We start from the raw sequence: 144,179 nt of genomic DNA on the forward strand, positions 1-144,179 counted from the left end.
AATATTTATACTGGCTGGGGATGGCACATCAGCGGCTGTACATGTATGTACCCTTTTTGCCAGTGAGAGTAAGGTTTTAAAACATGCACTCAGAGCGCGCGCCCCCGTGCTCTGCACCCTTGTGCTGAGAGACATGGCGCGCTGCTTCCCGCCACTGCGCTGGTACCTGTATGCCGCCGCGATGACCGTAGGACCCCTCTCTGCAGACCTCCGGTAAATACTCACAAGCCTTCTGACTTCTGGCTCTGTTAGGGGGTGGCGGCAGTGCTGTGGGAGTGAGCAGCAGCCAGGCTTGGGCTGTGTTCAGTACCCTTCAGGAGCTAATGGTGTCCTGTCAGCGGAAGCAGAGCCATTGAACTAATGGAGAAGTTGGTTCCTACTTCCCCCCCTAAGTCCCACGAAGCAAGGAAGCTGTTGCCAGCAGCTTCCCTGTAAAATAAAAAACCTAACAAAGTCTTTTCCAGCAGAACTCTGTAGAGCTCCACTGATGTCCCGGGCACATTTTCTAAACTGAGGTCTGGAGGAGGAGCATAGAGGGAGGAGCCAGTTCACACTGTAAAAAAGTCTTAAAGTGCCGAAGGCTCCTGCGGAACCGTCTATACCCCATGGTACTAAAATGGACCCCAGCATCCTCTAGGACGTAAGAGAAAATAGGATTTTAATTACCTACCCGTAAATCTTTTTCTCGTAGTCCGTAGAGGTTGCTGGGGTCCACATTAGTACCATGGGGTATAGACGGGTCCACTAGGAGCCATGGGCACTTTAAGAGTTTAACAGTGTGGGCTGGCTCCTCCCTCTATGCCCCACCTACCAGACTCAGTCTAGAAACTGTGCTCGAGGAGACGGACATAGTTCGAGGGAGGCAAAGCCAAGCTAACCAACTTGGAACGAATCAGTAACGGCTGAACCAAGTAACAATGCAGGAATACGAAGCACTGGGTGGGAGCGCCCAGCATCCTCTACAGACTACGAGAAAAGGATTTACTGGTAGGTAATTAAAATCCTATTTTCTCTTACGTCCTAGAGGATGCTGGGGTCCACATTAGTACTATGGAGATGTACCAAAGCTACCAGTATGGGAGGGAGAGTGCTGAGGTTCCTGCAGAACAGATTGAACAAACTTCAGGTCCTCAGAGGCCAAAGTATTGAACTTGTAGAACTTAGCAAATGTGTTCAACCCTGACCAAGTAGCTGCTTGGCAAAGCTGAGACACCCCGGGCAGCCACCCAGGAAGAAACCACTTTACAAGTGGGCCTTAACAGATTTTGGACACGGCAAGCCTACCGTAGAATAAGCATGCTGGATAGTGAACCTGATCCAGCGAGAAATTGTCTGCTTAGAAGCAGGACACCCAACCTTGTTGGGATCATAAAGGACATACAGAGCGTCCGACTTCCTGTGACGAGAAGTTCTCTTCACATATATTTTCAAAGCCCACACAACATCCAAGGACTTTGAGGTAATTGAGGAATCAGTAGCCACTGGCACCACAATAGGCTGATTGATATGAAAGGCTGACACAACCTTTGGAAGAAATTGCTGACGCGTTCTGAGCTCAGCTCTATCTTCATGAAAAATCAAGTAGGAGCTCTTCCATGACAATGCCCCCAATTCTGACACACGTCTAGCAGATGCTAACAGTGTGACCGCTTTCCAAGTAAGAATCTTTACATCCACCTCCTGCAAAGGTTCGAACCAATCCGATTGCAGGAACTGCAGTACCACATTAAGATCCCAAGGTGGCATAGGAGGCACAAAGGGTGGTTGGATGTGCAGAACCCCTTTCAAGAATGTCTGAACCTCAGGGAGGGAAGCCAATTGTTTCTGGAAGGAAATGGACAAGGCCGAAATCTGGACCTTGATGGAGCCCAAGCGTAGGCCTATATCCACACCTGCATGCAGAAAGAGGAGAAACCGTCCAAGTTGAAACTCTTTCCAAGTCCGATGGTAATGTTTTGACGTTACTCCCTTCCTAGCCTGTATCAGGGTAGGAATGACCTTTTTTGGAATGCCTTTCCAAGCTAAGATCTGGCGTTCAACCTCCACATCGTCAAACGTAGCCGCGGTAAGTCTTGATAGGTGAACGGCCCCTATTGGAGAAGGTCCTTGTAAAGAGGAAGAGGCCTCGGATCCTCCAGCAGTAATCCCAGAAGATCCGCGTACCAAGCCCGTCTTAGCCAGTCCGGAGCAATGAGGATCGCCTGAACTCTTGTTCTTTTTATGAGCTTGAGAATCCTTTGGATGAGCGGAAGTGGAGGGAACACATACATCGACTGGAACATCCATAGAGTGACTAGTGCATTCACTGCCACTGCATCTGGGTCTCTCGACCTGGAACAGTACCTCCAAAGCTTCTTCTTGAGGCGAGAGGCCATCATGTCTATCAGAGGTACCCCCCATCGGCTTGTCACTTCTGTGAACACCTTCGGATGGAGATCATGTCTGCTGAGGAAGTCCGCTTCCCAGTTGTCCACTCCCGGAATGAAGATTGACAGTGCCACTGCGTGCTTTTCTGCCCAGAGGATTCTTGTTACCTCTGACATCGCAGCTCTGCTCTTCGTTCCGCCCTGTCTGTTTATGTAGGACACCACTGTGACATTGTCCGACTGAACCTGAATGGCTTGATTTTGCAGAAGATGTGCTACTTGTAGAAGGCTGTTGTAAATGGCCCTCCGTTCCAGGACGTTTATTGTAAGGAGAGATTCCTGACTGGACCACCTTCCTTGGAAGTTTTCCCCTTGGGTGACTGCTCCCCAACCTCTGAGGCTTGCATCCATGGTTAGGAGGATACAAACCTGCGGCCTTCGAGTAGGTGAGAAGTTTGTAGCCACCAGAGGAGTGAAATTCTGGCTTTCGGCGACAGGCGTATCCGCTGATGCATGTTAAGATGCGAACCCGACCATTTGTCTAGGAGATCCAGTTGGAAGGACCTCACATGAAATCTTCCATACTGTAGAGCCTCGTAGGAGGCTACCATCTTCCCCAGAAGGTGAATGCACCGATGAACCGATATCTGGGCTGGCTTCAGGACGTCCCATACCATCGACTGGATCACAAACGCTTTCTCCACCGGTAGAAACACCCTCTGCACCTCGTGTCGAGTATCATCCCCAGGAGGGGCAATCTCCTTGTCGGCTCAAATGTGACTTTGGAAGGTTGAGGATCCACCCATGATCCTGGAGTAGTCGAGTTGAGAGAGCAATACTCTGCAACAACCTCTCCCTGGAAGATGCTTTTATCAGCAGATCGTCCAGGTATGGAATAATGTTCACTTCCTGCTTGCAGAGGAGTAGCATCATCTCTGCCATGACCTTGGTAAACACCCTCGGTGCCGTGGAGAGTCTAAATGGCAGTGCCTGGAACTGATAGTGACAGTCCAGCAGCGCAAATCTGAGGTAAGCCTGGTGAGGCGGCCAGATTAGAACGTGAAGGTATGCATCCTTGATATCCAGGGATACCAGGAATTCCCCCTCCTCCAGACCTGAGATCACCACTCTCAGAGACTCCATCTTGAATTTGAACTCTCTCAAGTAGGGGTTCAATGACTTTAGGTTTAATATTGGCCTTACCGAACCATCTGGTTTCGGTACCACAAACAAGTTTGGATAATAACCCTTGTGAGGTGGACCTGGAACAATAACATTTGTTTGAACCAATTTTTGAATGGCATCCTGTAGGATAGCACTTTTGGTGTGTACACACAGTGAGATTTTTTCTTACAATTTTGACTTTATAGTCAAAATCGTAAGAAAAGTTAGTGCAGATCGCAAGGTGAAAGTCACCTTGCGATCCCGATTCGATGCCGATGCGCGGTCGGCATCGCAAGAATAGATAGACTGTGCAGGCAAGTAAATTTTGACTATCTCTATAGAAGAGATAGTCAAAATTGACACTTAGTCAAAATCGCACAGTCCGTATCGCAAGCACACTCATTATGTGCTTGCGATACTATGTTCCGATCTAGCCCCTGTCGCATAGTGAGATTCGGGCATAGCCCGAATCTCACCGTGTGTTGGGCCATATCTGTTAGCGAAGCTGGTAAGCCTGATTTTAAGAATCTGTGAGGTGGGAGTACTTGAAACTCCAGTCTGTACCCCTGGGCAACAATATCTGTTACCCAGGGGTCTAGGCATGATGATGCCCAGATGTGACTGAAATCTTTTAGTCACTCCCACCTACCTGATCTTCAGGCTGGGAGGTCCACTGTCATGCAGAAGATTTTGAGGAAGCAGAACCTGGTTTTTGTTCCTGAGATCCTGTTGATGCAGGTTTTCTGTATTTTCCCCGACCTCCTCTAAAGAATGTGGAGGGGGCTTTGGATTTTTTTAACTTTTGTGGTCCGAAAGGACTGCAGTGTAGATGTAGGATAAGATTTCCTAGCCCGTAGTGCTGCTGAGGGAAGAAAGGTTGACTTACCTACAGTTGCCGTGGAAATCCACGCATCCAATGCGTCCCCAAACAGAGCCTGACCTGTGAAGGGTAGGTTCTCCACACTTTTCTTGGATTCTGCGTCCGCAGTCCATTGGCATAGCCAGAGTCCTCTGCAAGCCGAGACCGCCATGGAAGTAGCCCTCGCATTCAGCATGCCAATGTCCTTCATGGCCTCCACCATGAAAACAGCAGAATCCTGTATGTGACGCAAAAACAATTCAATGTCACACCTATCCATAGTATCTAAGTCCTCAAGTAATGTGCCTGACCACTTTACTGTGGCTTTCGAAATCCATGCACAAGCAATAGTGGGCCTTAAAGCTACACCAGTAGCCGTGTATAGTGATTTGAGCGTAGTCTCAATTTTGCGGTCAGCCGGTTCTTTTAAAGCGGTTGAACCAGGAACAGGTAAAACCACCTTTTTTGACAACCTAGACACAGAAGCGTCTACTATAGGGAGGTTTCCCCACTTTTTCCTGTCCTGTTCAGGGAAAGGGAAAGCAATGAGAACCCTTTTTGGGATCTGGAATTTTTTTTCTGGGTTTTCCCAGGATTTCTTACCTTCTGTAAAAATAGGATTTTAATTACCTACCGGTAAATCCTTTTCTCGTAGTCCGTAGAGGATGCTGGGGTCCCTTTTAGTACCATGGGGTATAGACGGTTCCGCAGAACTGACTGACCAAACTTAAGGTCGTCAGCAGCCAAGGTGTCAAACCTGTAAAACTTAGCAAACATGTTTGCCCCTGACCAAGTAGCTGCTCGGCAAATTTGCAACGCCGAGACACCCCGGGCAGCTGCCCAGGAAGAACCCACTTTCTTTGTAGAGTGGGCCTTTACCGAACTCGGTAACAGCAATCCTGCCATGGAATAAGCGTGCTGAATGGTACCTCTGATCCAGCGCGCAATAATCTGCTTAGAAGCAGGAGCCCTAATCTTGTTGGGGTCATAGAGGACAAACAAAGATTCTTGCAACATAAGTCCTCAACGCTCTGACGACATCCACGGACTTTGAAACGGCTGAGGTGTCAGTAGCCACTGGCACCACCACAGGTTGGTTGATATGGAAAGAAGATACAACCTTTGGAAGAAAATGCTGACGCGTCCGCAGTTCAGCTCTATCTTCATGAAAAATCAAATAAGGACTCTTGTGTGACAGAGCCCCTAATTCTGACACTAGTCTGCCTGAGGCCAAGGCCAACAGCATGACCACTTTCCAAGTGAGAAACTTCAACTCAACCTCTTGTAGAGGCTCAAACCAGTCCGATTTAAGGAACTGCAACACCACATTAAGATCCCATGGCGCCGCAGGAGGCACAAAGGGAGGTTGGATGCGCAGAACCCCCTTCACGAACGTCTGGACCTCAGGAAGGGAAGCCAACTGTTTCTGAAAGAAAATGGACAAGGCCGAAATTTAGACCTTGATAGACCCTAATCTCAAGCCAGCATCCACACCCGCCTGTAGAAATAGAAGAAGACGTACTTATTTAACCTCCACCGCAGGAGACTTCTTGGATTCACACCAAGATACATATTTTCTCCAAATACGATGGTAATGTTTGGACGTTATCCCTTTCCTGGCCAGAATAAGTGTGGGAATGACTTCATTGGGAATACCCTTACGGGCTAGGATCTGGCGCTCAACAGCCATGCCGTCAAACGCAGCCGCGGTAAGTCTTGATAAACAAATGGCCCCTGCTGAAGCAGGTCCTCGCGAAGAGGATGAGGCTGAGGATCTTCCGGTAATGACGCCTGAAGATCTGGATACCAAGCCCTCCTTGGCCAGTCTGGAGCAATGAGAATTGCTCAAACCCTTGTTCTTCTGATGATCTTGAGAACTTTTGGTATTAGTGGATACACCGACTGGAACACCCACTTGGTCACCAGTGCATCCACTGCTATTGCTTGTGGGTCTCTCGACCTGGAACAATATTTCTGAAGTTTCTTGTTGAGGCGCGATGCCATCATATCTACTTGAGGAACGCCCCAACGATCTGCTACCTCTGCAAAGACTTTTGGGTGGAGGCCCCATTCTCCTGGATGGAGATTGTGTCTGCTGAGGAAGTCTGCTTCCCAGTTGTCCACTCCCGGAATGGAAATTGCCGACAGAGCTTTTGCATGTCTTTCTGCCCAGAGGAGTATCTTTGTCACCTCTGCCATTGCCGCTATGCTTTTTGTTCCGCCCTGGCGGTTTATGTAAGCTACTGCCGTTACATTGTCTGACTGGATCTGTATGGGACGACCTTGAAGAAGGTGTGCTGCTTGATGAAGGCTGTTGTACGCAGCTCTCAATTCCAGAATGTTTATGTGAAGGAGTACTTCTTGACTTGACCATTGACCTTGGAAGCTTTCCCCTTGCGTTATTGCTCCCCAACCTCGGAGGCTTGCATCTGTGGTCACCAGGATCCAAGTCTGAATCCCGAACCTGCGTCCCTCCAGGAGGTGAGACTTTGAAGCCGCCACAAGAGTGAAATACTGGCTTTTGTTGACAGGATTATCCTCCGGTGCATGTGATCCGGACCACTTGTCCAGTAGGTCCCATTGGAACACCCTGGCGTGGAATTGGCCAAATTGTAGAGCCTCGTAGGCCGCTACCATCTTCCCCAGCAGACGGATGCAATGATGAATCGATACGCGTGCTGGTTTTAAAACTTGTTTGACCATCCTCTGGATCTCCAGAGCCTTTTCCACCGGTAGGAATACTTTCTGTGTGTCACGATCCGGGTATCTGGACGCCATTTCTTACCTATCAGATGCCTCCTAAGGCTGGCTCAGCGCTCCAGGACCGGATCCCATCTGTTGTCCTGGTGTGCGCATTCCCGCGTCCTCTCCTGTTTCTCTGGACGCGGTCACAGTGGCGCCTTGGGCATCTGGCGTGGCGTCTCCCGCGGCCTCCGCCCCTGAGCTTCTGCATTCGGAGTGGCGATTGCGTCGGCCGCGGCCTCCGCTGTGTCCGCGTGGTCGGATGTGCATCTGTCGGCCTGGCGTCTCCTGTCTCCGGTGGCCGGCGCCGCCATTGCTGTTTTCCGGACCGCATGGATTGCAGTCCGGACTTCCCTCCGGGTGTCTGCATGGGCGCAGCCATCTTGGATTCTGTCAGCTGATCTTTCCTACCAATCCGTTGTCAGTATTATTAATTTGCATAATTGCCTAGCCAATGCCTTCCTTGCTGCAGGTATAAATAGGTTGTGCCTGAGCAAGGAAGGCGTCAGTGCTTTGGTTGTCAAACCTAGTTCCAGTTTGTCTCTCTCCTGTGATTATCTTCCAGGTTCCAGCTCCTGTCTCCAGACTTCTGCTATAGAGACCCGCACCAGCATTCCATCTGCGGTGTAGCCTGACTCTCCGATCCATTCTGGACTCACCTGTTTCCAGCTACAACAATCACCTGCTTCCAGCCCAGCTTCCAGCAGTGTACAGCTTCTCTTAAAGGGCCGGTGTACCAGCATTCCATCTGCGGTGTAGCCTGACTCTCCGATCCATTCTGGACTCACCTGTTTCCAGCTACAACAATCACCTGCTTCCAGCCCAGCTTCCAGCAGTGTACAGCTTCTCTTAAAGGGCCGGTGTCCTTTCTGCAGTTTACCTCTCTCCACCGGTCTTATTATTTCTCCGTTCTCAAATTCTACATTTCATCTATATTGCATCGCTCTCAAGCTTTATTTACTATTTAACTGGTTCCAGCCAGTATCCACTCCGTGCCAACACCTGTCTGGTTCTAACCAGTACCCACAGCAGCATTTTATCTACAGCAGTCCAGCTTTCCCTGGAACACCAGCTGGTACGACCCTGGGCTTTCCTCATTGCTACAGTTGAGCCTGGTAAGGACTTTCCAACTTGCAGATAATAAGAACTGTCTCATACCACCAGAGCTCTGTGGCCCCTGCCACCCTGTAGTACCCAGGAACTGTATTATTATTTCTCTGCTGATTTTTATGTTCTTTTACTGCTACTGTGATGCATGGAGTTTGTCATAAATAAACATCATTGACTTTTATTCCTGGTTGTCGTGGTCACGCCTTCGGGCAATTCTTCTATATGTCTAGGGGTCTGATACAACCTGCCAGGTTCCATTACACCTCAGCCCCTACAACTGAGGCTGCCTCCCGTCAGCTCAGGCCCTCAGTTGTGACAGTAAGCACTGACCTAATGAATCCAGCCGGGGACCAGGATCAAGCGGCCAGGCCAATGCAAGAACTGGCAGCCCGACTTGAACATCAGGAGGCTGCACAGGGCCACATCATCCGCTGTCTCCAGGATCTCTCTACTCGGCTGGATGGGATTCAGACAACCCTCCGTGGATCAGACGCGTCCGGTGCGTCAACCACAGTGACTCCAACTATAACCCCACCCACCTTACCCGTTTCTGCTCCACGTCTTCATCTTCCAGCGCCAGCAAAATTTGACGGATCTCCAAGATTCTGCAGGGGATTTCTCAACCAGTGTGAGATTCAGTTTGAGCTACAACCTGGCAATTTTCCCAGTGACCGTACAAAAATTGCCTACATCATCTCTCTTCTCAGTGGCTCAGCCCTTGACTGGGCATCACCGTTATGGGAGAGGTCCGACACCCTGCTATCTTCTTACACTGCATTCGTGTCAACATTCAGGCGCATCTTCGACGAGCCAGGCCGGGTAACTTCAGCTTCGTCTGAGATTCTCCGTTTACGCCAGGGATCACGTACTGTAGGACAATATCTTATACAGTTCCAGATCCTGGCATCTGAACTGGCATGGAACGACGAGGCCCTGTATGCTGCATTCTGGCATGGTTTATCCGAGCGTATTAAAGATGAGTTAGCTACCAGAGACTTACCCTCCAAGTTAGATGAGCTAATCTCACTTTGTACGAAAGTTGACTTACGTTTCAGAGAGAGAGCAACTGAGCGTGGAAGATCATCTGCTCCAAAATCTTCTGCTCCTCCTCCTCGCCAACTGTCACCAACTAAAGATGAACCCATGCAAATTGGCCGTTCCCGTTTAACTCCTGCTGAGCGCCGAAGACGTCTCTCTGAGTCTCTCTGTCTGTATTGTGCAGCTCCGTCTCACACTATTAATGCCTGTCCCAAACGTCCGGGAAAACTCCAAATCCTAGCTCGCCAAGGAGAGGGCCGGCTAGGAGTAATGATCTCCTCTCCATCTCCTCAAGATTGTAATTTCCCAGTCTCGCTTCAAGTTGCTCAACGTTATCAAAACGTCATTGCCCTCCTGGATTCCGGAGCAGCTGGGAACTTTATTACCGAAGCCTATGTTAAACGGTGGTCCCTACCCACCGAGAGACTTCCTTCCTCCTTTTCCTTAACTGCCGTGGATGGCAGTAAAATTTTTGATACAGTTATTGCTCTAAGGACTCTACCAGTTCATCTGAGAGTGGGAGTTCTTCATTCCGAACTTATTTCACTTTTAGTGATTCCAAGAGCCACACATCCTGTGGTCCTGGGCCTTCCATGGCTCCGTCTTCACAATCCTACAATTGATTGGACGACTACGCAAATTCTGGCATGGGGTCCCTCCTGTGCTGAGACATGTTTGTTTAAAGTGTTGCCTGTCTGTTCTTCCTCCCCCAGGTCGTCTGATGTTCCACCTCCTCCATATCAAGATTTCACGGATGTGTTCAGTAAAGCTTCTGCTGATATCCTTCCTCCTCATAGAGAATGGGACTGCCCGATTGATCTCGTTCCAGGGAAGGTTCCACCTCGAGGCCGAACTTATCCGTTGTCTCTGCCTGAGACGCATTCTATGGAGGAATACATTAAAGAGAACCTAGCAAAGGGGTTCATTCGACCTTCTTCTTCTCCAGCCGGCGCAGGCTTCTTTTTTGTAAAGAAGAAAGATGGTGGTCTGCGGCCGTGCATCGACTACAGAGGTTTGAACGACATTACCATCAAGAACCGCTATCCTTTACCCCTGATTACTGAGCTCTTTGACAGAGTTAGCGGAGCTACCATCTTTACAAAGCTGGACTTGAGAGGTGCATACAATCTCATCCGGATCCGTGAGGGTGACGAGTGGAAGACAGCATTTAACACCCGTGACGGACATTATGAGTACCTCGTCATGCCCTTCGGATTGAGCAATGCTCCAGCTGTCTTCCAGCATTTCGTCAATGAGATCTTCAGAGACATTCTATACCGTCATGTCGTGGTCTATCTAGATGATATCCTCATTTTTGCCAACAATTTAGAGGAACATCGTTTTTGGGTAAAGGAGGTTCTGTCCCGTCTCCGTGTCAATCATCTCTATTGCAAATTAGAGAAATGCGTCTTTGAAGTCAAGTCCATTCCGTTTCTAGGGTACATTGTGTCCGGTTCCGGACTAGAGATGGATCCTGAGAAACTACAAGCAATCCAGAATTGGCCGGTACCCTTAACCCTCAAAGGGGTCCAGAGGTTCTTAGGGTTCGCCAATTATTACCGAAAGTTTATACGAGACTTTTCCACCATTGTGGCGCCTATTACTGCTTTCACCAAGAAGGGTGCTAACCCGTCCAAGTGGTCTGAAGAAGCCATGCAAGCTTTTCATCTTTTAAAACAGAGGTTCATCTCTGCGCCTGTCCTGAAACAGCCTGACATCGACTCTCCTTTCATCTTAGAGGTGGATGCCTCCTCCGTTGGAGTAGGAGCGGTGTTATCTCAGAGGGCTAAAGATGGCCATTTACATCCTTGCAGTTTCTTCTCACGGAAGTTCTCCCCAGCGGAACGCAACTATGCCATTGGCGACCAGGAGTTGCTAGCCATCAAGCTCGCTCTAGAGGAGTGGAGATATCTGTTGGAGGGAGCTTCTCATTCAATCACCATACTTACAGACCACAAGAACCTTCTATATCTGAAAGGCGCACAATGTCTCAACCCTCGTCAGGCCAGATGGGCACTTTTCTTTTCCAGGTTCGACTTTAAACTCCAGTTCTGTCCGGGCTCTCAGAATCGCAAGGCCGATGCCCTTTCCCGCTCATGGGAGCAAGAAAATGAGTCAGAGTCTTCAGACAAGCATCCTATTATAAATCCGTTGGCATTCTCCACGGTAGGGATGGACTCTACGCCCCCATCAGGGAAAAGTTTTGTGAAGCCGACACTAAGGAAGAAGCTCATGCATTGGGCCCATGCTTCCCGCTTTGCCGGACATACAGGTATCCAAAAAACCCTGGAGTTTATCTCTAGGTCCTATTGGTGGCCAACTCTGAAAAAGGACGTTTTGGAGTTTATTGCATCTTGCCCAAAGTGTGCTCAACATAAAGTATCCCGCCAGTCGCCTGCGGGGCAACTGGTTCCACTATCTGTTCCCCGTCGACCATGGACCCATTTGTCGATGGATTTTATTACAGATTTGCCCATGTGCAACAAGTTTAATACCATCTGGGTGGTAGTTGACCGGTTCACCAAGATGGCACACTTCATTCCTCTCACCGGTCTTCTGTCAGCTTCCAAGTTGGCTCAAGTATTCATACAAGAGATCTTTCGACTCCACGGTCTTCCAGAAGAAATTATTTCAGATCGAGGAGTTCAATTCACAGCCAAATTCTGGCGAAGTTTATGTCAAGTCCTCCAAGTCAAGCTAAAGTTTTCCACGGCTTACCATCCTCAGACCAATGGTCAAACCGAGAGGGTGAATCAGGACTTGGAGTCCTTCCTCCGCATCTATGTGTCCTCCTCTCAAGATGACTGGGTTCAATTACTTCCCTGGGCCGAGTTCTGTCATAACAACCAGTATCATTCTTCATCTTCTTCAACACCATTCTTCACCAACTTTGGATTCCACCCTAAAGTCCCTGAGTTCCAACCGCTTCCAGCAACTTCTGTTCCCGCAGTGGATATCACCTTGCATAAGTTTGCCAATATCTGGAAGAGCGTACGATCAGCTCTGCTCAAGGCATCGTTCAGGTACAAGAAGTTTGCGGATAAGAAGCGTCGAGCAGTTCCTGCTCTCAAGGTGGGTGATCGAGTATGGTTATCCACGAAGAATTTGAGGTTAAGAGTTCCCAGTATGAAGTTTGCACCTCGCTACATCGGTCCTTTTAAAATTGATCAAGTCATCAATCCTGTTGCTTACAGACTCCAGTTGCCTCCCTTCTTAAAAATACCCAGGACATTCCATGTTTCCCTGTTGAAACCGCTAATCTTGAATCGGTTTCATTCCTCACTTCCTCCAACTCCGAAAGTCCAAACTCAACGAGGCGTTGAGTATGAAGTAGCCAAGATCCTGGACTCACGTCACCGTTACGGTCAACTTCAGTATCTTATTGACTGGAAGGGTTATGGCCCTGAGGAACGTTCATGGACCAATGCTTCTGATGTCCATGCTCCTGCCTTGGTCCGGAGATTCCATTCCAAGTTTCCTCAAAAGCCAAAGAAGTGTCCTGGGGCCACTCCTAAAGGGGGGGGTGCTGTCACGATCCGGGTATCTGGACGCCATTTCTTACCTATCAGATGCCTCCTAAGGCTGGCTCAGCGCTCCAGGACCGGATCCCATCTGTTGTCCTGGTGTGCGCATTCCCGCGTCCTCTCCTGTTTCTCTGGACGCGGTCACAGTGGCGCCTTGGGCATCTGGCGTGGCGTCTCCCGCGGCCTCCGCCGCCGTCCCTGAGCTTCTGCATTCGGAGTGGCGATTGCGTCGGCCGCGGCCTCCGCTGTGTCCGCGTGGTCGGATGTGCATCTGTCGGCCTGGCGTCTCCTGTCTCCGGTGGCCGGCGCCGCCATTGCTGTTTTCCGGACCGCATGGATTGCAGTCCGGACTTCCCTCCGGGTGTCTGCATGGGCGCAGCCATCTTGGATTCTGTCAGCTGATCTTTCCTACCAATCCGTTGTCAGTATTATTAATTTGCATAATTGCCTAGCCAATGCCTTCCTTGCTGCAGGTATAAATAGGTTGTGCCTGAGCAAGGAAGGCGTCAGTGCTTTGGTTGTCAAACCTAGTTCCAGTTTGTCTCTCTCCTGTGATTATCTTCCAGGTTCCAGCTCCTGTCTCCAGACTTCTGCTATAGAGACCCGCACCAGCATTCCATCTGCGGTGTAGCCTGACTCTCCGATCCATTCTGGACTCACCTGTTTCCAGCTACAACAATCACCTGCTTCCAGCCCAGCTTACAGCAGTGTACAGCTTCTCTTAAAGGGCCGGTGTACCAGCATTCCATCTGCGGTGTAGCCTGACTCTCCGATCCATTCTGGACTCACCTGTTTCCAGCTACAACAATCACCTGCTTCCAGCCCAGCTTCCAGCAGTGTACAGCTTCTCTTAAAGGGCCGGTGTCCTTTCTGCAGTTTACCTCTCTCCACCGGTCTTATTATTTCTCCGTTCTCAAATTCTACATTTCATCTATATTGCATCGCTCTCAAGCTTTATTTACTATTTAACTGGTTCCAGCCAGTATCCACTCCGTGCCAACACCTGTCTGGTTCTAACCAGTACCCACAGCAGCATTTTATCTACAGCAGTCCAGCTTTCCCTGGAACACCAGCTGGTACGACCCTGGGCTTTCCTCATTGCTACAGTTGAGCCTGGTAAGGACTTTCCAACTTGCAGATAATAAGAACTGTCTCATACCACCAGAGCTCTGTGGCCCCTGCCACCCTGTAGTACCCAGGAACTGTATTATTATTTCTCTGCTGATTTTTATGTTCTTTTACTGCTACTGTGATGCATGGAGTTTGTCATAAATAAACATCATTGACTTTTATTCCTGGTTGTCGTGGTCACGCCTTCGGGCAATTCTTCTATATGTCTAGGGGTCTGATACAACCTGCCAGGTTCCATTACACCTCAGCCCCTACAACTGAGGCTGCCTCCCGTCAGCTCAGGCCCTCAGTTGTGACACTGTGCTTCCGTGTCCAATATTCCCAGAAATGATAACCTCATTGTGGGTTCCAATTGTGATTTTGGAAGGTTTATGATCCAACCATGCTGTTGAAGCACCGTCAGGGAAAGTGCAATGTTCTGCACTAGTTTCTCCCTGGATCTCGCTTTTATGAGATTGTTCAATATGGGATGAGTTTGACTCCTTTCATGTGACGAAGAACCATCATCTCCGCCATCACCTTGGTGAATATTCTCGGAGCCGTGGAGAGCCCGAAAGGCAATGTTTGTAACTGGTAGTGGCAGTCCTGCAGCGTAAACCTCAGGTATGCCTGATGCGGCGGGTAGATGGGAACATGTAAATAAGCATCTTTGATGTCCATCGATACCAGAAATTCCTTTTCCTCCAAGCAGGAGATCACCGCTCTCAGGGATTCCATCTTGAATTTTAACCTTTTCAAATAAAGGTTCAGAGTCTTTAGGTTTAAAATCGTTCTGACCGAGCCATCCGGTTTCGGCACTACAAACAGGCTTGAATAAAAACCCTTTTTCCTGTTGTGACACAGGAACTAAGGAAATTACGTTGTCTTGACAATTTCTGTATTGCGTTCAGCACTTTTGCTCTGTCCTGAACAGAAGCTCGTAAGGCTGATTTAAAAAATCGGCATGGGGGAAGGCCCTGAAATTCCAATTTGTACCCTTGGGATACTATCTGCAATACCCAAGGATCCAGATCTGAGTTAACGCAGACCTGGCTGAAAGACAGTAGACGTGCCCCCACCCGATCGTACTCCCGGAGGGGAGCCCCAGCGTCATGCTGAGGTTTTAGCAGAAGTAGCTGTTGACTTCTGCTCCTGCGAGCCTGATGGTGTTGTAGATTTTTTTACCTCTTCCTCGTCCTCTTCCTGCGAAGAAGGAGGTACCCTTTGCCTTTTTGGACTTGTTGGGCCGAAAGGATTGCATTGTATGAGAATGAAATCCTTTCCTAGGTGGAGCAGCTGCGGAAGGCAGAAATGCTGACTTGCCTGATGTAGTTGTTGAAATCATGGCATCCAGCTTGTCTCCATTGTAAGGAAGCGCCTCAATATTCTTTTTTGATTCCGCATCAGCATTCCATTGGCGGATCCACAGCGCCCTGCGGCCTGAAATCACCATAGCGGAGGATCTTGAACTCAGCAACCCAATATCCTTCATAGCTTCCACTAAGTAATCTGCAGCCTCTTTGATATGGCCGAGAGTTAGGACTATTTCATCCCTGTCAACTGTGTCTATACTAACAAGCAAGTTGTCAGACTATTTTTCCACAGCGTTACCTGCACAAGCAATGGTGGGCCTGAGCACCGTTCTGTTAGCCGTATATATGGATTTTAGGGCTGTGTCTAATTTACGGTCAGCTGGATCTTTTAAAGAGGCTGAACCAGGGGCAGGCAAAACTATTTTCTTAGACAGCCGAGAAACTGAGGTGTCTGTCATTGGGGGTGTCTCCCATTTGTGCCTGTCTTCCTCAGGGAAAGGGTACACTACACGTATCCTTCTGGGAAGGGTAAATTTCTTCTCAGAGCTAGCCCAGGATTCTTCAAAGAACGCATTCAAATTCTTTGAAGGAGGAAAAGTCACAAGCTGTTTTTTATTTAATTTAAAATAATCCTTTTCCCCTGGGACCAGTGTTGTTTCAGGAAACTCCAACACTTCCTTTATAGCAACTATCATACATTGTATGCTTTTGGCTAATTTGGGGTCTACCCCTCTCAAATCCCCAGTGTCGACGTCAGAGTCGGAATCTGTGTCTGTGTCCCCTTGCATTATCTGGGCCAGAGACCTTTTCTGGGAACTGGATGGGACCCGAGTGGATGATATGGAGGGGTCAGTAAACAGTGCATCCTCCACAGACTGCCTCCAATATTTAGTCTGTTGTTCAGACTCAGAGAATTTCTTTGCAAACATTGACGTATTCTTTTGCAACATTCTCACCCACTCCGGCTCCTTCTGAGAGGGAAGGGCCACCACATTACCCTCTTGTGCGTCTAAAATGGATTCTTCCTGGGAAGAACCCTCCGCAATGTCTGACATGTTACACACACACACACACACACACACACACACACACACACACACACACCCCCCCCTATCACACAGGGGAGCTGTTGGGGACAGACCCACACTAAAGTCTGTCAGAGAGACACAGAGGGATCTGCCAGTCCACACACTGCGCCTTATTGTGAATTGTGGAAATATTACGCACTTACAGCGCATATACCAATAATAGGCCCACAGACCTAATTATAATGAACACTCTCTGCCCCTTCTATAACACCCTGTACTTGTATCAGTATTGTCATGAGGAGAAACTGCGTTCAGGAGCTTCACACTGGAGTTTCTGCAGGAGAAAATGGCACCCAGTGAGTGTTCTGGCAAGTCTGAGGAGAAGCCCCGCCCTTCAGCCTCAGCAATGTAATATTTATACTGGCTGGGGATGGCACATCAGCGGCTGTACGTGTATGTACCCTTTTTGCCAGTGAGAGTAAGGTTTTAAAACATGTCCTCAGAGCGCACCCTCCCCCCTCGCTCTGCACCCTTGTGTTGAGAGACATGGCGCGCGCTGAGCGTGTACCTGTATGCCGCCAACGATGACCGGAGGATCCCCTCTCTGCAGGACTCTGGTAATATACTCACCAGCCTTCTGACTTCTGGCTCTGTTAGGGGGTGGCGGCAGTGCTGTGGGAGTGAACGCTGGCCAGGCTTGGGCTGTGTTCAGTACTCTTCAGGAGCTAATGGTGTCCTGTCAGCGGAAGCAGAACCATTAACTAATTGAGAAGTTGGTTCCTACTTCCCCCCCTAAGTCCCACAAAGCAGGGAAGCTGTTGCCAGTTCACACTGTTGAAAAGTCTTAAAGTACCAAAGGCTCCTGCGGAACCGTCTATACCCCATGGTACTAAAAGGGACCCCAGCATCCTCTAGGACGTAAGAGAAAATAAATTTTAAACCTACCGGTAAATCTTTTTCTCGTAGTCTGTAGAGGATGCTGGGGACTCCGTAAGGACCATGGGGAATAGACGGGCTCCACAGGAGACATGGGCACTAAAAAAGAACTTTAGGTATGGGTATGCTCCTCCTCCAGACCTCAGTTAGAGAAACTGTGCCCAGAGGAGACGTACAATACGAGGAAAGGATTTTGGAAATCCAAGGGCAAGATTCATACAAGCCACACCATTCACACCGTATAACATGGGATATACAAACCAGTCAACAGTATGAAACAAAACAGTATCAGTCCAAGACTGATCCAAACTGAAACATAACCCTTATGTAAGCAACAACTATATACAAGTCTTGCAGGATGTTGTCCGCACTGGGACGGGCGCCTCTACGGACTAGGAGAAAAAGATTTACCGGTAGGTTTAAAATCTTATTTTCTCTTACGTCCTAGAGGATGCTGGGGACTCCGTAAGGACCATGGGGATTATACCAAAGCTCCAAAATGGGCGGGAGAGTGCGGATGACTCTGCAGCACCGAATGAGCAAACATGAGGTCCTCCTCAGCCAAGGTATCAAACTTGTAGAATTTTGCAAAAGTGTTTGAACCTGACCAAGTCGCTGCTCGGCAAAGTTGTAATGCCGAGACGCCTCGGGCAGCCGCCCAAGAAGAGCCCACCTTCCTAGTGGAATGGGCCTTTACCGAATTCGGTAATGGCAATCCAGCCGTAGAATGAGCCTGCTGAATCGTGTTACAGATCCAGCGAGCAATAGTCTGCTAAGAAGCAGGAGCGCCAACTTTGTTGGCTGCATACAGTATAAACAGGGCCTCTGTTTTCCTAACCCGAGCCGTTCTGGCCACATAAATTTTCAATGCCCTGACCACATCCAGGGACTCGGAATCCTCCACGTCCCTTGTAGCCACAGGCACCACAATAGGTTGGTTCATATGAAAAGAAGAAACCACCTTAGGCAAAAATTGAGGACGAGTCCGCAACTCAGCTCTATCCACATGGAAAATCAGATAAGGGCTTTTGTGAGACAAAGCCGCCAACTCCGACACTCGCCGCGTCGAAGCCAAGGCCAATAACATGACCACCTTCCAAGTGAGATACTTCAATTCAACTGTTTGAAGAGGTTCAAACCAGTGAGACATAAGAAACCGTAACACCACGTTAAGGTCCCATGGTGCCACTGGAGGCACAAAAGGAGGCTGGATATGCAGCACCCCTTTCACAAAAGTCTGGACTTCTGGAAGAGAAGCCAATTCCTTTTGAAAGAAAATGGATAGGGCCGAAATCTGAACCTTAATGGAGCCTAACTTTAGGCCCAAATTCACTCCAGTTTGCAGGAAGTGGAGAAAACGGCCCAGATGGAATTCTTCCGGAGGAGCAGTCTTGGCTTCGCACCAAGACACATACTTCTTCCAGATACGGTGATAATGTTTCGATGTCACCTCCTTCCTAGCCTTTATCAGAGTAGGAATGAACTCATCAGGAATGCCCTTCTCCGCTAGGATCCTGCGTTCAACCGCCATGCCGTCAAACGCAGTCGCGGTAAGTCCTGGAACAGACAGGGCCCTTGTTGTAAAAGGTCTTCCCTGAGAGGAAGAGGCCACGGATCTTCTGTGAGCATTTCCTGCAGATCCGGATACCAGGCCCTTCGAGGCCAATCTGGAACAATGAGAATTGTCTGAATCCCTCTTCGTCTTATGATTCTCAGTATCTTTGAGATGAGAGGAAGAGGAGGGAACACATAGACAGACTGAAACACCCACGGTGTCACCAGTGCATCCACTGCAACCGCCTGAAGGTCCCTGACCTGGCGCAATATCTCGGAAGTTTCTTGTTGAGGCGTGAAGCCATCATGTCTATTTGAGGCAGTCCCCATGGACTTGCAATCTCTGCGAAGACTTCCTGATGAAGTCCCCACTCTCCTGGATGCAGATCGTATCTGCTTAGGAAGTCTGCTTTCCAGTTGTCCACTCCCGGAATGAAGACTGCTGTCAGAGCGCTTACATGACTCTCCGCCCATTGAAGAGTCTTTGAGGCTTCTACCATTGCCACTCTGCTCCTTGTGCCGGCTTGGCGGTTTACATGTGCCACTGCTGTGATGTTGTCTGACTGAATCAGAACCGGTAGACCTCGAAGTAAAGTCTCCGCTTGACGAAGGCCGTTGTATATGGCCCTTAATTCCAGTACATTGATGTGTAGACAAGCCTCCTGACTTGACCACAGACCTTGGAAGTTTCTTTCCTATGTGACTGCTCCCCATCCTTGGAGGCTCGCGTCCGTGGTTACCAGAACCCAGTCCTGAATGCCGAACCTGCGACCCTCTAGAAGGTGAGCACTCTGCAGCCACCACAGGAGAGATACCCTGGCCCTGGGGGACAGGCGGATCATCTGATGAATTTGTAGATGTGACCTGGACCACTTGTCCAGAAGGTCCCACTGAAAAGTCCTTGCATGGAACCTGCCGAATGGAATGGCCTTGTAAGACGCCACCATTTTTCCCAGAACTCGAGTGCAGTGATGTACCGACACCCTGTCTGGCTTTAACAGGTCTCTGACCAAGCTCTGAAGTTCCTGGGCCTTTTCCATCGGGAGAAAGACCTTCTTCTGTTCCGTGTCCAGAATCATGCCTAAGAAAGGCAACCGGGTCGTTGGAACTAACTGTGACTTCGGTAGATTGAGAATCCAACCGTGTTGTTGAAATACCCTCAGGGAGAGTGATACGCTGTCCAGCAACTGTTCTCTCGATCTCGCTTTTATCAGGAGATCATCCAAGTATGGGATAATTGTGACCTCCTGCTTGCGCAGGAGCACCATCATTTCCGCCATTAATTTGGTAAAAATCCTCGGGCCGTGGAAAGCCCAAACGGCAACGTCTGAAATTAGTAATGACAATCCTGCACAACAAATCTCAGGAACGCCTGATGAGGTTGATATATGGGGACATGAAGGTATGCATCCTTTATGTCCAGGGACACCATATAATCTCCCCCTTCCAGGCATGTGATGACCGCTCTGAGCGATTCCATCTTGAACTTGAACCTCTTTAAGTATAGGTTTAAGGATTTTAAATTCAGAATGGGTCTGACCGAACCGTCCAGTTTCGGGACCACAAACAGGGTTGAGTAATAGCCCATCCCCCGCTGCAGCAGGGGAACTTCGACCACCACTTGTTGAAGGCACAACTTTTGAATTGCTGCCAAAACTACTTCCCTCTCTGGGGAAGAAGTCGGTAGTGCCGATTTGAAAAAACGGCGAGGAGGCACCTCTTCGAATTCCAGCTTGTACCCCTGGGAAACAATGTCTATTGCCCAGGGATCCACCTGAGAGTGAACCCAAACTTGGCTGAAAAGACGAAGACGTGCCCCCACTGGAGCGGACTCCCCCAGCGTCATGCGGTGGATTTAGTAAAAGCCGGGGAGGACTTCTGTTCCTGGTTCCTGGCTGTAGCTGGCAGCTTTTTCTCCTTGCCTTTACCTCTGGCAAGAAAGGAAGATCCCGAGCTCTCTTGGATTTATGCGACCGAAAGGACTGCATCTGATAATGTGGTGCTTTCTTAGGCTGTGAGGAAACATAAGGTAAAAAAGCTGATTTACCTGCCGTAGCCGTGGAAACTAGGTCCGTGAGGCCTTCCCCAAACAGTTCCTCACCCTTGTAAGGCAAAACATCCATATGCCGTTTTGAGTCGGCATCACCTGTCCACTGTCGGGTCCACAGTGCTCGCCTGGCAGAAATCGCCATAGCGTTCGCTCTGGATCCCAGTATGCCCATATCCCTCTGAGCCTCTCTCATATAAAGGACCGCATCCTTAATATGGCCCAGGGTCAACAAAATAGTTTTCTTATCCATCGTATCAAAATCAGCAGATAAGGTATCGGTCCACGCTATTACAGCGCTACAAACCCAAGCCGACGCTATTGCCGGTCTGAGTAAGGTACCAGTATGTGTGTAAATTGACTTCAAGGTAGTCTCCTTGCTTGCGATCAGCAGGATCCCTGAGGGTTGCGGTATCCTGAGGCGGCAGCGCCACCTTTTTGGGAAGGCGCGTCAACGCTTTGTCCACCCTTGGGGAGGATTCCCACCGTATCCTGTCCTTGATCAGGAAAGGATACGCCGTAAGAATCCTTTTGGGAATCTGCAGTTTCTTGTCTGGAGTTTCCCAAGCCCTTTCAAATAACTCATTTAATTCAAAAGAAGGTGGAAAGGTAACCTCAGGATTCTTTTCTTTAAACATGTGGATTTTAGGATTAGGCACCGAGGGGTCATCTATAATATGCAGCACATCCTTTATAGCAATAATCATATAATGAATACTCTTTGCCAATTTTGGCTGCAACCTTGCATCATCATAATCGACACTGGATTCAGAATCCGTGTCGGTATCTGTGTCTACTACTGGAGAAAGTGGGCGTTTTTGAGACCCAGAAGGCCCCTGTGACATAGGGAAAGGCAGGGCATGACCCCCTGTGCAATCCCTGGACTCTGCTTTGTCCAAACGTTTGTGCAATAAATTGACATTTGCATTTAAGACATTCCACATATCCAACCAGTCCTGTGTCGGCGTTGCCGACGGAGACACCACACTCATGCGCTCCACCTCATCCCTAGGAGAGCCTTCTGCTTCAGACATGCCGACACGCACGTACCGACACTGCACACACTCAGGGAAATCTCTAATCTGGAGATAGATCCCCCACAAGGCCCTTTGGAGAGACAGAGAGAGAGCATGCCAGCACACACCCAGCGCCAATAACCCTGGAAAAAATTACCCAGATATAGCGCGCTTTTAATATATATATATATATATATATATATATATACTGCGCCAATTATGTGCCCCCCCCCTTCTTTAAAACCCTCTGTCACCGGTGATCAGCAGGGGAGAGTCCGGGGAGCCAGCTTCTCAGCGTGTGCTGTGGAGAAAATGGCGCTGGTGAGTGCTGAGGAACAAGCTCCGCCCCCTCAGTGGCGGGCTTCGGTCCCGCTCTTTTAAACAAACTGGCGGGGAATTCTCATAAATAACACCAAATAAAGTGTATATATCTATATAGCAAGTCCTAGAGGTATAACATTTCTGCCCAGGGCGCCCTGCACCCAACAGTGTGCGTTGTGTGGGAGCAATGGCGCACAGCGTTCCCGCTGCGCGTTACCTCGGTGAAGCTCTGAAGTCTTCTGCCTTCCTATACTCACCCGGCTTCTATCTTCCGGCTCTGCGAGGAGTACGGCGGCGCGGCTCTGGGACGAACCGCAAGGGGAGACCTGCGTTCTGACTCCCTCTGGAGCTAATGGTGTCCAGTAGCCTAAGAAGCAGAGCCTAACATTTAAGTAGGTCTGCTTCTCTCTCCTCTGTCCCACGATGCAGGGAGCCTGTTGACAGCAGGTCTCCCGGAAAATAAAAAACCTAACAAAATACTTTTCTCCAGGAAACTCAGGAGAGCTCTCTGTAATGCACCCAGTCTCCTCTGTGCACAGTATCAAACTGAGGTCTGGAGGAGGGTCATAGAGGGAGGAGCCAGTGCACACCCATACCTAAAGTTCTTTTTTAGTGCCCATGTCTCCTGTGGAGCCCGTCTATTCCCCATGGTCCTTACGGAGTCCCCAGCATCCTCTAGGACGTAAGAGAAATAAGATTCCTCTTCCTGCTCAGGTACCTTCTCAGTTATATGTAAAACGTCCCTAATAGCTTCAATCATTAGTTGCACCCCTTTAGCAAGTGATGCATCCTCCCCCCCACTGCATATCCCCATCACCGTCCCCTGTATCTGAGTCGGTATCAGTGTCGACTTGCATTATCTGGGCAAGTGTACATTTTTGTGGATATGTACGGGGGTCTTAGATGAAGCAGTGGGAACTGACTATGTCAAATCCTCCATAGATTTTTTCAAAAACTGGGTCCCTTTCTCATTATGTGACATCCTTGTTGAAATTTGGGATATCATTCCCCTTAAAGAATCCACCCATGCTGTCTCGGATTCAGAAGGCTAAGAAAGCATATTGCAGTCCTGAGTACATGGAAGAGACTCTTCAGGAGAAAGATACACACTGTAGCACAGGATACAGAGTCCTTGGACATGGTAATGTGAGATACACACTTACACACAGGAAAATGTCACAGTTTCCCCCAAAGTACCTTCAGAGAGCCACAGAGTATAAGGAGCCAGCCACAGAGTATAAGGAGCCAGCCACACAGCGCCACTGCAGGCAATTATTATGAGAAACGCCCAGCGCCAGTTATCTAACCTTAAGAGGTTAACTTAACACTACCAACTCACTGTCTATAACACCCTGGTACTATGTAGAGGGCAGCATCCCCTGTCAGCATTCTGATCCTCTGATGTGCAGGGAGAAAATGGCGTTGGCGAGTGCTGGATACTCTCTGAGAAGCCCCGCCCCCTGTAATGGCGCTCGGTTTCCCGCACTTGTTTTATTATACTGACCTGAGGTGTTGCTGCTAACAGCGGGATTAACCCGTTAGTTTATCTGACCAGTGTAGGGTAATAGCGCTGGCTCAGGACGCCCCTCAAGCGCACACACCAAGTGTTACTGAGCCTGCATTGGAGCGCAGCCTGTCAGAGCTGCGCTCCCACCCTTGTGCCGCCATTCCCGCCGGCAACCCTCTTATCGGGCCGTCGGCGCTGTACTCACCACTCTTCTTTATTCTGGCTCTGTTAGGGGGTGGCGGCCGTGCTGCGGGAGTGAGCGGTCGCCTCATGGGCTTGCGATCAGCACCCTCAGGAACTCAGTGTCCTATCAGCGGAGATAGAGAACCATTAACTTCTAGAGCTGGTTCCTACTCCCCCACCTAAGTCCCATGAAGCAGGGAGGCTGTTGCCAGCAGCCTCCCTGTAACCTAAAAACTCTTTTAAAATAAAAAAAACTAAGAAAACTCCTAGGAGCTCCCCTAGCTGTGACCAGCTCCACATTTTTTAAACTGAGTCTCATAGGAGGGGCATAGAGGGAGGAGCCAGCTCACACTGTTAAAAGTGTGGGCCTGTCTATACCCCATGGTACTAATGTGGACCCCATCATCCTCTAGGACGTAAGAGAAAATAAATAACTAAAACCAGGCACAAATACTTAATACAAGTTACTTGAAATTAGTTGAGACGCTGGCGGCAGTTACACCTCTGCCCACTAAAGTATTAGACTTCTTTTAATTTGTCTGCATTATAGAAATAAAACATCTTCAATAAATACTATAACACAAAAACATGATCACACAGCTGATCCAGTCCACTGTGCAGCCACACTCGCTTTGCAGTAACAAAATGAAACGTAAACTTTGGTCTTCGATAAAATGGCAGACACCTAACTTCACCATATAATAACCGCAAACCTTCTCCGATATGCGAGCAGGGCATGCCAGGATCTGTGACTGCACACCACAGCAGTCAGTTTACCTAAACATAACCCCCCACGCCCCCAGCAGTAAAGAGTCCGTATTTCCCATGATGCCGTGCTGCGTGACTTCTCGCGATATTTCTACTACAACAGCAACAACAACCACCACAACTGATTTCAGACGTATAAACATGATGACTATGGTGGTGCCATAGACAACGGCACCGGGTACATAATAACTGCTACAGCGGAGAAAGCATCGTATACGCCGGTTATGGATGGACCGCCTGTCAATTTGAGCCCACGGCAGCGCTTTGCGATATGTCGTAAAGCTCAACCAATAGGAACCTTGGATTCCTACCAGCCAGGCCCAATAGAAGACCTGGGACTGCATTTAAAAGCGTGTATCTGCATGAGCGCTTTAGGTTGGGAACCGTCGTAGTAACAGCAGCAGACGCGTGTGTGCTCCGGGCAGGACGCGGAGGCCTCAGCGCTGGTTATTTATTGCTTTTAATTCGTATTTTATTTTTCTCTCCGTCACTGTCAGAGATGGCGACTCGCCGGGCTGCTGTAAGTACCGCTGTGCTGTGTGCTCTCCGGGGTCCCTGTGTGACTGTGTGCAGCTATAATACATTTCCCCCCATATGATTGCTGCGGCTATCCGTTTATGGGGGTAAATGTATGAAGTAGTGATGAGGGTGGAGAAGTGTGCCATGGCAACCAATCGGCTGTTCTGTAACATTTTACAGAATGCACGTTATAACTTCAGAGTTGATTGGTTGACATGGCACTCCACTCTTATCACTGCTTCATACACTTACCCCATAATCCCTTCTGCCTATATGTGTGTCCCCATTCCCTGTGTATGGGTCTCTGCACAGCCTATCACTGTTTCCTTGTTAGTGTAGACCCTATGGGGTCTATTTATGAAGCAGTGGAAAAGTTGCCCATAGCAACTAATCAGCTGCTGTATAAATGTTATCTCAACACTGGTTACCATGGGCAACTACTCAACTAAGGGGTCTATATACTAAACCCTAGATGGAGGTGAAGTGGCTGGAGTTAAAGTCCCAGCCAACCAGCTCCTAACTCATTTCTCATATGTCCTAGAGGATGCTGGGGTAACCATAAGAACCATGGGGTATAGAGGGGACATGGAGGAGACATGGGCACTTCAAGACCTTGAATGGGTGTGAACTGGCTCCTCCCTCTATGCCCCGCCTCCAGACTCCAGTTTTAGAATTGTGCCCAGGCAGACTGGATGCACACTGAGGGGCTCTACAGAGTTTCTTAGGAAAATACTTTTGTTAGGCTTTTTTATTTTCAGGGAGCCTGCTGGCAACAGTCTCCCTGCTTCGTGGGACTAAGGGGAGAGAAGTTAGACCTACTTCCAGTGAGTTCAAAGGCTCTGCTTCTGGCTACAGGACACCATTAGCTCCCGAGGGTTTGATCGCTAGGTACGCCTAGATGCTCTCTCCCAGAGCCGGTCGTCGCCCACCTTACAGAGCCAGAAGTCAGAACACAGGTGAGTAGAAGATCAGAAGACTTCAGTGAATGCTTTCTAAGGTACTGGTGGGGGGGGGGGGGGGGGGGGTCTCCTGGGCAGCAGATAAACCTCTAAAATGGGCTGGCAAGAGGGGACATAAGTGCCTAGGCACTGTCCTAACCCCCGCCAGTATAAATGTATATTTGAAAAAAGCGGGACTGAAACGTGCCATTAAGGGGGCGGAGCTTCGTCCTCACAGCTCACGGAGCTCAGTGCCATTTTCCTCTCCACAAGGCTGCAGAGACGCTGGTCCTTCCTCACACTTCTAAATATCAGGGTGTAAAATGAGGGAGGGGGGGGGGGGGGGCACAGGAATATTGGTGCAATATATATTATAAAAGCGCTGCAGGTCTGGGGCTTTCTTTAGTGTTCCAGAACTGGTGATTAGGCGCTGGGTTGTGAGCTGGCAAAACTCCCTCTGTGTCTCTCTGACAGGCTTTGCTGTGGGTCTGTCCCCTATATGGCTAGAGTGTCGGTGTTTGGGACACGTGTGTCGGCATGTCTGAGGCTGAGTACTCTTCCCAGGAGGAGGCTGTATTAGGGACACAAACGGCTGTGGGAGTGACCCTGTCGGCACCGCCGACTCCTGATCGGGTGAATGTGTTGAATGCTAATGTGGCTCTTATTAATAATAGTTTAGGTAAGTCTGATTCTCGGAACCAGGCATGGAAGAAATCTGTGGAGGATGTATTACAGGTACAGACCCCTTTGGGATCACAAAAAACGTCAGTTTGCCCAGTTGGCAGACACGGATACCGACAGACACTGACTCCAGTGTCGACTTTAGTGATTCCAGATTGGATCCTAAATTAGCAAAGAGTATTCAGTACATGACTGTGGAGGTAAAAGACATATTGCATATTTCTGAGGATCCCTGCTTTTCCGGATACAAGGGTTTGTGTGTATAAAGAAAAGAAACCTGTGGTAACATTTCCTCCCTCATGAGCTGAACACTCTTTTTTTAAAAGGTTTGGGAAAGCCCTGACAAAAAGTTTCTGATTCCCAAGAGGATTCAGGTGGCGTATCCATTTCCCTCTGGGGATAGGGAAAAGTGGGACTCACCCCCCCCCCCCCCCCCATTGTGGACAAGGCCCTATCCCGCTTGTCTAAAAAAGGTGGCTCTCCCGTCTCCTGATACGGCAGCCCTTAAGGACCCTGCGGATTGCAAGCAGGAAAATACATTAAAATCCATTTATGCCACCACGAGTATGCTACTCAGACCAGCCATAGCGTCTGCGTGGGTGAGTAGTGCTATCGAAAAGTGGGCAGATAACTTGTCATCTGAGATAGAAACCCTAGATAGGGATAGCGTCCTTTTGACACTTGGTCATATCAGGGACTCGGCGGCCTACCTAAAGGAAACGGCGAGAGATATTGGCCTTTTGGGATCAAAAGCCAATGCCATGGCAGTCTCAGCTAGGCGAGCATTGTGGATCCATCAATGGAATGCTGATTCTGACTCCAGGAAAAATATGTAATCTCTGCCATATAAAGGTGGTGTCTTGTTTGGTGAAGGTCTCGCTGATTTGGCATCTACAGCCACCGCTGGTAATTCATCATTTTTGCCTTGCGTTCCTTCACAACAAAAGAAAACAAACCACTATCAGATGCAGTCCTTTCGGCCCAATAAATACAGAAAGGGGCGAGGTCCTTCCTTCCGGAAGGGGTAACAGATCACTGGCCTCGGCAGGTTCCCAGGAGCAGAAGTCCTCCCCGGCTTCTGCCAAATCCACCGCATGACGCTGGGGCTCCTATGCGGGAGTACGCATCGGTGGGGGCATGTCTCAAACTCTTCAGTTCGTTCGGACCTGGACCCATGGGTTTTAGAAATAGTGTCCCAAGGGTACAAACTGAACTTTCAAGACGTTCCCCCTCGCCAATTTTTCAAATCGGCCTTACAATCTTCTCTTCCAGACAGGGAGGTAGTATGCGATGCAATACAAAAGTTGTGTCAAAATTAGGTTATCAAGGTTCCCCCGTCACAACAGGGAGAAGGCTTTTATTCGATCCTGTTCGTGGTCCCGAAGCCGTACGGCTCGGTCAGACCAATCCTGAACCTAAAATCCCTCAATTTCTACCTAAGAAGATTAAAATTCAAGATGGAGTCTCTCCGAGCAGTGCTCTCCAGCCTGGGGGAAGGGGATTTTATGGTGTCGGTGGACATAAAAAGATGCCTACTTGCATGTTCCCATTTATCCTCCGCGTCAGGCTTACCTGAGGTTTGCAATTCAGGATTGTCATTACCAATTTCAGACATTGCCGTTTGGTCTGTCCACGGCTCCAAGGATTTTCACCAAAGCGATGGCGGAGATGATGGCTCTCCTTCGCAAACAAGGAGTCACGATTATCCCGTACTTGGACGATCTCCTGATAAAGGCGAGATCCAGGGACCAACTGGTGCAGAACATTACACTTGCCATGGCCGTTCTTTAACAACACGGTTAGCTCCTAATCTTCCCAAATCAGTTGATTCCGGTGACATGACTGTTTTTGGGAATGATTCTGGACACAGAATTAGTGTTTCATCCAGTGGAAAAGGCTCTAGAAATTCAGAACCTGGTCAGACAAATTCTGAAACCAGCAAGAGTGTCAGTCCATCAATGCTCATGTTTACTGGGGAAGATGGTGGCGGCCTACGAACCCATTCGGTTTGGCAGGTTCCATGCCATGGTATTTCAGTGGGACCTGTTGGACAAGTGGTCCGGATTGCACATGCACCAGAAAATGTATTCTGTCTTCCAAGATCAGAATTTCACTCCTGTGGTGGCTGCACAGCTCTCACCTCCTAGAGGGGTGCAGGTTCAGGATCCAGGACTGGATCCTAGTAACCACGGATGCGAGTCTCTGGGGCTGGGGGGCAGTCACACAAGTGGAAAACTTCCAGGGAAGATGGTCAAGCTTGGAAACTTGTCTATAAATAAACGTTCTGGAGTTAAGAGCCATTTACAATGGCCTTTAAGCGGAACATCTGCTTCACAATCTGCCCGTACTGATCCAGTCGGACAATATAACAGCAGTAGCGTGCATAAACCAACAAGGTGGAACAAAACAGAGTGGCAATGGCAGAGGCCACGAGGGATTCTCTGCTGGGCGGAAAGACGTACAAGCGCTCTGTCCGCGGTCTTCATTCCGGGAGTGGATAACTGGGAAGCAGACTTCCTCAGCAGACACTCTCCATCCAGGAGAGTGGGGTCTTCATCAAGAGGTCTTCACAGAAGTGACAGGTCTTTGGGGAATTCCTCAAGTAGACATGATGGCGTCTCAACAAGAAGCATCAGAGATATTGTTCCAGGTCGAGGGATCCTCAAGCAATAGCAGTGGATGCCCTAGTGACACCATGGGTGTTTCAGTCGGTGTTTGTATTCCCTCCGCTTCTGCTCATTCCAAAAGTGCTAAGGATCTGAAGAACAAAGGTTCGGGCAATCCTCATTGTATCGGATACCAAGCCCTCCTTGGCCAGTCTGGATTTTCAGGAATTGCTCATAGAAGATCCCTGGCCTCTCCCTCTGAGAGGATCTGTTACGACAAGGGCTGTGCGTGTATCACGACTTACCGCGTCTACGTTTGATGGCTTGGCAGTTGAACGCCAGATCCTAACCCGAAAGGGTATTCCCAGTGAAGTCATTCCCACACTTCTGCAGGCTAGAAAGGGAGTAACGTCCAAACATTACCACCATATTTGGAGAAAATATGTGTCTTGGTGTGAATCCAAGGAGGCTCCTACGGAAGAATTTCAGTTGGGACGTTTTCTCAATTTTCTACATGCAGGTGTGGATGCGGGCTTGAAGTTGGGCTCAAAGTACAAATTTTGGCCTTATCGGTTTTCTTACAAAAACAATTTGGCCTCCCTTCCAGAGGTTCAAACTTTCGTGAAAGGCGTGCTGCACATCCAACCTCCATTTGTGCCCCCAGTGGCACCATGGGATCTAAATGTGGTGTTGCAGTTCCTTCAATCACATTGGTTTGAGCCTTTACAAAAGGTGGAATTGAAATTCGTCACTTGGAAAGTGGTCATGCTGTTGGCCTTGGCATCCGCAAGGTGGGTATCTGAGTTAGCGGCTCTTGTTTCACAAGAGCCCTTATTTGATCTTCCATGAAGAAAGAGCAGAGTTGAGGACTCATCAGCAATTTCTGTAGAAGGTGGTTTTGTCGTCCCACATGAACCAACCTATTGTGGTGCCAGTGGCTACTGATGCCTTAGTGGAGTCGAAGTCTCTCTATGTGGTCAGAGCTTTAAAAATTTGTCGCCAGGACTGCACGGATTAGGAAAACGGAGGCTCTGTTTGTCTTGTATAATCCCAACAAGATTGGGACTCCTGCTTCCAAGCTGACTATTGCACGCTGGATATGTTCTACGATTCAGCAGGCTCATTCTACGGCTGGATTGCCGTTACTGAAATCGGTGAAGGCCCATTCTACCAGGAAGGTGGGTGCGTCCTGGGCGGCTGCCCGGGGAGTCTCTGCCTTACAACTATACCGAGCAGCTACTTGCTCAGGTTCGAACACTTTAGCAAAGTTTTACAAGTTTGATACCCTGGCTGCGGAGGACCTCATGTTTGGTCAATTAGTGCTGCAGAGTCATCCGCACTCCCGCCTGTTCTAGAGCTTTGGTATAACCCCATGGTTCTTATGGTTACCCCAGCATCCTCTAGGACGTATGAGAAAATAGGATTTTAATACCTACCGGTAAATCATTTTTCTCCTAGTCTGTAGAGGATGCTGGGTGCCCGTCCCAGTGCGTACTGTATCTGCAGTTATTAGTTCTGGTTATAAACCGTTTGTTACATTAGTCAGCCTGTTGCTGACATTGTTCAGGCCGTTGGCTGGAGTTCTCTTGAATGCCATGTTCGGCGTGTTTGAGGTGTGAGCTGGTATGTATCTCACCTTAGTTTAACAAGTCCTTTCCTCGAAATGTCCGTCTCCCTGGGCACAGTTCCTATAACTGGAGTCTGGAGGAGGGGCATAGAGGGAGGAGACAGTTCACGCCCATTCAAGGTGTTGAAGTGCCCATGTCTCCTGCGGATCCCGTCTATACCCCATGGTTATGTTTACCCCCAGCATCCTCTACGGACTAGGAGAAAAGGATTTACCGGTAGGTATTAAAATCCTATTTTCTCTGACGTCCTAAGTGGATGCTGAGGACTCCGTCAGGACCATGGGGATTAGCGGCTCCGCAGGAGACAGGGCACAAAAGTAAAAGCTTTAGGATCAGGTGGTGTGCACTGGCTCCTCCCCCTATGACCCTCCTCCAAGCCTCAGTTAGATTTTTGTGCCCGGCCGAGAAGGGTGCAATCTAGGTGGCTCTCCTAAAGAGCTGCTTAGAGTAAAAGTTTTGTTTATTTTTATTTTCAGTGAGTCCTGCTGGCAACAGGATCACTGCTACGAGGGACTTAGGGGAGAAGAAGTGAACTCACCTGCGTGCAGGATGGATTGGCTTCTTAGGCTACTGGACACCATTAGCTCCAGAGGGATCGAACACAGGCCCAGCCATGGAGTCCGGTCCCGGAGCCGCGCCGCCGACCCCCTTGCAGATGCCGAAGAGTGAAGAGGTCCAGAAACCGGCGGCAGAAGACTTTTCAGTCTTCATGAGGTAGCGCACAGCACTGCAGCTGTGCGCCATTGTTGTCAGCACACTTCACACCAGCGGTCACTGAGGGTGCAGGGCGCTGGGGGGGGCGCCCTGGGCAGCAATGAAATACCTATACTGGCTAAAAGATACATCACATATAGCCCCTGGGGCTATATGGATGTATTTAACCCCTGCCAGGTCTCAGAAAAACGGGAGAAGAAGCCCGCCGAAAAGGGGGCGGAGCCTAGTCTCCTCAGCACACAGCGCCATTTTCCCTCACAGAAATGCTGGTGGGAAGGCTCCCAGGCTCTCCCCTGCACTGCACTACAGAAACAGGGTTAAAACAGAGAGGGGGGGCACTTATTTGGCGATATGATTATATATATTAAGATGCTATAAGGGAAAAACACTTATATAAAGGTTGTCCCTGTATAATTATAGCGTTTTGGTGTGTGCTGGCAAACTCTCCCTCTGTCTCCCCAAAGGGCTAGTGGGGTCCTGTCCTCTATCAGAGCATTCCCTGTGTGTGTGCTGTGTGTCGGTACGTGTGTGTCGACATGTATGAGGACGATGTTGGTGAGGAGGCGGAGCAATTGCCTGTAATGGTGATGTCACTCTCTAGGGAGTCGACACCGGAATGGATGGCTTATTTAGGGAATTACGTGATAATGTCAACACGCTGCAAGGTCGGTTGACGACATGAGACGGCCGGCAAACCAATTAGTACCTGTCCAGGCGTCTCAAACACCGTCAGGGGCTTTAAAACGCCCATTTACCTCAGTCGGTCGACACAGACACGGACACTGACTCCAGTGTCGACAGTGAAGAAACAAACGTATTTTCCATTTGGGCCACACGTTACATGTTAAGGGCAATGAAGGAGGTGTTACATATTTCTGATACTACAAGTACCACAAAAGAGGGTATTATGTGGAGTGTGAAAACTACCTGTAGTTTTTCCTGAATCAGATAAATTAAATGAAGTGTGTGATGATGCGTGGGTTTTCCCCGATAGAAAATTATTGGCGTTATACCCTTTCCCGCCAGAAGTTAGGGCGCGTTGGGAAACACCCCTTAGGGTGGATAAGGCGCTCACACGCTTATCAAAACAAGTGGCGTTACCGTCTCCAGATACGGCCGCCCTCAAGGAGCCAGCTGATAGGAGGCTGGAAAATATCCTAAAAAGTATATACACACATACTGGTGTTATACTGCGACCAGCGATCGCCTCAGCCTGGGTGTGCAGCGCTGGGGTGGCTTGGTCGGATTCCCTGACTGAAAATATTGATACCCTTGACAGGGACAGTATTTTATTGACTATAGAGCATTTAAAGGATGCATTTCTATATATGCGAGATGCACAGAGGGATATTTGCACTCTGGCATCAAGAGTAAGTGCGATGTCCATATCTGCCAGAAGATGTTTATGGACACGACAGTGGTCAGGTGATGCAGATTCCAAACGGCACATGGAAGTATTGCCGTATAAAGGGGAGGAGTTATTTGGGGTCGGTCCATCGGACCTGGTGGCCACGGCAACAGCTGGAAAATCCACCTTTTTCTCTGACGTCCTAGTGGATGCTGGGACTCCGTAAGGACCATGGGGATATAGCGGCTCCGCAGGAGACAGGGCACAAAATAAAAGCTTAAGGATCAGGTGGTGTGCACTGGCTCCTCCCCCTATGACCCTCCTCCAAGCCTCAGTTAGATTTTTGTGCCCGGCCGAGAAGGGTGCAATCTAGGTGGCTCTCCTGAGCTGCTTAGAATAAAAGTTTAGTTAGGTTTTTTTATTTTCAGTGAGTCCTGCTGGCAACAGGCTCACTGCATCGTGGGACTAAGGGGAGAAGAAACGGACTCACCTGAGTGCAGAGTGGATCGGGTTTCTTAGGCTACTGGACACTAGCTCCAGAGGGATGATCACAGGTTCAGCCTGGATGGGTCACCGGAGCCGCGCCGCCGTCCCCCTTACAGAGCCAGAAGAGACGAAGAGGTCCGGTGAAATCGGCGGCAGAAGACATCCTGTCTTCAGACTAAGGTAGCGCACAGCACCGCAGCTGTGCGCCATTGCTCTCAGCACACTTCACACTCCGGTCACTGAGGGTGCAGGGCGCTGGGGGGGGAGCGCCCTGAGACGCAATATAACAGAATACCTTAGGTGGCAAAACAGAATACATCACATATAGCTCCTGGGCTATATGGATGTATTTTAATCCCCTGCCATTTTACACAAAAAAGCGGGAGATAAGGACGTCGTGAAGGGGCGGAGCCTATCTCCTCAGCACACAAGCGCCATTTTCCCTCACAGCTCCGCTGGAAGGACGGCTCCCTGACTCTCCCCTGCAGTCCTGCTTCAGAATCAGGGTAAAAAAGAGAAGGGGGGGCATTGTTGGCAGCAAATAACAATAATTAACAGCAGCTATAAGGGAATAACACTTATATAAGGTTATCCCTGTGTGTGTATGTATCTATCTCTATCTCTATCTCTCGACATGTATGAGGAGGAAAATTATGTGGAGGCGGAGCAGTTGCCTGCGTTGGTGATGTCACCCCCTAGGGAGTCGACACCTGACTGGATGATTGTATTTAAACAATTAAGTGATAATGTCAGCAATTTGCAAAAAACTGTTGACGACATGAGACAGCCGGCAAATCGGTTAGTGCCTGTCCAGGCGTCTCAGACACCGTCAGGGGCGCTAAAACGCCCGTTACCTCAGTGGGTCGACACAGACCCTGACACAGATACTGAGTCTAGTGTCGACGGTGACGAGACAAACGTAATGTCCAGTAGGGCCACACGTTACATGATCACAGCAATGAAAGAGGCATTGAACCTTTCTGACACTACAAGTACCACAAAGAAGGGTATTATGTGGGGTGAGAAAAAACTACCAATATTTTTTCCAGAGTCAGAGGAAATAAATGAGGTGTGTGAAAGCGTGGGTTTCTCCCGATAAAAAACAGCTAATTTCTAAAAAATTATTAGCATTATATCCTTTCCCGCCAGAGGTTAGGGCGCGTTGGGAAACACCCCCTAGGGTAGATAAGGCGCTCACACGTTTATCTAAACGAGTAGCGTTACCGTCTCCTGATACGGCTACCCTCAAAGAACCAGCTGATAGAAGGCTGGAAAATATCCTAAAAAGTATATACACACATACTGGTGTTATACTGCGACCAGCAATCGCCTCAGCCTGGATGTGCAGTGCTGGAGTCGCATGGTCGGATTCCCTGACTGAGAATATTGATACCCTGGATAGGGACAATATTTTGTTAACTATAGAACATTTAAAGGATGCATTATTATATATGCGTGATGCACAGAGGGATATTTGCACCCTGGCATCAAGAGTAAGTGCTATGTCCATCTCTGCCAGAAGAGCGTTGTGGACGCGACAGTGGTCAGGGGATGCGGATTCCAAACGGCACATGGAAGTATTGCCGTATAAAGGGGAGGAGTTATTTGGGGCTGGTCTATCGGACCTGGTGGCCACGGCAACGGCTGGAAAATCCAGCTTTTTACCCCAGGTCACTCCACATCAGCAGAAAAAGACACCGTCTTTTCAATCTCAGTCCTTTCGTTCCCATAAGTACAAGCGAGCAAAAGGCCACTCCTTTCTGCCCCGGGGCAGAGGAAGAGGAAAAAGACTGCACCATGCAGCCGCTTCCCAAGAGCAGAAGCCCTCCCCTGCTTCTGCCAAGTCTTCAGCATGACGCTGGGGCTTTACAAGCAGACTCAGATATGGTGGGGGCCCGTCTCAAAAATTTCAACGCGCAGTGGGCTCACTCGCAAGTGGATCCCTGGATTCTACAGGTAGTATCGCAGGGGTACAAACTGGAATTCGAGGCGTTTCCCCCTCATCGTTTCCTGAAGTCTGCTTTACCAAAGTCTCCCTCCGACAGGGAGGCAGTTCTAGAAGCCATTCACAAGCTGTATTCCCAGCAGGTGATAACCAAGGTACCCCTCCTGCAACAAGGAAAGGGGTATTATTCCACGCTATTTGTGGTACCGAAGCCGGACGGCTCGGTGAGACCAATTTTAAATCTGAAATCCTTGAACACTTACATAAAAAGGTTCAAATTCAAGATGGAGTCACTCAGAGCAGTGATAGCGAACCTGGAAGAAGGGGACTATATGGTGTCTCTGGACATCAAAGATGCTTATCTCCACGTCCCGATATACCCTTCTCACCAAGGGTACCTCAGGTTTGTAGTACAAAACTGTCATTATCAGTTTCAGACGCTGCCGTTTGGGTTGTCCACGGCACCTCGGGTCTTTACCAAGGTAATGGCTGAAATGATGATTCTTCTACGAAGAAAAGGCATTTCAATTATCCCTTACTTGGACGATCTCCTGATAAGGGCAAGATCCAGGGAACAGTTAGAAGTCGGAGTAGCACTATCTCAGGTAGTGTTACGTCGGCACGGGTGGATTCTAAATATTCCAAAATCGCAGCTGATTCCAACGACACGTCTACTGTTCCTAGGAATGATTCTGGACACAGTCCAGAAGAAGGTTTCTCCCGGAGGAGAAGGCCAGGGAGTTATCCGAGCTAGTCAGGAACCTCCTAAAACCAGGTCAGGTCTCAGTGCATCAGTGCACGAGGGTCCTGGGGAAAATGGTGGCTTCTTACGAAGCGATTCCATTCGGAAGATTCCATGCAAGAACATTTCAGTGGGATCTACTGGACAAATGGTCCGGATCGCATCTGCAGATGCATCAGCGGATAACCCTGTCGCCAAGGACAAGGGTGTCTCTCCTGTGGTGGCTGCAGAGTGCTCATCTACTAGAGGGCCGCAGATTTGGCATTCAGGATTGGATCCTGGTAACCACGGATGCCAGCCTGAGAGGCTGGGGAGCAGTCACACAGGGAAGGAATTTCCAGGGCCTGTGGTCAAGCTTGGAAACGTCTCTTCATATAAACATTCTGGAACTAAGGGCCATTTACAATGCCCTAAGTCAAGCAAAACCTCTGCTTCAGGGTCAGGCGGTGTTGATCCAATCGGACAACATCACGTCAGTCGCCCACGTAAACAGACAGGGCGGCACGAGTAGCAGGAGGGCAATGGCAGAAGCTGCAAGGATTCTTCGCTGGGCGGAAAATCATGTGATAGCACTGTCAGCAGTATTCATTCCGGGAGTGGACAACTGGGAAGCAGACTTCCTCAGCAGACACGACCTTCACCCGGGAGAGTGGGGACTTCACCCAGAAGTCTTCCACCTGATTGTAAACCGTTGGGAAAAACCAAAGGTGGACATGATGGCGTCACGTCTAAACAAAAAACTGGACAGATATTGCGCCAGGTCAAGGGACCCTCAGGCAATAGCAGTGGACGCTCTGGTAACACCGTGGGTGTACCAGTCAGTGTATGTGTTCCCTCTGCCTCTCATACCAAAGGTACTGAGAATCATAAGAAGGAGAGGAGTAAGAACTATACTCGTGGTTCCGGATTGGCCAAGACGGACTTGGTACCCGGAACTTCAAGAGATGCTCACGGACGAACCGTGGCCTCTACCTCTAAGAAAGGACCTGCTACTGCAGGGGCCTTGTCTGTTCCAAGACTTACCGCGGCTGCGTTTGACGGCATGGCGGTTGAACGCCGGATCCTGAGGAAAAAAGGCATTCCAGAAGAAGTCATCCCTACTCTGGTCAAAGCCAGGAAGGACGTAACCGCAAAACATTATCACCGCATTTGGCGTAAATATGTTGCGTGGTGTGAGGCCAAGAAGGCCCCTACAGAGGAATTTCAACTGGGTCGTTTCCTTCATTTCCTGCAAACAGGACTATCTATGGGCCTAAAATTAGGGTCCATTAAGGTTCAAATTTCGGCCCTGTCGATTTTCTTCCAGAAAGAACTGGCTTCAGTACCTGAAGTTCAGACATTTGTAAAAGGGGTGCTGCACATACAGCCTCCTTTTGTGCCTCCAGTGGCACCTTGGGATCTCAATGTGGTGTTGAGTTTTCTAAAGTCACATTGGTTTGAACCACTTTCCACTGTGGACTTAAAATATCTCACATGGAAGGTGTCGATGCTGTTAGCCTTGGCTTCAGCCAGGCGTGTGTCAGAATTGGCGGCTTTATCGTATAAAAGCCCTTACTTGATATTTCATTCTGACAGGGCGGAATTGAGGACTCGTCCTCAATTTCTACCTAAGGTGGTTTCTGCATTTCACATGAACCAACCTATTGTGGTACCTGCGGCTACCAGGGACTTAGAGGACTCTAAGTTGCTTGACGTTGTCAGGGCCTTGAAAATATATGTTTCCAGGATGGCTGGAGTCAGAAAATCTGACTCGCTGTTTATCCTGTATGCACCCAACAAGCTGGGTGCTCCTGCTTCTAAGCAGACGATTGCTCGTTGGATTTGTAGTACAATTCAGCTTGCACATTCTGTGGCAGGATTGCCACAGCCAAAATCAGTAAAAGCCCATTCCACAAGGAAGGTGGGCTCATCTTGGGCGGCTGCCCGAGGGGTCTCGGCTTTACAACTTTGCCGAGCAGCTACTTGGTCAGGGGCAAACACGTTTGCTAAATTCTACAAATTTGATACCCTGGCTGAGGAGGACCTGGAGTTCTCTCATTCGGTGCTGCAGTCATCCGCACTCTCCCGCCCGTTTGGGAGCTTTGGTATAATCCCCATGGTCCTTACGGAGTCCCAGCATCCACTAGGACGTCAGAGAAAATAAGATTTTACTTACCGATAAATCTATTTCTCGTAGTCCGTAGTGGATGCTGGGCGCCCATCCCTAGTGCGGATTGTCTGCAATACTTGTATATAGTTATTGTTACAAAAATTCGGGTTATTATTGTTGTGAGCCATCTTTTCAGAGGCTCCTTTGCGTTTATCATACTGTTAACTGGGTTCAGATCACAAGTTGTACGGTGTGATTGGTGTGGCTGGTATGAGTCTTACCCGGGATTCAATATCCTTCCTTATTATGTACGCTCGTCCGGGCACAGTATCCTAACTGAGGCTTGGAGGAGGGTCATAGGGGGAGGAGCCAGTGCACACCACCTGATCCTTAAGCTTTTATTTTGTGCCCTGTCTCCTGCGGAGCCGCTATATCCCCATGGTCCTTACAGAGTCCCAGCATCCACTACGGACTACGAGAAATAGATTTATCGGTAAGTAAAATCTTATTTTTTTACCCCAAGTCACATCTCAGCAGAAAAAGACACCGTCTTTTCAGCCTCAGTCCTTTCGTTCCCATAAGGGCAAGCAGGCAAAAGGCCAGTCATATCTGCCCAGGGATAGAGGAAAGGGAAGAAGACTGCAGCAGGCAGCCCATTCCCAGGAACAGAAAACCTCCACCGCTTTTGCCAAGTCCTCAGCATGACGCTGGGGCCGTACAAGCGGACTCGGCTGCGGTGGGGGGTCGTCTCAAGAGTTTCAGCGCGCAGTGGGCTCACTCGCAAGTGGACCCCTGGATTCTACAAGTAGTATCCCAGGGGTACAGATTGGTAATTCGAGACGTCTCCCCCTCGCAGGTTCCTGAAGTCTGCTTTACCAACGTCTCCCTCCGACAGGGAGGCAGTATTGGAAACAATTCACAAGCTGTATTCCCAGCAGGTGATAATCAAGGTACCCCTCCTACAACAAGGAAAGGGGTATTATTCCACACTATATTGTGGTACTGAAGCCAGACGGCTAGGTGAGACCTATTCTAAATCTGAAATATTTGAACACTTACATACAAAGGTTCAAATCAAGATGGAGTCACTCAGAGCAGTGATAGCGAACCAGGAAGAAGGGGACTATATGGTGTCCCTGGACATCAAGGATGCTTACCTCCATGTCCTAATTTGCCCTTCTCACCGAGGGTACCTCAGGTTCGTGGTACAAAACTGTCACTATCAGTTTCAGACGCTGCCGTTTGGATTGTCCACGGCACCCCGGGTCTTTACCAAGGTAATGGCCGAAATGATTCTTCTTCAAAGAAAAGGCGTCTTAATTATCCCTTACTTGGACGATCTCCTAATAAGGGCAAGGTCCAGAGAACAGTTGGACGGAGTAGCACTATCTCAAGTAGTTCTACGACAGCACGGGTGGATTCTAAATATTCCAAAATCACAGCTGTCTCCGACGACACGTCTGCTGTTCCTAGGGATGATTCTGGACACAGTCCAGAAAAAGGTGTTTCTCCCGGAGGAGAAAGCCAGGGAGTTATCCGAGCTAGTCAGGAACCTCCTAAAACCAGGAAAAGTGTCAGTGCATCATTGCACAAGGGTCCTGGGGAAAAATGGTGGCTTCTTACGAAGCGATTCCATTCGGCAGATTTCACGCAAGAACTTTTCAGTGGGATCTGCTGGAAAAATGGTCCGGATCGCATCTTCAGATGCATCAGCGGATAACCCTGTCTCCAAGGACAAGGGTGTCTCTTCTGTGGTGGCTGCAGAGTGCTCATCTACTAAAGGGCCACAGATTTGGCATTCAGGACTGGGTCCTGGTGACCACGGATGCCAGCCTGAAAGGCTGGGGAGCAGTCACACAAGGAAAAAATTTCCAGGGAGTGTGATCAAGTCTGGAGACTTCTCTCCACATAAATATACTGGAGCTAAGAGCAATTTACAATGCTCTAAGCTTAGCAAGACCTCTGCTTCAAGGTCAGCCGGTATTGATCCAGTGGGACAACATCACGGCAGTCGCCCACGTAAACAGACTGGGCGGCACAAGAAGCAGGAGGGCAATGGCAGAAACTGCAAGGATTCTTCGCTGGGCGGAAAATCATGTGTTAGCACTGTCAGCAGTGTTCATTCCGGGAGTGGACAACTGGGAAGCAAACTTCCTCAGCACGACCTCCACCCGGGAGAGTGGGGACTTCATCGGGAAGTCTTCCACATGATTGTGAACCGTTGGGAAAGACCAAAGGTGGACATGATGGCGTCCCGCCTGAACAAAAAACTGGACAGGTATTGCGCCAGGTCAAGAGACCCTCAGGCAATAGCTGTGGACGTTCTGGTAACACGTGGGTGTACCAGTCGGTGTATGTGTTCCCTCCTCTGCTTCTCATACCTAAGGTACTGAGAATTATAAGACGTAGAGGAGTAAGAACTATACTCGTGGCTCCGGATTGGCCAAGAAGGACTTGGTACCCGGAACTTCAAGAGATGCTCAGAGGACTCATGGCCTCTGCCGCTAAGAAGGGACTTGCTTCAGCAAGTACCATGTCTGTTCCAAGACTTACCGCGGCTGCGTTTGACGGCATGGCGGTTGAACGCCGGATCCTAAGGGAAAAAGGCATTCCGGAAGAGGTCATTCCTACCCTGGTCAAAGCCAGGAAGGAGGTGACCGCACAACATTATCACCACATATGGCGAAAATATGTTGCGTGGTGTGAGGCCAGGAAGGCCCCACGAAGAAATTTCAACTCTGTCGATTCCTGCATTTCCTGCAAACAGGAGTGTCTATGGGCCTCAAATTGGGGTCCATTAAGGTTCAAATTTCGGCCCTGTCGATTTTCTTCCAGAAAGAATTGGCTTCAGTTCCTGAAGTCCAGAAGTTTGTCAAGGGAGTACTGCATATACAACCCCCTTTTGTGCCTCCAGTGGCACTGTGGGATCTCAACGTAGTTCTGGGATTCCTCAAATCACATTGGTTTAAACCGCTCAAATCTGTGGATTTGAAATATTTCACATGGAAAGTGACCATGATGTTGGCCCTGGCCTCGGCCAGGCGAGTGTCAGAATTGGCGGCTTTGTCTCACAAAAGCCCATATCTGATTGTCCATTCGGACAGGGCAGAGCTGCGGACTCGTCCCCAGTTTCTCCCTAAGGTGGTGTCAGCGTTTCACCTGAACCAGCTTATTGTGGTACCTGCGGCTACTAGGGACTTGGAGGACTCCAAGTTGCTAGATGTTGTCAGGGCCCTGAAAATATAGGTTTCCAGGACGGCTGGAGTCAGGAAAACTGACTTGCTGTTATCCTGTATGCACCCAACAAACTGGGTGCTCTTGCTTCTAAGCAAACGATTGCTAGTTGGATGTGTAGTACAATTCAGCTTGCACATTCTGTGGCAGGCCTGCCACAGCCAAAATATATAAATGCCCATTCCACAAGGAAGGTGGGCTCATCTTGGGCGGCTGCCCGAGGGGTCTCGGCTTTACAACTTTGCCGAGCTGCTACTTGGTCAGGGGCACACCCTGGCTGAGGAGGACCTGGAGTTCTTTCACTCGGTGCTGCAGAGTCATCCGCACTCTCCCGCCCGTTTGGGAGCTTTGGTATAATCCCCATGGTCCTGACGGAGTCCCCAGCATCCACTTAGGACGTCAGAGAAAATAAGAATTTACTTACCGATAATTCTATTTCTCGTAGTCCGTAGTGAATGCTGGGCGCCCATCCCAAGTGCGGATTGTCTGCACTACTTGTACATAGTTATTGTTACAAAAATCGGGTTATTATTGTTGTGAGCCATCTTTCCAGAGGCTCCGCTGTTATCATGCTGTTAACTGGGTTCAGATCACAGGTTGTACAATGTGATTGGTGTGGCTGGTATGAGTCTTACCCGGGATTCAAAATCCTTCCTTATTGTGTACGCTCGTCTGGGCACAGTATCCTAACTGAGGCTTAGAGGAGGGTCATAGGGGGAGGAGCCAGTGCACACCACCTGATCCTAAAGCTTTTACTTTTGTGCCCTGTCTCCTGCGGAGCCGCTAATCCCCATGGTCCTGACAGAGTCCCCAGCATCCACTACGGACTACGAGAAATAGAATTATCGGTAAGTAAATTCTTATTTTCTCTGACGTCCTAGTGGATGCTGGGAACTCCGTAAGGACCATGGGAAATAGCGGCTCCGCAGGAGACTGGGCACAAAAGTAAAGCTTTAGGACTACCTGGTGTGCACTGGCTCCTCCCCCTATGACCCTCCTCCAAGCCTCAGTTAGATTTTTGTGCCCGGCCGAGAAGGGTGCACACTAGGGGCTCTCCTGAGCTTCTTAGTGAAAAGTTTAGTTTTAGGTTTTTTATTTTCAGTGAGACCTGCTGGCAACAGGCTCACTGCATCGAGGGACTAAGGGGAGAAGAAGCGAACCTGCCTGCTTGCAGCCAGCTTGGGCTTCTTAGGCTACTGGACACCATTAGCTCCAGAGGGACCGAACACAGGCCCAGCCTCGGAGTCCGGTCCCAGAGCCGCACCGCCGGCCCCCTTACAGAGCCAGAAGCAAGAAGAGGTCCGGAAAAATCGGCGGCAGAAGACATCAGTCTTCAACAAGGTAGCGCACAGCACTGCAGCTGTGCGCCATTGTTACTCAGGCACACTTCGGTCACTGAGGGTGCAGGGCGCTAGGGGGGGGCGCCCTGAGCAGCAATGTAAACACTTTGGCTGGCGAAAATACACCACATATAACCCCCAGGGGCTATATGGATGTATTTTAACCCCTGCCAGAACTCGCCAAAAAGCGGGAGAAAAGGCCGCCGAGAAGGGGGCGGAGCCTATCTCCTCAGCACACGGGCGCCATTTTCTATCACAGCTCCGCTGGAAGGACGTTCTCCTGACTCTCCCCTGCAGTCCTGCACTACAGAAAAGGGTAAAAAAGAGGGGGGCACTAATTTGGCGCAGTTCTAATAATAACAGCAGCTATAAAGGGAAAAGCACGTTTTATAGTGGTATTCCTGTCTATATATAGCGCTCTGGTGTGTGCTGGCATACTCTCCCTCTGTCTCCCCAAAGGGCTAGTGGGGTCCTGTCCTCTATCAGAGCATTCCCTGTGTGTGTGCGGTGTGTCGGTACGATTGTGTCGACATGTTTGAGGAGGAAAATGAGATGGAGGCGGAGCAATTGCCTATTATAGAGTTGTCACCCCCTAGGGAGTCGACACCTGAGTGGCTGAGCTTATGGAAGGAATTGCGTGACAGTGTCAGTTCTTTATGAAAGACAGTTGACGACATGAGACAGCCGGCTACTCAGCTTGTGCCTGTCCAGATGTCTCAAATGCCATCAGGGGCTTTAAAACGCCCGTTACCTCAAATGGCAGACACAGACACGGATACTGACTCCAGTGTCGATGATGAGGAGACAAACGTGACTTCCAGTAGAGCCACACGTTACATGATTGAAGCAATGAAAAATGTATTGCATATCTCTGATAATACAAGTACCACTAAAAAGGGTATTATGTTTGGTGAGAAAAAACTGCCTGTAGTTTTTCCTGTATCCGAGGAATTAAATGAAGTGTGTGATGAGGCGTGGGTTTCCCCCGATAAAAAAACTGATAATTCCTAAAAGGTTATTGGCATCATACCCTTTCCCGCCAGAGGATAGGGCACGTTGGGAAATACCCCCTAGGGTGGATAAAGCGCTCACACGCTTGTCTAAACAGGTAGCACTACCCTCTCCTGATACGGCTGCCCTAAAGGAACCTGCCGATAGAAAGCAGGAGAATGTGCTAAAATGTATATACACTCTCACGGGTGTTATACTGCGACCAGCAATCGCCTCAGCCTGGATGTGCAGTGCGGGCGTGGCGTGGTCTGATTCCCTGACTGAAAATATTGATACCCTAGATAGGGACAGTATATTACTGACTATAGAGCATTTGAAAGATGCAGTTTTATATATGCGTGATGCACAGAGGGATATTTGCCGACTGGCATCAAGAGTTAGCGCGCTGTCCATTTCTGCAAGAAGAGGTTTATGGACGCTGCAGTGGTCAGGTGATGCGGATTCTAAAAGGCACATGGAAGTATTGCCTTATAAGGGGGAGGAGTTATTTGGGGTAGGTCTATCAGACCTGGTAGCCACGGCAACTGCTGGAAAATCCACATTTTTACCCCAGGTAGCTTCTCAACCTAAGAAGACGCCGTATTATCAGGCGCAGTCCTTTTGGCCCCATAAGGGCAAGCAGGCAAAAGGCGCCTCATTTCTGCCCCGAGGGAGAGGAAAAAGGCTGCAGCAAACACCCAGTTCCCAGGAACAAAAGTCCTCAGCATGACGCTGGGGCTTTACAAGCGGACTCAGGCACGGTGGGGGCCCGTCTCAAGAAGTTCAGTGGGCCCACTAGCAAGTGGACCCCTGGATCCTTCAGGTGGTATCTCAGGGGTACAAATTGGAATTCGAGACGTCTCCCCCTCGCCGTTTTCTAAAGTCTGCTTTACCGACGTCTCCCTCAGACAGGGAGGCAGTATTGCAAGCCATTCACAAGCTGTATTCCCAGAAGGTGGTGATCAAGGTACCCCTCCTGCAACAGGGAAAGGGGTACTATTCCACACTATTTGTGGTACCGAAGCCGGACGGCTCGGTGAGACCAATTTTAAATCTAAAATCCTTGAACACTTACATACAAAGGTTCAAATTCAAGATGGAGTCACTCAAGAACTGTCACTATCAGTTTCAGACGCTGCCGTTTGGATTGTCCACGGCACCTCGGGTCTTTACCAAGGTAATGGCCGAAATGATGATACTCCTTCGAAAGAAGGGAGTTTTAGTTATCCCTTACTTGGACGATCTCCTGATAAGGGCAAGATCCAGGGAACAGTTGGAAGTCGGGGTAGCACTATCTCAGATAGTGCTGCGGCAGCACGGTTGGATTCTCAATATTCCAAAATCGCAGCTGATCCCGACGACACGCCTTCTATTCCTAGGGATGATCCTGGACACAGTCCAGAAAAGTGTTTCTCCCGGAGGAGAAAGCCAGGGAGTTATCCGAGCTAGTCAGAAATATCCTAAAACCAGGCCAAGTCTCAGTGCATCAATGCACAAGGGTCCTGGGAAAGATGGTGGCTTCTTACGAAGCAATCCCATTCGGCAGATTCCACGCAAGAACCTTCCAGTGGGATCTGCTAGACAAATGGTCCGGGTCGCATCTTCAGATGCATCAGCGGATAATCTTGTCACCAAGGACAAGGGTGTCTCTCCTGTGGTGGTTGCAGAGTGCTCATCTTCTAGAGGGCCGCAGATTCGGCATTCAGGACTGGGTCCTGGTGACCACGGATGCCAGCCTGAGAGGCTGGGGAGCAGTCACACAGGGAAGAAATTTTCAGGGCTTGTGGTCAAGCCTGGAGACATCACTTCACATAAATATCCTGGAGCTAAGGGCCATCTACAATGCTCTAAGCCTAGCAAGACCTCTGCTTCAAGGTCAGCCGGTGCTGATCCAGTCAGACAACATCACGGCAGTCACCCACGTAAACAGACAGGGCGGCACAAGAAGCAGGAGGGCAATGGCAGAAGCTGCAAGGATTCTTCGCTGGGCGGAAAATCATGTGATAGCACTGTCAGCAGTGTTCATTCCGGGAGTGGACAACTGGGAAGCAGACTTCCTCAGCAGACACGACCTCCACCCGGGAGAGTGGGGACTTCACCCAGAAGTCTTCCACATGATTGTGAACCATTGGGAAAAACCAAAGTTGGACATGATGGCGTCCCGCCTCAACAAAAAACTAGACAGGTATTGCGCCAGGTCAAGGGACCCTCAGGCAATAGCTGTGGACGCTCTGGTAACACCGTGGGTGTACCAGTCAGTGTGTGTTCCCTCCTCTGCCTCTCATACCCAAGGTACTGAGAATCATAAGAAGGAGAGGAGTAAGGACTATACTCGTGGCTCCGGATTGGCCAAGAAGGACTTGGTACCCGGAACTTCAAGAGATGCTCACAGAGGAACCGTGGCCTCTACCTCTAAGAAGGGATCTGCTCCAGCAGGGACCCTGTCTTTTCCAAGACTTGCTGCGTTTGACGGCATGGCGGTTAAACGCCGGATCCTGAAGGAAAAAGGCATTCCGGATGAAGTCATCCCTACCCTGATCAAAGCCAGGAAGGATGTAACCGCACAACATTATCACCGTATTTGGCGTAAATATGTTGCGTGGTGCGAGGCCAGGAAGGCCCCTACAGAGGAATTTCAACTGGGTCGTTTCCTGCATTTCCTGCAAACAGGACTGTCTATGGGCCTAAAATTAGGGTCCATTAAGGTTAAAATTTCGGCCCTGTCGATTTTCTTCCAGAAAGAACTGGCTTCAGTTCCTGAAGTTCAGACGTTTGTCAAGGGGGTACTGCATATACAACCTCCTTTTGTGCCTCCAGTGGCACCTTGGGATCTCAATGTAGTTTTGGGGTTCCTAAAATCACATTGGTTTGAACCACTCACCACTGTGGACTTAAAATATCTCACATGGAAAGTGGTAATGCTGTTGGCCCTGGCTTCAGCCAGGCGTGTCTCAGAATTGGCGGCTTTATCCTATAAAAGCCCTTACCTAATTTTTCATACGGACAGGGCAGAATTGAGGACTCGTCCTCAATTTCTCCCTAAGGTGGTTTCAGCGTTTCACCTGAACCAGCCTATTGTGGTACCTGCGGCTACTAGGGACTTGGAGGACTCCAAGTTGCTGGACGTAGTCGGGGCCCTGAAAATATGTTTCCAGGATGGCTGGAGTCAGGAAATCTGACTCGCTGTTTATCCTGTATTCACCCAACAAGCTGGGTGCTCCTGCTTCTAAGCAGACTATTGCTCGTTGGATTTGTAGTACAATTCAGCTTGCACATTCTGTGGCAGGCCTGCCACAGCCAAAATCTGTGAAAGCCCATTCCACAAGGAAGGTGGGCTCATCTTGGGCGGCTGCCCGAGGGGTCTCGGCGTTACAACTTTGCCGAGCAGCTACTTGGTCAGGGGCAAACACGTTTGCTAAATTCTACAAATTTGATACCCTGGCTGAGGAGGACCTGGAGTTCTCTCATTCGGTGCTGCAGAGTCATCCGCACTCTCCCGCCCGTTTGGGAGCTTTGGTATAATCCCCATGGTCCTTACGGAGTTCCCAGCATCCACTAGGACGTCAGAGAAAATAAGAATTTACTTACCGATAATTCTATTTCTCGTAGTCCGTAGTGGATGCTGGGCGCCCGCCCCAAGTGCGGATTGTCTGCAATACTTGTACATAGTTATTGTTACAAAAATCGGGTTATTGTTGTGAGCCATCTTTCCAGAGGCTCCTGTTATCATGCTGTTAACTGGGTTCAGATCACAGGTTGTATGGTGTGGCTGGTATGAGTCTTACCCGGGATTCAAAATCCTTCCTTATTGTGTACGCTCGTCCGGGCACAGTATCCTAACTGAGGCTTGGAGGAGGGTCATAGGGGGAGGAGCCAGTGCACACCAGGTAGTCCTAAAGCTTTACTTTTGTGCCCAGTCTCCTGCGGAGCCGCTATTCCCCATGGTCCTTACGGAGTTCCCAGCATCCACTACGGACTACGAGAAATAGAATTATCGGTAAGTAAATTCTTATTTTCTCATGTCCTAGAGGATACTGGGGTCCACATTAGTACCATGGGGTATAGATGGGTCCACTAGGAGCCTTGAGCACTTTAAGAAATCAGGTGTGCCCTTCCTACCAGATTCAGTTTAGAAAATGTGCCTGGAGGAGCTGGTCATGCATGGGGAAGCTCCTGAAGAGTTTTCTACATTTATTTTTTCTGTTATTTTCAGACAGTGCTGTTTGGCAACAGCCTGTTTGCTTTGTGGGACTTAGGGGAAGGGGGAACGGCACAACCTCCTCCAGGGTTAATGGTCCCGTTCCATGCTGACAGGATACTGAGCTCCTGAGAGTCCTATTCGCAAGCCCCACCATGGCGAGTGTATGGTCCTGCAGCACGCAGATACCCCTAACGGAGCCAGAAGTAAGAAGAGTGGTGAGTAGGTGGCTGGTGTCCTGGTTAGCGGATTCTGGCTGAAATGGTGGCATAAGGGTGTGGAGCACAGCGCTGACGGGCATGCTGCCCTTCAGGGCTCAGGATGACATGCTGTGTGTGTGTGTGTGTGTGTGTGTGTGTGTGTGTGTGTTCTGCTGTGAGGGGCGTGCTGAGCTGCTACTTACATTACCCACACTGGCAAATTAGCTTACAGGGGTTCTAACCCACTGTTAAGCACCATGCATACCTCAGCCAGTATTAAAAACAAAACAAAACTGGGAAGACTGTGTGCCATTAAGAAAGTGGGGCTTCACTATGCGCAGACCCAGCAGCTCACAGCACCATTTTCTCTCTGCTGCTCTACAGACAGACTGGCAGGGAAGCACAGCCCCTCCACAAGGACTCCAGCTTGCCTAAGCGGTACTAGGGAGTCATAGCAAAGGGGGGAGCAGTATTAGAATACTGAGCCTTTATTAAAAGGGCTTAGTTTGTGACCCAGCTAACCTTATAATTAGCTATAGGGGCACTGTGGCTGGCTCCATCATACTGTCTCCCTGGGGGGCTCTGTGTGGGTTAACTGTGCTTTTAACCTATTCATCCTGTGTGCTTACATTTTACTATATCAAAGGAGTTTGTTTCATGCACAGCAGAGGGGTTTTTTTCTCACTCAGGGGGAACCCTACAGTGTACTCGGGATAGTACACATTCTCAGGCTAGTGGGTTCGAACCAGTATGGTTGGATTCATTAAAAGGGATCTCAAATATTTCACATAAAATATCTCAAAATGAGAAGGAGACACAATACTTAAAACAATCTGTGGATGACCTGATGAATAGAGATCCAGTGGCCATTCCAGCATCTCAGACCCTGCCATTTGTCCACAAAAGCATACACTGGCCAAAATCATGCAGACTGATAATAATGTATCAGACGTTGAGGAGGGTGAGGTGGACTCGGGAGGGGGGGATGCAGCTTTGTCATGGGGGATACAGGCCCTGATAGAGGTTGTTAGAGATGTCCTACACATTCCTGACAGAGGACGAGGAGGAATCTTATTTTAATGTAAAAAATAAATCTTCTGCTACTTTCCCTGCGTCTAAGGAATTATTATATTATCCTTATTTGAAGAAACTTGGTCTAATCCTGACAAGAAGTTTCAGATCCCTAAAAGGTTACTCGCCTCTTTCCCTTTTCCTCAGGACGATAAAAAAAAACAGGAAAACTCACCGATTGACGCATAGGTATCTAGATTATCACATAAGATAGTTTTACCAGTCCCAGGGGTAGCCTCCTCAAAAGATGCGGCAGACCGCAAGATTGAGACAACTCTCAAGTCTCTGTACACAGCTGCGGGGGTAGCCCAGAGACCCACTATTGTGTGTGTGCTTGGATCACTAGGGCCATTGCTAAATGGTCAGGTAACCTAATTGAGGGATTAGATTCCTTACCAAGAGGTGAGATGATTTTACTCTTGCAATATATACAGGATTCTGCAAATTTTATGGTGGAAGCCTCAAAAAAATTGGATTGCTCAATGCACGCTTCATGGCAGTGTCGGCACGCAGGGGCCTATGGCTACGTCTGTGAATGCGGACTCCAGAAAGGGTGTGAAAAGCCTACCTTCCACAGGCGAGGCCCTGTTTGACAAACTGCATATGTGGATATCCAAGGCTACAGTGGGTAAGTCTACATATCTTCCTTCCGCAGCTCCACCAGCTAGGAAGACCTACTCTGCTCTGACTCTGCTGTCCTTTCAGACTGCAAAATTTAAACCTAAAGCCAAGGGTTCTTCTACAACATTCAAAGGCGATAGAGGTAAACACAGAAAACAAGCAACTGCAAGTTCACAGGAACAGAACTCTGCTTCCTCAAAGCCTCCAGCATGATGGGGGACCTCTCTGCCTGGGAGACAGGCAGGTGGGAGCCCGATTTAAGTCGCATGTGGGCGACATCATGCCAGGATCCCTGGGTCAGAGGTCATTGCCCAGGGGTACAGACTGGAATTTCAGGAACTCACAGATTCTTCAAGTCAGGCTTCTCAGGAGGAAAGTATAAATTTGCAAGATGCAATTCAAAAACTGGTACAGACTCTGGTCATTGTTCCTGTTCCAACTCTGCTACGGACCAGGGGTTATTATTATAACCAGTTTGAGGTACCAAAACTGGACGGTTCGGTGAGACGCGTTTTAAACCTTAAGTCGATGAACCCATACTTACAGGTGTTCAAATTCAAGATGGAGTCTCAGAGTGGTGATCTCGAGTCTGGAGGAAGGGGAATTCTTGGTGTCTCTGGATATCAAGGATGCATACCTTCATATCCTGATCTGGCTGCCTCATCAGGCTTAGCTCAGGTTTGCCTTACAGGATTGTCACTACCAGTTCCAGGCTCTGCCCTTTGGCCTCTCCACGGCTCTGAGGGTGTTCACCAAGGTAATGGAGGAGATGTTTCTCCTCCGCAAACGGGGAGTGAACATTATGCCGTACCTGGACGGTCTGCTGATAAAAAGCACATTCCAGGGAGCGGTTATTTGACAACATTGCCCTCTCAACTCAACTACTCTGGGATCATGGGTGGATTCTGAACCTACGAAAATCTCACCTGGAACCAACGGAGTCTTCCATTCCTGGGGATGATACGGAGGTACAGAAGGTGTTCCTTCCATTGGAAAAGGGAGTGGTGTTCCAGTCAATGGTGCGGGATGTTCTAATACAAACCCGGATATCGGTACATCTCTGCATTTGCCTTCTGGGAAAGATGGTAGCCGCTTACGAGGCACTGCAGTACGGTAGGTTTCACGCAAGACCCTTCCAGCTGGACCTGTTGGACAAATGGTCCAGATCGCATTTACACCACCAGAGGATTCGTCTGTCGCTAAAAGCCAGGAGTTCTCTTCTGTGATGGCTCTAGACTTCTCACCTGACCGAGAGCTGAAGGTTCGGGATTCAAAATTGGATTCTGCTAACAAGATGCAAGCCTTGGAGGTTGGGGAGCAGTCACCCAGGGGGCACACTTCCAAAGAAAATGGACAAATCGGGAACCATTCTTCCAATCAACATTCTGGAACTAAGGGCCATATACAATGCCCTTCTGCAGACAGCTCATCTTCAAGATCAGTCAATCCAGGTTCAGTTAGACAATGTGACGGCAGTAACTTACATAAACCAACAGGGCGGAACGAATAGCAGCAGTGTCAGAGGTAACTCTGATTCTCCTCTGGGCAGAAAGACGCGCTGTGGCGTTGTTGACGGTCTTCATTCTGGGAGTAGACAACTGGAAGAAGACTTCCTCAGCAGATACGACCTCCACCCATGAGAGGGGGGGGCCTTCACCTGGAGGTGTTCATGTGCATGACACGTTGGTTGGGAATTCCACAAACCGACATGATCTCTCGTCTCAACAAGAAACTTGGGTGGTATTGTTCCAGGTCGAGAGACCCACAGGCAGTGGCGGTGGACGCTCTGGTGACTTCATGGGTTTGCCAGATGGTGTATGTGTTTCCACCACTTCCACTGATCCCAAGAATTCTCAAAAGAATTAAGAGGAAAGGTCCAAGCAACGCTCATTGCTCTGGATTGGCCAAGAAGGGCTTGGTACGCAGATATCTTGGACATGGTGCTGGAGGATCCGTGGCCTCTACCTCTTCGAGAGGATCTTCTGCAATATGGGCCGTTCATCTATCAAGACTTACCGCAGCTACGTTTGGCGGTTGAGCGTCAAATTTTAGCCCAGAAAGGCAATCCGGACAGGGTGATTCCTACCCTGATCCAAGCCAGAGAAGGGGGAACGTCTGAACATTACCACCGGATTTGGAGGACATGTGTGTCTTGGTGTGAAAACGAGAAATTTCCTACGGTGGAATTTCAGCTGGGTCGTTTTCAGCTTTTTCTGCAGTCAGAGTATGTGGGCCTATGCCTGGGTTCCTTAAAGGTCCAGATCTCTGCCTTGTCCATTTTCTTCCAAAGACAGTTAGCGCCCTCCCTGAGGTTCAGACGTTCTTGAAAGGGGTTCTGCACATCCAGCTGCCCTTTGTTCCTCCCATGGCACCTTAGGATCTCAACGTGGTGTGGCAGTTTCTACAGTCTGGTTTGAGCCTTTACAGGAGGTTCATGTAAAGTTTCTTACGTGGAAGACTTACATTGTCGGCAAGATGTGTCGGAATTGGTGGCGTTGTCTCACAAGAGCCCCTATTTAATTTTTCATGAAGATAATGCTGAAAAGGTGTCTGCATTTTTAGATCAACCAGCCTATTTTGGTTCCAGTGCTTACTGACACCTCTTCCACTTCAAAGTCCCTGGATGTTGTGTAGACTTTGAAGATCTATGTCAAACAGACAGCTCGTCACAGAAAATCGGACTCTCTGTTTGTACTCTATGATCCCAATAAAATTGGGTGTCCTGCTTCCAAGCAGTCTATTGCTCGCTGGATCAAGCTTACTATCAGCATGCTTACGCTATGGCAGGTTTGCCGGTTCCTAGATCTGTACATGCCCACTCTACTAGGTCAGTGGGTTCTTCCTGGGCAGCTGCCCGTGGTGTCTCTGCCTTACAGCTGTGCTGAGCAGCTACTTGGTCTGGGTTGAACACGTCTGCAAAGTTCTAAAAGTTCAATACTTTGGCCTCTGAGGACCTTCAGTTTGGTAAATCGGTTCTGCAGGAACCTCTGCACTCTCTCCTACCCGGTTTGGGAGCACTGGTACATCCCCATGGTACTACTGTGGACCCCAGTATCCTCTAGGATGTAAGAGAAAATAGGACTTTAATTACCTACCAGTAAATCCTTTTCTTGTAGTCTGTAGAGGATACTGGGCACCACCTGGTGCTTGGTTTCTGCACTGTTACTTGGTTAAGTAATGTTGGTTCAGCTGTTGCTGTTCTTGTTTCATGTTTGGCTAGCATGGCTTTCCTTGTGTTTGTTTGGAATCTTGCCACTATCCTTCTCTCATGGTATGTCAGTCTCCTCTGGCATAGTTTCTAGACTGTCTGGTAGGAGGGGCATAGGAGGAGCCAGTGCACACTATTGATTTCTTAAAGTGCCGAAGGCTCCTAGTGGACTAGTCTATACCTCATGGTACTAATGTGTACCCCAGTATCCTCTACGGACTACAAGGAAAGGATTTACCAGTAGGTTATTTAAAAAAAAATAAAAAAAATGTGTGTTTGGTTTATTTTTTTTCAAACGGCCTGTGACATGGTAGTTAAGAGCTGATTGGCTGGTACTTTATATTTGACCACTTTATCTCCATCCAAGGCTTAGTAAATAGACCCCCCATGTCCCATGGTAGATGGTAGAACCAAGTGGCCAAAAGGACCTATGATGTCAGGGGGTGGAGCTAGGCTGGTGGGATAGTACTTTAACTATCCACGCCACCAACTTCTCTCTTTAGTAACCTGTTGGTGAGTGAGCCACCGAGCATGGTGAGTGAAGCAAGCCTGTGAGGGTACATTTTGGTTACCCTGTTTGGGCCTGGGTCCTTTCTCCAACTTGGTTTTAGCCATACCAGTCTGTTATGAAAGCTTTCCTACAGTACATTTGTGACTAGTAGTTGCAGCAGTGATGTACAGTGGGGTGTAACTTTTTTTTTTTTTTTTTTTTTTACCTCTGGAGTTTGTGGCTTATGCAGATGTAGGGATTCCCTGGCTTCATTTATTGGCTGATGTCCAGGGGGTGCTAAAAAATGCGTTTTATTTTTTTTTATTTTTTTTTCTTCACCTACCATAGCTCATACTTTAAGGATGCTCCACTGTTCTGTTTACAGACAGCTACCATAAATAAAGTGAATGGTCTGTCTCGTGCAATGGTAGATCTCATATCTCCTGTTAGGGCCTCAGTAGGAACTGAACCCCAATAGAAGGTCATATGCTCTCACCATATTGCATGGTGTTCCTTCCACAAACCAAAAACTGACTAGCAAGCTAATTGGATTCTGATAGAATATTAACCTTATTGGTTAACATGTGGTAGGAATGTAGATTGAGATTCACTGTGGCAGGACTGATGGGAAGACTAATCTCTGAAGTTCAGTGTGATATATGCACTATATAAATAACTGGGAATTTCTTAAGCCAGTATTTAACTGCAGAGTGAAGTTGTATAAAACAGATCTCCGGAGAGCATTGATAAATGTCTACTATTCTCCTAACAAAATAATTCCTAAGTGTAAAGCGCCCTACACACTGGGTGACTGGCAATATGAATGATATATCGTTCATATTAGTGTGTAGGCACCAACAATGTGCATCCCTGCAGTCGTTTATCACCGGTTTCCTGTCATTTTTCAGTGCAAAACAATTTGGACAATAAATATCATTCCTCGTCCAAATTGCTGCCGTCAGTGTGTAGGGTGCTTAAGATTAGTTGTGGCAATCTACTTGCCTGTTCTATAGCTCTTCTGCTGCTCATAAGATCTCTCCATCCAGGGTCCCCGTGAAGCTGACAATGCTATTGCAGGTGCAATGAGATCCAAAGCCCAGCTGAATGGCAGGAGAGCTGCACTTGGCGAAATAGGCAACAAGGTGACTGTACGTGGAAAGCAGCCTTTAGTAAAGGTATGAATTGGCTATAATCAGTGGTAGATCTAACCGGCAAGCAGATATTATTATGTTTTTGTTATCTGTTTGCAGAACACTAATGCAGTGGCAAAGACTATCAACCCTCCAGCTACCAAAGTGCCAAACGTGATTATAAAACCAAAGGCTATGCTAGTGAAGGTGACACTGACTGAATCACCTGCAAAGGTAAGTTGTAGTCATTGATGTTAATAGGCCTGTAATTTCAGTAAAATCAGATTCTTGGGAATACTCTTGCTTATGGTAATTAAATGAAATTATATTGTGTCCTTGTGAAATGAGAATATAAAATAGTGTAAGAAAAAAAAAAAATTGTGTTCCCTAATGCACACTGAGTGAGTAATAATACTACATAATAATCAGATAATACGGAGATCTTAGTTGCGTATATCTGCAGATATAGGGTTAAGTCCCCAGGCCGATCGACAAGGCTTCTCCGTCACTGTTTTTCCACCCCCCCCCCCTAATACTAGGTATGGGTCCAGGGGGGTGCAGGACCCCATCATGCCGGCACAGGTCGGCTACCCCAGGTCAGCACACAGGTGAAAATTAATAAGGGTTAATATAAAATACCAACAGAACTTTGTCCCTTGTAATTGTTGACCTTATGGTGCAGTATTCTAATCCTGGATGCGGCTTTCTAACCTTACTTGCAAGGTTCCATCTCCAATTCCTATGGATGTGTCCAAAGAGGAAGAGGAACTGTGTCAGGCATTCTCTGATGCTCTAACAAATGTGGAAGATATTGATGTTGAAGATGCTGGCAACCCTCAACTATGCAGCGAGTATGTTATGGACATCTATAACTACCTGAAACAGGTGGAGGTAAGTCACTAAGTTACTGAACTTTGTATTGTTTGTGTAAGAAAGGCCTGCAACACTAGATACAGAACTTTAAAGAGTACTTACAGCAGACTGACAATGAAACAGAAAATTCAGTATTGTTACTTGTCACAGCCTTGGTGTACTCTCACCTTTTGTTTGCCATCTCTTCTTTGGTATTTTTAAATGTGACATTCCATATACTAGCAATAACTTACTAACTTTGTGCGCAAACTAATTCTTCATACCAAAAGATATTTCCCGGTTTTCAAGACATCCTGCCTATTTTTATATATGCTAAAAATCATGAAATCTAGTACATGCAAATTGTTAACTTAATGGATAAGGTATTTATGCTTGAAGGGCCAGATCTTATAGGTGTGTGGACTCTAGTACAGCTGATGTTTCTGCTGTTAAGGCTATTCTGAGGCTGTGTTTACCACTCCATTAGGGGGTATGCTATAAACGGGGACTGCTAAAACTGTTTTAAAATATCCTAAATTCCGTGGCAGCCATAAAGAATGGTTTTACTCCTTAGTTAAGTAGGCAGGGTGGTCCTTCATTCCTTGTGGCAGTTTGTAGCTCTTGTTTAATTGGTGACTAAACTGGTAATTGCAAAACACCTGTGAGTGCCTGCATTGATGGACTACTATTGTAAAGTAGCAAATGTGGGGTGAATTTCTGCCTTCCTGAAATAACCTATTTAATGAAGACTACCTTGAACATCTTAATGTGTTTAAAGACAAACTACTCAATAGTAAGGTCCAGCTCTCCTCATTGACTGTAAAGTGCCTTTCATAATCAGGCTAGACAATTAAATCACAAGTCGCATTGCTTATTTGCACTTATGCACCATAGATATGTGCAGCAAAAACTAGTACCATTATTCTGGCTCATCAGATTCCAGTAACTGGGGACAGAGGCCATCACCCCAGTATGAGATGTCTTGAGTGGCACTCTTGCCAATTTAGTGGTGGTTTTTTTTTTTTTTATTGGGGGGGGGGGCGAGAATAACAGGCTAAACATGCAATGTTTTCTAGGCAATCTCCTATAGAATCCTGTAGGTAGCAGAAGTATTCAGAAACATGGCTTCTGACCATTTAAAAACAGTTGCTTTAAACACTTACAAAATAGTTCTAATAAATTACTCCATACTATTTTGGTGAAATCAAATTCTTTCCTTTCAATAGAACAGGGTGGATTGCAGAGCCATTTGCAGGCTGAAAGTAGGGGCACCTAGTAGAAAAAACATTAGGTGGCTTCCAAACTGTCCTGAAGGTGGCTGTCTGATGCACTTCTGCTTGGAATCTGTGCTGTGCACTGTCTTGGCAAGAGATCTAAAAGATTAAGTTGTGTGCATTCTTATTGTAAGTGCATCCGTTTCTCCATTTTTGGGAGGGATTCTATTCCTTCTGCAGGTAGTTAGCGCCTGGGCTAACTACCTGGAGTTATCCAATTGACTGCATCGCCGCACCCACTGACTAACCCAGGAGATGCCACCATGTCCCTGTGGGTCCAACACTGCACATAATCATTGATGGTAATTGGTCGTAGGGGGAGAATCTAACACTGTCTGCCTCACTGACACAGTTTAGTACATTACTTCTGCAATCTAATTGTGTGTGTGTGTGTGTGTATGTATATATATATATATATATATATATATATATATATATATATATATATATATATATATATATATATATATGTGTGTGTGTATATATATATATATATATATATATATATATATATATATATATATAATATATAATTTTTTTTTTTTTTTTTTTTTTTATCCTACAATCCATGACTTAGCTCCAACAGTCTATAAGACCAAGGTATCTTGATGGAAAGGAGGTGAATGAACGCATGAGGGCCATCTTGGTTGACTGGCTGGTCCAAGTTCATTCCAGATTTCAACTGCTTCAGGAGACATTGTACTTGGGTATTGCCATAATGGATCGGTTTCTTCAAGTAAGTCATTTTTACGTAATCTACCCTTGAACAATGTAAAGTTGAGACTAGCTTTCCAACTTCACTTATGAATACAATCCAGAACAGTCCATAGCATACACATCTTTGTAATATGTCCAGGGGTTCCATGAAACGCTCACTTCTGTACACACTGCAATCATGTAGAACAGTGCTAACGTCAAAGCCCAACATATCGTGTGCACCCTACACAATGCACATCACAGCATCCCATCAGATGGGATGATGTAATAGACAAGTGTAAACTATAGACTGGGTACCGATCAGTCACTGGTCGTATGATTGCATATCTATGTACCCAGCTTTATACTCTAATTTGAACTGGAACTAAACTAAAGCTCTCCACGAACTAGGTCCAGCCAGTGTCCCGGAACAAGCTGCAGCTGGTTGGTGTGACTGCACTCTTGGTGGCTTCCAAATATGAAGAGATGTACACACCAGAGATCGCAGACTTTGTCTACATCACAGACAACGCCTACAGTGCGTCACAGATCAGGGAAATGGAAATGATCATTCTGCGCGAGCTGAACTTTGACTTGGGGCGACCACTACCACTTCACTTTCTGAGACGCGCATCCAAGTCCTGCAGTGTAAGTCTGCACAAATACTGATCTGTGTCTAGCCTCCCCCTCGAAGAGTAGTTTAACTTAATGGAAGTTTATAAAGCCATTTAGACAACATGTAAGGAAGGTTAATGATTAGACTTAAGCAGTGTATGTATGTACCAGTGCACTTTAAGTTTTTTCAACTGGGTGTGCTGGCTCCTCCCCTCCCACAGGCAGTTTAGAAAAAAGTGCCCTCAGGAGAGGATGCATATCTCTGCAGCTCTAGAGTTTTCTTCAATTTAAATCAGGCTTGCATTGTAACTGTTTATGCTTGCTGTGAAATATGGGTAAGCACAAACTACAGTATCTGTCACACCAGATTCTCTCCATTGTCTAATGACTGTTTCCTGTGAGCAAGGTAGTCAATCTTCACAAATTAGTGAAGAGACTGGGGGAGAGGGTACAGAGCCCCACTGGTTAGGGTCTCTTAAAACGATGTCAGATATGTCATCCTAGCTCACTGCTGCTGTGCAGAAGACTCTACTACAGCACCAAGCTGTTGCAGATTTAGCTGCTAGGGCTGATGCACAGGTCCCCAGAAGCATGGTTTACCTGATCTGCTCTCTGATACAGATGATGATGGGGATGACGCAGATCCCGTCAGTGGGGATCCCGATTATACTCGGTGTATTGAACCCCTCATTTTGGTATAAGGGCTGTTACAGCTCTTCTAGAGGACGCTTCTTCACAGCAGTCATTTCTCTGACGTCCTAGTGGATGCTGGGGACTCCGTCAGGACCATGGGGAATAGCGGCTCCGCAGGAGACAGGGCACAAAAGTAAAAGCTTTAGGATCAGGTGGTGTGCACTGGCTCCTCCCCCTATGACCCTCCTCCAAGCCTCAGTTAGATTTTTGTGCCCGGCCGAGAAGGGTGCAATCTAGGTGGCTCTCCTAAAGAGCTGCTTAGAGTAAAAGTTTTGTTAGGTTTTTTATTTTCAGTGAGTCCTGCTGGCAACAGGCTCACTGCATCGAGGGACTTAGGGGAGAGAAGTGAACTCACCTGCGTGCAGGATGGATTGGCTTCTTAGGCTACTGGACACCATTAGCTCCAGAGGGAGTCGGAACACAGGTCTCACCCTGGGGTTCGTCCCGGAGCCGCGCCGCCGACCCCCTTGCAGATGCCGAAAAGTGAAGAGGTCCAGAAACCGGCGGCAGAAGACTTTTCAGTCTTCATAAGGTAGCGCACAGCACTGCAGCTGTGCGCCATTGTTGTCAGCACACTTCATAGCAGCGGTCACTGAGGGTGCAGGGCGCTGGGGGGGGCGCCCTGGGCAGCAATGATAGTACCTTATTCTGGCTAAAAATACATCACATATAGCCCCTGGGGGCTATATGGATGTATTTAACCCCTGCCAGGTCTCAGAAAAACGGGAGAAGAAGCCTGCCGAAAAGGGGGCGGGGCCTATTCTCCTCAGCACACAGCGCCATTTTCCCTCACAGAAATGCTGGTGGGAAGGCTCCCAGGCTCTCCACTGCACTGCACTACAGAAACAGGGTTAAAACAGAGAGGGGGGGCACTTATTTGGCGATATGACTATATATATTAAAATGCTATAAGGGAAAAACACTTATATAAAGGTTGTCCCTGTATAATTATAGCGTTTTTGGTGTGTGCTGGCAAACTCTCCCTCTGTCTCCCCAAAGGGCTAGTGGGGTCCTGTCCTCTATCAGAGCATTCCCTGTGTGTGTGCTGTGTGTCGGTACGTGTGTGTCGACATGTATGAGGACGATGTTGGTGAGGAGGCGGAGCAATTGCCTGTAATGGTGATGTCACTCTCTAGGGAGTCGACACCGGAATGGATGGCTTATTTAAGGAATTACGTGATAATGTCAACACGCTGCAAGGTCGGTTGACGACATGAGACGGCCGGCAAACCAATTAGTACCTGTCCAGGCGTCTCAAACACCGTCAGGGGCTTTAAAACGCCCATTTACCTCAGTCGGTCGACACAGACACGGACACTGACTCCAGTGTCGACGGTGAAGAAACAAACGTATTTTCCTTTAGGGCCACACGTTACTTGTTAAGGGCAATGAAGGAGGTGTTACATATTTCTGATACTACAAGTACCACAAAAAAGGGTATTATGTGGAGTGTGAAAAAACTACCTGTAGTTTTTCCTGAATCCGATAAATTAAATGAAGTGTGTGATGCGTGGGTTTCCCCTGATAGAAAATTATTGGCGGTATACCCTTTCCCGCCAGAAGTTAGGGCGCGTTGGGAAACACCCCTTAGGGTGGATAAGGCGCTCACACGCTTATCAAAACAAGTGGCGGTACCGTCTCCAGATAGGGCCGCCCTCAAGGAGCCAGCTGATAGGAGGCTGGAAAATATCCTAAAAAGTATATACACACATACTGGTGTTATACTGCGACCAGCGATCGCCTCAGCCTGGATGTGCAGCGCTGGGGTGGCTTGGTCGGATTCCCTGACTGAAAATATTGATACCCTTGACAGGGACAGTATTTTATTGACTATAGAGCATTTAAAGGATGCATTTCTATATATGCGAGATGCACAGAGGGATATTTGCACTCTGGCATCAAGAGTAAGTGCGATGTCCATATCTGCCAGAAGTTGTTTATGGACACGACAGTGGTCAGGTGATGCAGATTCCAAACGGCACATGGAAGTATTGCCGTATAAAGGAGAAAAAGACAACGTCTTTTCAGCCTCAGTCCTTTCGTCCCCATAAGGGCAAGCGGGCAAAAGGCCAGTCATATCTGCCATGGGATAGAGGAAAGGGAAGAAGACTGCAGCAGGCAGCCCATTCCCAGAAACAGAAGCCCTCCACCGCTTCTGCCAAGTCCTCAGCATGACGCTGGGGCCGTACAAGCGGACTCGGGTGCGGTGGGGGGGGTCGTCTCAAGAGTTTCAGCACGCAGTGGGCTCACTCGCAAGTGGACCCCTGGATCCTACAAGTAGTATCCCAGGGGTACAGATTGGAAATTCGAGACGTCTCCCCCTCGCAGGTTCCTGAAGTCTGCTTTACCAACGTCTCCCTCCGACAGGGAGGCAGTAGTAGAAACAATTCACAAGCTGTATTCCCAGCAGGTGATAATCAAAGTACCCCTCCTACAACAAGGAAAGGGGTATTATTCCACACTATATTGTGGTACTGAAGCCAGACGGCTCGGTGAGACCTATTCTAAATCTGAAATAGTTGAACACTTACATACAAAGGTTCAAATCAAGATGGAGTCACTCAGAGCAGTGATAGCGAACCAGGAAGAAGGGGACTATATGGTGTCCCGGGACATCAGGGATGCTTACCTCCATGTCCCAATTTGCCCTTCTCACCAAGGGTACCTCATGTTCGTGGTACAGAACTGTCACGATCAGTTTCAGACGCTGCCGGTTGGATTGTCCACGGCACCCCGGGTCCTTACCAAGGTACTGGCCGAAATGATGATTCTTCTTCAAAGAAAATGGACGATCTCCTGATAGGGGCAAGGTCCAGAGAACAGTTGGAGGTCGGAGTAGCACTATCTCAAGTAGTTCTACGACAGCACGGGTGGATTCTAAATATTCCAAAACCGCAGCTGTTTCCGACGACACGTCTGCTGTTCCTAGGGATGATTCTGGACACAGTCCAGAAAAACGTTTCTCCTGGAGAAGAAAGCCAGGGAGTTATCCGAGCTAGTCAGGAACCTCCTAAAACCAGGAAAAGTGTCAGTGCATCATTGCACAAGGGTCCTGGGGAAAAATGGTGGCTTCTTACGAAGCGATTCCATTCGGTAGATTTCACGCAAGAACTTTTCAGTGGGATCTGCTGGAAAAATGGTCCGGATCGCATCTTCAGATGCATCAGCGGATAACCCTGTCTCCAAGGACAAGGGTGTTTCTTCTGCGGTGGCTGCAGAGTGCTCATCTACTAAAGGGCCGCAGACTCGGCATTCAGGACTGGGTCCTGGTGACCACGGATGCCAGCCTGAGAGGCTGGGGAGCAGTCACACAGGGAAAAAATTTCCAGGGAGTGTGATCAAGTCTGGAGACTTCTCTCCACATAAATATACTGGAGCTAAGGGCAATTTACAATGCTCTAAGCTTAGCAAGACCTCTGCTTCAAGGTCAGCCGGTATTGATCCAGTGGGACAACATCACGGCAGTCGCCCACGTAAACAGACAGGGCGGCACAAGAAGCAGGAGGGCAATGGCAGAAACTGCAAGGATTCTTCACTGGGCGAAAAATCATGTGATAGCACTGTCAGCAGTGTTCATTCCGGGAGTGGACAACTGGGAAGCAGACTTCCTCAGCAGGCACGACCTCCACCCGGGAAAGTGGGGACTTCATCGGGAAGTATTCCACATGATTGTGAACCGTTGGGAAAGACCAAAGGTGGACATGATGGTGTCCCGCCTGAACAAAAAACTGGACAGGTATTGCGCCAGGTCAAGAGACCCTCAAGCAATATTTGTGGACGTTCTGGTAACACTGTGGGTGTACCAGTCGGTGTATGTTTTCCCTCCTCTGCTTCTCATAACCAAGGTACTGAGAATTATAAGACGTAGAGGAGTAAGAACTATACTCGTGGCTCCGGATTGGCCAAGAAGGATGTGGCACCCGGAACTTCAAGAAATGCTCACAGAGGACTCATGGCCTCTGCCGCTAAGAAGGGACTTGCTTCAGCAAGTACCAGGTCTGTTCCAAGACTTACCGCGGCTGCGTTTGACGGCATGGCGGTGGAACGCCAGATCCTAAGGGAAAAAGGCATTCCGGAAGAGGTCATTCCTACCCTGGTCAAAGCCAGGAAGGAGGTGACCGCAAAACATTATCACCACATGTGGCGAAAATATGTTGCGTGGTGTGAGGCCAGGAAGGCCCCACGAAGAAATTTCAACTCAGTCGATTCCTGCATTTCCTGCAAACAGGAGTGTCTATGGGCCTCAAATTGGGGTCCATTAAGGTTCAAATTTCGGCCCTGTAAATTTTCTTCCAGAAAGAATTGGCTTCAGTTCCTGAAGTCCAGAAGTTTGTCAAGGGAGTATTGCATATACAACCCCCTTTTTGTGCCTCCAGTGGCACTGTGGGATCTCAACGTAGTTCTGGGATTCCTCAAATAACATTTTAAACCGCTCAAATCTGTGTATTTGAAATATCTCACATGGAAAGTGACCATGCTGTTGGCCCTGGCCTCGGCCAGGCGAGTGTCAGAATTGGCGGCTTTGTCTCACAAAAGCCATATCCGATTGTCCATTCGGACAGGGCAGAGCTGCGGACTCGTCCCCAGTTTCTTCCTAAGGTGGTGTCAGCGTTTCACCTGACACAGCTTATTGTGGTACCTGCGGCTACTAGGGACTTGGAGGACTCCAAGTTGCTAGATGTTGTCAGGGCCCTGAAAATATAGGTTTCCAGGACGGCTGGAGTCGGGAAAACTGACTCGCTGTTATCCTGTATGCACCCAACAAACTGGGTGCTCTTGCTTCTAAGCAGACGATTGCTCGTTGGATTTGTAGCACATTTCAACTTGCACATTCTGTGGCAGGCCTGCTACAGCCTAAATCTGTCAAGTCCCATTCCTCAAGGAAGGTGGGCTCATCCTGGGCGGCTGCCCGAGGGGTCTCTGCATTACAACTCTGCCGAGCAGCTACGTGGTCGGGGGAGAACACGTTTGTAAAATTCTACAAATTTGATACCCTGGCTAAGGAGGACCTGGAGTTCTCTCATTCGGTGCTGCAGAGTCATCCGCACTCTCCCGCCCGTTTGGGAGCTTTGGTATAATCCCCATGGTCCTGACGGAGTCCCCAGCATCCACTAGGACGTCAGAGAAAATAAGATTTTACTTACCGATAAATCTATTTCTCGTAGTCCGTAGTGGATGCTGGGCGCCCATCCCAAGTGCGGATTGTCTGCAATACTTGTACATAGTTATTGTTACAAAAATCGGGTTATTATTGTTGTGAGCCATCTTTTCAGAGGCTCCGCTGTTATCATGCGGTTAACTGGGTTCAGATCACAGGTTGTACAGTGTGGCTGGTAGGAGTCTTACCCGGGATTCAAAATCCTTCCTTATTGTGTACGCTCGTCCGGGCACAGTATCCTAACTGAGGCTTGGAGGAGGGTCATAGGGGGAGGAGCCAGTGCACACCACCTGATCCTAAAGCTTTTACTTTTGTGCCCTGTCTCCTGCGGAGCCGCTATTCCCCATGGTCCTGACGGAGTCCCCAGCATCCACTACGGACTACGAGAAATAGATTTATCGGTAAGTAAAATCTTATTTTTTCTTTGTACAAAACAAGCCCAATGTCTTTCCTTGAATCTCCTGAGTTGACTTATTCAAATAGGCCTGGAAAAATCCAGACAAAATTTTTTCCAAGTGTCCAAGTTTTTGTGCACTTTTTTTCCCATTTGCTACTCAAGGTAGAAAATTTGGGGAGGAACCCCCTGGGGTGGATGTCTCAGTCTCTCGCCTGTCTAAGAAGGCAGTGCTGCCTGCCCTGGGCTCCTTTACTATGAAGGATCCAGGGGATGGAAAGATAGACTACCCTAAAATCTATATACACTGCAGCCGGACTTTCACAAAGACTGGTCATTGCAGGTTGCTGGATGACTCATGCCATTCATTCTTGGGCAACGCAAATTCAGGGGGGCCCCTTGGGGGGGTGGGGGGGGGGGAGGAATATGCCCTTAGTTACACTGGTTACCCTCCTGAAACACATTCAGGACACTACCGGTGTCCTCTGATTCCCTCAAGGAGATGGGGAACAAATGCTCAGACATCGGTGTTGGCACGCAGGCCTTGTGGTTGCGTTACTGGATTGCGGACGTAGAATCCAAACGTAATGTGTAGTCTCTCTCGCCCCTTTTCTGGGGAATGGCTTTTTGGGGTTGAATTGAATGCCTGGATTTCCAAGGTTACTGCCGGGAAATCCACATTTCTCCACTCTGGGGCCCTGCCGGCAGACCGGGGACTGTCTGTCCAGTCCTTTCGGTCTCGCACATTTCGATCAAAGGCTAGAGGTACCAGAGGTAAGTCCAGAAAACCTGCAAGTACCAGTCCTCTGGAACAGTCCACCAGTTCTGCTTCCACTAAAGCCTCAGCATGACTGTGCCCACCCACCCCGAGGGGATCTCTAGGTGGGAGCTCGACTGCGTCACTTCAGCCGCGTCTGGGAGACCTCCTGCCAGGATGCCTGGGTAAGGGAGCTCGTTTCTCAAGGCTACAGTGCTGGAGTTCGCCAGTACTCCCCACCCCCCCACGTACCTGCGGTTTGCCCTGCTGGACTATAACTTCCAATTACAGAAACTACCCTTCGGCCTGTCAACAGCCCCAAGGGTATTCATGAAGGTGATGACTGAGATGGTGCTTCAACTCCGGATAAAGACAAGATCCAGGGAACTTTTGTTGCTCCATATCAACTGCACCATCCGTCTTCTGTCTGACCATGGGTGGATCCTCAAATGACAGAAATCCTACCTGGAGCCCACTCGGAGGCTCCTGTTCCTGGGGATGTTGCTGGATACTGTGACACAGAAGATGTTTCTACCAGAGGACAAGGCGACTACACTTCTACTCGGGTGTCCGTACATCTCTGCATAAGATTGTTGGAATATGGTTGCCTCCCACGAGACAATCCAGTATGGGAGGTTCCATGCCAGAACGTTTCAGTTGGATCTCCTGAGCAAGTGGTCCGGATGATTTGGCTGTCACCTCAGGCCAGGATTTCCCTCCTGTGGTGGCTTCAGTCCTCCAGTCTCCTGGAGGGCAGGAGTTTTGGGACCCAGAATTGGACCCTCCTCACGACTGCTGCGAGTCTGCAAGGATGGGGAGCTATCACTCAAGGGGTGCAGTTCCAGGGCAGGTGGTCAGCCCACAAAAGCCCCCTTCCAGTCAACATTCTGGATCTTTGGGTGTTCTACAATGCTCTGCTTCAGGCATCTCTACCTGGATCGCTTGATCCTTGTGCATAGTCTGACAACGCCACGACTGTGGCGTATATCCATCAAGGAGGGACAAAAGGCAAAGCCTGCATGCGAGTGTCGGATACTCTGGGCGGAAAGAAATGCAAGAGCAATGTCTGAAGTCTTCATTCTGGCTGTGGACAACTGGGAGGTGGACTTCCTGAGTAGTCACGATCTCCTCCACCTGGGGGAGTGGGGGCTCCACCATCTGGTGTTCCAGCAGATCAACTGGTGGGGTTGCCCACAAATAGACATGATGGCTTCTCGTCTCGACAGGAAGCTTCCCTGGTATTATTCACGGACCGGGGACCTTCGGGCGATGGCAGACGCACTGGCGTCCCCTTGGCCGTACTTCTCCCAAGGGTGCTAAAGCGGATCAGGAATTAAGGTGTCCAGGCAATTCTAATTGCTATGGATTGGCCTTGGAGGGTGTGGTACGCAGATCTTCTGGCTATGTCTGTCAAAGACCCTTGGCCTCTACCACGAAGAGCGATCTTCATCAAGGACCGTTCGTCTACCCGGACTTACAGCGAATTCGTTTGACAGCATGGAAGTTGAGCAGAACATCCTAGCTCACAAGGGCCTTTCTAAGAAGGTTATTGCAACCATGGTTCAGGCCAGGAAACCTGTGACGTCAAAACACTCCTCATATCTGGAGGAGAGATGTCTCTTGATGTGAGGAACGCACGTATCTGCCTGCAGTGTTTCACTTGGGACATTTCCTGCAGGCTGGTGTGGCTAAGGGCTTACGTCTGGGTTACCATTTAAGGTCCAAATTTCAGCTTTCTGTTCTTTCAGAAGAAACTTGCAGTGTTGTCTGAAGTTTAGACCTTGCAAGGGGGTACTCCACATACAGCCTCCCTTTGTGCTGCCTACAGCTCCCAGGGATCTGGATGCAGTATTCATTTCTACAGTACTCCTGGTTTCTATCTGACGGTAGCCGATAAGTGCCTCACATGGAAGACTGTGATGCTCGATATGTCTGAATTGGGGGCATTATCGTGTAAAAGGCCGTACTTGGTCTTTTACGAGGACAGAGCAGAGCTCCGGAGTAGACAGCAGTTTCTGCTGAAGGATGTCTCCGCGTTTCACCTAAATCAGCCTATTGTAATTCCGTCCAGTTCTGACGCTTCTGCTCCTCCAAAGGCATTGGATGCTGTGCGTGCCTTGAAGATCGGTCAAGAGCACGGCTCGAGTCAGATTCCTTGTTCGTGCTCTGATGTGCAGAAAGGGTTGCCCTGCTTCAAAGCAGTCCATTGCTTGGATTCAGCTTACTATCCAACAGGCCTATGTGTCGGCAGCCTTGCTGTTCTCAAGTCTCTGAAGGCCCACTCTACAAGATCAGTGGGCTCTTCCTGGGCGGCTTCCGGTGGAGTCTGTCTTGCAACTATGCCAAGCTGCTACCTGGTCAGGGGAGAACACGTTTGTAAAGTTCTACAAATTTGATACCCTGGCCAAAGAGGATGCCCAGTTTGGGCAGGCGGTGCTGCAGCAGTCTCCGCATGTTCCTGCCCGTTTTGGAAGCTTTTGGATGTCCCATCTTACTAGATTCCCCCAATATCCCTTATGGATTTTGGAGAATAGGATTTTAATACCTACCGGTAAACCCTTTTTCTTGTAGTCCATAAGGAATATTGGGTGCCCACCTCAGTGCGTTGACTTTTCTGCAGGTTCTTGTTCTATAGTTACTTGTTTTGTGTGTAAAATCTCACCACCCTTTGTCATATTCCTTCGCTCATATGTCCTTTCTCCTTTGGGCACATTTTTAACCTGTAACTGCCTGTGGGAGGGGGCATAGAGGGGAGGAGCCAGCACACCCAGTTGAAGAAATTTGAAGTGCACTGGCTACATTGGACCCCATCTATACCCAATCGTACTAGTTTCCCCCAATATCCGTTATGGACTATGGGCAGGATTTACCGGTAGGTATTAAAATCCTTTTTTATGTATAAGCTAATCCTTCTCCATGGGGCAAGAGCCTTGTCGTAGATATCGGTTTATAGCAATACTTTTAATATTTGGTCCCATATATTAAATCAAGGATAGACTTGTTTAAGTAAAACTTAGCAGAAGTTATTCCCTGCCTAAATGTGGAATGGTCTCTGTTTTGCCATCAGAATTCATTGGTTACATAGTGGATTGATTTTCCTTAATTGTCAAACTATTTCCACAAGCTACAAGGATAACTAAGTGCAGCAAAGATGTATAAACATCACTAACCACAGTCCTCCTTCATAGGCTGACGCAGAACAGCATACTCTTGCAAAGTACTTGATGGAGCTTACCTTGATTGATTATGACATGGTCCACTTCCACCCATCTGAGATAGCGGCAGCTGCACTATGTCTGTCTCAAAAGCTGCTTTGTCAGGGCAGCTGGGTAAGTGCATCTACATTATGTGAAATGACTTAAATCAGCAGCTTGTGAGTACTATAAATATATTCGTATAGCTGGCTAGTCTTCTTGCACTGAAGGAATACCAGTGTTGCTATTTGAGGACACTGGCTTTCAGTTGTGTGCAGTTATATTGGCTTGGTAGATCTGCTTTTATCTAAACATGATACTTGTTCTGATAGACATTGCATTTTAGTGCATATATACCAGGTGATTCAGGGCTGCTTTTCTAACCTGCAGGGTGCTACACAAAGTCACTACACTGGCTACTCTGAGGAAGACTTATCCCTGATAATGAAGCACATGGCTAAAAATGTTAGAAAAGTCAACCAGAACTTGACCAAGCATGTGGTAAGATAATGGGCAGCTAGGGGGTTAGGCTTTAGGAGTGCTGGACTGTCTCTATTCCAGCATTACTGGAAGCATTGTGCTGTCTGCTGTAATGAAGGGAATGTGCTCTAGAAGTAACCCTTACAAGGCTAACTTCTCTCTCAGCCCTGCCAGAAGATTCTTCTTGACTTGTTTCAGCAGTTGTAAATTTTCTTCTTTCAGGCTGTAAGAAACAAGTATGCTAACAGCAAGCTGATGAAGATCAGCACCATTCCTCAGCTGATGTCTCCAATTGTTGCTGAGCTTGCTGCAAGCCTTGCCAATAGACCAGTCTTCTGAACAGCATACAGATACTTTTTTTGCACTTTTTATGACACTGCCTATTAGGCATAAATGCTGCTGACTCTGTACATATATTTTTTTGTTTTTTAATGAACGTTGGTTTTTTTTAAGCTTTGAGGATTTGGCAACTGCTGAGACTCCTGGATCTAAAATAAACATCCCCTTTTTTAAGAAATCTTGTGTGGGTTTATTTTTTTGTCATAAGATATTTCTACCTTTTTATCCAATGTATGACCTAGTGTCTCTCATGCACATGTGGGGTCAAAATGTTACAGGGTATCCGGTAACACAGCCTTGGTATCTCTGTAATTACTGTATCGTCCCAAGTTCTTGCCATGTGTGGTTTTTTTTTTTTTTTTTTTAAATCTGGTTTTATTTCCTCTGTCCAACATTAATGCTGGATGTACACGGACAGATAAAATGCCCATCATGCATTTTATCTGAAAGTACAGATATCACAGGTGTGTATATACTAATCTGTGTATTTGCTGTTATAGCGGGTTTGTCCTAGGGAAGAGATTTCCTCATTCCTTTCCATGTGAAGCAACAATGGAAATGTCCTATTGCATCTAAGATGCATTTTCATGGAAAAATAGGCATTTGATACTTACTGGTAATTTCCTTTTTTCTCGTAGTGGATACTGGGAATTGCAGATTACCATGGGGTACAGATCTGGTCCATTGGATTCTGGCACTTTAAGAAATAGTGTGTGCTGGCTCCTTCCCTATATGTCCCTCCTAGCAGACTCCGTCTAGGAAACTGCCCGAGGAGATGGATATACTTTGTGAGAAGGATAGAACACAAAGCGGTGAGGTAACAAACTAACACCATAACAAAGATAGCATAGCTAACCACAGTAAAGGAAAGCAACGCCAACTATAAGAAGGGTATCAATGCTAACCAACATGAACAGGGAAAGCAACAGCAAACCCAACCAAAAACTCCTCCTATAACCAGGTAAGTAGGAAACTAAGCACTGAGGAGGGCGCCCAGTATCCACTACGAGCTACTAGAAAAGGAGCTACGGCTAGGTAGCAAATTTACTATTGTCTAACATCCTAGTGGATGCTGGGAATTGGAGTTTAAGATGGGGACGTCCCAAAGCTCCCAGAACGGGTGGGAGAGTGCTGAGACCCCTGCAAAACTGCCTGACCAAACTGAAGGTCATCCTTGGACAAGATGTTGAACATGTAGAACTTAACAAATGTGTTAGAACCAGACCAAGTAGCTGCCTGGCACAACTGTAAGGCCGAAACACCCTGGGCAGCTGCCCAGGAAGAACCCATTGACCTTGTGGAGTGGGCCTGAATAGAACGCGGCAGAGCTGCTGAGGTATAGGCTTGTTGGATAGTCAATTTGATCCAATGAGCAACGGACTGCTTGGAGGCAGGGCGACCAATTTTTGTAGCATCAAAGGATGAAAAGTTAGACTTCCTGTAGCGAGCAGTCCTTTTTGATGCAAATCCTCAAAGCCCTCACTACATCCAGGGACTTTAAAGCAATGGAAGTGTCTGATAATACTAGAACCACAATTGGTTGATTTATGTGAAAGGCTGACATTACTTTCTGCAAAAACTGCAGGTGAGTTCTAAGTTCCACCCTATCCTCATGAAATATCAATTATGGGCTCTTACAGGGTAAGGCCACCAATTGCGACACACGTCTAGCAGAAGCCAAGGCCAGTAAAATAAGTCTTCCACGTTGGGTATTTTAAATCTACCCTATGTAAGGGTTCAAACCAATCCGACTGGAGAGAGGTGAAGACCAGATTGAGGTCCCACGGAGCCGTGGGAGGAAGAAAGGGTGGTTGAATGTGCATAAACCCCCCCCCCCCCCTTTTTAGAAAGGTCTGCACTTCAGGAAGTACCGCCAGTTGTTTCTGGAAGAAGAGCCGAAATCTGAACTTTGATGTAGCCTAAAAGTAGGCCCTTATCCACACCTGCTTGCAGGAGCAGTAGAAAGTGGCCCAGACGAAATTCCACAGGGGAACACTTTCTACCTTCGCACCAAGAATACGGTGGTAATGTTTGGATGTAACCACCTTACAGGCCTGGACCATAGTTGACACAACCTTGGATGGAAGACCCATTCTGGTTAAAATCTCCCTCAACTTCCAGGCTGTCAAACGTAGTCGCTGTAAGTCTGGATAGATGAACAGTCCTAGTTGAAGTGGCAGAGGCCAGGGTTCCTCCAGCGACAAGGTCAGGAAGTCTGCATACCAGGCCAGTCGAGGCCAATCCGGGGCAGTGAGAATTGCCTGAACGTATTCCCTTTTGAGTCGTTTTAGAACTCGAAGAATTGGAGGAACGGGTAAACGAACCGGTAAGTCCACAGCATCGTAAGGGTCTGCCGCAACCGCCTGCGGGTCCCTCGTTCTGGAGCAGTAATGATGATAGTGCATAACGACAGTGAAGGTAATTGCTCTTGGCTAGATGCTGTTTTTAAGTGAAGAAGTAGTCCTGGAGAGGCTAAGCAACATGAAGATGAATAAATCACTGGGCCCAGATGGTTTTCACCCGAGAGTTGTTATGGAGTTTAGGGCACAGCTAACAAAACCATTATACTTGATTTTCTATATTTCAATAAGATCAGGTATGGTACCGAGGGATTGGCGTATAGTGGAAGTAGTGCCCTTATTTAAAATGGTATCTAAAAATCATCCTGGGAACTATAGACCAGTTAGTATAACCTCTATAGTGGGTAAAATATTGGAAGGAAGTTTGAGGATAGCATACAGGATTATCTGCAGGTTAATAAGATTATTAGCAAGAGTCGGCACGGGTTTGCAAGGGACAGATCATGTTAAACTAACTTAATTAGCTTCTACGAGGAAGTGAGTGATAATCTTGACAAAGGCAATGCAGTGGATGTTGTCTTTTTAGATTTCGCAAAAGCCTTCGATACAGTGCCTCACAGGAGCCTGATCATCAAATTAAGGGAACTTGGCATAGGATATACTATTTGTACATGGATAGGTAATTGGCTGGATAACAGTACAAAGCGTAGTGGTCAACGGGATGTTCTCCAGCTGGGCACTAGTAGTCAGCAGAATACCACAAGGATCCATACTTGGCTTGCTAATGTTCAATATATTAATGATCTAGGAATAGGTCTGGGTAGCACAGTGTCAATCTTTGCAGATGATACCAAACTGTGTAAAGTAATTCGGAAAGTGATGTGAAGTCTCTACAAAATGATTTACTTAAACTTGAAACCTGGGTGTCTAAATGGGGACTGGGGTTCAATATTGAAAAATGCAAATTTATGCACTTTGGGATTACAAAACTTGCATCCTACACACTTAATGGGAAAAATATAGGGGTAGTAGCAGTGGAAAAAGATTTGGGTGTGCTCATAGATAATAGGCTTAAGTCAACAATGTCAAACTGCAGCAAAGAAGGCAAGTAAAGTGCTTGCATGCATAAAATGGGGTATTGAAACAAGGGACGAGGATGTAATCCTGCCGTTGTACAAATCATTGATTCGTCCGCACCTGGAATATTGTGTTCAGTTTTAGGCACCATATTATAAAAAAAAAAGATATTTGGGAACTCAAGAGTGCAAAGGCGAGCTACTAAGTTGATAAAAGGGTTAGAGACATTGGAGTATGAGGAAAGGCTTACTAGGTTAAATATGAATTCCCTTGAAAAGAGGAGACCTTAATATCTTCAAATATGTAAAGGGTCAATACAAAGAGTTAGCAGGGGATTTGTTTATTAATTGAAGTCTGTATAGGACACGTGGGCATTTGCTGAGGCTGGAGGAGAGAATTCCGTACAACTCGTAGGAAGGGGTTCTTCACCGTAAGGGCAATAAGGATTTGGAACTTCCTCCCAGAGAAGATAATAATGGTGGACTCTGTCCAATCAATTTTTAAATGCATTTACAGTTTTCTAGCTGAGAAAAGTATCCAAGGCTATAGTTTAATATATTGACATTAAGTATATTGGTGTGATACGACCTATAGTTGTCAATAGGTACGAAACAATTCTTTCGGCTGGTGCATTATAATGTGCATCTGACTGAGGAAGCCGCCGAGACGATATTCAGGTGGGGAAATGTATTTATTTTATTTTTTTGGAAGGAGTTCCCTTCTACTTCTTGCTGACACTACGTACACAGAACCTGCCGGCTCTGGTGCTTCCAAACCCTTTTCACAAGCCTGATCCAGAGATATGAGGAAACCATTCCAGTCGTGAGGACAGGGATTGTTTCATCATATCTCTGGATCAGGCTTGTGAAAAGGGTTTGGAAGCACCAGAGCCTGGAGTGAAAAGCAATTGTAGCCCAGGAGGAGGAGGTGGTAATATCTGTTATTGAAAAGTTACTAACATGGCCATGTAGAGCAAAACTGTTCATGCAAAGCAGTTAGCTATATCTAAACTAAAGCTGCTCTAGGAGTTCTGCATGCATACTAATACAAGCATTGACAGAAAAACTGTGCCTTAATTGCTATACAAACTGAAGAGATTGATAAAACATTATAAATAACTGGATAAAGAGACTATTCATTGTGATTGTCTGCTGAAACCACTAATCAATTAACATCTGGTGGCTGTGTTTATATGGATACTGAAGCATGGCTATATTATAGCACTGAATGAGATCAATTGAGACAAATGTTTCTGTCTGTGTTCTATTTGTGATAGAACACAGACAGAAACTGCTATCACTGCTTAATACCGAATCCAGTTCTATCACTGCTTAATACAGAATACAGGTTGAACCCGATGGGCTTTTTGCCTCTTTTCAACCGGATTAACTATGTTACTATGACAGAGCTTCTTGTTGAGACGAGAAGCCACCAGGTCTATCTGTGGACATCACCGGTGAACGAGTTGTTGAAACACCTGAGGGTGGAGGCCCCATTCCCCCGGATGGAGGTCATGCCTGCTTAGGAAGTCCGCTTCCCAGTTGTCCACTCTTGGAATGTAAATGGCTAAGATGGCCCTTGTGTTGGCTTCTGACACCTCTTGCATTGCGGCCCTGCTTCTTGTTCCCCTGTCGGTTGATGTATCAGAATCAGTTTATCAGTTTTATTGGCCAGGTGTACTTGCGCATACTAGGAATTTGCTTCCGGCTTACATTGCAGCAGCTGAGTGACGTGGGGGGGCATATAGCATATCATACAGCATATTATCTAACGTACAACCTACATAATTACATAATTTCGTGGGCACAGAGTAGTGTTACTTTTATCAGTTTACTTATCTGGGCATGCTAGTCCCCGTCCCTGATTAGACCAATGACGGTGGTGTCATCGGCAAATTTTAGGATTATTATTGCTCCTCCGAGGAGCAGTCATTGGTGTACAGGGGAAGAGTACACATCCCTGGGGGGCCCCGGTGCTGATCGTGCGCACACTTGACAAGAATTTCCCAGCTTTAACCACCTAGTTTCTGTCTGACAGGAAGTCCATTATCCAGTAGCAGGTAGGTTCTGGGATCCCTAGATGGAGTAGTTTGGGGAGCAGGATGCTGTGAACAATTGTGTTGAACGCTGAGCTGAAGTCAACGAACAGGACTCTTGCGTAGGTGCCCGGTAGGTCCAATAAAGTGCAGCCCCATGTTGACTGCATCTTTGACGCACCTGTTCGCTCGGTAGGCAAACTAGGGGGTCCAGGTGAAGGTGGACACTTCTTTCAGGTGGTTCAGCACCAGTCGCTCAAATGCTTTCATGACCACAGCTGTCAATGCGATCGGCCTGTAGTCGTTCAGATCTTTGGCGCTGGAGTTCTTGGGGACCGGGATGATTGTGGAACGTTTGAGACAGGAGTGGACTTTGCACAACTCCAGTGAGGTGTTGAGGATCTTGGTAAGTATGGGGTCAAGTTGGGCAGTGCAGATCTTCAGCGCAGATGGCGACACGCCGTCCGATCCAGGAGCTTTCCTGGGTTTGGCCCTCTTGAACATCGCTTCTACCTCCCCTTGCTCCACCCGTAGTAGCGGAGAGTGATTGCTAGGGTAAGGGGGGGTTGACCGGCCTGCCTGGGTCTAGGCTAGTGTTATGTCAGGGAGCCTCCTTTTTGAACCTGCAGTAGAAGTTGTTCAGCTAGTTCACCAGTTCCTGGAGCATGGCAGTGGGGTTTGGGGTTTTCTTGTAGTTGGTTACAGCCTGCATGCCTCTCCATACTGACACAGGATCGTTTGCTGAGAGGTTATGTCAGCTTGTCAGCAAACCGCTTTTTTGCCAGCCCGATTTCTCTTGTCAGAGTGTTCCTGGCCTGCTTGTACCCGGCCCTGTCCCCGCTGCGGTAAGCCTCCTCCTTGGCCCGTCTGAGCTGAGCACTGAACCATAGCTTGTTGAGGGTGCGGAAAGTTTTAGATGCCTTCGCAGAAGCTGTTGTAGGAGGTCACAATGTCGGCTAGTTCGTCTAGGTCAGTGGCTGTGACCTCAATTACCCCCCAGTCCGTGCATTCAAAGCAGAGCTGTAGCTTCAGCTTAGCTTCACTGGTCCATCTTTTAACCGTGGACTTGGCTGACCATCGCTTGTGTGTGTAGGTCGGTAGGAGATGGACTAGGCAATGGTCCAAGAGCAGCTTGCGGAATGGACCGATAGGCAGCCTTGATGGTGGTGTAGCAGTGGTCCATGGTGCGCCCCTCCGTAGTGGGGCACTCCACCTGTTGCTTGTACTTGGGCAGCTCACGGGTCAGGCTAGCGCTGTTGAAGTCACCAAGTATAATGAACATGGAGTCTGGATGTTTGAGCTCAGTGTCCGTGATGCTGACTGGCAAGTTTTGTTGGGCTTCGTTTGCACAGGCCTGAGGGGGGATGTACATCCCGATCAGGATCACTGAGGCAAATTCCTGGGGGGAGTAGAATGGAATACAGTTGATGGTAAGCATCTCCAAGTGCAGGCTGCATGACTTACTTAGGATTGTGACGTTGGCGCCCCACCGATTGTTGATGTAGACGCAGATCCCACCCCCCTTGGACTTGCCTGTAAGTTCCTTGGTGAGGTCGGCCCTGTATAGACTGTAGCCTGGCAGGGACACCGAGGGGTCAGCAATGCGATCATCCAGCCAAGTCTCTGTAAAGCATAGGACAGTCGAGCCGGCGATGCCCGACTTCGCTTTGCCCAGAGACAGGGTCAGCTCGTCCAGCATGTTCGCCAGTGATCGTATGTTGGACAGTAAGACGGCCAGAAGTACCAACCTGTGTCCTCTCCGCCTCCACCTGAATAGTGCACCCGTGCGGGTGCTCATCTTGCATTTCCTGAACCTCACTCCCTGGCACTGGGTTGGGACTCCGGGGGTCTCGGGCATCATCCCCCCTTTCCCTTTGGCAGTGGATTCTCTGCAGGTATCCAGACTGCGTTTTTGCGGCAGTCTGGGTATCCGCCGGGGCAGGTTTTCCGCCTCCGGGCGGTCCAGCTGCTTGGTCGGCTGCAGAGCTTTGTGCACCGGCCTGGGCAGATGTCGGTATTTTGACCTTGTCGGGATTTTGACTGTCGGTCAATTGCTGTCAGGATTCAGACCGTCTGGATTTTGGTTGTTGGTAAATTGACTGCATCCCGTCGCTATACGTAAGGGTTTAGGGCAGCAGGCCATTGCCAGTCTGCTGCTCCCACCTGAGCTATGGTTAGCCTAATGGCTCTCACCCTTGTGGGGGGGTAGTCACCCCGCAGCTGTTTCCCGGGGCTGCAACCCTGTCGATGCCTCTGGGTGTCGTTGTCGCTCTGTATCTTGATCTAGGCCACCCGCACCCACTCCCGCCGGCTTTGTACTGGGCCCCGTTTCCGCACTTCCGGGGGGTACCCACCTCTCTGCTGTGGCCGGGGCCCCGTGTCTCCAGGGTGTAGGCGCTGCTGCTCTTCCGGGGGCTCCACTCCTGGGGCAGATGTCTGGTGGGCAGATCGCTGCCTGGTATCTAATAAGCCGGGTCGCTGCTACATGAGGCCGGCAGCGCCGTGCTGTTGGTCTGGCAGCCACCGCCACTGTTGTATGCTACTGCCGTGGCGTTGTCCTACTACACCTGGATGGCCTGATTCTGAAGGAGACATGAGACCTCTACTAGAGCATTGTAAATCACTCTGAGTTCCAGGATGTTGACTGGAAGAGCAGATTCCTAAAACGACCATGTCCCCTGGAACTGCGTTCCTTGGGTCACAGCCCCCAACCCTGAAGTCTGGCGTCCGTTGTCAACAGTCCAAAACTGGGTATTGAAACGCCTACCCTCCACCAGATGGGAGACTTGTAGCCACCATAGCAGGGATATCCGTGCTTTTGGCGACCAGGTTATATGCTGATGCATGTGTAGGTGAGATCCCGACCATTTATCCAGCAAATGCAGTTGAAATGGTTGCGCATGGAACCAGCCGTATTGGATCGCCTCGTAGGAGGCCACCATCTTGCCTTGCAAGCGAATGCAAAGAGGAATTGAGATCATGTGAGGTTTCAGTACTGAATGGACCATAGACTGAATAGTCAGTCTTGTCCATTGGAAGGTAAACCTTCTGAGAGACACTGTATCCAGGATCATTCCCAGGAGCTAAATTCTCTGAGACGGTCCCAGGTGAGATTTCTGGAAATTGAGTATCCATCCATGATCCGTAAGCAGACTAGGAGTCAAATCGATATTGTGCAGCAGCTGTTCCCGGGACACCGCCTTTATCAGGAGATCGTCCAGGTACAGGATTATATTGACACCTATCATGCGCAATTGTAGCATCATCGCCGCCATGACCTTTGTGAATACCCTTGGGGCTGTGAAGAGACCAAAGGGTAAGGCCTGAAACTGGAAATGTTGGTCCAGTACCGTGAACCGGAGGAACGCTTGGTCAGGGGGCCCAATTGGGATATGCAGGTATGCATCCTTGATATCCAGGGGCACCAGAAACTCCCCCAGATTTGCGATCACTGCTCTTGAAGATTCAATCTTGAATTTGAACACTCGTAGATAAGGGTTCAGGGATTTGAGGTTCAAGATCGGTCGTACAGATCCGTCCGGCTTCGGGACTACAAAGAGACTTGAGTAAAACCCCTTTGTGGGCAGCGGAGGAGGTACTGGAACAGTAACTCCTGTAGAAAGCAGTTTTTGCCCTGCCTCCTGTAAGGAAACTTGCTACCGGTGAAACTGGTAAGCCTGACCTGAAGAATCTGAGAGGAGGGAGTTCCTGGAATTCCAGCCGGTATCCTTGGGATGTGAGGTCCCTCACCCAAGGATCCCGGCAGGACTCTGCACAGTGTTGAAGGCAAAGCACCTACCTGAAAGCCACCTTGCTGCTGGAGTCAACCGTCACGTGGAGGGCTTTGTGGAAGAGGATCCTGAGGTCTGGTCCGAAGTTCCAGCAGCAGCTGGTTTACGGGACTTACCGCAAGTTCCTCTAGCAGCATTGGAGGCACCTCTGGCTTTGCCTCTGAATTTGGCCACCCGAAAGGACTGCAGAGAGTACCCAGGATAGGGACGTCTAGCAGGTGGCAGAGCAGACGGCAGATATGTAGATTTACCTGCAGTTTCCTGAGATATCCACTTGTTCAGTTCTTCCCCAAACAACGCATCACCTGTAAAGGGAAGGTTCTCACCCCCTTTTCTCTAGCATTCATAAGGGATATTGGGGGAATCTAGTACGATGGGGTATAGATGGGGTCCAAAAGAGCCAGTGCACTTTAAATTTCTTCAACTGGGTGTGCTCCTCTCTATGCCCACTTCCGCAGGCAGTTTAGAAAAAAGTGTCCTCAGGAGAGGTTGCACATCTCTGTGCTCCAGAGAGTTTTCTTCAATTTCTTTTTTCTGTTTGTTAATTTCGGTATGCTGTCTGGGCAACCGCATACCTGCACCGTGGGAGTTAGGGGGGGGGATGGTCACCGGCCTTACGAGGTGCAGAGCCGCTTCCCCGCTGCAGTACCATCATCCTGAGGGGTTGTTGTTCAGCGGGGCACTGCGCCTTTGGCTGTCACAGCCACAGAGCGCGCACATTCCTAACGCTGCCTGAAGGTGACATCAGTCGTGAGTACAAACCAGGGGCCCCGCTAGTGCGACTGACCACAGGCGTGATGTACGGGACCCGGGGTATCCCGCTAAGATCCCCCGTGTGGAACTGGCACAAAAACACTTGACTAGCACTTGTTGTAATGTTTTGTGCTAAAGGACTTTGCCAGTATAATAGTGTAACTCCGGCGCCATTGGAGGGGGCGGAGCTACATCAGAGTGGGACCTGAGGCGTTTTGTCGCCTTCCTCTCCTTACTGCAGCCACAGACAGCGCACACAGTGCTTCCTGATTCCTCAGCCATGCTGGATATCTGGTAGAGGGTGTAGCAAAGGGGGAGAGCCACTATCTGGATCCTATTTAGGACAGAAATTGTTAGTGTTTACTGTAATATAGTGAGCTCGCAGCTTCAATGGGGCTGTGCAGCTCAGGGTGTGCTGATGTCCTCTCTCTCTGTGTGTCTCCTCTCAAATACAGTAGGGCAGGCTTGCAATATCACTGTGTATGTGTATGTTGTGCTTACTGTGAAACATGGGTAAACACAAACTGTGCAGTGTATGTCACACCAGGTTATCTACTGATTTCTGTTTCATGTGAACAATGCAGTCAATCTTCACAAATCAGTGAAGGGGCTGGGGGGAGAGGGTCCAGAGCCCCACTGGTTAGGGTCTCTTAAGAGTATGATGTCATATGTCATCCCAGCTCACTGCTAATGTGCAGAAGACTCAGCTACTACAACACTGTTGCAGATTTAGCTGCTAGGGCAGATGCACAGCCCCCCCTCTCTCATGCAAGTCCACAGTAATGTGGGTTACCTGCTCTACTCTCAGATACAGATAAGGATAGACAGGAGGATGGGGATGACCTGGATCCCGTTAGTGGGGATCCTGATTCTGCTCAGGATATTGAACCCCTAATACTGGCTATACGGGACGTGTTAAAGCTCCCTCTTGAGGACGCTGAATCACAGCAGTTTTTCTTTGTACAAAACAAACCTAATGTCACTTTCCCTGACTCTACAGAGTTAGATGACCTATTCAAATGCCTGGTAAAATCCAGACAAAAAATTACAAGTGTCCAAAAAGTTTTTGCGCACTTTCCCATTTGCTCCTGAAGGTTGAAAATTTTGGAGGAACACACTGGGGTGGATGTCTCAGTATCTCACCTGTCTAAAAAGGCGGTGCTGCCTGCCCAGGGTTCCTTTACCATGAAGGAACCTGGGGATAGGAAGATAGATACTACCCTAAAGTCTATATACACAGCAGCCGGTATATCACAAAGGCCGGTCATTGCGGGTTGCTTGATGACCCATGCCATTCATTCCTGGGCCACTCAAATTCAGAGGGGCCTCTCTGGGATATGCCCTTAGTTGCTATGATAACCCTCCTATAACACTTTCAGGACACCACGTGTCCTCTGTGATTCACTCAACGAGATGGGGAACATTAGTGCTCGGACTTCTGCCATGGCAGTGTCGGCGCGCAGCGCCTTGTGGTTGCATTAGTGGGTTGCGGACGCAGAATCCAAACGTAGTGTGGAATCCCTTCCCTATTCTGGGGAATGGCTCTTTGGGGTTGAATTGGATACATAGATTTCAAAAGTTATGGCTGGGAAATCCACGTTTCTCCCCTCTGGGGCACCGCCGGCGAGACGCTCCTATCCGGGGCCATCTGTCCAGTCCTTTTGGTCTCACAGATTTTGATCTAAGGCCATAGGTGCCTCCAATGCGACTAGAGGCACCAGAGGTAAGTTCAGAAAACCTGCAAGCACCAGCTCTCAGGAACAGTTCACTGGTCTGCTTCCACTAAGGCCTCAGCATGACGGTGCACACCCACCCCGAGGGGATCTCGAGGTGGGAGCTCAACTGTGTCACTTCAGCCATGTCTGGGAGACTTCCTGCCCGTATACCTGGGTCAGATCTCGTTTCTCAGGGCTACAAGCTGGAGTTCGACAGTACTCCTCCCCAACGATTTTTCAAATTAAGCTTACCAGCTTTGGAGGATATGCAAGTTACGTTGCAACAGGCCATCTGAAAGTTGGTCCAGTCCCACGTCATTGTTCCAGTACCAATACTGCAATGTGGCAAGGGGTTTTACTCAAACCATGTTTGTGGTGCCAAACCGGACGGTTCAGTCAGACCCATTTTGAATCTAAAATCCTTGAATCCTTATTTGAAGGTGTTCAAGATGGAATCCCTGCGAGCAATGATTGCGGTCCTGGAAGAACTGGAATTTATGGTCTCCTTGGATATCAAGGACGCCAACCTCCATATTCCAATTTGGCTGCCTCATCAGGCATACCTGTGGTTTGCCCTGCTGGACAATCACTTCCAATTCCAGGCACTGCCCTTCGGTTTGTCCACAGCCCGAGGGTATTCACAAAGGTGATAGCGGAGATGATGTTCCAACTCCGGGTCCAGGGGGTCAATGTTGTCCCTTATCTGGACGATCTTCTGATAAAAGCACAATCCAAGGAGGTTTTGTTGTCCATATCGACCGGACTATCCATCTTCTGTCAGACCATGGGTGGATCCTCAACTTACAGAAGTCTCACCTGGAGCCAACTCTGAGGCTCCTGCTCCTGGGGATGTTGCTGGATACTGTGGCCCAGAAGGTGTTTCTACCAGAAGACAAGGCGAGAACACTTCAGGAGATGGTCTGCATTGTGCTCCGACTTACTCAAGTGTCCGTCCATCTTTGCATACGATTGTTGGGAAAGATGGTTGCCTCACACGAGGTGATCCAGTATGGGAGGTTCCATGCCAGAACATTTAAGTTGGATCTCCTGAGCAAGTGGTCCGGATCGCATCTACAGATGCACCGAATGATTCGGCTGTCACCTTAGGCCAGGATTTCCCTCATGTGGTGGTTACAGTTCTCCAATCTCCTGGAGGGCCGGAGTTTCGGTATTCAGGATTGGACCCTCCTCACGACGCATGCAAGTCTACGGGGATGGGGAGCTGTCACTCAAGGGGCGCAGTTCCAGGGCAGGCAGTCAGCTCATGAAGCCCTACTTCCGATCAACATTCTGGAACTTTGGGCGATCTGCAATGCTCTGCTACAGACCCCTCCTCTGCTCAAAGATCACGCAATCCAGGTACTGTCGGACAACGCCACGGCAGTGGCGTATATCAATCCATAAGGAGGGACAAAAAGCAGAGCCTGCATGCGAGAGGTGTCAAAGATACTCCTCTGGGCAGAAAGAAATGCAAGAGCCATGTCAACAATCTTCATTCCGGGTGTGGACAACTGGGAGGTGGACTTCCAGAGTTGTCACGATCTCCACCTGGGAGAGTAGGGGTTCCACCATCTGGTGTTTCAGCAGATCATCGACCGGTGGGGTTGCCCACAAATAGACATGATGGCTTCTCGTCTCAACAAGAAACTTCCCTGGTATTGCTCATGGACCAGGGACCCTCTGGCGAGGGCAGTGGATGCACTGGCATCGCCTTGGCCTTACCGGCTGGTCTACCTGTTTCCTCTGATTCCATTGCTCCCAAGGGTGCTAAAGCGTATCTGGAATCAAAGAGTCCAGGCAATTCTGATTGCCGTAGATTGGCTACGGAGGGCATGGTACGCGGATCTTCTGGACATGTCTGTCGAAGACCCTTGACCTCAACCAATAAGAAGCTTTCTTCTTCAACAAGGACCGTTCGTCTACCCGGACTTACGGCGACTTCATTGATGGCATGGAGGTTGAGCGGAACATCCTAGCTCACAAGGGCCTTTCCAAAAAGGTTATTGCTACCATGGTTCGTGCCAGGAAACCTGTGACGTCAAAACACAATCATCATATCTGGTGGAGATATGTCTCTTGGTGCGAGGAACACCCGTATCCGCCAGCTGAGTTTCACTTGGGATGTTTCTTACGTTTCCTGCAGGCTGGTGTGGATAAGGAGAAGTGGTTGTGTAGAGATTACCTATTGGCACTAACAAAGCAGCTGCTATCCTCTGTCGTGGTTATACCCTAAAACCAAAGTGAAATGCTGAAAAGAACATAGAGGTGGCAGAGGATTTGTGCGCTAAGGTTCTTAAACCACCTTAAAAACGTCCTCTCTTGGGCGTGAAACGCAAGGCTGAGGTCTTGGAACACACGACTGGTATCTGGAATGCATTCCGCTGGAAATAGCGTTCACTTCCGGTATCGCATCGTCTTCACTTCCGGTATCGCATCTTATTATGAGGATTTATTCTACCAAATAATGGACCGTAATTCCTTTGGTAGAATAAATCCTCATAAGGAGATGCGATACCGGAAATGAACACTACTTCCGGCGGAATGCGTTCCAGATACCCATCGTGTGTTCCAAGACCTTGGCCTTGCATTTCACGGCCAAGAGAGGACGTTTTTAAGGTGGTATTCTTTATCATAACATGTATATCAACATCTATATTCGGCACACATGGGGGAAACATTGTTTTCGCAGATTTTCATGTTTTTATTATGAGGTCGTTACGATCGGACACTATAACTATTGGGTCACTTTAAGTTTATAAACCTAAATATGAAACTGACTTTTTAAGAATATATACTTGTAAGAAAAAACGGTTTTAAGCAATTTTGAGTATTTATAAGTGTGACCTCCCTGACCCGGAAGCAACTTACCTCCATGCTTTATAAACCTGATCATTTGATCCTACTGTCACATTGCCCTGACGAATATACGATACGCGTTTACCTGTGACAGGTGGATCTAAGGGAGAAGTGGATGCTACGTCGCACCTGGTCATTCGACAATCGAACTGAGTTATCGGATATCCGGAATCCGTTACTCACTTACTAGACCTATATGCTCTTGTCGCATCACCATCTGGTAAACGCCTCCATTTCTCACCTTCCTGTTTTTAAACCATTTTAAATGATTGTTGTCTATGAAATACATTTTGTTATATGGGATTACACTATGTGGAATACCATTTTCTCTTCCTGCATGTATATATATTTTAACAAGATCAACTGGAATTGTTTTGGAAACAATCAAGATTGTCCATCTACATGCTTGACGTACAACTTCATCTGGTAAAGCACCCATTCTATTAATTGGTGGATAATTTGAGGAATGGTTAAATTGAATAGTGGGGCATTCTGCACCCATTAGTAGTGCATTTAACAGTATCACGCTATGTGGAAAATATTTTTCTCTTTTTCATATACCTGTTCATATTGAATATACGGGAATATTTGAGAGGCAACAATTCAAAATCATACGGAGATAAGTAACCTTGGTTTATATAAGGTGTTGCACTGTTTGGGTGAATTTAGAACCTTAGCGCGCAAATCCTCTGCCACCTTTATATTCTTTTCACTTTGGTGTGGATAAGGGCTTACGTCTAAGTTCCATTAAGGTCCAGATTTCAGCCCTCTCCATTTTCTTCCAGAAGAAATTGGCAGTGTTGCCAGAAGTTCAGACATTCTTGCAAGGGGTACTCCACATACAACCTCCTTTTGTGCCGCCGACAGCACCCTGGGATTTGAATGTAGTGTTGGAATTTCTAAAGTCCTCCTGGTTTGAACCTCTGATGACGGTAGAAAACAATTTCCTCTGGCTTTTGCTCAACGCGTCTCAGAATTGGGGACCTTGTCGTGTAAAAGTCCTTACTTGGTCTTTGACGAGGAAAGAGCGGAGCTCCAGACCAGGCAGCAGTTCCTGCAGAAGGTTGTCTCTGTGTTCCACTTGAATCAGCCTCTTGTGATTCAGTCTAGTTCTGGCGCTTCTGAGGCAATGGATGCTGAGCAAGCCTTGAAGATCTATGTCAATAGAGAACGGCTTGGATCAGAAAGATGGATTCTTTCTCCGGCAGGGTCCACAGGTTATCCACAGGATAACAATGGGATATGATGGAGTGACGGTGGATTGGCACCAAACTATCACAAGCTTTCAGTCCTCCCAGGATGCAATGGGCTCGTCCATATAGCCCTGCCCACTGGCTCAGGCAAATCAGTTTTTTGTTTGGTGCTGCAGGAGCCAGATCATGGTCACAGGGCTGCTGTGTTTGGCAGCCCTAAGCTTTCTTATTGTATTTTTATAGTCTTACTACTGTCACGTCTGAGGATTCTTGTGGATCCGGATTTGGGGAAGATGATTCTGGTGCTCTTGGATCTCAATAACAAACGAGCGGGGCGGATGAAGGTCTTGCGCATTTATTACTTGGAGTAGTTGACTGTAGGTTAGCGGGTGGCTGAAGATACCGGAACCATGACCCAGTACTTTAAAGGAGGAATTCCGAAGGCTGGTTACTGCGGCGTCCGGAACAGGTAGCTAGGTAGGACACGGGAACAGAGTCGGCAGTCTGCGTAAGGCTATATCAGGAGGCTTGGGTACTTTGCTGTAACAAGAACCTGACACTGGAGACGCTGCGGGAGCACAGAACTAGCTTCACAGATGCTGTGAAAGACATTGCACTGGCAAATTACCTCCTCCAGGCCTTCCTGTCTTATAGCAGCTGCTCTGAGCTAATTGGCCACAGGGAAGTCATAAATTAGTGAAGTGTGGGCAAGACAGTCTTTTTGCCCACATCTAAGATGGCCACCGGGACCTCAGCCCAGCCTGTTCACAGAAGCCCTGGCTCCACAGCAGCACTGCTAACCCCTGCCGGAGGGACATGCTGCCAGTCTGCTGAGCTGCCAACCAGTGCCCCTGCCTGTCCTCCCAGCGCACCCTGCTCGGCGCCAGCAGCCCGCACCTCCACCAGCTGGACCTCTCCAAAGGGACCGGACAGGTAAGAGCTGGCTCCCCTGCACAGTCTCCCGTCGGACCGTGACAACTGCATTGTTTTTGAGTGATCTTTCCTAACAGCGTCTTACACGCATATCGGAAATAGTTGCTCCAACAACTCTCCGCTGGGTCGCAACAACACTTACCCATGGTTCAAGTGCTGTCTCGACGTGCATCTGTGTCGGATAACTAGCAGCTCCAGCAGACGTTACCAGGCTGTGGCCGGAGCACGGGGAGAAGGTAAGGCATCAGTTCCAGTTAGAAGGGGAATACGGACACAGCCGCACTGTTGTGGGAGGAGACTACCAAACAGTAGCTGATGCGCCGCCACCACGGGTGCTCCAGCGCTAGGCCTTAGGGATTATAAGGCACCAGGATTAGTATGAGGCTGCGATCCCTAGGGTTGATGTCAGCGGTGGGGAGTCAGACGTTCTCTTGGTCGCCCCTCCCCCCAGTTCATGACCAGTTTCCGCACATCTCCCGTCATGAACTGTTACCTCACTTCCGTCTCAGACGCTACCACGAGGGGTCTCAGTCGCAGCATAGGCCGCTGTGTGTGTGTACACTAAGGTTACCGCTAGGAGACCGGGTCGCAGATGGGTGCGTTTGCATGCACTAGCGTTCACTGAGCGTCTGTGTCCACTAAAAGTTCCCGGAGCGGCAGTTTACACTTGTAGCATCTGGATCCACTCAGCGCTTGCTAACGTGTTGATCGATCCTGGAAGTGGGGTGAGTCTCCCTGTATCCCACTCTACTGGAGTACGGGTTATACAGCACTAAAATTCTATCTACTTTTGTCAGTATGAATAGTTAACTTTAGTGCCTATTGCATATGAGTCTGGTAAATTACTGTGGTTTTTTTCGCAATTGCGTCTGAATACGTTTAACTGTATAGAACAGAATTCAGTAAATGTACTCCTGCATACTTTGAGATGTGTTCGTATTTGATAATATACTCATATGACTAATATATAACATGTGACTGACTGCTAGTGTGATTGCTGACTTTATATATGTTTGTCAGTGGTTTCTTCTGAGCCTCAATGCTGGTGCTTGGGTTGGGGTCAGATTGATATCACTTTAATACAGTAAAGTGATTACAGTCAGATTGTGTAGTATACTGTGAAAAGCTGAATATTTATCTTGTCTAAGAGCGGCAAAGGTGACGAAGTTACATTAACAGTAACACCAACACTCATAACATGTTTATCCTGCAAGGTGGGATTATCCTCTCAGCATCTGGCACATGATGGGTTGTGTGCAAATTGTTTTGCGTTTCAGCAGATTGCAAGGCAGATCCCTGTTTAACGACCATTAGATCCGCCTTGGGCTGTTTTCACAAACCTTATCAAGTATAGCTGAAAGGTTGGTCCCTATAGCTTCAACCTCAGGAATAGGGTACACTATTAACCCATACATGCAGCTCCCTTCTTATGGTATAGCCCCAACAGCTTCTACAAAGCAACAAGCTGACCAAGGATAAATATATCATCAAATTCACAGGCTACACAGGATGATACATCAGATGAGGATAGCTCTATATACTCACCTTCTACCTGTTCTTCATATGGTGAAGTAATCAGCTCAGAGGATATAGCTGAGTTAATTTGAGCAATGAAGGCTATTCTGTCTCTAGAGGATTCAGCAGAGCCAATAATAAAAACTAGGGCACCTGTGTTTAAACGTCCCAAAACAGTTAGTGTTGAGTTTCCAGGGTCAGAGGAGCTGACAGAAATTATGGAGGAAGCTTGGGCTACACCAATAGGAAATATAAAATCCCCAAAAAATGGGATTCCTATTACCCTTTTCCAACTGGGGATTGTTTAAAAAGAGAAGTGCACGTCATTCGTTTAGTGCGAAAATCTATTTTGCCTTTACCATCAACATCATTAAATGATGTCACAGACAGAAGAGTGGATGTTTTTTTTGAAAAACATATTTTCTCCGTTAGGGGCAGTCATAAGGCCAGCTATGGCCTCAGCCTGGATGGCAAAGACAGTAGCTGAATGGGCTGACGAACTGGAAAACGGGCTTTCAGCACCTACTAGGGAGCAGGAATCCCATATAGCTCACATGAAGCAGGCTGCGGTATTCTTAGAAGAAGCAGCAATGGATATGGGTACTATTGCTTCCAAAGCGTCAGCCTTAACGGTAGCTGCTCGCAGAGCAATTTGGCTACGTACATGGAAAGCTGATTCAGAATCCAAGAAGGTGATGCAATCTTTGCCTTTTGTTGGGAACCTTCTCTTTGGTAAGGAATTGACAGATTTCTGGAGTCAGAAGCAGAATCCAAGAAGGTCAGGTTTCCTGCCAGTTATAACCCTAGGCCTACGGGTTTGGGGTTTCGGCCATTTCAGTGGCAAGGTAAAACAGAAGGCAAAAATTATTCTAAGCAGACCCAGTACAATAAGTTTGGTAAAGCAAAGAAGCAATGGGCCACCAGAGGGCCAGCTTCCAAACCAGAACAGAAACCATCAGCCTGATGGCGCGGGCCTCCGCCTGGGGGACCCCAGGGTAGGGGGCCGACTTCTTCAGTTTGCACACATATGGCAGCAGTCAACAACAGATGCTTGGTTTCAAGAAGTGGTATCTCTGGGTTATGTTTTCCCTTTCAAGAGTCAGCCTCCTCAGAGGTTTTTCTGCACCAGTCCGTCTCATATAGAGGCGAAGGCCAGAGCCCTGCAAGAAGCAGTTCAGAAATTGCTTCAGTCCGGGGTAATTATTCCAGTACCCCCGGCACAACGGGGGCATGGTTTTTACTCCAACCTATTTTTGGTTCAAAAGCCAAATGGGTCATTCCGGCCAATTCTCAATCTCAAAATCTTAAACAGATACATTTGGGTACCACGGTTCCACATGGAGACGCTACGCTCCATAGTTTTGGCCATGGAACCAGGGGATTACATGGTATCTCTGGATATACAGGATGCTTACCTGCATGTGCCTATAGCATTGTCCCATCAGTGTTATCTCAGGTTCGCCATCCTCCAGCAACATTTTCAGTTCCAGGCCTTACCCTTTGGGTTAGCCACAGCCCCCAGAGTATTTACCAAGATCATGGTGGTTATGGCAGCTCACCTCCGCAAACAGGGGATAAGAATTTTCCCATACCTCGACAATCTTCTAATCCTGGCACAATCCCAGGAATTGCTCGAGTCATCTAAACGGCTTAACGAAATTAGATAATTTATAAGTAAGACTTGTTTTATTGTGCAGGATGTTTATTGGAAAATTTAATTGACATTTCATTTGTCTTGTCTAATGACAATAAAGTATTCTTATTCAACAGACAATAACTTGTCAACAGAAACATGCATGGCTCATAAATTGGGCAAAGTCATCTCTGATTCCGTTACAATGGATGATTCACTTGGGGGCTGTATTGGATTCAAGTCTGCAGAAAATATTTTTACCTCGGGAAAAAATATCCAAGGTGCAGTTAATGACTCAGGAATTGTTACACAGACAATATCAATTCACGCAGCAATGCGAGTGATGGGTTTGATGGTGTCAACATTCGACATGGTGGAATATGCACAATTCCATTTAAGACCTCTGCAGCATCTAATTCTGACCAGATGGAATGGAGTATATCAGACAATAAAGAAACAAATGATGGTACTTCCAGTAAAAGTAAAAAGGCCATTAGCCTGGTGGCTACAGACATCCCATCTAGACAAGTGGAGACACTTTTGGATATCGGATTGGGAGATCCTGATAACGGATGCCAGTCTTCAGGGCTGGGGAGCAGTGTCCGAAAAAGTTAATGGTTCCGGGGACAATGGACCACAGAAGAAAGTCGCCTGCCAATAAACCTGTTGGAACTTCGGGCCATATACATGGCACTGATTCAGGCAAAGGACATTCTGCATGTAAAGCCAGTCCAGATCCGTTCGGACAATGCAACGGCAGTAGCGTACCTCAACCATCAGGGAGGAACTCGCAGCCAAAAAGCAATGAAGGAGGTAAGTCAAATACTAAAGTGGGCAGAACTCCATCTTCCAGCATTGTCCGCAGTATTCGTTCCAGGAGTCCTAAACTGGGAAGCGGACTTTCTCAGTCGACACACCATTCGAGCAAACGAATGGGCGTTACACCCGGAAGTTTTTCAGACTCTAGTAGACAAGTGGGGGTTGTCAGAGGTAGATCTCATGGCGTCCCGTCTGAACAACAAAGTTCCGGCATACGGGTCAAGAACAAAGGACCCCGGAGCGATCCTTGTGGACGCACTGTCAGTTTAATGAACTTTCATCTGGCATATCTGTTTCCTCGAATCTCCCTGTTACCCAGGGTGGTGAGGAAAATAAAGCAAGCAAAGGGTGCAGTGATTCTAATAGTTCCGGCTTGGCCCAGAAGGCATTGGTACATAGATCTACAAAGGATGTCGATGGATGCTCCAATTCTGCTCTCTCAACGTCCAGATCTACTGATGCAGGGTCCTTGTCATCTCAGACATCTGGACCGACTGTCTTTGACGGCGTGGCTGTTGAAACCTCTATCCTGAAGTCAAGAGGTTTCTCACAACAAGTGATACAGACTATGCTCAGAGCAAGGAAACCATCCTCTGCTCACATTTATCACCGAATATGGCAAGCCTATATTCATTGGTGCAGTGAATGAAGTATGGATCCAAAATCTTTCAGAGTATCCAGAGTCTTAGATTTCCTTCAGGCAGGAATGGATAAGGGTTTGAAGGTGACTTCCTTGAGAGTTCAAGTTTCAGCATTGATTGTATGGTTCCAAAAGAAAATTGCCACTTTACAGGATGTGCATACTTTTTCCAGGGAATGCTGCGCATTCAACCACCTTTTGTTCCTCCTGCAGTGCCTTGGGATTTAAGTCTGGTTCTCAAACCCCTTCAAGGTGCTCCGTTTGAACCACTTAATAAAGTGGATCTTAAATGGTTGACAGTTAAGTTCTCTTTCTGCTGACTATGGCATCAGCTAGAAGAGTGTCAGATTTAGGAACGCTGTCATGTAAATCTCCTTTTCTGATTTTTTTTTATCCACATAAAGCAGTTCTCAGAACTAGGGGGGTAATTCCAAGTTGATTGCAGCAGGATTTTTGTTAGCAATTTGGCAAAACTATGTGCACTGCAGGGGAGGCAGATATAACATGTGCAGAGAGAGTTAGATTTGGGAATGGTGAGTTCAATCTGCAATCTAAATTGCAGTGTAAAAATAAAGCAGCCAGTATTTACCCTGCACAGAAATAAAATCACCCACCCAAATCTAACTCTTTCTGCACATGTTATATCTGCCTCCCCTGCAGTGCACATGGTTTTGCCCAATTGCTATCAAAAATCCTGCTGCGATCAACTTGGAATTACCCCCTAGGTCTGGTTATCTTCCTAAGGTGGTATCTAAGTTTCACCTTAACGAAGAAATTGTGGTCCCGGCTTTTCAGGTATCGGGACTATCTGCGGGAGAAGCGTCGCTGGACATTGGGGGTCATTCCGACCTGATCGCTCGCTGCAGTTCGACACAGTGCAGCGTTCGGGTCGGAACTGCGCATGCGCCGCAGTGCACCGGCGCATGGCAGCTTTCGTTGCCTAGTGATCACCTAGACAGAGGCGGTCGCTGGGCAGTAGGGGGCTGAACGGCGGCAATAGGCCGCCGTTTAGCGGCAGCCACAATTAACTCCCGACCCGCCGCAGGAGCTGCGCTGCCCGGGAGTTACTCCTCAAATACAAAAGCATCGCCGCTGTGTGATCGGGGCGGGGGGGGGGATTGGAGGGGGTGGCACTGTCATGCAGGGCAGACTAGCCCTGTGCTGGGCGTCCCCCCGCATGTTAGGGAAGTTGATCGTAGCTATGCTAAATTTAGCACAGCTACGACCAACTCGGAATGACCCCCATAGTCCGTGCATTAAGAATCTACGTGGATCATACCAGTGCCATCAGAAAGACAGATTCTCTCTTCATTCTCTACGGATTTCACAAGAGAGAATGGCCTGCTACTAAACAGAAGCTAGCAAGATGGCTTCGAATGACGATTTCAGAAGCATATTCTCAAGCTGATCTCCCTGTTCCGGCAAATGTCTCTGCTCACTCTATATGTAAGGTAGGTCCTATCTAAGTTTCACCTTAACGAAGAAATTGTGGTCCCGGCTTTTCAGGTATCGGGACTATCTGCGGGAGAAGCGTCGCATCAACTAGAAGATGGGAAAACATACATCAAGTTAAAAAGCGATCCCACATCTAAAATCAAAACCAATCTGAACAAGTTACTTCAGACTCATCTCGATAAGAACACCTTAACAAAAAAAGAATTCAAATTCTTGAATGTCACTGAACCATCAATACCTACCATGTATGTCTTGCCGAAAATTCACAAAAGTGTCACGAAACCCCCGGGGAGACCGATTGTGGCGGGGATAGGTAGCTTGACTGCTAATTTATCCGAATATATCGACGCCTATCTACAACCTTTGGTTAGCAAGACGGAATTCCATCTGAAAGATACAACTGACACATTACAGAAAATAAAAAACATTGACTGGAACAGTGATATGCACATGATCACTGCAGATGTGGAAGCTCTATATACGAACATTCCACACGAAAAGGGCCTTGAAGCTGTCAAATATTATTTGGACAAAACTGATCACTCTGAGGATAAAAAAGAACTACTTCTTGAAGGTATCAAGTTCATCCTCAAGAATAATAATTATTATTATTATTATTATTATTATTATTTCTCTGACGTCCTAGTGGATGCTGGGAACTCCGTAAGGACCATGGGGAATAGCGGCTCCGCAGGAGACTGGGCACAAAAGTAAAAGCTTTCTGACTAGCTGGTGTGCACTGGCTCCTCCCCCTATGACCCTCCTCCAAGCCTCAGTTAGATTTTTGTGCCCGGCCGAGAAGGGTGCAATCTAGGTAGCTCTCCAGAGCTGCTTAGAGTAAAAGTTTTAAATAGGTTTTTTATTTTCAGTGAGACCTGCTGGCAACAGGCTCACTGCATCGTGGGACTAAGGGGAGAAGAAGCGAACTCACCTGAATGCAGAGTGGATTGGGCTTCTTGGCTACTGGACATTAGCTCCAGAGGGACGATCACAGGTTCAGCCTGGATGGGTCCCGGAGCCGCGCCGCCGGCCCCCTTACAGAGCCAGAAGAGCAAAGAGGTCCGGAAATATCGGCGGCAGAAGACGTTCCTGTCTTCAATAAGGTAGCGCACAGCACTGCAGCTGTGCGCCATTGCTCTCAGCACACTTCACACTCCGGTCACTGAGGGTGCAGGGCGCTGGGGGGGAGCGCCCTGAGACGCAATAAAACATGTTTTAAACCTTATATGGCTAAAGAAATGCATCACATATAGCTCCTGGGCTATATGGATGCATTTAACCCCTGCCAGTTTTCCTAAAAAAAGCGGGAGAAAAGGCCGCCGTGAAGGGGGCGGAGCCTATCTCCTCAGCACACAAGCGCCATTTTCCCTCACAGCTCCGCTGGAAGGACGGCTCCCTGTCTCTCCCCTGCAGTCCTGCTACAGAATCAGGGTAAAACAAGAGAGGGGGGGCACTAATTGGCAGAAAATACATATACAGCAGCTATAGAAGGGAGAAACACTTATATAAGGTTATCCCTGCATATATATATAGCGCTCTGGTGTGTGCTGGCAAACTCTCCCTCTGTCTCCCCAAAGGGCTCGTGGGGTCCTGTCCTCTATCAGAGCATTCCCTGTGTGTGTGCTGTGTGTCGGTACGATTGTGTCGACATGTATGAGGAGGAAAATGATGTGGAGGCGGAGCAATTGTCTGTAATAGTAATGTCACCCCCTAGGGAGTCGACACCTGACTGGATGGTAGTATGGAAGGAATTACGTGACAGTGTCAGCACTTTGCAAAAAACTGTTGACGACATGAGACAGCCGGCAAATCAGTTAGTGCCTGTCCAGGCGTCTCAAACACCATCAGGGGCTCTAAAGCGCCCGTTACCTCAGATGGTCGACACGGATACTGACTCCAGTGTCGACGGTGACGAGACAAACGTAATGTCCAGTAGGGCCACACGTTACATGATCACGGCAATGAAGGAGGCTTTGAACATTTCTGATACTACAAGTACCACAAAAAGGGGTATTATGTGGGGTGTGAAAAAACTACCCATAGTTTTTCCTGAATCAGATGAATTAAATGAGGTGTGTGACAAAGCGTGGGTTTCCCCCGATAAAAAACTGCTGATTTCTAATAAATTATTGGCATTATACCCTTTCCCGCCAGAGGTTAGGGCGCGTTGGGAAACACCCCCTAGGGTAGATAAGGCGCTCACACGCTTATCAAAACAAGTGGCGTTACCGTCTCCTGATACGGCCGCCCTCAAGGAACCAGCTGATAGAAAGCTGGAAAATATCCTAAAAGGTATATACACACATACTGGTGTTATACTACGACCAGCAATCGCCTCAGCCTGGATGTGCAGCGCTGGAGTGGCTTGGTCGGATTCCCTGACTGAAAATATTGATACCCTGGATAGGGACAGTATATTATTGACTATAGAGCATTTAAAGGATGCATTACTATATATGCGAGATGCACAGAGGGATATTTGCACCCTGGCATCAAGAGTAAGTGCGTTGTCCATTTCTGCCAGAAGAAGTTTATGGACACGACAGTGGTCAGGTGATGCGGATTCCAAACGGCATATGGAAGTTTTGCCGTATAAAGGGGAGGAGTTATTTGGGGTCGGTCTGTCAGACCTGGTGGCCACGGCGACGGCTGGGAAATCCACCTTTTTACCCCAGGTCACCTCTCAGCAGAAAAAGACACCGTCTTTTCAAACTCAGTCCTTTCGTCCCCATAAGGGCAAGCGGGCAAAAGGCCACTCATTTCTGCCCCGGGGCAGAGGAAGGAGAAAAAGACTGCAACAGGCAGCCTCTTCCCAGGATCAGAAGCCCTCCCCCGCTTCTGCCAAGTCCTCAGCATGACGCTGGGGCTTTACAAGCGGACTCAGGCACGGTGGGGTCCCGTCTCAAAAATTTCAACGCGCAGTGGGCTCACTCGCAAGTGGACCCCTGGATCCTGCAGATAGTATCGCAGGGGTACAAATTGGAATTCGAGACGTCTCCCCCTCGCCGGTTCCTGAAGTCTGCTCTACCAACGTCTCCCTCCGACAGGGAGGCAGTATTGGAAGCTATTCACAAGCTGTATTCCCAGCAGGTGATAATCAAGGTACCCCTCCTACAACAGGGAAAGGGGTATTATTCCACGCTGTTTGTGGTACCGAAGCCGGACGGCTCGGTGAGACCGATTTTAAATCTGAAATCATTGAACACTTACATAAAAAGGTTCAAATTCAAGATGGAATCACTCAGAGCAGTGATAGCGAACCTGGAAGAAGGGGACTATAAGGCATCTTTGATGTCCAGAGACACCAATCTCCATGTCCCAATCTACCCTTCTCACCAAGGGTACCTCAGGTTTGTGGTACAGAACTGTCATTATCAGTTTCAGACGCTGCCGTTTGGATTGTCCACGGCACCACGGGTCTTTACCAAGGTAATGGCCGAAATGATGATTCTTCTTCGAAGAAAAGGCGTCTTAATTCTCCCTTACTTGGACGATCTCCTGATAAGGGCAAGATCCAGGGAACAGTTAGAGGTCGGAGTAGCACTATCTCAGGTGGTGCTACGTCAGCACGGGTGGATTCTAAATATTCCAAAATCGCAGCTGATTCCAACAACACGTCTACTGTTCCTAGGGATGATTCTGGACACAGTCCAGAAAAAGGTGTTTCTCCCGGAGGAGAAGGCCAGGGAGTTATCCGAGCTAGTCAGGAACCTCCTGAAACCAGGACAAGTGTCAGTGCATCAATGCACAAGAGTCCTGGGAAAGATGGTGGCTTCTTACGAAGCAATTCCATTCGGAAGATTCCATGCAAGGACTTTTCAGTGGGATCTGCTGGACAAATGGTCCGGATCGCATCTTCAGATGCATCAGCGGATAACCCTATCTCCAAGGACAAGGGTGTCTCTCCTGTGGTGGTTGCAGAGGGCTCATCTTCTAGAGGGCCGCAGATTCGGCATTCAGGACTGGATTCTGGTGACCACGGATGCCAGCCTGAGAGGCTGGGGAGCAGTCACACAGGGAAGAAATTTCCAGGGCTTGTGGTCAAGCATGGAAACGTCTCTTCACATAAATATCCTGGAACTAAGGGCAATTTACAATGCCCTAAGCCAAGCAAGGCCTCTGCTTCAGGGTCAGTCGGTATTGATCCAATCGGACAACATCACGGCAGTCGCCCACGTAAACAGACATGGCGGCATAAGAAGCAGGAGGGCAATGGCAGAAGCTGCAAGGATTCTTCGCTGGGCGGAAAATCATGTGATAGCACTGTCAGCTGTGTTCATTCCGGGAGTGGACAACTGGGAAGCAGACTTCCTCAGCAGACACGACCTCCACCCGGGAGAGTGGGGACTTCATCCAGAAGTCTTCCACATGATTGTAAACCGTTGGGAAAAACCAAAGGTGGACATGATGGCGTCCCGCCTCAACAAAAAACTAGACAGGTATTGCGCCAGGTCAAGGGACCCTCAGGCAATAGCTGTGGACGCTCTGGTAACACCGTGGGTGTACCAGTCAGTGTATGTGTTCCCTCCTCTGCCTCTCATACCCAAGGTATTGAGAATTATAAGACGGAGAGGAGTAAGAACTATACTCGTGGCTCCGGATTGGCCAAGAAGGACTTGGTACCCGGAACTTCAAGAGATGCTCACGGAGGACCCGTGGCCTCTACCTCTAAGGAAGGACCTGCTCCAGCAGGGACCTTGTCTGTTCCAAGACTTACCGCGGCTGCGTTTGACGGCATGGAGGTTGAACGCCGGATCCTGAAGGAAAAAGGCATTCCAGATGAAGTCATCCCTACCCTGGTCAAGGCCAGGAAGGATGTAACCGCAAAACATTATCACCGCATTTGGCGAAAATATGTTGCGTGGTGTGAGGCCAAGAAGGCCCCTACAGAGGAATTTCAACTGGGTCGTTTCCTGCATTTCCTGCAAACAGGACTATCTATGGGCCTAAAATTAGGGTCCATTAAGGTTCAAATTTCGGCCCTGTCGATCTTCTTCCAAAAAGAACTGGCTTCAGTGCCTGAAGTTCAGATGTTTGTCAAAGGGGTACTGCATATACAGCCTCCTTTTGTGCCTCCAGTGGCACCTTGGGATCTCAATGTAGTGTTGAGTCTCCTAAAATCACATTGGTTTGAACCACTCACCACTGTGGAATTGAAATATCTCACATGGAAAGTGGTCATGCTGTTAGCCCTGGCTTCAGCCAGGCGTGTCTCAGAATTGGCGGCTTTGTCGTATAAAAGCCCTTACCTAATTTTTCATTCAGACAGGGCAGAACTGAGGACTCGCCCTCAATTTCTCCCTAAGGTGGTTTCAGCATTTCACATGAACCAGCCTATTGTAGTGCCTGCGGCTACTAGGGACTTAGAGGACTCCAAGTTGCTGGACGTAGTCAGGGCCCTGAAAATATATGTTTCCAGGACGGCTGGAGTCAGAAAATCCGACTCGCTGTTTATCCTGTATGCACCCAACAAGCTGGGTGCTCCTGCTTCTAAGCAGACGATTGCTCGTTGGATTTGTAGTACAATTCAGCTTGCACATTCTGTGGCAGGCCTGCCACAGCCAAAATCTGTAAAAGCCCACTCCACAAGGAAAGTGGGCTCATCTTGGGCGGCTGCCCGAGGGGTCTCGGCTTTACAACTTTGCCGAGCAGCTACTTGGTCAGGGGCAAACACGTTTGCTAAATTCTACAAATTTGATACCCTGGCTGAGGAGGACCTGGAGTTCTCTCATTCGGTGCTGCAGAGTCATCCGCACTCTCCCGCCCGTTTGGGAGCTTTGGTATAATCCCCATGGTCCTTACGGAGTTCCCAGCATCCACTAGGACGTCAGAGAAAATAAGAATTTACTTACCGATAATTCTATTTCTCATAGTCCGTAGTGGATGCTGGGCGCCCATCCCAAGTGCGGATTGTCTGCATTACTTGTATATAGTTATTGTTACAAAAATCGGGTTGTTTATTGTTGTGAGCCATCTTTTCAGAGGCTCCTACGTTTATCATACTGTTAACTGGGTTCAGATCACAAGTTGTACGGTGTGATTGGTGTGGCTGGTATGAGTCTTACCCGGGATTCAAGATCCCTCCTTATTATGTACGCTCGTCCGGGCACAGTATCCTAACTGAGGCTTGGAGGAGGGTCATAGGGGGAGGAGCCAGTGCACACCAGCTAGTCAGAAAGCTTTTACTTTTGTGCCCAGTCTCCTGCGGAGCCGCTATTCCCCATGGTCCTTACGGAGTTCCCAGCATCCACTACGGACTATGAGAAATAGAATTATCGGTAAGTAAATTCTTATTTTTTATTTCAATGGCATATATTATAACCAACTGGTGGGGACAGCGATGGGCACTAAATTTGCTCCAAGTTTTGCGAACCTATATATGTCCTACTGGGAGGAAAAACAAGTTAAACCAAACCTCGACCTCAAAAAAAAAGTCTCAAAATATGGTATCGATACATAGATGATATCATCTTTTTTTGGGAAGGAACAAAGGAGGACCTCGTGAATTACTGTCAATCATTGAACATTAATGAATTCAATTTAATACTTAGCTTTACCATGAGTCAGAAAGAATTGAACTTCCTGGATTTGAACATCTACATTGAAGAAGGACGTATGGAAACTAAGTGTTATAAGAAACCCACAGATGCTAATAATTATATAGACTTCTCGAGTGAACATCACACGAATTGGCTCACTAGTGTGCCTAAGAGCCAATTCCTAAGATTAAGAAGAAATTGCAGTAAAAAAGATGTATGTGAGGAACAGATTGACCAGATGAAGAAGGGTTTCGAAGATAAGGGATATGACAGAGAACGACTCTCTAAATTTAAAGAAGAAGTCATGAGTAAAGACAGAGAAGAACTCATCAAGGGACAAGATAGGAGAAATCCAGACGGCGATTTGTTCAAATTTGCCTTCATCACGCAATTTAATCACCAACACAAAAAGATAGTCTATAGTAAAAACACATTGGCACCGGTTACAGAAAGATCAGCTCCTTAAAGACACCATCCCAGCTAAGCCTAAATTTATATATCGAAAGGCTCCAAACTTGAAGAATAAACTTACTAGGAGTGCACTACCCTCGCAAGACCATCGCCCCATCAGAAATAAGGGCTTCTATAGATGTGGGACATGTCAAGCTTGCCGCGAAGTGATTACCAACAAATCAAAATATGAAGATTTCCATATAAATGGTACCACCTATAAACTTCATAATTTTATGACATGCCACACCACTAATGTCATTTATTTTATAGAGTGCAGTTGTCATCGGATATATGTCGGCAAAACAAGCAGAGCATTAAAAACAAGACTCTGTGAACATTTGCGTAATATCAAGAAAGGGGTTATGACCCACCCACTATCCAGCCATTTTAAGGAGAAACAACTCTTCAACAAAACATATATTACAATTTTTAGCTATTGAAAATATAAAGAATACATGGAAGTACAGAGATGAGACTACAAGACTGGCAAAAAGGGAAATGAAATGGATATTTAAATTGAAAAGTCTCATGCCTGAAGGTCTTAATGCAGACTTCGAACTTAAATGGTTCCTTTAAATACTTTTTTTTTCTTTTTCCATTTTCTGCACTTATATTTCTATTTGCCAGGCTATCTTTCTATTTAATATCATCATTAAATTATCAATCTATCACCTTTTATCACTATTACATTGCCATGTTCAGCCACATATACCTTATTCTATCTTGAAGTATGTTGTTGTTTATGCTTTTATTATTATTTGTTTATTCTGATTCCCCCTCCTTTGTGTTTGTATAGTTTTGGAGAAAGAAACTTCATGAACTCTTTAATATAAGCTCTGTGCGCTCTGTTTGCGCTCCAGCCAGCGACCGGAAGTACGTCACCGGAAGTAATGGTGCGTTCCACCGGACTGGAAACTCGCGGCTAACCGCTGAACAAAAAGCAGTGACTTCTATGCTATGCTCCTTCCACTTATACCACCAACAGTAGTTACAATTAAGTGGGGCAGCACCAACAGATGCTATATTAAACTTGTGGAGACAGTGTACGCTGGACCGGAAGTACGGAGGATACTACTTCCGGATGGCGTTTTTGTTTGTAAACTATCCTGTGTTACTAATTGCATCCCAAATCATATTAATTCCACCACTATGATTGTTTTTTATCATATATTAGACTCTGTAATGCTAAATTTTAAATATTTAAATATTTGAATTATTGACCCTGTGACCCGGATGTGATCTCGGTTCAATTCATAAATAGTCCATTTTTTTCCCAGTCCTGTCATACTGCCTTGAGGAAGGGAGAGGTCCCGAAACGCGTCGGTTTGTATGACAGGAGTTTCATCGTTGGTGGGAATCTTTACCATACGGACAGAGTTCTTTTGGACCAAGGAGACAGGTTCCGGAGCCGTTTTCTCCTCCCCATTTGATACATCTTAAGGTCCATACCTCATGGAAGTCTGGTAAAACCCCCCCCCTTAATTATTTACTTTGTGATGTGACTTTTTAATTCAATTGAGCAATATACGAGGCATATATACCACTTCTATCTGGTAAACCTCCATCTGTACCATTCACGTATATTGCCTTATTTTATGGTTTTATTATTTGCAACTTATTAAATTTTCTTGTATTGAACGTATTACACTATTTGGAATATTTTTTCGTTCTATATGAATTCCGAGCGTATGCAATACGTATAAAGTCCTACGACAGAAAACCTATGAGGGAAACATATCTTAAGGTTCATACTTCATTGAAATCTGGTAAACCTCCATCTTGATTATTCATCACATGGTGTGTGAACTTATGCACATTTACTTTCAATAGGCTTCAATACAAGGCTTTTTGACACTACCTATCTGGTAAACCTCCATCTACACCTTCAAGTGTCTATTGCCTATTGTATCATTTGCATTGGCTTATTGTACCTAATTTTGTTATATGGAACATATTACATTATTTTTGGAAATATTTCTGTTTTTTTTTTATATATGGATTTAGAGTTCATGAAATACACAGAAAGCTTCATGAAAGAATATTTGTGAGGGAAGTACAATCTGCTTATTTACAGCTATTCTAGCGCACTTCAGCTGGTCTAAACCTTTTCATTCACGCTATCTATTTTTGGTATTGGGGACACCTTTTTGACCAGTTGGTCTGCTGCTTTATCCACCTTTGGCGCCCGGACACTTTTCTGTTCTCTTTCTAGCACAACATGGTGCTTCAGCAGAACAGATATGTAAGGCAGCCACATGGTCTTCCATTAACACATTCATTAGACATTATGCCTTGGATACTTTTGCCTCTCATGGCGCTATATTCGGGCGTAAGGTTCTCCTGTCTAATCAGGAGCGTCCCCACCACTAAAAATTGCTTTGGGAAGTTCAATTGTTATCCTGTGGATAACCTGTGGACCCTGTGGGAGAAATATACGTTATGGTAAGAACTTACCGTTGATAACGGTATTTCTCCTATGTCCACAGGTTTCCACAGGGATCCCACCCTGACGCAACTGATTTGAGAATCTTTATACTCACTAAACTCTTCCCTCTTGCATGGAAGGGTGTGCATGTGTGTTCTTCTCGCCTGAATAGGGTTCTACATAATGCTCCTGCCTAAATGCTTTGGAATACAACTGATTTGCCTGAGCCAGTGGGCAGGGATATATGGACGAGCCCGTTGCATCCTGGGAGGACTGAAAGCTTGTGATCGTTTGGTGCCAATACGCTGTCGCTCCATCATATCCCATTGTTATCCTGTGGAAACCTGTGGACATAGGAGAAATACCGTTCTCAACGGTAAGTTCTTACCATAATGTATATTTGTTTGTGCTCTATGATGCGCAGAAAAAGGGTTGTCCTGCTTCAAAGCAGTCCATTGCTCGTTGGATTAGGCTTACTATTCAACAGGCCTATGTATCGGCAGCCTTACCTGTTCCTAAGTCTCGGACGGCCCACTGTACGAGATCAGTGGGTTCTTCTTGGGCGGCTGCCCGTGGAGTCTCGGCCTTGCAACTATGCTGAGCTGCTACGTGGTCGGGAAGAACACTTTTGTGAAGTTCTACAAGTTTGATACCCTGGCCAAAGAGGAGACCCAGTTTGTGCAGGCGGTGCTGCAGCAGTCTCCGCACGTTCTGGAAGCTTTGGGATGTCCCCATCGTACTAGATTCCCCCAATATCCCTTATGGATGCTAGAGAAAATAGGATTTTAATTACCTACCGGTAAATCCTTTTCTTGTAGTCCATAAAGCAGGGCCGTAACTAGGGGGGTGGGGGGCTCTAAGGGGGCATGTGCCCCAGGTGCAGGATTTGAGGGGAGCAGGATTTTTTTTCTTTACTGGCAGTGCTGTTCTGCTCCAGTGAGACGGTAGACAGCTCCCAGGGCAATGTATCTGACCCACCTGTCTGCCCGCAGCTGGCTCCGATGCTGTGCGGGTGAGCTCCAGTACCTGGGATCTCTCCTATGTCAGCTTCTGTCTTAAACGCTCTTCTTTGCCATGCAGTGCTTTGAATAGCGTGCGGTGCACCATACAAGCTGTAGAAGCGCACTGTGCTCCCAGTTAGCAGTATCAACCTCTGCTTTGCCTCCCAGATGTGAGATTTGGTGTAGCTTATAGGGGGGTGTAGTACAGTGATGTAGTGTACCATATAGGTTATGTAGTGTAGTAATGTATTGCAGTATATAGGGGCATGTAGTACACTGATGTGGTGTAGCTTATAGGGGGGTGTAGTACAGTGATGTAGTGTACCATATAGGTTATGTAGTGTAGTAATGTATTGCAGTATATAGGGGCATGTAGTGCACTGATTTGGTGTAGCATATAAGGTGATTTAGCATAGTGATGTAGTGTAGCATATAGGGTATGTAGTGCGGTGCATAGGGGCATGTAGTGTAGTGATGTAGTTCAGCGTGTAGGAGATGTAGTATAGTGATGTAGTGTAGTGGATAGAGGAATGTAGTGCAGTGATGTCAAGGATATTGGGCGCCTGCCTCAGTGCGTTGACTTTTCTGCAGGTTCTCTGTTGTGTGGTTTCCTGTTCAGCTGTTGCTGTTGTTTTTACCAGCTGTTGCTGGTTGTTATGTTAGTGGTGTGCTGGTGTGTAAATCTCACCACTCTATCGTATTCCTTCTCTTATGTATGTCCTTTCTACTTCGGGCACATTTTTACCTATAATTGCCTGTTGGAGGGGGCATAGAGGGGAGGAGTCAGCACACCCAGTTGAAGAAATTTAAAGTGCACTGGCTCCTTTGGACCCCGTTTATCTATACCCCATCGTACTGGATTCCCCCAATATCCCTTATGGACTACGAGAAAAGGATTTACCTCTGTCTGTTCTGCCTTGTTATCTGGGATATTGAGTGCCTCTCTAATAGCACAAATGAGGGCCTCAACTCCTGGGGACAGGGAATTATCCTCATCCACTTCTGCACCTCCTTCATCAAACTCTGGTAGTTCAGAATCAGATTGCAATAATTGTGGGAGAGTGCGATTATGAAAGACCAACAGGGGGGTGTTGAAGAGCCTGCCTGTGGTCAGCAGCAGCTAACATAAATGCATCCATAGTCTGTTTCAGGGTTTGCGCTCTTGCTTAGCCGTAGCTAACTCTGAATTAATACTTGTGATCATAGTTTTAAATTATTCCATCCACTCAGGTTCCTGCACATTTCTAACCTGCGAAGGTAGTGAGCATTGGGTACACATTAGGGACCCCTGTGAGGAAGGTGTAAACCTAGCCTTGCACAAAGAACACACAGACATTTGCAGACATGCTTGAGCAGAAAACACATAGATTAGTATGAACACAGTGCAGTATTAGTGAGAGAGCACACTTATGCCAGACCATCCTGAATGGAGTGACACAGAGAGGATTGGGAACAGCACACAACACCACAGACCGAGCAGCGGGTGTCTCTTATGTGTATTTTTTCACACAGCGGTATAACCTCTGACTCCCTTCACTATAACCCCCTGGTACCATACAATTGGTGATTCATACCACTTTCATGCAGAAAAGTCTGAAAGTCCCGGCAATTACTTGGCATTTCCCCCCTCTTTCACACAGACATGCAAATTAGCAGGTCGAGAATTTTGACCCAGTAATTTGCAGATCAAGACGGGTATTTTGTCTGTGTGAAAGGGTCAATCTGTGTCGAAATTCCCGTGTCTCCGACCCTGGTAGATTCCAGGGTCGAAGTCCCTAGAATTTAAACCCGGGTCGACACTTTCACACAGAAAAAGGACCCGTGTGTTTCATGAAATTACGGGATGGAACTGCTTCACCCGGTAATTTCATTTAAATCTGAAAGGGGTATTAGTGGGTCCTGTGGAGGAGCAGTCTCCGCATGCAGCCTTAGAGCAGCAGCAGCAGGAAATTGCGCCTTTTAGCCACTGGTCCTGCTCTCTGGGGAGCCCCGTCTCTGTAATGGCAAGCAGTCCCTACATTTTATTTATACTGGCTGCTCCTTGTGTGTGTAAAAAGGGAGTGCGCAACCACTTTTTACAAATATAACGCCAGTGTGGGTACACAGCGGGCACCGCGGCCCGTAGCAGGGTGATCACTGTTCCTTCATGCCGCCATTTGCACTGTGGACCCGCTAACCGTGACCCCGGTGTATCACTGCACCGCGTCTGCTTCGGCATCTGTTAGGGGTGGCGGCATGCTGCCGGTGTGGGCTCACACCCGAGGGGTATGAGAAACATCACCTCAGGAGCTCAGTGTCCTGTCAGCGGGGATACGAACCATTAACCCCAGAAATGAAGAGCTATCGAAAGCTTTGGACAGACTGTTTCATGAAATAACTCTTGTCCAGAAAGTGCTTGTAAACAAAATGTACTCATATGTACAGCAATCTAAACATACATTACATGTCAGAATGATGAGCTACATGTTTACAGTGAATTCATGTATTAACATGGAAACCATATTAAGCTTGCCAAGATGAATTTTAGTGGGGCTGTAAGCTAACCTACCCCTCTCCGATGGTCTGTTAATGATTCTCAAACATGGTCCTTAAGGCACACCAACAGCCCAGATTTTAGGTATAACCATGGCTCCGCACAGATAGTTAGCACCTCAGTCAATCTGATTTAACAAAGTCACCCGTGACCAGGCATAGATATACTTAAAACCTGGACCGTTGTGGTGCCTTGAGGACTGCAATTGAGAACCTCTGGTCTGTGTAACAAGCAGTATTGCATTCCCCTCCCCAATTTATTGACAGTAAGGAAGAACAAGACTAGCAGCAACATGAGCAGGTATACAGTTTATAACCGAAGTCAAAGTTTTTTGTCCATCAATATGATGCGCTGACATACATTAACTTTATAGTTAAAATGGAAGCTTTTATTTGAAATAGATACTAATTGTGATACAGTCACTGTGACTTTATATAACTGAAAAATATGAAGTACTTTAAAAGTGATTAAATAATAAAGAGGTATGTTACTACTTGACAGAGTTTTAATGGTTTATTTTTCTCATAGAAATTCCTGTGCACAAAAATGGGAACCCACAAGATAGTGGACTCTCTAAAGTAGGACTCCACCCAATGTGAACAATGTGGTGAAGTCCTCCTATTAATTATGCTCGTCAATAGGCAGTACTGGGTTGTACTTTAGTTATGTAAGCTATTTCTGCAGCGAGGTACACTGGGATTCCACAGGGAATACATTGGGGTGTAGAGTTGGACCTTGATCCGAGGCACCAACAGGCTAAAGCTTTGACTGTTCCCAGGATGCACTGCACTGCCTCCTCTATAACCCCGCCTCCAGGAACTGGAGCTCAGTTTGTAAGTTGGTGCCTGCAGAGCAGGTTACTAACAGGTGGGGCTGCACTAGGCAGCCCTGAAAAGAGCTTTTTAGGAAGACTTCAAGGTCTGCAGCACTGTTTATGTCATTCTGATATTCTGTACTGTGGCTCCATCACCTCCCCAGCAGCGCTGCATACTCCTGCGGCCGGGTTCCCGTGTACTTGTAGCGGAGACGCACCGGTCATCAGGCACACCACCGCTGACGCTCTCCAGGATCGCGTGGCTGCACATCAGGGAGGAGGTAAGAGGGTCCCCAAGGTGGGACGCGCTGGTAAATCGCGGTCCCAGTATACAGACCGCACCGCTAGCATGGACAATGTACTGCAGGGACCCCACTATATCCACCAGGGCAGGGAGCACAGGTCGGATTGACTAAGATCCGTTTTACATAGGCTCCACAGTCCCCGGTGGTGAGGCCCAGCATAGGGAATAAGGCGCTGACCTGTAGCCCCTTCCCCAGCTTCAGGCGCCATCTACTGCTGGTGTTTCCACCTTGGAGCTGCATTTCACTCTCCCTCACAGAGATTTTGGTGCCATCTTCACTAGTATCTGGGCTGATCTCCGGGATTGCAGGGCTGTCTCCTCTGTAAAGCCAGGGAGGGGCCTTAGACTGCACACCTATAGCTGCCAGTGATGTGAAGTGCTACCTACTGAGACTAGCTGCAGCCCCACAGCAAGGGACTCCACTCTGCTGCAGTACCTAACACTATAGTCACCTCGTACCGCTTTTTGTGCCCTGTATTTACTGTCACATAACAGTATTGCAGGTATTGTGTTTGTCTGGCTATATTGCACTGTTACGCTCTAAGGATACATTCCAAATAATGTCTGTCACACAGGGCGGGAAATCCACGGACGCTTCTGCATCCTGCAGTGCTGGCACCACGGATTTAACTGAGGGGGAAGTTTTAGCTGCTGGTTCAGGCGCTGGGTGCCATACACCTCCCAGTCAACTCGCAGCACATGTGGCCAATCAGGAGCCACATTGGGCAGTGTTCAGGTATGATGAATACATTTGTAACACGTCTTACGACCCCTGTGGGACCTCCTGTGCCATTACAGCCCCATATTGTCCCTGTAGTTAATCCGCCCTGGGCGGACACTGTCTACCCAATTACAACAATCCTTGGTTAGACAAAAGTCTACCCCACGCTCCTCTGGGGCCAAGGGGTCACCTAAGCGGGTCATTTCTTCCTTACAATCCTCTAATATTTCGGATAATTCTTCCGATGAGGATGTGGAATATACTGATCCATCAGACACTGAAACAGTTGCTTCTGATGAGGAATCTACAACCCAGGTTTATGTTCCTGACCTAGTGTAGGCTATTAAGCCATACTTGCCTACCCTCCTGGAATGGACGGGAGGCTCCCGAAAATCGGGTGACCCTCCCGGCCCCCAGGAAAGGTGGGAAAGCCTCCCGCTTCCCCCCTCGGCCGCCCGCAGCAGAGAACAAGTGGGCGGCCCGAGGGGGTCCGATGACGCGATTCGCGATGAATCGCGTCATCGTAGCTCCGCCCCCTGCTATGCAGCGCCTCGTTTCTCGGCACAGCGGGGGGTGGAGTCACAATGACGCGACCCTGATGCCACGCCTCCGGACCGCCCATCCTGCTGCTGGCCACACCCCCATGCACCTACAACGCTGCCTCCAGCAAAGTAGGTAAGTATGTATTAAGCTGATTCTCCAAACAGATGATGAGATCGAGCTTACTACTGCGTCTAAGAAACCTGATAAGTTCAAATGTCAGAAGGTTGCTAAAGTAGTCTTACCACATTCTGACCATTTAATTGACATACGTCAGGAATCCTGGTCGTCTCCAGGAAAGAAATTTTCCCTCTCTAAAAAGATGCTAGCTTGTTATCCTATCCCTGTGGAGTTGAGTAACAAGTGGGAAACTCCACCGCCGGTGGACTCTCATGTCGCCCGTCTTGTGGTGTCATCTACTCTGCCTGTCACCACTGTCACCTCACTGAAGGAACCGACGGATAAGCGTGTGGAGGGTTGCCTGAAGTCTATTTACTCTCTTACCGGTCTGGTACATAGACCCACTATGGCAGTCTCCTGGGCTGCGAAAGGAATTGAAGAATGGGTACAGGCAATTGAGGGTGACCTGCCTCAGGATTTTTCTGACACTGCCAGACAATATCTGTCTTATATTACCACAGCCTCCCACTATATTCAGGAGGCGGCCTCTGATGCAGGTGTAATGGCGGCCAAGGCGTCTACTACATCTGTTCTGGCTTGCCGGCTTCTGTGGTTGAGGTCCTGGAAGGTGGACCTTGGGGGTGCTCCCTTCTAAGGGAGACATCCTATTTGGGGAGGATCTGAACAAGATTGTGACTGAGTTGGCGACTACCAAGACTACGTTTCTCCCAAGTACTAATCCTTCTGCTCCGAAGGCTAAGAGTACCACTTTTCGTTCCTTTCGACCTCCAGGGGATGCAAAGGGTCAGGCACACCCGAGACAAGCTTGTACTTCCAAATCCACTAAGCCCAAACCTAAACAACCCTGGGCCGCCAGTCAGCCTGCTTCCAAACAAGACAAGCCTGCTGCATGACGGGGCGGGCCCCCCTGGGGGGACCCCAGGGTGGGAGGCCGACTTATGCAGTTCACCCAGGCCTGGTTAAAGACCACTTCGGATGCCTGGGTGCGGGAAGTTGTCTCTCACGGGTACGCAATCTCTTTCAAGAGATGTCCCCCTCACCAGTTTTGCACAACAGTTATCCTTTCGGATCCATTAAAAGCGCAAGCTCTACACTTGGTTGTACAATCCCTCCTGGACACAGGAGTGGTAGTGCCGGTTCCTCTGTCTCAGAGAGGCAGGGGATACTATTCGACCCTGTTTCTAGTTCCGAAGCTAAAATTAGTCCTTCCGGCCTATACTCAACCTCAAATCATTGAATAAATTTGTGAGAGTGTCCAAATTCCGTATGGAAACTCTGCCCTCTATTGTGCTGGCCAAAGAACCCAAAGACTATATGGTATCCCTGGAAATACAGGATGCTTACCTGCACATACCTATTGCTATGTCGCATCAGCAATATCTGCGGTTTGCTATTGGCAACTTTCATTATCAATTCCAGGCCCTGCCTTTTGGATTGGCCACAGCCCCTCGGATCTTCACCAAGGTCATGGCCGTGATGACGGCTCTTCTCCGCCATCAGGATCCTGCTGTATCTGGACGACTTGCTGATCCTGACGAACTCCCAAGAGGTTCTCCTCAGTCATCTGGAACTGACGGTCCAATTCCTACAAGCCCACGGGTGGCTCATCAACTGGAAAAAGTCCTCGCTGGTCCCTGCTTGGAGCATGGTTCGCCTGGGCACACTGCTGGACATAGACAGCCAACAATTGTTTTTGTCTCCAGAGAAAATCCTGAAACTTCAGGACAGGATCAGATATTTCCTCTCTCGCCCAAGTGTGTCGATACACTCGGCGATGCAAGTACTAGGCCTCATGATGTCAGCTTTCGACATGGTAGAGTACGCTCAATTTCATTCCCGCCCTCTGCAGAGGTTGATCCTTTCCAAGTGGGACGTCCTGCCTCATCGGATCAGGTCTCAAATGATCTCCTTGACGCTGGAGGTTCGTCTGTCACTGAGCTGGTGGCTACAGGACCAACAGTTGAGCAGGGGCCGTCCCTTCTGGATCTCGAACTGGGTCCTCCTGACAACGGATGCCAGTCTGCGGGGTTGGGGCGCAGTGTTGGAGCAACACTCTCTCCAGGGTCGGTGAACCAGGGAGGAATCTTTCCTCCCGATAAACATTCTGGAATTGCGGGCAGTGTTCAAGGCGTTGATACAGGCCTGTTCAAGTACAATCAGACAACGCCACCACGGTGGCATACATAAATCATCAAGGCGACACTCAAAGCCACATGGCAAATGCTGGAAGTATCAAAAATCCTCCGTTGGGCGGAACGCCATCTGCCAGCAATATCGGCAGTGTTCATTCCCGGAGTCCTCAACTGGGAAGCGGATTTTCACTAGGCAATTGAATCCCAGAAGAATGTGATGGCATAGTGATTGGCAGGTGGTTGGGGGCAGCATTGGTGGGGAGTGGTGCAGATGTGTCTCGGCTGTTTTCGGCGTGGCCGGATGACATAATTTGCATTTGCTGCGACGGGCAACAAGGCAGCATTTATCAACCTCTATTTGCAATTGCTATTTGCGATTGCAGCAGCAGTCATAATACTCAAATAAACAGAACCCAAGGGTTAGGTGCTGATGTAAGCAGTGGGGAGGAGATGATGCTATAGGTCAGTGGTTCTCAACCGCGGTCCTCAAGTACCCCAACAGTTCATGTTTTCCAGGTCTCCTCACAGGATTGCAAGTGAAATAATTTGCTCCACCTGTGGGTCTTTTAAAATGTGTCAGTGAGTAATGAATACACCTGTTCAACTGCTGGGTGACCTGGAAAACATGAACTGTTGGGGGTACTTGAGGGCCGAGGTTGAGAACCACTGCTATAGGTGATGGAAGAAGGCCCTGTTCCTGAGAGCTTACAGTCTAAGGGGGAGAGGAAAGACATGATCATGGAGCAGTGGGTTAGGATGAGAGCTGTAAGGCCTGTTTCACACACTCAGGTTTTCACAGGATGGCAAAAAGCCGGATAAAAATCAGACTTTGTTTGCTGGCCAGCAGTGCCTTGAACACACAATGGATTTGAGCTGTGTTTAATGCTGTGCGCATGCGCAGCAGTGGCACAAAAAACCCGGTGTGTGTGAAAGATCCCATACACACACACACACACACACACACACACACACACACACACACACACACACACACACACACTGCACGCCATGGCCTGGTAGCTGTCCTATTCAGTGGATAGATCCGGCTGCTACATGGCGACTGGGCCGTGTCCATGCCGTGTAGTATTCACTACAATCCCGGCACGGCAAAAAGCTGTCCGTGAGTTTGCCGTGCTGTTCAAACCGCCTAGTGTGAAATAGCCCAAAGGCTTTGATAAAGAAGTGGGTCTTGAGAAACTGTTTGAAGTTTTGTAGAGAATTGGAGAGTCTGATAGGGATAGGGAGAGAGTACCAGAGGTAGGGAACAGCACAGGCAATATCTTGGGAGTCAGGAGTGGGATGTACTGTAGTAATCAGCTGGAAGAAAGACTGCATTCATTTGTGGAGCAAAGTGGGCAGGTGGGAGTGTGAAGGGAGATAATATCAGAGATGTAAAGATGAGCCAGAAGGCAAGATGGAGGACAGAGTGGAGTGGTGAGAGGTAGCAGACAGGAGGCTGTGTAAGATGGGGTTATAATAGTCCAGTTTGGAGATGACCAGTGAGTGAATGAGGGTCTTAGTTGCCTCCAAGGTAAGGAAGGGATTGATTCTGGTGATATTTTTTAGATGGAAACAGCAGGACTGCAAAAGGTACAGAATGTGTGGTTTGCAGGAGAGGATAAGAATTACGCAGAGACAGTGCACTTGTGGGCTAAAGAAGATGGTGGTGCTGTCATTAAAATAATTGTGGGAGGTGAGGTTATTAGGGAGGGTGTGAAGATTATCATAACAGTCTTAGACATTTTAAGTTTTAAGAAAAAGCTAGGACATCCAAGAGGATGTAGCAGAGAGACAGCTTGTGATACAAGTGAGGAGAGCGGGGGAAAGGTCAGGTGAAAAGAGGTAGATCTGAGTGTCATCAGTATAGAGAATATTGGAGGCCAAAAGAGCTGATGAGCTCATCTAGGGATCGATTCAGACCTGATCGCTGTTGTGCGAATTTGCACAGCGGGCGATTATAGTATGACTGCGCATGTGTATGCACGGCAATGCGCAGGCACGTCACCAAACAGCGTCAGGATGGTGTGAAAATTTTGATCACAAGGCGTTTGCAAGGTGATTGACAGGAAGAGGACGTTTGGGAATGGTAACTGGCCATTTTCAGGGAGTGTCAGGAAAAACGCAAGCGTTTTCAGGGAGGGTGTGTGATGTCAGCTCCGGCCCCGATCAGCCTGTTGGTATCGCACTGTTGAAGTAAGTCTTGGGATGTGCACAGACTGCACAGGCTGGAAAAATAATTTGATGGTGAGTTGCGAATGGATTTGCAGCTGCCCGCTGTCTGGCAGAATTTTCGCACGGCGTACACATGCATTCGCACACTTGCATGGGGCGGGTTTTCACTCTCCTTGGGCGGCGATTATTTGATCGCAGCCCTCTGCAAATTTGCAGCACAGCGATCAGGTCTGGATTAGGCCCTTAGGTTGTATAGAGGGAGAATAGGAGAGGACCTAGAACAAAACCTTGTAGGACACCTACTAGAAGAGTCATGAGTGGAGATGGAGAAATAATGGTCAAAGAGGTAGAAGGATAATATGCGGTTAAACTACCGCCCGTCGGGTTCCCGGCTGTCTCAATACCACCGCCGGAATACCGGCGAAGTAGGTGATTCCCCCTCTGTGGGTGTCCACAACACCCATAGAGGGAGAATAGAACCTGTGGCGACTATACCTGTCTGTATACTGACATTCGGCATCCCACGCTGATCCCAGAAGGACAGTCAGGAAAGGGTAATATCATGCAGACAGAGGGAATGAAGGATTTGCAAGAGGAGAGGGTGGTCAACAGTGTAAAAAGCAGCAGGGAGGTTGAGCAGAATGAGTAGAGAAAAATGGTCCTTGAATTTGGCAGCAAGGTCATTGCAGACTTTAGTTAGGGCAGATTCTATGCAGTGGAATGGAGAGGACAAAAGCCAGACTGAAATGGGTCAAGCAGGGAGTGGGAGGAAAGAAAAGCAGTAAGGTGGTTGGCCAGCTCTCACCCCACCCACAGGTTCTGATCCCTCCCCCACACCCACAATCTAGCCAACCTGATCCACATCTCCCCTGTCCCTTCCTTCCCCTTCTCCTGTGCACTCTGGAATGCCAGATCAATCTGCAACAAGCTTCACGCCATCCATGGTCTCTTCATCTCCCACTCTCTTAACCTTCTCGCCATTACTGAAACCTGGCTCTCCTCTTCTGACTCCTCCTCCACTGCTGCCCTCTTCTATAGGGGCTTCTTCACCCACTCTGTCAGACCTGATAACCGTCAAGGTGTTGGAGTGGGAATCCTCCTCTCCCCAAACTGCACCTTTCGCGTCATTCCACCTGAGCCCTCCATCATTTTCTCCACCATTGAGGTCTACTCTATCTGCCTCTTATACCCCATCCACCTCCATGTGATGGTCATCTACCGAACCCCCAGCCCCTCCTCCATATTCCAGGAACAAATTTGCTTCCTGGTTTCCCCACTTCCTCTCCTCTGACCTCCCCTCTATCATCCTCAGTGACTTTAACATCCCTCTTGACATCACTAAACCAGCATCCACTAATCTTCTTGCCCTCTCTTCCTCCTTTGGCCTATTTCAATATACAATAACAGAAGTAACAGAAAAGTGCCCAGGTGCCAAGACAGATAAGCAGCAAACAAAACTGGTCAGAGAGGTATCCCCAATGCCAAAATCAATTACGTGAATATAAAGAATTTAGACCAGATGAAGTGCGCTAATCTTAAAATAATGAGCAATAGATACTTCCCTCACAATTCTTCTGTTGTTGACCCCAAATGTTTGAAGTACATATAAAGTACCACGACAGAAGACTTGTGAGGGAAGTATCTATTGCTCATTATTTTAAGATTAGCGCACTTCAACTGGTCTAAATTCCTTATATTCACTATTTCAATATACCTCTACCCCAACTCACAGTGTCGGCCACTCCCTTGACCTTGTCTTCACCCACTGGTGTGGTCTGACTTCTCTGACCATTATCTACTCTCCTTTACCATCTAATCTTCTCCTCTCCTCCCCACATCCAGACCTACCGTCACCAGACACAATCTCTGGTCTCTTGACCCTACTGTCCTATCCTCCCTTGATACATTCCTTTCTCCTCTATCCACCATAGTCTGCCCCAACAAGATGGCCTCCTTCTATAACTCCACTCTCACCACCGCACTTGGGGGGTCATTCCGACTTGATCGTAGCTGTGCTAAATTTAGCACAGCTACGATCAGCTTCCGACATGCGGGGGGACGCCCAACACAGGGCTAGTCCGGCCTGCATGTCAGTCCGGCCCCACACGCACAAATACAAAAGCATTGCACAGCGGTGATGCTTTTGTATTTGTAGAGTAACTCCCGGCTTCTGCGGCTGGCCGGGAGTTGATTGTCGCTGCCACTGGCCGCAGCGGCTGCGTGAGACGTCACGCAGCCGCAGCGGACCACCCCAACGGTCCGACCACGCCTGCGTTGGCCGGACCGCACCCCCTGAACGTCCAGCCCCCTCCCGCCCAGCGACCACCTTTGTCTCAGTGGCGATCACTAGGCAACGACGGCTGCCATGCGCAGGCGCACTGCAGCGCCAGCGCATGTGCAGTTCCGACCCGATCGCTGCGACAAACTGCAGCGAGCGATCGGGTTGGAATGACCCCCTTGATTCTTTTGCCCCTATCTCCTCTGTCCCCCTCCGCGGCTCTAAACCCCAACTCTGCCACTACAAACTGATCCGTTTCCTGCAAAAATGCTCACACACTGCCAAGCATCTTTGGAGGAAATCTCGCTCTCTGGTGGACTTCCTCCATTTCAAGTTTATTTTCTCTTCATACAGTTCTGCCCTCTCCCTCACCAAGCAATCCTTTTTCCAATCACTCATCTCTTCTGTTCTCTAGCCCCTGCCTCCTCTTTGATACTTTCAACCTCCACTCCCTCCCTTACTGCCACTCACTTTGGCTCCTTCTCGGCCAAAATTGAAGCAATCCGTCATGAAATCTCCTCCCGTCTCCCCTCGATTGCCCCCACCATCCATTCCCTCCAGCCATACCACCTTGTATTCCTTCCGCCCCACCACAGACAAGGAAGACCACTCCCTCATCTTATCCTCTCCGCCCTCCACCTGCCCCCTGGATTCCCTCCCTTCCCTCTTCCTCACTGCCTGCTCCCACTTTGCTCATCTCTTCAACCTATCACTTCTACCGGCATCTTTCCTTCACCATTCAAACATGCTCTTGTCTCACCTATTCTTAAAAAACCCAACCTTGATCCTTCCTCAACTGCTAGCTAACGCTCCATCTCTCTTCTCCCATTTGCCTTCAAATTACTTGGATCAACAGCTACCTCTCTGACAACGCAATCCTTGATCCTCTTCAATCTGGCTTTCACCTCCTACACTCCACTGAAACTGCCCTTGTCAAAGTCACCAATTATCTGCTTTTGGCCAAATCCAGGGGTCACTTCTCTCTGCTCATCCTCCTGGACCTCTCTGCTGCCTTTGACACTGTGGATCATCCTCTCCTCCTCCATACCCTCCAAATCATTGGCCTCTCCAGCACTGTCCTTGCCTGGTTCACCTCTTACCACACTAACCGCTCCTTCTCGGTGTCTGCCTCCAGCTCCACCTCAACCCCTTCCATCCTTCCCATTGGTGTGTCCTGGGCCCCCTTCTTTTCTCCATGTACACCTCTTCCATGGGTGCGCTCATAAGTTCCTTCGGCTTTCAATACCACCTCTATGCTGACAATATGCAACTATACCTCTCCTCTCCTGACCTTACCCTCTCTGTCCTCTCTCGGGTATCCAGCTGCCTCTCTGCCATCTCCTCCTGGATGTCTGAGTGCTCTTTGAAGCTCAACATAGACAAAACCGAACTCATCATTTTTCCCCACATCCATGGTCTCCACCCTCCCTAATATCTCTGTCACTGTTCACAACACCATCATCCTCCCTGTTCCCCAACTCCGCTGCTTGGGCATCACTCTTGACTCCTCCCTCTCCTTCACCCCCCATGTTCAGTCTCTGGCTCAATCCTGTCGGTTCCAGCTACGCAACATCGCTCAGATCTGGCCGCTCCTCTCCCAGAGAGGAACTAAACTTATTATCCACTAATTGGTCATGTCACGGTTTGACTATTGCAACATTCTCACTGGCCCCCCATGCTCCCATCTCGCTCCCCAATCAGTTCTCAACTCCGCAGCTCGACTTATCTTCCTCTCCCGCGGCTCTACTTCTGCCACTCCTCTACGACAGAACCTGCACTGGCTACCATTTCCCTACAGAATACTCTTCAAACTCACCTACATACTCCCTCCTGCCCACTCCGGTCGGCCAGCGACCTTCACCCCTCCCCATCAGCATGTGCTGTAATGTTTATATCTTTAACATTCTTCCACTTATTTGCACTCACTGAACCCTTGGAATCACAAAGGGTCTGTGATTGGCCCATTGATTATAAGACTAGGACATCTCATAGGGCCAGTAGAGCCAAAAACAATTACTTGCCTACTCTCCTGGAATGTCTGGTAAACTCCAAAATTTTGATGGTTTCTCCTGGACTCCTACTTCACCAATAAAGGAGGTAAGGACAGGGCTCGATGTTGTGATTTGCAGTAAATCATAGTCATAGCCCCCGCCACCCCCGATTGCACGAATTGCATCACACCAGCACTGCGGGGAGCTGGCCATGATGATAATCCAGCTGCCGCACTCCTTACTCCTTTCCTCCCCGACAGGTCTCAAATGTGGGAAAGTATAGTGTAAAGTCAGGGAACAAGGAACAGTTATCCTCTGGGTGAAAACAGCCATTGAATAGCTTTGGTATACCCTATTAGTCTGGCTTCTCACCTGCAAACATGAAAGCTTCATTTTCACAACATTTGCTGGGTAGCATCATATAGAGTTAGCGTATGGTCCACAAAGTTGTACATAGATTTTAAGGGGAAGCATCAGTTATCAGATCAGAGCATCAGCGTGTTCATGCAACCCAAACTGTAAATTAACATAGGACTCCGTAATCAAGCTAGGGAGACAATACTACTCCAACACAGAGCTAACCGCTTAATAAACTATGTGAATACACTGAATTCATTCTGTGGCATTGCAATCACTAATAAGAGGATTGAAGAGAAATTGCTCTGGCTATGTGGGCTAAGTGTGGCCTTTAGATGTGAACAATTATCCAATATGGGTTGTAACTCTTATCTGAATTTGAAAACCGTCAGCATTTTATGCAGCATTGTACATTGCGACAGATAAACAGCAAAAAGAGATGGGCCACATCCTTTTGCTCTGTGTAGCAGCGATAGGCTTGTTATCCGTTGTGACCATACATATGGGTGGCTATATTCACTGAGATCTGTCCATTTAGTAGTTGGACTCAACAGCTAGTTGTTAACAGTAATTAAAGAGCAGGGTCGTATTAAGAGAGGAGGGGTCCATGTGCAGTCTCCATCTGGGCCCCCTCCACACTAGCCAGCAGCGTTGGTTGGTGCGCAGGTCTCCATGAAAAAGGTGAGGTGGCCATTTCCCAGCGGTTTTCCCTACTGTGCAAAGCACCTGGAAAAAATGTCAACCGTGAAATTTTCCCAGAGACCTGCGCACCACCTAGTATTCAGAATCACCATCGCTGCCATGGGACCCCAGAGAAGTATTGGAAAAGTGCGTGCAGAGTGGGCTGGGTGGGCCCCTTTGGACCCATGGGCCAGTGAGCACTACACCTATTATAGAGACGCCACTGGAGACAAGGATAATAATGTGACCCAGTATATGTCAGCTCCTTAGTTGTATTCAGAAAAGACATAACTATTCATGTGGATAAAACCGAAATATGTTTATTAAATAGCCTATTATATGGTGCAGAAAGCCAATCTGCTTTGATTGGGCTGGCTTATGTTAATCGGTATTCAGGAAATATGCAATACCTAAGGAATTTCCATCGTATAAGCAACAGCAATGGCTAGAAAGCATTAAAAACATGGTGATAAGTGCAGATTTTGTAAGTACCTGATACAATAGCCCTAAAATTGCCATAGATACATTTGAGTACAATGGCATCCATCCATACGTTTTTAAAACACATACACACATATACATGAAATTGTGTGTGTGTGTATATATATATATATACATATACACACACACATACATACACACATATATGTACATATATACAAATATGTGTACTCATACTTGCACATTCCTATGTGTGTATACAGTATATGTAAAATGCCTTAGAAATTTACAGCTTAAAAGAATGAGATGCTTCCTGTGACAGGTAACAACATTCTATACCAAGAATTGACATGGACCAGCCATATTCCAATATAAGACTATGCAACCGTGCAGCGCATACACATATTATCCAATACACAGTGCCTTTGGAGTTGGTCAGTTATTGATAATTAACACATACATTCTTACTGTATCCCACTTCAATCGGTAATAAATTTCCTCCATTGGTCAGTGAGGTGTTAGCAGCATATGAAACCGTTTCCTTCATCCATATGCACATGGAGAGAGGAACTGTGCATATTACTCATCTTCTTATAACTTAACATCAGTAAACACAAAAAAGGCACTTGCTATGGCAAACCCTTCACTCTGTTTAACCCTCATGCTACTGGAAAGGTTTGCAACACACTGCTCAGCAATGCATCATGGTCCATCAGGCAGCAATTAGTCCAAATATAGGATTAAACGCAATAAATAGCTTCCAGTTCAGTGCTTTGGTGTCCGTATTCTGCAGCGCTCAGCTGCCACTGAGGTGTCATTTGGTTTGGGCTTCTCAAGTAAATGTGCGGCCCTTTTCCCCATGTGACAGTGACAAGTTTCTGGAAGGCGGTAAATAGATAAGAGTTAAAAGAAAAAAAAAAAAAAAGAAAAAGTCCAGTCTCAGTTCTGCTACCAATCTTAGATCTTGGTGACATAATTATTAGGGAAGAGTCCTTGTTTGCCTCGTAGTCGGCCGGTCCACCACCCGGAGGTGTCTGCAAGTGGCAAGAAAGTTGTGCATTAGTAAAAGACATGCAAATACATATAGATATTAGATCATGTATATAGATTACTTGGGTATTGCCATATTTAGGCGCTTTATACCTAAAAATCTTCTTAGGTATGGAGCTCCAGATAAGCATGAACTTTTTTTCTTGATTCTAAACAAGAACAGAGACTATTTGCAAACAGAAGATGCGAGCAAAAGCAAAGAATATAGCTAGCTAGCCAATCTAGAGACAGAAAATGACAGCGGCCCTCATTCCGAGTTCTTCGCTCGCTAGCCGCTTTTCGCAGCATTACACACGCTAAGCCGCCGCCCTCTGGGAGTGTATCTTAGCTTAGCAGAATTGCGAACGAAGTATTCGCAATATTGCGAAAAGATTTTTCTGTCCAGTTTCTGAGTAGCTCGAGACTTACTCTTCCAGTGCGATCAGTTCAGTGCTTGTCGTTCCTAGTTTGACGTCACAAACACACCCAGCGTTCGCCCAGACACTCCCCCGTTTCTCCAGCCACTCCCGCGTTTTTCCCAGAAACGGCAGCGTTTTTTCACACACACCCATAAAACGGCCAGTTTCCGCCCAGAAACACCCACTTCCCGTCAATCACACTCCGATCACCAGAACGAAGAAAAAACCTTGTAATACCGTGAGTAAAATACCAAACTTCTTAGCAAATTTACTTGTCGCAGTGCGAACATTGCGCATGCGCAATTAGCGGAAAATCGCTGCGATGCGAAGAAAATTACCGAGCGAACAACTCGGAATGAGGGCCAGCATTCACTACTGGAAGCCAATCAGATTGGGAAAGAGAGGCACTGTATTCTTGTATATTCAGTATACACGGTCTCTATGTTTAACTCCCAATAGTTTTGGATGGGCAGTCACGATTATTACAGTACCATTCTTCAAAATTAGGTACACTTCGAATTTGTAGAGGTATATCATAAAAACAGAATTTAAATGTACACCTTTAAGGTCACTGGAAGTACCATATAAAAGGTAATTGATGGGCAACAGGCAGCTGACAGCATAAGAGTACATTAGATTAGAGCTGATGTGTCAGCATTTTGTGGCTGCAGGTTAGTGCAAAAGGAGGGAGAGAGCTTTAAGGTGCATATTAGTTAATATTGCTAATTTTCCCCCTTCTGAGCAATATTGACTAAAATATCTCAGAGTGTGTATGCTGCAAACGATGGCCGATGCGCGTTCCTGGTGGTCGTTAACAACCTCCTCTATGCATGCAGCTCAATTTTGGCTATGTCGGCCAAAACAGCATGTATCGTTTGTGGTATTGCTCAATGTGTACTATGGGGGTCATTCCGAGTTGTTCGCTCGTTGCCGATTTTCGCTATATTGCGATTAGTCGCTTACTGCGCATGCGCAAGGTTCGCAGAGCGCATGCGGTTAGTTATTTTACACAAAAGTTAGGTATTTTACTCACGGCATAACGAGGATTTTTCATCATTCTGGTGATCGGAGTGTGATTGACAGGAAGTGGGTGTTTCTGGGCGGAAACTGGCCGTTTTCTGGGAGTGTGCGAAAAAACGCTGGCGTTTCTGGGAAAAACGCGGGAGTGGCTGGAGAAACGGGGGAGTGTCTGGGTGAATGCTGGGTGTGTTTGTGACGTCAAACCAGGAACGAAACTGACTGAACTGATCGCAGTGTAGGAGTAAGTCTCGAGCTACTCAGAAACTGCTAAGAAATTTCTATTTGCAATTCTGCTAATCTTTCGTTCGCAATTCTGCTATACTAAGATACACTCCCAGGGGGCGGCGGCTTAGCGCGTGCAATGCTGCTAAAAGCAGCTAGCGAGCGAACAACTCGGAATGAGGGCCAATATCACTCATGGAGCGTATCGCACAGCGTGTATGCACCTTTAAAGGTAGTGCAGATCCTGGAGATGAGGACTGCAGTGCAGGAGGATGGAGTGGGCCTTAGATATAGTGCTGGTCTTGGAGATGGGGACTTAGTGCTGTTAGCACCATGTGATCGCTGCGATTCCTAGTCTTAAATGACAATGTAGGTGCACTTTTGGTCAATGTGGTATTAATTTGTGGTAGTTAATTAGAGGCCACTAGTTGTTAATTAGTGTTCGGTAGTTAAATATTCTATTACGGTGATTTGGAAAATAGAAAGCATGCCATAACTAAAACAGGGACCAATTAGACAAAATAAATACATGCATAAAAAACTGGTAGGGAGCACCAAGCATCTGTATGGTAATGCCTTAGCCAAAGGGCATAATATTGAAATGCCCACTGGTAGCGGTGCAAATCCGCCGATGTGTGCACAAAGGTGCACCATTGATCGGACACCGGCTGCACCATCAGACATTAGTGCAACCTTATGGTTACTGAGAATGTTTGTCAATACACAGCTGCTGATGCAGTCGAACTGCATCTTTCGCCGCAGTCCATGACACTGACCCGCACGCCACAGAATACCACCCCACAAGTCACTGCCCAGGAACGTGCTCAAAAATCTCATGGATCTCCATGTTATTCCGTTCTGCGTTTCCCAGTGGTAACCATGCTCAGAACATCTCGGACACAGGTGCGGAAGAAAAAAAGGAGATTTATGGTAGACTTACCATAGTTAAAACTCTTTCTGCGAGGTACACTGGATTCCACAGGGAATACATTGGGGTGTAGAGATGGATCTTGATCCAGAGGCACCAACAGGCTAAAGCTTTAGACTGTCCCAGCATTGCGGGGCCTCCTCTATAACCCCACCTCCAGGCACTGTGAGCTCAGTTTTGTTAACCAGTCCAATGCAGAAGCAGGTAAAAGAGAAATCAGATGTTAGTCACATAGAAACACGTTCTCACGACAGGAGAAGGGACTAGCAGCTAATGCCATACAAACCCACAGAAGCTAAGTGTGTCAGGGTGGGCGCCCTGTGGAACCCAGTGTACCTCGCAGAAAGAGATTTAACTATGGTAAGTCTACCATAAATCTCCTTTTCTGCAGCGGGGTATACTGTATTCCAAAGGAATATGTCCTAAGCAGTTCCTCAAGGGAGGGGACGCACCTTAGCGGTTATGAGAACCCAGCGTCCAAAGGAAACATCCTGGGTGGCGGAAGTATCAAAGGCATAGAACCTAATGAACGTGTTTACTGAGGACCATGTAGCCGCTTTGCACAATTGTTCTGCGGACGCGCCACGGTGGGCCGTCCAAGAAGGTCCAACAGACCGAGTAGAATGGGACTTATTAGCAGCTGGAGCTGGGACCCCAGCCTGCGCATAAGCTTGTGCAATCACCATTCTAATCCACCTGTTCAAGGTTTGCTTATATGCAGGCCAGCCACATTTGTGAAAACCAAATAGTACAAAAAGGGCATCTGACCTCCTAATAGAGGTAGTTCTCTCCAAGTATATACGGAGAGCCCTTACCACATCCAAAGACCGCTCTTTGGAGGACAAGTCAGAAGAGATGAAGGCCTGAACCACAATCTCTTGGTTTAGGTGAAACGATGACACCACCTTAGGTAAATAACCAGGGTGAGTTCGAAGAACTGCTCGGTCACAATGAAATCTCAAAAGGGTGGACGACAGGACAAAGCACCCAAGTCCGATACCCTCCTAGCAGAGGCAATAGCCAATAAGAAAAGGACCTTAGCCGTAAGCCATTTAAGGTCCACTGACTCAAGAGGTTCAAATGGAGACTCTTGCAGCGCATTCAGGGCAACAGACAAATCCCATGGAGCCACAGGAGGGACATAGGGAGGCTGAATCCGCAGTACGCCCTGAGTGTATGTATGAATGTCAGGTATAGACGCAATTTTTCTCTGAAACCACACCGACAAGGCAGATGTGAACCTTTAGGGAGGCCAGACAAAGTCCTAAATCCAGGCCTTGTTGTAGAAAATCCAGAAGTCTGGAAGTACTAAACTTGTAAGCATCGTAATTCTTAGCAGCACAACAGGTGAAGTAAGAATTCCAGACCCTATAATAAATCCGTGCAGAGGCCAGCTTGCGGGCATTTAGCATAGTTTGGATAACTGCCTCGGAGAATCCTTTGGCTCTCAGGAGTGAAGCGTCAAGAGCCACGCCGTCAAAGCCAGTCTGGCCAGGTCCGCATAGACACAAGGGCCCTGAACGAGGAGGTCTGGGCATTGAGGAAGTAGAAGAGGACGCTCTATCAACAGACCCTGCAGGTCTGAGAACCAATACCATTTGGGCCACACTGGAGCGACTAGAAGTAGTATTCCTCCTTCTTGCTTGAACTTCCGCAGTATCCTGGGCAGAAGTGGCACTATAGGGAACACGTGGGCAGCCGAAAGTTCCATGGAAATGCCAGTGCGTCCACGAATGCTGCTAGAAGATTCCTTGTTCTCGATCCGAAGACCGGAACTTTGTGATTGTGTCGAGACGCCATCAGGACTACATCTGGAAGAACCCACTTGTCCAGTAGGAGTTGAAAGACTTCCTGATGAAGACTCCACTCTCGCATGCATGTCCTGATGACTGGATATCCGCTTTCCAGTTGAGGACTCCCAGAATGAACACTGCCGAAATTGCTGGCAGATGGCGTTCCGCCCAACAAAGAATTTTTTACACTTCCATCATTGCCATGCGGCTTCGAGTGCCACCTTGACGGTTTATGTACGCCACCGTGGTGGCGTTGTCTGATTGTACTTGAACAGGCCTGTTCTGTATCAAAGGCAGGGCAAGAGTCAAAGCATTGAACACTGCCTGCAATTCCAGAATGTTTATCAGGAGGAGAGATTTCTCCTTTGTCCACCAACCCTGGAGAGAGTGTTGCTCCAGCACCGCGCCCCAACCCCGCAGACTGGCGTCCGTAGTCAGTAGGACCCAGATGGAGATCCAGAAGGGACGGCCCTTGCTCAATTGCTGGTCCTGTAGCCACCAGCTTAGTGACAGACGAACCTCCGGAGTCAAAGATATCATTTGAGACCTGATCCGATGAGGCAGGCCATCCCACTTAAAAAGAATTAACCTCCATAGAGGGCGGGAATGAAATTGAGCGTACTCTACCATGTCGAAAGCCGACACCATGAGGCCTAGTACTTGCATTTGCATCGCCGAGTGTATTGACACTCTTGGGCGAGAGAGGAAGTATCTGATCCTGTCCTGAAGTTTCAGGACTTTCTCTGGAGACAGAAACAGTCTTTGGCTGTGTGTGTCCAGCAGTGTCCCCAGGTGCACCATGCTTCGAGCAGGGACCAGCGAGGACTTCTTCCAGTTGACGAGCCACCCGTGGGCTTGTAGGAAGGGTACCGTCAGTTGCAGATGACTGAGGAGGACATCTTGGGAGTTTGCCAGGATCAGCAAGTCGTCCAGATATGGCAGGATCCTGATTCCCTGACGACGGAGATGAGCTGTCATACGGCCATAACCTTGGTGAAGATCCGAGGGGCTGTGGCCAGTCCAAACGGCAGAGCCTGGAACTGATAGTGAAGGTTGCCAATCAGTGACGTGCGGTGGGGTGAGGCAGAGCCTTTCCTGCCATACTATCGTTTGATTACTGTATAAAGTATATAAAAAATACAAAGAATATGTTAGAAATATCTTCTTTGTGTTATTCTAATCATTTGTATAGCCAAAACTGTGGAGTAAAAAGTGTATGGCAGGTGAGGCAGTGCCTCACCTGTGGATCTTTTCCGCACATCTCTCATCAAAACTCACCAAATTTCCAGGAGTTTATACTGCTGCATCTCTGGATGCCCAGATGTACCGTTTGGCTCATATATTGTGTGTAAATCTGGCTCTTGTGCTAGCCAGTGCCTCCTGAGTCATTTAGCTCACCGCACGTCCCTGTTGCCAATAGCAAACCGCGGATATTGCTGATGCGATATGGCAATAGGTATATGCAGATAGGCATCTTGTATATCCAGGGAGACCATGTAGTCTCCAGGTTCCATGGCCAGTACAATTGAGCGCAGTGTTTCCATGCAAAACTTGGACACTCACAAATTTGTTCAGTGATTTCAGGTTGAGTATAGGCCAGAAAGACCCACTGGGTTTTGGGACTAGAAACAGGATCGAGTAGTATCCTCTGCCTCTCTGGGACAGAGGTACCGGCACTACCATGAGGGAACGCACAACCAGTTGTAGAGCTTGCGCCTTCTACGGATCTGAAGGAATAACCATCATGTAGAACTGGCGAGGGGGATGTCTCTTGAAAGAGACTGCGTACCCGTGAGAGACAACTTCTCGCACCCTTGGGTCTGAAGTGGACTTTAACCAGACCTGGGTGAACTGTAGAAGTTGGCTTCCCACCCTGGGATCCCCCAGGGGGAGGCCCGCCCCGTCATGCAGCAGGCTTGTCTTGTTTGGAAGCAGGCTGACGCGGAGCCCAGGATTGTTATGCTTAGGGCTTAGTGGTTTTGGGAGCACGAGCTTGTCACAGCTATGCCTGACTTTTGCTTTCCCTTGAGGTTGAAAGGAACGAAAAGTGGTACTCTTTGCCTTCTGTGCAGAAGTTAGTATTCGGGAGAAAAGCAGTCTTAGCAGTCACTAAGTCAGTCACAATCTTATTCAGATTTTCCACAAAGAGGATGTGTCCCTTAAAAAGGGAGTACCTCCAATGTCTTTTTGGAGTCCAGGTCCACCTTCCGTGACCTCAACCATAGAATTCGGCGAGCCAGGATGGACGTAGTCGAAGCCTTGGCCACTATTACTTCTGCTTCAGAGGACGCCTCCTGAATATAATGGGAGGCGGTGGTAATATGAGACAGATATTGTCCGGCAGTGTCAGATATATCCTGAGGCAGCAACTCCTCTATTGCCTGAACCCATGCTTCAATTCCTTTTGCGGCCCAGGAGGCTGCTATAGTGGGTCTAAGTACAGCACCTGTAAGGGAGTAAATAGATTTCAGGCACCCTTTCACACGCTTATCTGTAGGTGAGGCGACAGTGGCGACAGGTAGAGTAGATGACACCAAAAGACGGGTGGCATGGGAATCCACTGGTGGTGAATTTTCTCACTTGTTACACAACTCAGCAGGGAGAGGATAACGAGATAGCATCTTTTTAGACAGGGAGAATTTCTTTCCTGGAGAAGACCAGGGTTCCTGACGTATGTCTACTAAATGGTCAGAATGCGGTAAGACCACTTTAGCTACCTTCTGACGTTTAAACTTATCGGGTTTCTTATATGCAGTAGTGGGATCTACATCATCTCGATTTGTAGAATAAGCTTAATAGCCTTCACTAGGTCAGGGACATCAACCTGAGTTGTAGGTTCCTCGTCAGAAGCAACTGTGTCAGTGTCTGACGGATCAGTATACTCCCCATCCTCATCAGAAGTATCATCTGATATATTAGTGGATTGTGAGGAGGAAGCGGCCCGCTTAGATGACCCCTTGAACCCTGGGGGACGTGGGGTATGCTTTTGTATAACCAAGGATTGATTCAATTGTTGTATCTGGGTAGACAGAGTATCCGCCCAGGGCGGATTTACCACAGGGACAATATGTTGCTGCAATGGCAGAGGAGGTCCCATAGGGAGCGTAAGTCGTGTCACAAGCATTTTGAGCATAGTTGAGAACGCTGCCCAAGTTGGTTCCTGATTGGTTACAGGAGCTGCGGACTGACTGGGAGATGTATGGCACATATTACACAGACCATCATTCAAAGCTTCCCCCTCAGGAATATCCCTGGCGCATGATACAGAGAGTCAGTGGATTTCCCGCACTTTGTGTTAGACATTTTAGTGAATGCAACTGCAGAACGTATGAGTACGATACAGCCAGAGTACTATACCTGCGAATAAATCCCCTAGTATGTGACAGCGCACACAGTACACAACACCAGCATCTAAATCTGGTACTATGTGACTGCGTACACAGTACACACCAGCGAATAAATCCGGTATGAGGTGACTGAGTACACAGTAGAATACACTTAACAGTAAATACTGTGTAGCACTATATACGAGACCCTGACGCACCTAGTCCTAGGGCACGGAATACAGTGATAGATATAACTGGGATACACTGAAAGTGAAATCCACTCAGCAGGTACAGGCACACACAATCACAGTGACAATGCAGATAATTATTTTAGTAAGACAATAAAACTACACTGGACTAGTATATATATATATATATATATATATATATATATATATATATATATATATATATATATATACACACACACACACACACACACAGGTTGAGTATCCCATATCCAAATATTCCGAAATACGGAATATTCCGAAATACGGACTTTTTGGAGGGAGAGTGAGATAGTGAAACCTTTGGTTTTTGATGGCTCAATGTATACAAACTTTGTTTAATACACAAAGTTATTAAAAATATTGTATTAAATGACCTTCAGGCTGTGTGTATAAGGTGTATATGAAACATAAATGAATTGTGTGAATGTAGACACACTTTGTTTAATGCACAAAGTTATAAAAAATATTGGCTAAAATTACCTTCAGGCTGTGTGTATAAGGTGTATATGTAACATAAATGCATTCTGTGCTTAGATTTAGGTCCCATCACCATGATATCTCATTATGGTATACAATTATTCCAAAATACGGAAAAATCCCATATCCAAAATGCCTCTGGTCCCAAGCATTTTGGATAAGGGAGACTCAACCTGTATATATATATATATATATATATATATATATATATATATATATATATATATACTGCTCAAAAAATAAAGGGAACACTAAAATAACACATCCTAGATCTGAATGAATGAAATATTCTTATTAAATACTTTGTTCTTTACATAGTTGAATGTGCTGACAACAAAATCACACAAAAATTATCAATGGAAATCAAATTTATTAACCCATGGAGGTCTGGATTTGGAGTCACCCTCAAAATTAAAGTGGAAAAACACACTACAGGCTGATCCAACTTTGATGTAATGTCCTTAAAACAAGTCAAAATGAGGCTCAGTAGTGTGTGTGGCCTCCACGTGCCTGTATGACCTCCCTACAACTCCTGGGCATGCTCCTGATGAGGTGGCGGATGGTCTCCTGAGGAATCTCCTCCCAGACCTGGACTAAAGCATCCGCCAACTCCTAGACAGTCTGTGGTGCAATGTGGCGTTGGTGGATGGAGCGAGACATGATGTCCCAGATGTGCTCAATTGGATTCAGGTCTGGGGAACGGGCGGGCCAGTCTATAGCATCAATGCCTTCATCTTGCAGGAACTGCTGACACACTCCAGCCACATGAGGTCTAGCATTGTCTTGCATTAGGAGGAACCCAGGGCCAACTGCACCAGCATATGGTCTCACAAGGGGTCTGAGGATCTCATCTCTGTACCTAAAGGCAGTCAGGCTACCTCTGGCGAGCACATGGAGGGCTGTGTGACCCCCCAAAGAAATGCCACCCCACACCATTACTGACCCACTGCCAAACCGGTCATGCTGGAGGATGTTGCAGGCAGCAGAACGTTCTCCTTGGCGTCTCCAGACTCTGTCACGTCTGTCACATGTGCTCAGTGAGAACCTGCTTTCATCTGTGAAGAGCACAGGGCGACAGTGGCGAATTTGCCAATCTTGGTGTTCTCTGGCAAATGCCAAACGCCCTGCACGGAGTTGGGCTGTAAGCACAACCCCCACCTGTGGACGTCGGGCCCTCATACCACCCTCATGGAGTCTGTTTCTGATCGTTTCAGTAGACACATGCACATTTGTGGCTTGCTGGAGGTCATTTTGCATGGCTCTAGCAGTGCTCCTCCTGTTCCTCCTTGCACAAAGGCGGAGGTAGCGGTCCTGCTGCTGGGTTGTTGCCCTCCTACGGCCTCCTCCACGTCTCCTGATGTACTGGCCTGTCTCCTGGTAGCGCCTCCATGCTCTGGACACTACGCTGACAGACACAGCAAACCTTCTTGCCACAGCTCGCATTGATGTGCCATCCTGGATGAGCTGCACTACCTGAGCCACTTGTGGGGGTTGTAGGGAGGTCATTCAGGCACGTGGAGGCCACACACACTACTGAGCCTCATTCTGACTTGTTTTAAGGACATTACATCAAAGTTGGATCAGCCTGTAGTGCAGGCCTGGCCAACCTGTGGCTCTCCAGATGTTGTGAAACTACACATCCCAGCATGCCCTGCCACAGTTTTAGCCTTCCCTAATAGCAAAACTGTAGCAAAGCATGATGGGACTTGTAGTTTTACAACAGCTGGAGAGCCACAGGTTGGCCAGGCCTGCTGTAGTGTGTTTTTCCACTTTCATTTTGAGTGCGACTCCAAATCCAGACCTCCATGGGTTAATAAATTTGATTTCCATTGATAATTTTTGTGTGATTTTGTTGTCAGCACATTCAACTATGTAAAGAACAAAGTATTTAATAAGAATATTTCATTTATTCCGATCTAGGATGTGTTATTTTAGTGTTCCCTTTATTTTTTTGAGCAGTGTATATATAAAACAATGAGACCGGATGTATATATCAGAATACTCGTACAGTATATTCTGGCACAGGTACACTTGTTCTTGGGTGTAGTATGGTATGCCGGCAGCCGGGCTCCCGGCGAACAGCATACCGGCGCCGGGAGTCCCGACCGCCGGCATACCGACAGCGTGGCGAGCGCAAATGAGCCCCTTGCGGGCCACGCTATTTTATTCTCCCTCCAGGGGGGTCGTGGACCCCCACGAGGGAGATAAAGTGTCGGGATATCGGCTGTCGGGATTCCGGCGCCGGTATACTGTGCGCCGAGATCCCGACAGTCGGCATACTGAAGACCACCACTTGTTCTTAACTAACGCGGTCTTATTATTGACATGTACAATACTTAAGTGTTTGTAAAAATCACAGTGCTGATGTACAGGCGGATTTACAGAGGAGACCTTGCCCTGCAGTCCCGGAGACCAGTCACAGCTATTCAGAAAAGATGGCGCCCAGCGTCTCAGTCAGGGAGTGAGGGAGAGTGTGAGGTAGCTCCAGGACGGGAACACCAGCAGTAGATGGCGCCCGGAGCTGGGGGAGGGACTACAGGTCAAGCGCCTTATCCCCTATGCTGGTCCTCACCACCGGTTACTATGGAGCCTTATTAAAACGGATATTTTGCTATCTGACCTGTGCTCCCAAGCCCTGGTGGATATAGTGAGGTCCCTGCAGGGCCACAGTGTCCACGCCAGCGTTGCGGTCCGTCTCCTTAGACTGCGACCGGCACGCAATTTAATGGCGGGTCCCGCCTGGGGGACCCTCTTACCTCCACCCTTAGTAGCAGCCACCCGATCCAGGAGAGCGCCTCCGGTGGTGTGCCTAGGAATCGGACCGCCTCCGCTGCAAGTACCCGGGAACCGAGCCAGTGGGAGTATGCGACGCTGCTGGGGAGGTAATGAAGCCGCAGCACAGTATGTCACACTGGCATATTAAGTGCTGCAGCCCTTGAAGTCTTCTAAAAAGCTTTTTCAGGGCTGCCTACTGCAGCCCCCCTGTTAAAGTGACCTGCTTATGCAGGCACCAACTCTAAAACTGAGCTCACAGTGCCTGGAGGCGGGGTTATAGAGGAGGCCCCGCAATGCATCCTGGGACAGTCTAAAGCTTTAGCCTGTTGGTGCCTCTGGATCAAGATCCATCTCTACACCCCAATGTATTTCCTGTGGAAATCAGTGTACCCCGCTGCAGATACATAGGTTACTTTTGCCCTGTTTTACTTGCGTCCACCTCTCAATCACCCCCAAAGTCACATGGCAAATTTATACACAATATTAAACTGTAATGAGCGGTCATACACATAAGAAAGAATAGTGTCTGGACAATGTAATTACTAAATTCAAAAGTTGCTTTTACCATGTAGCAATTCATGGAAAAAGCGTAATACAAACACAAAAAAAAACAGAAAACATTTATTTCAGTTAAATAGGAGCATTGGTCTTCCCCTTCCCCCACTTCACATACAGCAGCACACTAATGGCTTGTGTGGAAGAGGTCCAGTCGCAACAAGCCAATCAGAAGTGGATGCCAATCATCATCATCAGTGTATATTATGAACACCCTCTTACAATACTCAGTTTATACATAATGACTCTTCCCAACACCGCTCTCCTTCCTACATCATGCCTGTCCAGGAATCCCAAGTGTACGATGCAACAATATTTGCATACATATGTGTGTGTACACATTTTTGGTATACATGCGTATTGCAGAAATGCACATTTCATACAAATAATGCAAATAAAACCGATATATATTTCCAACTCTAAAAGAACTCCATAATGTATATTGTGGGCCGGTAGAAACTAAAAGAAGTGTTAAAGCAAATGTAATGTAAACCCATTTTTTTGCTGTACTATAACAGATGCTGCCCGAAACCTGGTAGATAAAGTCCTGTAGAGAATCCTTGACTCATTGAATAAATTAATTACTTCCGTTATATTTAGTGTTTAATTACACAAAATTATACTGCTGCATAGTCAGAGAGAAATTCTGAATATGACATAGGGCTCACAATATCTAGCAGACAGAAAGGGGAGATGTATTAAACCTTGGAGAGAGATAAAGGGGAGATAAAGTAACATTTACAGGCTAGATGCATCATGGCTTGGAAAGTGATAAAATGGAGAGTGAAAAAGTATCAGCCAATCAGCTCCTAACTGCCATGTCACAGGCTGTGTTTAAAAAATGGCAGTTATGAGCTGATTGGCTGGTACGTTTTCACTCTCCATTTTATCACTTTCCAAGCGATGATGCATCTGGCCCTAAGTTTGAATAATGACAGGCTGAGGCTGATTGGTTGGTACTTTATATTTCTCAACTCTCTCGCCAAGATTTAATAAATCTTCCCCAGAGTGTGATTGTGTGCAACAAATTATTACCTTCTTTGATAATCTCTATGATGTCATTAGCATTAAAGCTGAGCTCATCTGTGTCTTGTGCATCATACGCATACAGGGCCTTACACTGCGGCACGTGGGGTTTGGGTTTTGGCTGAGGTTTAGGTCTTCCACCTCCTGGACTCGGTCGGTTTGTTGTCTGCCGACGTACACTGTAAGAATGAAATAAAAAAGAAAAGCAATGAGAAAACATACAGCAAAGCATTGTGGGATTTGCTGCCTGCTATGAGCTCCACTATCTAATAATTGCAGATAAAATACAGTACAAAGATGGCCAGGAGATGGGGCTGTTTTACAGGTATCAGACGTTTCTAAAAGGCTGTAATTTGTCGCTGTGCAGAATCCAGAGTCTAAGGCATCACAGGTTGAAGGGTTGGACGCTGCTCATTCTGCATGTCAATAGAATAGTTTGCATTTAAATATGTATTTTTTTAGTACAGGTTGAGTATCCCATATCCAAATATTCCGAAATACGGAATATTCCGAAACATGGAATTTTTTGAGCGAGAGTGAGATAGTGAAACCTTTGTTTTCTGATGGCTTAAAGTACACAAACTTTGTTTAATACAAAAAGTTATTAAAAATATTGTATTAAATGACCTTCAGCCTGTGTGTATAAGGAGTATATGAAACAAATGAATTGTGTGAATGTACACACGCTTTGTTTAAGGCACAAAGTTATTAAAAATATTGGCTAAAATGACCATCAGGCTGTGTGTATAAGGTGTATATGAAACATAAATGCATTCTATGCTTAGACTTGGGTACCATCGCCATGATATCTCACTATGGTATGCAATTATTCCAAAATACGGAAATATCCGATATCCAAAATGCTTGTGGTCCCAAGCATTTTGGATAAGAAATACTCAACCTGTATATGAATAGTTTAGTATTTACATATTAGAACATTTACCATTATTATGTTAGTGGTGAGTAATTTACAAATAATTTTATTAAGATGGAATGCTGTGGAGCTGGAACTAAAGAGAGCTACAATGTAAGAGGGCAGCAATATGTAACCCATACTATATTGCACTCTAAAAGGTCTTATACGTTTCACTTAACAGCTTCACAGAGACTGTGGCTTCCGATTGGTCCTTCACGTGATCCTGAAACTAATAGAAATCGTACTATCATCTGTTGCGTTACTATAGTGATCAACGCCACAACACAAGAGTAGGGAAAAACAACTGGCCAAAATTCAAACTCACATCCTACATGACTGGACGCTAAGCACATGAGAAAATAGAGAATGACATGCATGATAGACAGCACATGCTAGGCACAGTGGTACTATAGTAACATGACGTAGTTGATGACAGATCGATACAACTGTATTCAACTTACTGAATTTGTGGAGAATTATTCCTGGATATATAACCGGTCTACTATCAGAAAGTTTAATATACAAATAATGTATTCTCACAGAGTATTCCATGGAGCACAAACTGAGTAAGAACTAGTCCAGGCCCTGGGTTATGCTATTATAATTAAGTTGAGAATAAAATAGCCCATAGGTTCAATATGTTAAATTAGGATAGAATGATGTCCCTTATATTCCTTATACTGTATGGGGTGGTTGAGGTTAACTCCTTAATTCAGTACACAGATACTGAATATATTACGGTAGTATATCACTTAGTTCAACTAATATTAAAAGTGGAGGGCTCCAAATTATAGATCACATTCCCCCTCTCACACATGGGGGTGATCACCCCAAATTACTATTACAATATGAGTCAAGGTGGGCCTTTAGGGTCGATTCAGTGGTTCCTAAAAGGTTAAATGAAACCCTTGGTCTACAAGGTTTCTTATAATTCCTTTTTCCTTTATCTTGAGTGTTTTGCCATTTTTTAGTACAGTTAGAATTACCCTATATAGTAACACAGATGGTATCAGCATTGAGCAAGAAATAGATTCTATACATAGAATAATCATCCAGCTATACATTGCTACTTGTGTTCTGTATGTATTTATGTTTATCTGTCAGCAGTATGGCACTGATGTGCACTCAGTTTGTTTTCATTCACGGTTGTGTCTTTGAGGACAGGTGTCGGGTCCATGACGCTGACACTAGCAGATGGTGAGCACCAGTCCATGACGAGATGAGTGTGGGAAGTTGGCTTGTGTTCTGGATGCCACAGAGCACTCTTGGTAATAGGGAGCACAGAGAAGGCTAATGATGCTACAGCAGTGATAGGCAGCCTGGTACACTTCTGGGGCTGCACGGGTACTCTCTAGCCATGAAGAGGCTGCCCGTAATCTCAGAAATAATTTGAAATAAAACAAAGGCTCCTATCTGTAAAAACATACCAGCAGGCATTTTACACTAGCATTACAAGTTATAACAAACAGATAGGACAAGAAAGCAGTAAGGAAATGACAGCGCAGGTAAAGGTTCAGTGTTACACATGTGTCTCTAGGGCAGAGGTGGGCAATAAGCGAACATCCAGCTGTTATTGAACTACACACCCCAGTATTCCCTGCAACCATTTTAGCATGGCCAAATAGCAAAACTGTTGCAGGGCATGCTGGGATGCGTAGTTCAACAACAAACTGAAGGCCACTTATTGCCCCACCCCTGCTCTAGGGCTTCCTGGTGCCTCTCACTATGTTAGAGATAATGCAGGTTACAGATTTCCAGTGGAAAAAAAGTGTCCAGGCAATACACTGATAGAGCAAGATAAGCAATGTATTTAGTATATACTGCGAGAGGATGTACATGTAAGCCAAAAAGTCATAGAAAAGGTAAGAACGTCATTAGAGCAAATTGCTTTCACTTTTGCATTAATCCACTTTCTACTACAATTTTGAAATTAATCTGAATTGAAATTTCACGAACCACAAGCATCACTCACATTACCCTACAATCAACATTGGCTGCTGTGTAGATGTACGTGTCTAAACACACATACAGTATACAATGAATTTACAGCTACGTAGCAATAAATATAATATTCTGATTTTGAAGTTTAGCAACGTGTCATATCCTGCATGACTTTCATACTCACTCTCTCTATATATTTTTTCTTTTTTCTTCCTGTTCTAACTTATCAACCAGTTTTTACAGCGTATGTATAATTTCATTGCCCAAGCTGTTTTTCGTGTGTAATATTTGTTTCATGGCACATTTTTATAGCGAGCTGTGGTTTTTGCACTGCTGCCTTACTGTAGTTAAATCAACATTGTCTCAGTATTAAAACATCAAGCTGGTTAGCCCCAGCTGCCGAGTACAAAGAGTCTTTGACTTACATTGGCCAATTTTACTGTGGTCTCTTGTTTTGCTTCACAGTGCAACCATGTCTCCGCTTACTGCACTGCAGAAAACCCTGATCATATAATCTTACTCTAAACTGCAATGTCATTAAGAGCTTTTCTGCTGTCTTCGGTATAGAGAAAGACAAAAAGCACATCCTTCAAACGGAATCTGGTGCCAAATAAATATTTCTAATTAATCTTAACTCTTTATTTGTAAAAATGTACCTATACAGTATTTCATTTATACAGACAGGATTCAGTGGGCTTGGTTCAAGGAGAGCTCTCGTAGTGGGGGAAGGGAAAAACTTGGTAAATTATAAAATATATGGGTTGAAATACATAGAGGTAGATAGTTATAGTGATCAGATTCTAGGGCAAATAAAGTAGCGGTGATGTCTGCAAGGTGGTTATACCTACTGTTTTTCTGCCACTTCGCGGCCACCAAGCCGTTAAGGTGCACAGGAAAACATGCACTTTGTGTTACCGGAATTTTTGGGGATGCCCACATTTCAGACAATTGAATTCTGCCCTAGATGTAATTTCTCTGTTGGTCTTGATTGACAACTTGCTTTTTTTTGCTTTTTTTATCATAGGTTTCTGACTAGAAAAAAAATTAAATGACAGCTAAAAGTTGTCCAATAAAATGTGCCACTGACTCTGGATTCCAATAAATTGTGCCACTGACAGTGTAGTACATATTATTGGAATCCACAGACTCTGTATTCCAATAAATTGTGCCACTGACTGTGGATTCCAATAAAATGTGCCACTGACTTTGGATTCCAATAAAATGTGCCACTGACTTTGGATTCCAACAAAATGTGCCATTGACTGTGGATTCCAATAAAATGTATTACTGACTCTGGATTCCAATAAAATGTGCCACTGATTCTGGATTCCAATAAAATGTGCCACTGACTGTGGATTCCAATAAAATGTATTACTGACTCTGGATTCCAATAAAATGTGCCACTGATTCTGGATTCCAATAAAATGTGCCACTGACTCTGGATTCCAATAAAATGTGCCACTGACTCTGGATTCCAATAAAATGTGCCACTGATTCTGAATTCTAGAGAAACTTCAGATTCTAACACTCCGTCATCTAATCAAAGCAGAGTACACTGCCTCACCAATGCTTTCCCTAGTTCCCCCTCTGCTCGCTAATGCTAATTTCACCTTTTATGATGAAAACACAATTTTTTCCCTGAGAAACAGGACAATGTAATGCTTATGTAGTAAGTGTATGAATACATAGGCCTAAAAATGTTAAAGGGTCTTTCACACTCTATCAACATGCTGTGCATAGCACAATGCTCACAATTGTATGTTTCCCGATTCAACAAGGTCAGCATTGAAAGAATATCAGATAGCCTTGCTGAAAGCTTTGTTAGCTTCCGTTCAGCCCTTCAATCTAAACAGCAGGGGCCTCAGAAGTCACCCATCCGCTTTGCTCTAAATCCCATGGACCTTATCAATCAAAAATGTCTAGAGACCAGCAAAGTGTTTCTTAAACTTAATAATTAACAATGGACTTAAGATTGATAAGAATCCCCCAAAAAAATTAAACTTGCAAGATGTCATACACCAGAAAACATACAGAGAAGCCGTATATATTTTTATGTGTAAATGTGGTCCTATCAAATATGCTCATACATTGGGCCCCTCATTCCATATTTGAATCCCCATCAGTACCTGCACAAGTGCTTTGCTCAAATGAGAACATCTAAAAAGAAATTGTGCCAGTCACCCCTTGAAGTTCATTACAGTATCCCACAGAAGCAGGCACTGCTATGGTCAGCCTGCCTTGTCCAGGGAATGCTACTACAGCTAATCAAGGACATCTTGCCACACAAGTCCATAGTTATGTCCACGCAATTGTGCAAAAGTAAGTAAGTGATGTCATAAGAGGTGAAGAACCCGTTTTTACAATATTTATACACCTTTTATTTCAGCTCCTAAATAAGTTGAGAAGAAAAGCAGAACAGTATGCTGCTCAGAGATAACAGGGTTCATTGTCTACATCTCTACAAGGAATTTCCTAGAAAAGTACTTTACATCATATAGCAAGAGACAAAAAGTGATCATTTTCAATCCCAGTAAGGAATAACTTGTTTCATAATGCACAAATTACAATGGACGTTTTGCCACAGGGTGGCAGTCTCTGCCACAAAGCGAAGATCTTTCTGCATGCATAGGCCATGAAAGAAACCCTGTTGGAAACGTATTAGTATTCATTAATCACATTGAAGCTATTCTATAATCCATTTAAAGATCATGCCAACAGTGTGTTCTATACCCATAAAAAAGGAGGACTATTTTTATCAATCAGTGTCAATCCAACCAAGAGAAAAAAAAAAAAAAAAAAAGGACTTCTCTTGGTAAATGAACTCCATTATAGAGTATTGGCCAAAGGTAACGATAATTTAATTAGCTGCTGAATAAGTCTTACCCTGCAACACCTTGGTCTGGCACACGAAGAAAGTCTAAGCTCTGTGGCTGCTGGGGATTTCTGGAGGTCGCGCCAGCAACTTGCCGTGGTAAAGTTGGGTGGTCCAAAGATGGATGGGAGGTTCTGGAGTTATTTAATGGCTTTCCAGGTTTCTGCTGCTGGTGCCCGTATTGATAGCTCTGTATCCCCCCATTCTGATGGGATCCTGTAGTGAAAAGGTTAGTACTGTAATGAATAAAAAGGCAATGGAAATCAAATACATGTAATCTAGCAGGAAATGTGAACAAGAGCTGTGAAACAAATGTAAAGCTTATAAACACTGTAATACAAGGAGAAATTGACCATAAATGGGGTTTCTTCAATTGCTTAATATAACCCAACTGCAATAGATACCACCTTATGGAAAACCGCTTGAGATCATTCTGCATATTTGTCACATGTGGCAGCATGGATGGTGTAATGGTCAGTATGACTGTCTCACATAACGGAGGTTATAAGTTTGGTTCCCATTCATAGGCCCTCATTCAGCTTCATTAGCAGTTTTGTAATCTTTTTTTTTTAAGAGTATTTTTATTCAACAAAATAGTTAACGATACAGACATAGCAGTGTATGCTGGGAAACACAATTGGCATTATACAATACACTTGGTCAAATACTTCCCCCATCAATATAGATACATAAGAATAGACATTCCAGGAAGATACAGTTCCAAATACTTTCAACCCGCATTATACAGATTTTCTGAAGTCCGTAATCAGATCATAATCCGCATACTTAACATTTTCAATTTTCTCCCCGAAATATTTTAAGAAACATCCCAACTAGCGGGCCAGATATAGCCCACAACCCCCCTGAGAGAAAGAAAAAAAACAAATAAACAACACAAAACCTTCAAGCCTAGAGATACATAATTGTATGAGGTGAGGTACAATGATAATATAAATAGAATAAGGGGATAGGAGTCCGGTTCGGTACCACGAGGCCCAGAGAGCACACCACCGGTAGTGCCAATACACCCTAAATCTGAAGGGCAAGGGATGAGTATGATGAGCTGATCCAAGGGGACCATATTTTCTCGTATTTGGTAAGAGCATTATTTTTCATATATATATATATATATATAGCGGTCCTTCAGTAGGGTGTCATTCACCAAAGCTTTAAATGTGGATACCGTAGGAGAATGCGGAGCCATCCATGTCAGCGCAATGCACACCTTGGCAAGGGCGCACATACTGCGGGCATATATGCCCTCCCGCCCAGACTCAGAGTCCGGTCCGCCCACCCCCAAAATACAAAATCTCGGGGTCAGCATATCTCTCATTATCCCCGTATGTTCCAGAATCGACCCGCCCCCCGCCCAAAACGCCTGTAAGGATGGACATTCCCACACAAGGTGCCAGAAGGATCCTCCAGCAGCCCCGCATTTGGGACAACTGGCAACTCCCCCAGCCCCAAATCTGGTGAGTCTATTTGGTGTCATATATGTTCTATGCAGAATAAAGAGTTGTATCTGTTGGAACCGTAGTGATTTGGTGACCTGGCTCGAGTTCCCCAGCGCAACCTCCCAATCTTCCACATCTATGGGGCCCAAGTCGTGCTCCCAGCGCTCCCGAAGATTCGAGAGCGGGTCTGCATGAATTATTGTAAGAAGGTACGAGTAAGTGAAGGAGATCACCTTAACTCGACCCAATGACTGCAAAAAGGTTTTTATGGGAAAGGGGAGGAGCCCCGGGGGGGAATCCCGGAACTGCGATTGCAAGGCGTGCCTGAGCTGCAGAAATCTATAAAAATAAGAGTTCGGGAGACCAAACTCCTCCCTTAGTTGCTGAAACGATTTAATTGCTCCAGCGCTATACAGTTGGGATATAGAAATGATGGAATACGGGGCCCATACCGCCCCACCCTCCAGAGACCCCAGTTCATGGAGCGATGTAGAGTGCCAAAGGGGAGTGTCCGGGTCCATACTATCATACCTGAGCAGACCCTTCATAGCTATCCAGATTTTCATGGCCTGAAAAACAATAGGAGGCGAAAATCTGGAAGCGCTCCCTCCCACCAGAACCTGTACCGGGGAGAGATCAGGATAATAACACCTAAGAAACGCCCAGTATAAACCAGCATCCTCCCCTCCTCGGAGCCAAATACCTATATGTGTCAACTGGGCCGCATAGTAATATAGTTGGAAGTGAGGCAAGGCCAAGCCTCCATCAACTTTTTGTCTGGTGAGTGTATTTAATTTTATTCTAGGCCTTTTATTGGCCCAGATCAAAGACGTTAATATACTATTTAATTTCTTAAAAAAGGCCGGAAAGACGTACACAGGGGATTGCGAGAGAACATACAATAGTTTGGGCAAAACTACCATCTTAATGAGGCTAACCCTACCCGTCATTGTTAGCGGGAGTTTACACCAGGTTCTTGACTGGCGTACAATTAGCTGTACAAGTGGGTCAAGATTCAAGGGTATAAAGTCCGAGGGGTCGTTAGTAACCTGGATTCCAAGGTACTTAAACTGGCCTGTCCAGCATAGCGGCAGGGAGAGCCTCGGGACCTGGGGAGGAGAGCCCATAATGGGCATTATAGATGATTTGGACCAGTTTATGCGGAGACCAGAAAAATCACCAAATTTCTCTATGACCTGCAACACGATAGGCATATCCACAACATAATCGTGGAGGAATAACAACAGGTCATCCGCATAAAGGGCTATTTTGTCAGTGCAGGGGCCCGTATCAACTCCCCCAATGCCCGGGTGTGACCTCACCAAACAAGCCAGAGGCTCGATGGCTATGGCAAACAAGGCTGGAGAAAGGGGGCAACCTTGTCTGGTGCCCCGTGACAAAGAAAAGGAGGAAGAAATGTAGCAGTTGACCAAGATCCTGGCGCGCGGACTTTGATATAGCAGTTTGACCCATCGTATAAAATTAGGGCCGAAGCCCATACAATCCATGACTCCCCACAGGTAGGACCAGTCGACGCTGTCGAATGCCTTAGCCGCATCCATTGAAACCACAACTGCATCCGAGGGGAAGTCATGAGGAGCCTGCAAAATAGTGTACAGCCTGCGCAAATTAATGGACGTGGATTTCCCCGGCATGAAGCCGGATTGATCCGGATGTATTATAGATTTAATAACTAAGTTGAGTCGGACCGCAAGGATTTTCGCCAGGATCTTGGCATCGGTAGGGATAAGTGAAATCGGCCTGTAGGACTCCAAGAGTCTGGGATCCTTACCGGGCTTTGGGAGTACTATAATAATGGCCTCGGACATTGAGGGAGGAAGTTGATTAGTGGTAAAGATATCAGCATACATTTCATGCAGCTTAGGGCCAAAGAACTGTATGTACTGTTTATACAGCTCAGTGGGAATACCGTCGCTTCCCGGGGACTTGCCATTGGGAGACATCTCCACCGCCGCCGTCACCTCCTCCAAAGTCAAGGGCGCGTCCAGAACGTCTCTAGCCTCGAGGGAAAGTTTGGGAAGGGGTATATCGGTCAGATACATGTCTAAGTCCTCCATGGAGCACGTCAGCTGAGTGTCATAGACCTCTTTATAGTATGAGAGGAACAGCTGCGCAATGTCAGGGGTGTTATCTACCGTGGAGCCGTCCGGACTAGACATCTGCACTATCGTGGTTCCAGGACGGTCATAATGCACCAAATGGGCCAGTAAGCTACCCGGTCTGTCCGCCTGCATATGGATATTAGTGGCCCTAAACAGAAGGGAGCGTGCATTTTTATCCGAAATGTGAGCTAACCAGGCCTCCTGAGCCACCAGCCAGCGAGCCCTTAGCGCAGAGGTGCCCTCAGCCAAATAGCGGGTCTCAAGATCCCTGCATTCAACTTCAAGCTGCCTCTCCGTCGCCCTGCACGCCATCTTGTGGGCGGCAATTTTGCCGATCAGTGTACCGCGTAAATACGCTTTGAATGTATCCCATACAACCGGTGCTGGAGCCGAGCCCACATTATCCGCATAAAACCCCTCCCACTTGGACGCTAAATCCGGGCAGTCGTCCAGCTGGGCCAACCAGGACGGATGCAACCTCCAATATGACTGTCCTCTCCGGCATTCCACATCCAGAGACAGCAGCAGGGGCGAATGATCAGACACCCCCCGTGCCTCATAGTGGACATCCGTTATACTAGGTAAGAGCTCAGGCGAGACCAGGGCCAGGTCGATTCTGGAAAAGGAGCCATACGTACTGGAGAAGCAGGAGTATTGCCTAAGCGTAGGGTACCGAACCCTCCAGACATCCACCCATTGCATACTATGTAGAAAATCTGCAAACTTAGAATTAGACGTAGACGGGCCGCCCCCCGCCCCTGAATCCCTAGGAGACCTCCATCTGTCCAAAGAAACATTCAACACATTATTAAAGTCCCCCAGACAAATGACAGGAGTATGAGGGGAAGAAGCAATAAATGAGGCGGCCTTCTGTAGGACATCATACGAGAACGGGGGAGGAATATACACAGACAATAGGAAGAAATTGCGGGAGTTCAATTTACATTCTAGGAACACAAACCTACCATATGGGTCCGTATTTACCGTGATCAACTCAAACTGTACAGACCTCTTTATCATAACCGACACCCCTCGGGAAGAGGAGGAGTGAGAGGAATGATATGCCCAACCCACCCAAGGCCTGCGGAGCGACAACAGTCTATTGCCCTCTAAATGAGTTTCACTCAAGCAAATAATGTCCGGGCCATACTTCCTAATCATTTTAAATACGAGGGATCGCTTTACTTTATTATTAATGCCCCGGACATTCCACGCCAAACTTTTTAAGGCAGACATGACAACCAGTGTACCGTCCGGGACACCTCACTCATATCTCCTACAAAGTGAAGGAGAAGTCCCATTATCAACGCTATCTGGGCATCTACAACGTACAGCGCTCCACTCCTGAAACCATATCGTCCGCAGGCCCCGGGCCCCGAGCCAGACCCCTTTAAATAACAGAACATCACCTCACAATTTGGCAAGTAAATATATAGAAACCAAAAAACGAAAAAAGGAAACAAAAAAAATACAGAGAAACAAGCAGCAGCCCCATAACATCCCCCCTCCCCGTATACCTCCCCGAACTGTGGCATACACATTTCCCTAACAGAACTCTAACCCTGGAGATCTGAAAGCCTACGGCAGTTCTATGCGCGGCATACAGATCCAAAAAAACAAAAACTAAACTTATGCGCTTATAACACTATACAGCAAAGTCCAGAACCACTAAAACACGAGGAAGCTCCCCGGACTTATACTTGCAGACTGCGGGCCCGTGTAGGAAGAAATCTGGGTGTCAGTCCGGAGCCAGCTGGCGGACACCTGGAGCATATCTGTCCAGCCAGGCCGCCGCCTCCCTCGGAGAGCTGAAGAACTTGGTTTCCCCATCCGCCACCACACGCAGCCTAGAGGGGAACAGCATCGAATAGGGGAGATTCAGGTCACGAAGATGTCGCTTGATGGGCATAAACTGAGCCCGGTCTTTTTGGACGCACGCTGCAAAATCCGGAAACACTGACACTCGGACACCGTTCCGAAGCAGGGGGCCCTTCGCACGACCCAGGCGCAAGACAGAGTCCCGATGTTTATAGTGCAAAAACTTGGCAATAAATGTTCGTGGCGGTGCGCCTGGGGGCAAAGGCCTGAAAGGTACCCGATGAGCCCGCTCCACTGCGAACTGGGATGTAAAGGATTCAGGGCCATACGCCTCTTTCAGCCAGGTCTCCAGGAATTCCTCGGGATGTGCCCCTTCCTCCCTTTCAGGTAGGCCCACGAATCTCACATTATTTCTGCGAAGTCGACCCTCCATATCCAGGAGTTTAGTTTGCAGCGTCGAGACTTGCTGTGTAACCGCAGATACAGACCGCTGCAGAGGGCCGCTGAGGTCCTCCAGATTAGAGACCCGCGTCTCGGTTTCGCCCACTCTCTCCCGGACTCGCTGGACGTCCTGGCGCAGCAATGATAAATCGCACTGCACCTTCTCCATTTTGTCTGACAGGCGTTGTTCGCTGGCCGCTATGGCCTCCAGGACCTGTTGAATGGAAGGAGCAGATGGCTGCATGGTTGCACCCGAGTCAGCCCCGGCCGGGGGAGTCGGTCTGGTAGGAGGGGAGGGCTTAGGAGATGACTGCGTCGGCTGGGCAGCAGGCTGGCGGGCAAACTTCTCCAATTTAGCCGCGGCCGCACTCTGGCCGCCCCTCACCATAGTATCAAGGCCCAAGCTGCGCTCAAAGTCCCGATATTCAGTGTCAGAAAGTACAGCAGTGGATGATAAATGCAATATCGACAGCACTCCAGGGCCCAGGACATCCAGCAGTAATACAGAAAGAGGAAGGGGGACCAGAGAGTCCCTGCAAAATATATAGTATAATGTAGACTGGCAGTGATAGATAGATAGGGCAGTATGGTCCTCCTCAGTTCCCTCAGCCCTGCACTCCCCTCATAGACACAGCTTCATACAGGGAGGAAGTGCACTGGAAGCTGCAGCCAAGATGGCCGCCGGGCCCACAGACTCTCCCCTCCTCAAGCAGCTTCACTGACCTCAGGCACCAGAGGAATATGAGTGTCCCGGTAAGGTATCCAGGGGTGCAGGAGGGGGGGCGCCGCACACCTCGGGCGCTGTGGGATGCAGTCGTCACCGCGGGTCCGCGCAGCGCACGCGCCCGCGACGGCCCGGCGGAGCTCCGGAAATCGAGGCCGGGGATTCAACAGCGGCCTAGGCCCGAGATGCGGGCGGCGGCTGGCGCGAGCTGGGAACTCCTGCAGGGGTCTTCCGGTGGTGCCCGCCGCTTCCCCAGAGCTGATAGTCGGGATTAGAGCTAGGAGGCAGCTTGAAATAGAGCCCAGGATGTTTGCAGGATGTTTTGTCCAGGGAGCTCCTTAATCCTCCTGCCTACAGCAGTTTTGTAATCTTAGCAAATCTGCTAATGATAAAATCGCATTCTGGAGGCTGCCCAGCATTGCTGATTTGTGGAAGCCCCCCCGCCTCCGTAGCCAGGCTGCAAAGGCAGGCGCAGAGCAGCGATTTTTTGGGTCACGCGGCCACCCCAAACCCACCCCGTTTCTGACAACATGCCCAATGCAAGTCAACGCCCCTGCGACGCTGTGTTGCCGCCCCGCGAACGCCTCTGCCTATCAATTAGGCAGAGGCAACCGCATGACTGAGATGTGACCGCAT

General features: G+C 47.6%; 2 protein-coding genes across 3 annotated transcripts in view; one reads left to right on the forward strand and one right to left on the reverse strand.

Moving 5' to 3' along the window:
- The first annotated feature begins 24,807 nt into the window (after positions 1 to 24,807).
- Positions 24,808 to 69,394, forward strand: LOC134932107 (G2/mitotic-specific cyclin-B2-like). The gene is made up of 9 exons (XM_063926189.1): positions 24,808 to 25,106; positions 54,681 to 54,809; positions 54,885 to 54,998; positions 55,488 to 55,655; positions 57,468 to 57,626; positions 57,998 to 58,234; positions 68,392 to 68,532; positions 68,788 to 68,898; positions 69,100 to 69,394. The coding sequence occupies exons 1-9, from the start codon at positions 25,086 to 25,088 to the stop codon at positions 69,214 to 69,216; spliced, it is 1,197 nt and encodes a 398-aa protein (XP_063782259.1). The 5' UTR covers positions 24,808 to 25,085; the 3' UTR covers positions 69,217 to 69,394.
- Positions 69,395 to 117,307: 47,913 nt separating this feature from the next.
- MYO1E (myosin IE) overlaps positions 117,308 to 144,179 on the reverse strand; it is a 347,330-nt gene continuing 320,458 nt past the window's right edge. For both annotated transcript variants that reach the window (XM_063926190.1, XM_063926191.1), the window contains 3 exons: positions 136,995 to 137,199; positions 131,264 to 131,433; positions 117,308 to 118,488 (listed from right to left, as the gene is read on the reverse strand). In XM_063926190.1, the coding sequence (XP_063782260.1) occupies positions 118,412 to 118,488; positions 131,264 to 131,433; positions 136,995 to 137,199 (452 nt within the window). In that variant the 3' untranslated portion in view covers positions 117,308 to 118,411. The remainder of the gene's footprint in view (positions 118,489 to 131,263; positions 131,434 to 136,994; positions 137,200 to 144,179) is intronic.

Source organism: Pseudophryne corroboree, chromosome 6 (genome assembly GCF_028390025.1).
Source record: "Pseudophryne corroboree isolate aPseCor3 chromosome 6, aPseCor3.hap2, whole genome shotgun sequence".
Classification (NCBI taxonomy): domain Eukaryota; kingdom Metazoa; phylum Chordata; class Amphibia; order Anura; family Myobatrachidae; genus Pseudophryne; species Pseudophryne corroboree.

Coding starts and splice junctions, on each gene's coding strand:
- LOC134932107 (XM_063926189.1), top strand. CDS start 25,086: ATGGCGACTCGCCGGGCTGCT. Junction 54,810..54,884: donor GAAAGCAGCCTTTAGTAAAG/GTATGAATTGGC, acceptor ATCTGTTTGCAG/AACACTAATGCAGTGGCAAA. Junction 68,899..69,099: donor AGAACTTGACCAAGCATGTG/GTAAGATAATGG, acceptor TTCTTCTTTCAG/GCTGTAAGAAACAAGTATGC.